Source organism: Falco biarmicus, chromosome 9, assembly GCF_023638135.1.
Source record: "Falco biarmicus isolate bFalBia1 chromosome 9, bFalBia1.pri, whole genome shotgun sequence".
In the NCBI taxonomy this organism is placed as follows: domain Eukaryota; kingdom Metazoa; phylum Chordata; class Aves; order Falconiformes; family Falconidae; genus Falco; species Falco biarmicus.
This window is the reverse complement of record NC_079296.1, coordinates 46,089,589-46,198,732: the sequence shown is the minus strand read 5'-3', so window position 1 is coordinate 46,198,732 and position 109,144 is coordinate 46,089,589. Positions and strand designations below refer to the sequence as shown.

The following is a 109,144-nucleotide window of genomic DNA, read 5'->3' as shown; positions in this document are numbered from 1 at the left end:
CAAAGGGAAGCAATAATCTAATGTGCAAGTTACATCTAGCTCTGTAACTTTGAAATTCACACATCCTCCTTTTGAAAATGTTTTCCATATTTTATGTAGCCATATATTTTTATACATTTGGGGTGACAAAAATTGGCGCTTTTCAGATTATACTTTGTCAGTTGTTTGAACCAACAACTTGAGGTATTAAATAGAATTAAAGAGAAGAAATAGTGGGTCAAGGAGTTACATAAACACATTGCTGGAGCTAGATCTTCATTCTTGTATAAAGTACAAACGAATCACTTGTTAGTATTTAATGCTCTGAATGTTCATTTGTGCAACTAATGACTACATAACTGTACACATCCACAGAAAAAGGAACATAGTAATCTACCAAAACCAACAAAACAGGCCATCTCTGTGTTCGTTGTTTTTTTTTAAATCATGAGCCACTTCTTTATGAGGGACCTGTCAAAATCATGGCCAATACTTACTATTGCACATGGGCATCCTCTTTGATATTTCAGAAACTGTTATATCTGTGCCACGTAATTTCTTCACACATGTATCTAAAATAGATGATCCATATGAAACCATCATTATTTCTTCATGTACTTGTTCCTGTGATTCTTGCAGTCTGAGATTTTTGCCAAGGGATGTTGTGAGATTCAGTGAGTTTAATAATTTTTGCCAGGTTGAACAAAGAAAGGGACAAAGGTCGCTGCTGTACTCTAAAAAAAAAAAAAAGAGTAAGGGCATTGCTGTCATCTGCTTTCTTCTTCCAGCAGTGGGTCCGCATCTTGCTCCAGGAGTGGAGACATGGGTGTCCCCTCCCTTCAAGAGCATCATGTATTCCTTTCCCCTGTAGATACATGAGAGAAACAGAAGAGGTAAGAAGCCCAGCAGCCAGGGAACACGGCATTGAATTAATAGTGAAGCCTTAGTCACTACAATCCTATTGCTAACAAAATTTTCCCCTGGGCTTATTTTTCACCTCGGAGGCAGTTTGGGAATTCAGTCTCCATTAAGGTGTTTAGGGAAGTTAGAGCCATTGTTTTGGGCTGCCTACATTTCCAAGCAGGCTATACTATATTTCTTATACTTTGATCACTTTTCACAGGTTTTCATCATTTTGATGAATTTTTACTGATAAAATATGCTGCCAAAGCTACTGCGCTGATATCTTTTTCTTTTGCTGACAAGAACATTTTCTGCCCGTAACCGCTTTTGCAGGAAGAAAGGTTTGCTCCAGCCAAAGCTCCCAAGGAGTATGGGCTTGGAGGTTATCATTCCTGTGGAAAAATTTCCAGAAATGAAATACATTAAGCAAGTGCCTCACTCCCTGACTCTCTGAACATGGCAGCTAGTGAGGTTTCCATACAATGGTTTCCCTGTCATAAAAATATTCCATATGCTGCCGTAGCTAGCCCAGTTTTCTGTTCATGAATGCAGTGTCAAAGGTGTGGGACTTCCAGCCACCGAGGCTGGATAAATAGGGGGATTCATAGAAGCCAGCCAAACCTGGGCCTTAGTTAAATCCATGGAACATTTGGAGCTGACTTCAAAGAGAAGTCAACCGGGTCTGAAATAAATACTGGGCTGGCTGCAGCAGAACAAGCTTCCTCGTACATCCCTTCCAGCCTAGGCATGATAGTCAACAGGCTTTTCTAATGAGAAGGTAACAGTACTTAAGTTGCAGAAATACACTGGAAGAAGTAAGTCTTTGTAGAGGTCACCACGTCCTTGTCAGATGGGAGTAGCAGCTCCTCTGAATGGCTCCTAACCCATTTCAGTCAGAATTACTCTGGTTAACAAAACTCTCCTGTTAAGTGCTAATTGTGGCCCCTTTTGGCTGGCCCAAGTGAGATGAGTCAGCTCCTGAGAGGAGCTCTGCCAGCATACTGAAATCCCAATGATCCCTGGCTGCCTTTCCACGTGAGCTACTCTGTGGGCACATCTTAATTTTTCCATCTGTCTGCCAGTGAACTTCAGACGACACTCTGCCTCAAAACCTGTTGATGTTTAGCTTTGCCTGTTAGTCAGAAGTGTCTTTACCAGTGAGGTTTAGGATCAGCTGGGAATAGATGTATAATTTACGCCACAGCACAATAAGCCATTTTTAAATTGAAATACACGTGTTCACCTGCTTTAGACTGCGTTGTTTAGCTTTCTCCCATGGGTGCAGCCTTGGCCTTTGGTACCAGTTAAAATCTTTATGAGAGGGGGGAAAAAGGGGGGATTTATTTTCTTTAGTTCCATCACAGCTTTTGTATTTCAGTGATGGACCATGATGGTACGTGGCAGTTGTATGGAGAAAAAAGCCTGGCCTCTCCACTGGAAGGAGCTGGCGGGTGAGCAGGAGGTGTGCTGTAAGAAGCATGAACGCATCCATCAAAATTAGTTTATTTCTAAATGAAATTGCCTGTTACAAAGCATACCTGTGAGTGAAACAAGGGTTGGAAAGGATGTTCTGAGACCCTGTTCACTAAAATCCCTGCTGCCAAGAGGAGTTTATTCCCCGCCCAAGCTGTCTAATTCCATGATTCAGTCAGCAATGGTATTTTGATGAGTCTCTTGGCGAAAGACATTTGATTGGAAAATGCTAGGCCCTTTTATTTTTCATTATTTTGTTTTGTCTTTCTAAACGCTTCCATGTGAGCAATTCTACTCATCTTTAAAGAATGCATGTAGGAAGAAAGATGTGTTTTGAAGCGTTTTGCTAGTATTGCTTGTGCTGGAAAAGGTCAACATGAAAAATCTCCCTCTAAAATTATTGTAGACTGTTACTGAAGGAAATGTGTATTATAGGTAACAAAATGGGGCTTTCTGTCCCAGCTTGCCCAGCAAACATATTTTCTAGAATGTCTTATGAATTCCTGGTGGAAGCCACGGGTTTTTGGGGGTTTAAATCCGATGTTACACCGAAGGCTCATGCCGCAGCCTCTGGCCTCAGGAGCCGGTGTGCCCTGCGCAGCGCCCACCCGACGGCGTGAGGGACGTTTATTTATTATTTTCCCCCTGTTCGTTCTGGTTCCGTGAGGCGGCCCTCTCACTGCAGGCCGCCTTTCCGCCAGCCCTGCTGTGCGGGCCCACCAGCAGCAGCCCCGGCTGCCCTGCCCGGGGCCCGCCCGCCCCCGGCCCTGTCCGGGCGGTTCGCCCACGGACGCTGCGGCCGCCGCGGGCCCCGCCGCTGCCGTCACGGTTTCCAGCGGCCGCGCTGGGCCGGCCCTCCCCGCCCGCGGCCCTCCCTCGCCCCAGGCGGCGGGGCGGGCAGAGGGAGCGGCGGCCGCAGCGGCTCCTCCTCCCGCCGCGCAGCAGCAGCACCCAGCCGTCAGGACGGGCGGCGGCCGCCGCGGCTCCCCGGAACCCCGCGGTAGGACGGGGCAGGGGGCGAGGGCTGCGGGGCCGCGGGCCGGGCCGGTGTCCCCGGGGCGACGGGGAGCCTGTGGCTGCAGGAAGGGGGCGGCAGGAGCCGGGGTGCCCGACACCGGGCCGGGGTGCCCGAGGGACACCAGCCCCGCGGCTGGTACAGGGGGAGGCCGGGGCCTGCCGCAGCTCCGCCGTTCGTGGAAAGCAGCTCATGGTTCTGAAGGAAATGAGGTGGTTTCAGACGAAAAAATAGTAGTTTTGCTCTTGTAGTTGGAGTTCGGTACGTTGCCTGTGCCGTTCGTTTATCTTTAACGTCCCATGTTGATGTTGTTTTTTCCTTAGAAGAGGAAAAAACCCAAGATGGTAGCCCTGTCAGCAGTTACACAATGCTTTTCCTTACCAAACGTTCCTTTCTACAAACTGCTTGTCATGTACTTTACTTTTTCTTATGCTACACATACCTAAAGCGCCTTAAAACTGAAACCCTTTAAACTCTTGCTATACCTTAGCCAGGTGTTTGACAGAAAACAGCTTAAGCATCTCATTTTTCAGAAGAGCAGAGTCCCTCCCTGTCCCAGTCCTGTTCCTGGAGGAGAGGGGCTGGGCAGTAGCTGGGGAGCGTCGCCTCAGGTTGGTTTTTTCCCCCTTTCTCAAGGTAGTGGTAGTTCCTGGAAGCCTCTTCCTGCTAAAGAGGAGCAGTTGGGGGAGAAACCTTCTGAAGGGAGCGACAGGGGCATGGAAGGCAGCGCAGCCAGGAATGGGGATGGATGCGCTGGGGCAGGAGGCGTGGAGGTGAAGGTGTGGGGAGAAAAAACTGACACGAGGGAAGAGAGGTGCTGGTGCAGTGCGTTTTGGTGAAGCAGCTGGTGAGTAGGTTGCTATGCATCTAAAAGCCTGGCTGCTGTAGGTGGGGGTTCGTTCCCCAACACCCCCAGCACACGGGGTTTCCTGCCGAGTGCATCAGTATTTTCTGTTACCCTGGGGCGTGCCTGGTAACATCGGAAGCTGTGCAAACCCAGTGCGTGGCTGCTATGAAGCTTGAGTGCGTGAGCGCATTCCCCACAGCTCGGCTGTGTCTGTAAGTTCCTGTTCTTGAGCACCTCTGAGAGTCACGCAGACCACTCTCCTCCCGCTGGGGCAGATGATAGCTTGCATGGGGCACTGCTTCCAGTTTTGCCCAGGGCCTGGTCCCCGCTTCATTTCTTCTGAGGTTTTTCTTTCTGAAAGTGCCCCTGTAGCTACTTCTGTGACTTTTTCTCCCCTTGCCCCCAAAGCACCATATAGAATACAGTGTACCCTATATAATAAAGAATCAGCAAGATTTTGAAGGGCCTGATGGTTTTATGTCTATGTCGACAGTGATATTTATGTACCTTTCTCTTGCCTGACCTCAGTGTGAGGTTAGGAGCTCAAACATCTCTGTGAATCTGGACTTAAAATTTCTGGAGTACTCGTCACACGCTTTTGTATGCTGTGTCACTTCTTTAGCTTGTTGTCTATAATCCCCAGAAGTTCTGAATCATCAAACTGGAAATTCTGTGAAATGTCAGAAGTCACTAAAAGATATAAAAAACCCACAGCGAGATGGAGACATTTTATGAAGGTATTTAGAGAAAAAACATTGTGAAGGCGGTAGTGTTAGGTAACAACTTAAAATACGTAATCCAATCTAGTACAGACAGTTAAACTAAGAAGTCTGTCTGGTTTGAAGGCTACAGGAGATGCTGTTTTCTAGACCTCTAGCAAGTTTCAGAAGATGGAGCATCCAGAGGGTTTGTTCAATAATGCATTAATCAGAGCTAAGATAGAGCCTGTCTTGGTTCTGTGATCTGCAATCTAGGGATAAAAAAGGAAGTTAAAGCAGAGATGTAATCAAAAAGAGCTGATGATTTAATGGTGGCTACAGGAATAGCACGGCTTTTGAACAAATAGAAAGTTTACTTTACTTTTAGCCAAGGCTCTGTGTAGGCATCGATAGAAAGTTCTCAGTCAGCTTTGAACTGCAGTTAGAGGCTTCACTTCAGTGGACAGCAGAGTAGCAGCACCGATGTACTTTCTTCATACAATTGTCTGCTACTTTGAAACATATGTTTCTTATTGGGTATATTAAAATTGTATTATATAAACAATTGGAAATAAGTGGAGATTTGTCAGCTGTATGACTTTTGTTTTGGGCTGTTTTGAAGAAGGTAGCAAAAGCGTTAAAAAAAATAAAAGGCTGCATGTTTATTCTCCTGTGAGCAACACTTTCACCCATTTGAAACTTGGGTTCTCATGCACTGAAGCTAAGTTGGTCCCTTTGCTTTTCCTGTTGCCGGTTTATTTGAAAGCAGGTGTGTTTGATGTGAATGCCAAATCACCTTCAGGCGGTTCCCCAAGCTGGGAAGAATGTAATGTAAGCCAAAGGGCAGCACTAAGTATCTACAGTGTATTGCTTCTATTGTTGCTCCATGTTTGTTCTAGATTTTATCAGAGCTCACAGCAAAATCTTGATAGGAGGTTAGATCCTGGCTTGAGCAAGCCTGGAGTCAGTTATGGGTCAGAGTGGAGACTTGCTGGTGTCCTCCTGAGAGACAATTTCATTACCTGCGTGTGATTACCAGGCATCTGATCCTGCCTACACTTAGCAGGTGTTTTTTGTGGGTATGTGTGAAATTGTATCCCTACTATTCAGCAGTCACAGGTGCTGAGTGTGGACCAGTGCTAATCATTAGATTGTAGGGGCTTAGACTGAATAGTCTTCAAATGTTGGATGTTTGTTGGTTTTGTGGTGTTTTTTTTTTTTAAACAAACACAACCCCATACAGTCCTGCTGCTTGGCTGTTCCCTGTCCGGTGGAGAGCATCACTGTGCTGTCTGACTGGCAGCAGTAGGCTCTTCTTCTAAGATAGACAAAGAAATGGAAAGAAGTCCTTCTTAGATGTTGCTTCTTTTTTTTTTTCCTTACACATTGTTTGAGATAAGATACTGTCTTGCTGAATAATAGGAAAGGTTAAACTTTTTTTCTTTTTTTTTTTTAATTCTTATTTACTACAAAGCATGGGTCGTTTTTTTGAGGGCATTGGGAAAGTGTTCGCCAATAGGTCACTCCGTTCTAACTTTAGCTCAGCTGTTGTCCTGAGGAAGTGCTGGACTTTATTGTTTCCTTCCTTCTTTGGAGCCATTAATAAGTATTTGTTTCATTGTTAGGAGAGGTGGGCCTCCAATTCAGGCTCTTAGATCCCAACTTCTGTCAGGCTTAAGAACTGTCAACCAAAATAATCCCATATTAAAGATCCAAATGGGTTTTAAACCTTCGCAAGGCCTCTTGTTTGTGCTAAATCTTACTATAGCCATTGAGTCAATATGTATGTGAAGTGATGCTCACTGTAATTTATGCATGTAATTCACATTCCCAAAGACCTCTTGCCTGTATAAAAAAGCATGTTAGATTTCTAACTTTGGCCTAACAAGTTGCTCTAAATTTGTCTGCTTTAGGAATCTTAAGCACTATGTGAATATCCCTTTTATTGTTGCTGGAGAGAACAACTTTAAGTTTGGAAAATTGCACTCCTGTAAACACTGCACCTATCTGTAGTCCAAATAACTGGTTATTGGTGCACTTGGAAGTGTTTTTAGAATACATTTTCCATTAGCTAGGAGAATAAATGTATCTTACAAATGTTAGGATTTTGGTGGGGAGAAAACCCTTCTTTTTCAGTAATAAGCGTTAGGGACCAAAGTTTGTTCATCCCACATGCAGACTGGATTTAAAGGTCTTGCTTGCTTTGAACTTTGCTGTTTTATGGTTGTTGTGAAATACCTGTCTTTCTAGTTAACTCTGCTAAATTGGCTTTTTCTTGAATAAGTTAGAAAGAATTAATCAATCAGCTGAAAATCAGTAATTCTTTATAGTCACCAATGAATGAAGTGTGTCCATTTGCTCACTGACAAGTAATAATCTTGCTAGTGTGGCTGAACAGCTGTGTAAGCCCTTCGCTGTTTAGAAAGCATGGAAGCCATCACCTTTAAGAAAAAGGTAATGCATTTGTACACTCCTATTTACCTCTTTTTTTTTTTTTTCAGCTGCAGAGTTCCAAGGCTGTCAGCCTGGTGCAGAACACAGAGGTTTTGTGCACAGCATAGGGTACGTCCATGCAGCTTTTAACTAATGTCCCATAGAGGTCCTGTAAGTGTGCCTTTCTTTGTGGAGTTGTCAGTTGAACAGCTTGGTGGTGTTTGGCTGCTTCTGCAGCCCCAAAAAATCTAAATGTAGGAAGTACTGGCAGAGGACCTAATGGAAAACTTTTGTCGTGCTTTAGTTCCTGTTGCTTCGCAGGCCTGGGGAAAACCCTCTGCTTTCGCAGCAGGGCCACTCCCCCCCGACTCTGTGCTTCAGGCTCAGGCACAGCAGCTCATTTAAAATAGGTGGTGTGAAATGAACAATTAGGTATTTTTCTAATAACTGTTTTAGAGGACTGAACATTATACTATTGTTGTAGTTCTGTAGGATTTCCCACAGAGTGTACTTTGTGAAATGGTCCAATTGGTATTTACCTATGCTGACTTGCACTGATGATGTAAAAATTTGTTCTTGCATGGTAGAACTTAAAATAGAGTATAAATCCCTGAGGCATTAGTCAGTTGAGAACATAATTCAGACTATTTATAGCATGACTTTTTCGCAACACATAATTTTATATGACAAGTTAAGAGTTTGAAATAGAACAACTTAATTCTATTATTTCTTCAAACATCTCATAAACCTATTTTGGTCTTATTTCTTGCTTGCTGTGTTGTTAGGGAAGTGCCTTTATCTGTGTTGTCATATCTGTTTTGACTGTCTGTATTGTAAATACTACAAAGAGAACATTGCAAGAGTGTGCTACAGAAGGAAATGCTTGGATCAGGGCGGAGTCGGAAGCCGAAGTGAGGTTGACCTTGGTGTGTCATGTTTTTTCTGCATGTGGCTCTTGAGAATCCATACAGCTCAATTAAGTTATTTGGGTCTTTTTGCCTTAAGTATATATGTAGGGACTGACAAGTAAACCCAGAGAGGTCTGTGGTCTTCCCAGAAAGTCACAGATGCTGAATGAAACTGTATGCTGGTGGAATAATTGTGAAGCTACGTAAGCAGCACCTTCCCGATGATGAAATGCTGCCACTGCATGGTAACTTTATATTACCTTTTTCCCTCTCCCCTGTTGTCTGCTGTTTGCACCCCTAAGACAAAAGTCCGTAAAACCAAGCACAGGAGTATGTTTCTTTCTGTTCACTTGCCATCTCTGTGGTTCAGTGCTGGTGAATAGTGTTACATTGCCATCTCTGGCAGACCCAGTGATGCAGGCAGCTAGAATATGAGGTTGGCCTACGTGCACTTTCCAGTTTTGCCCCTCTGCAAAGGATGCAGCCCTTGAATTGTCGGGGAGATGTACCAGTGAGAGTATGCTCAAGCTGGGACAAGCCTGTGTCATGAAGGAGACAAGGGAGCTGGGGCTTTTGGTCCCTGTTTGCCCGTGTAACACAGCAGATGCTGGTTATTGTTACTAGGTGTTTAAAGAACTTTGTCATAAAGTGGCTGAGTTGCCTGTTCCATCAGAATTAACGCTCTGCAGGCTTCTGAGGTGTTAGTTGAATGTGGTGTCATTTTTGTTTTGCTTTGTGTTCTTGTTAGCCAATAAAAACAAGCAACAAAAGGTACTAGTTGCAGGTCAGAGTGAGTCACCTGGGAAATTCTTTGTGGGCTAGATGATCTCAGAGGTCCCTTCTGACCCAAGTTATTCTGTGAAACGCAGAGTTTGTACTGGTGCAGGTACCGTCAAAGCAGTTGTTTCGCTACTTTGGAGAATCTTATTTTGTTCGTATGTTCTCTGTTTCTCTGTTTGTTTCTCTGTTATGTAGATTGTTTCCAACACTGTTCAAATTACTCTTCAAGTAATGTTTAACAGTATAAAAGTATAAAGTATAAAATATTTGAAGTGGGCTAGTCTTATATACAATTTAAATCATTGCTGGAGGTTTAGGAATTGCAGTGCAAATGTGCACTTCTGTCTAGAATCCATGACACGAATCACCTTGTGTCAACATCTCCTGCAGTGGTACGCCTGTAATGTCATGGTTTATGCATCTGTTGCTGAAAAAGTTAGATGAAGTTCTTATTTAACATTTTTACAGCTTGATTGTGGCTTATGGGTCCATCTTCCCATTCAGCTGTTCTTCGTTGGCCATAGTATCTCCCCCCTGCTCTACCTTATTTTGACTAAGGCTTGTCAGCGCTACCTTTCTGATGCTTCCCCTCCTGCCTCTGCTTACCCCACCAGGTCAAAAAAATGCTAGATTATCTTCCAATACATTATTTCTGTAATGATGATGATGGAATTAGCAGGATCATCAAAACGAAATGGGCAGTGTCCCTGACTCATAATACTAGCAAGCAGTTCAAAGGGTAGTTTTAAAAGGCCCCCTTATTTTGATTTCTTCCGGTTTCACCATCTATTCAGAGATGTGGGTTGTTGTTTGGGTGGGGGGGTTTTAAAGAAACATCTTTTTGTAGAAAATGGATGACGTGTTAGTACTCTTTGAATATACCTTTTGGGATGAAGACTAGTAAAGTTTCCTAAAGGTGAGCTATGAGTTCTAAGTTCTGTGTAAAAGAGCTTTCCTGAGTTTTGGCCGGCATGAACTCAACTACTACGTTAAGCCCTGTTGGAAGGGGAATGCATTCTACTAAATCAGGGGTTTTTTTGTAGTGAAAGGAAGGCTAGGCAGGGAGTCACATACATAGAAGACAATGCAAAACCAAATTATGGGGCTTTTTATCTGTCAGGGTGAAAAATACTGCACCTGGTACAGGCCTGTGTAACGCTGTGCTGCAGTGTGTAAGTCAAAGATAAATCTTGCTCAGGCTCAGGCTGGTAAAATAGCAGTTAGCTAGTATGATGCTGGCTGTGGCTTGTCCTTGTCTTGCAAAAGCACAGTGGTGGATGCCTGAGTTCATCTCTGATGAAAGTCCACAGCGTATTGTAAGGTGGTAAGTTCTGTTGGGCTGATTTCACAATGAGGGATCAGTCTCGGAGCATGTTCTGTAATTTATAGCTTTAGGCAGCCTTTTGTACTACATCCTGGTAATTAACCTGGAGTAGGAGTAAAGGCCCAGGGTTTAAATTTACTTGGTGTTCCCTGGGAAGTGGGTGTAATAAAAAAAAATACTTTGAACAAACGTTGGTCATGGTTTTTTAATCCTTTTTTGCCCTCAAATTATTGGGCTTTGCTGTAGCTGGAGCCTGAGCAGCAGCCACTGAATAACTTCTGGGAGTGGGCATGAACGCAGTGGCTGCGCTTATTTCTATTGCACCTTAAAACAGAAGTTTTCTGGCACCCTTAAAATTTTATTCTTTACTTCTGCCATCATTGTGTAATTTGTATTTTTGTTACATCTCCAGCTGTAGTCCTTTTCTGCTGTGGCTTAGAGGAGCCTATTTTCAAGAGTCCCATTTAAAGTATATTACAGATTGAATCTCTTATGAAAACAGGTCTGTTCCTTCTTAGCTCTGCTGAAGCAGCAGGAAAATGCTCAAGAGCCTGAGCGATTCATGGCCCGCAGAAGTGAGAGTGCAGTGTCTGTGGCAGGAGTAAAACTTCAGATCTTTATTTAGAATTTTGAGGTGGACCTCCAGGGTGAGCACTGGGAATGGGGAGAGGACTGTAACCGTATTTGTTCTGTATTTTGTTCGAGACACTCCCACTTTCCATGTGTGGTTTGGTTGCCTGGATTTTTTTCCTCCTCTTAGGCACTGCTGCTTTTATGGCTGAGCAAACACAGACCTTGCTGTTCCTGTATCTTCCCACACATTATTTGTCTAGCAGGGTGTACTTCTGCATCTTCTGTTCCCTGGCCTATGCCACCACTTTGTCAGGAGGCGAGTGCTGGTCATCACTAACAATTTTAGTAAGATGTGGATGTAGCCAAAGAAGTCTGGGAAGATGGGCTTAGAAGATTCAATGGAGACAGGCTTGTGAAGTGGCCAACAGAGACCTGATGAAGTACAGAAGAGGTGGTGATCAGGAAGTTTATGAATATAAGAACTTGGTGCCTTTGTGGATCTGGTTTGCCTGGAATCAAACCAGTGGGGAAAGTCTCCCCTTGGAAAAGTCCTGGATAGATGCAGGGTTTAAAAGAAGCAAGTAGAACGTTGTGAGAGAGAGAGGTGGGGGGTTTTTTTCAGATTGCTAATTAAGTTAGCCATTATTTCTCAACCTCAGCTTTAATTACCAAAAGTATCTTTTAATGTTGGGGTTTTTTCAATTTGAAAGGAATGTATTACATAGGATTAAAAGCAAGCAAACAATCCTGCTAACAAAAACAATGGCTAGCCCGTTTCTCCTCCCCTACCACACAAAACCCCTCAACCGTTTTTGCCTTAAATTTGTACCTAAAGCTTTATTGAAAAGGGGTCTTACAATTTTTTTATATCCTTTCTTTGTATTTACATGCAAAGCTAAACATAAATAAATAAATAAAAAATAATTATGGTTACACATGAAGGAAAAAATAATTTCAATGCTGTAATAATTTGTATATAAAAGACATACCTGTTGACATTATGCATACTAAGAATCTGGGTTGTGGTTTTTTAGTTTGTTGTTTGAGTGACTGGAGTAATAATTGCTCTTTTTTATTTTAGTACCATGGCTATGTTTTATTATGTAAAGCCAATTTCTGATGTAGCGGGGCTCTGCAATACCAGGCTGCCTTCTCTTGGGTGTTGGGTTTGGTTTTTTGTGTTTTGGTTTGGTTTTGTCCTTTTTTGGTTTATTTTGGGGTTTTGCTGGCCTCTGTCCACTTCTGTGCCCCCGTACCTGCCCAGAGGCAGCAGTGGAGTGGAGCTGGCAGCATGGGCAGCGCAGGCAGTGGGCTGTGCAGCTGCCCTGCCACCACATAAGCCGTCCCAGCGTGTGGCTGGGGCCTGGCAGCTCCCTCCAGCAATCAAACATGCCTTTGTGCAGGCTGTTAGGAGCATGGCAAAGCACCAAGAGGAAGCTGCCTGCTCTTTTTCCAGCAGAGGAAAATACATGTTTTGCTTTCAGCTCTAATCAGGAATGTTGAGGTTTTGCTTTTTGGCCTCATGAGCTTGGGGTCTTAACAGCCCTTATAAGGGTAACAGCAGGCATTGCCCCCAGCAGTTATGATTCCCTTGGGATAACAGTATCTTGCAAGTGCTGTTTGGATGGATTTTATAACTTGAATTTGCATCTACTTTAGTAAAGTGTTTCGTTTATAGTGTTCTGTAAATTTGCAGTGAAGTGCAGTGGCTTTTTCAAGATGTTCAAGCTGGAACATTGTCTCTCTAGAGCATTGAAAAAGTTCCCAGGTAGCTGCTGCCATACCTTTATGCTCTTTATGTTAGTATTTAGCATCAGTGAATATTCAAAAGTAAAAATGCATTATTTTGCTGAACTGCAGGGGTAACCATCAGAGACTTTTTTTTTTCCCCAAGATTCAGCTTTAGCATTAAAAAGTATCCTAATGTAGGATATGCACTGGGTACACCTGGAAAAAAAAAAAGAATTGAAAAATTGCTCTCCCTTACGACTGCTCTGTATGGAGTTCGTGCTCCCTTGTGTATATTGCACAGTAATTGTCTTGTATGCCAGATCTGGTGCTGTAGGTTTTACGCACTGTGTTTGCATATGAAATGAAAAATTACATAAAGCTTAGTCATGTAGAGAAGTGCTTGTATAATCAAAAGGGTGTTGTCTTTTCAGCTGTAGCAGCTGATCTGGTAAGGGATGCTACTTCTTTCAGCAAACTCTTCCCTCTTAAGTAGGAGAGTGGCTGTTTTATAGGTGGCGGTGTTATTTTGAACTTTCAAGAGTCTGCTCTGGAACCTGTTTAAACATTTAGGTTTTTCTTAATGTGGCCCTGTAGAACATAATTTGCTCTGCGTAGAGGTGGTAAAATAAATGCTAGCAACAGCCTTGATGTTTAAATTATTCCAAAACTCCTAGATAGCTCTGCAGTGAAAGATCTCATTGGGAACCAAGGCTGAAGGTAATGTGGGAAAAACATTTACCGTGTGATGGAGAGAGCATCTTTTAAGCATCTGATACAATACAAAAATTTAAGTGAGCCTTTACCCTTCAGACATAATCTGGTTATGAACGGTGGGTGTCATGTTAGCTAATCTGTAGTCTGTTCTACCAGCTGAATGTGCGGAGTAGGGCCATGAGGTTTGTAGGTGGCTTTCTCTTCCTGGGACCTTTCTTGAGACATTTAAATGTGGCCATTTGTGATTGACAGTTTACTGATTTAAAGCCTTATTTGCTTAATACACTTTTAGTGTGCTCTGTCATTGCGATTTCTATTAGTTTCTTTCTTTAAATTTAAATGAGTACATGCAGTGTGAAGTCCAAATAATTTTTAAATAAATTGAAGATTTCCTAGTTGTATTTTCCTTAAGAAAAAAAGAAGAAAAAAGCATTTTTCCGTTCTGGTGTTGCTATGCTCAAGAGTCATGGAAACCAGAAAAGGAAGTTAAAGTGATCATGCAAAACAAAAACAATCCCACAAAAACAGCACCTCCCACAACCCAAACCAAACACAAAACAAAACAAAACTCCACAGCTGAAATCCAAAACATGGCAAAACAAGCCAGGTGCAAAAGGTAGTGCTTTAGGGGAAAGAGGGGAAAGAAAGGGAGGGGATACTGCTTGCATGGCAGTTTAAAAATAGATTGGGAATTGTCACTAAAAATAACCTTGAAAAAGTTAAGACTGATTATGGATGTTTTTGTCCTCTGGAACAAGTTCCTTGAGTTACTTTTACCATCTGTTTAAAATAAGGCTTTCTGTGTGCTGGAAAACAACTCTCGTTTTGTCCTTCATTTAGCTGTCCTTCCTTTTGGACAGCTAATGAGGCTGCACTTCTGTGCTCCAGAGGCACTATCAACTTTGAGAGATAAATTTGTTCTGGTGATCTTATCCTTTCTGTCAGCCCTTCATATTTTATGGCAATGCTGTAAGCATGAAGTGTATCCTTTCCACTTCTTACTCTGACCTTGCACTTTTGCAGATGCTTGCAGTTAAATGCATTTTAACACCTCTCATACAATTACTCACTTGAAGATATAGCTGGTTTGTCAGACTGTTCTGTATGGGTTGCAAACTTCTGGAGACTTTAATAATGCAATAAAGTAAGCTTTTTGAAGTCATACATCCTTATCAACATAATAGACAAAGCAAGCAGTAAGTAGTAATTGAAACAAATAAGAAAAATAGTCTGAGGAGTGAATTTACAACTGCTTAGGTACCTGAACATGTTCATTGGCCTAGCAAAGGGAAAAGCCTGTGCAAGTTGTGTAGTTTACGTCTACATTTTGGTAACTGGCTGCTGCAAACATGTTGCCTGTTAATTTTATTTGGTGTAATTAGTGAAGCATGCCAGAAAATAACTGTTATCACATGCACTTTTCAGATCTTTGCCATGAGTTACCCTGGCTGTCCCCCAGCAGGTGGATATCCACCAGCAGCCCCAGGTAAGTTGATCAGATGAAGTAAACTGGTTAAATGGCTGTGGGTGATCGTATCTGGAATGGAAAGGTGGCGTGGACAAAGAACCGGACTGCAGAGGGTTTTCTTGACTCACTAAAATTTTTTATGCTCTCTTGTTAAGTCCTAATTTATCTTGGCTGGGGATTCTGACTTCCGTAATGTGGGTGCTCTACCACATGCTCATATAAGGTCCATTTTCATTCATCTGAGATGCAGCACACAGCACTAGGAGATGGTCATAATTTGACCAAAATCAATAAACGTCAAGGAACAGTGTCCTGTCAGTACTGAGTCTTGAAGGCAGCTGGTGAGAAAAATTAGTATGGGGAGAAATCAGTCACACAATTTAAAACCATATCCCACAAAAAATTAGGGCTTTATTTATGACATTGTCCATAATTCACTGTTCTTAGGCAGATGGTTGTATATGGAAGGAGTAGGGCTGTTAAAAAGGATATCAATTACAATACAAAGATGATGAAATGTGTAACTACTGCTTGGTATCAGGGTGAACTTTACAGTTGTTGGTAATGAAACTTAGAGTTGTTAGTATTGTTGGTAGAAAGAAAGGGCTGGAGCTATATGGGTGTGGTGAAGTGTGGAGTTTGGCAAGCTAACTCGGGAAGGGGAAGCAGTATACAATGAGAAGCCAAAACTAGCCTGGGAGGGTAAGTCCTGTTTCACAGCAGAATATTCTGGCTTAGACTGCTGTGTGGAGAAGTCTGCACTGCTGTCTGCAGCCAAGTTCTGTGACTTGTGTATCTGTGAATGTACTGTGTCATGCTCTGTAGACATCTCTCAAATTGGCAGCCTAAAAGGCATTAATAATATCTTCCTACTGGAAGACCCAGACAACTTTGTAATTTAAAGGAAACTACTGTCTATTCAAAATACAGTGTTTACAGTATGAACTCTGAAGTGTTAAAACTTTAAAATATCTTCAGGGTTGTTCTAAAGGGCAGCTTACAGATTCAGTGATAACCAGTGTGATTAGAAGTATCCAGTGAGGCTTTTCTTTACATCGTAAGTGTACTGCTGTCCTGCACCTCTTCAGTTCTTTTTCCTTCTCCCAAACTGCTACTCTTGAACAGACATCACATTAAAAATTTAAGTAAGGAGTAAGTTTAAAAAGATGTAGTTTTTTGTTTTAGCACAGCTGTTTGATTTCAGGTAGCAGTCCTTGGGGCGGTGCTGCCTATCCACCTTCAAACCCACCTGCAAATCCTCCTCCAATTGGACTAGAAAATGTGGCTGGCTATGCCAATCAGTTCAATCCCAACTACATGGCTGGAATGGTGAGTTTGCTTTCATTTAGTGTGTTTTACTATGACTTTCTGAAGTGCTCAGATATGTTTCTGGCATTACCACTGACAAGTTTATTGCTTGAGTTCTGTGACTGTCTAGTCTGTTTAGATGTTGAGCATTCAATATCATCTATTGAAGAAAGTGGTTACTGCAAACTATTTCTTATTTTAGGAAAGCAGACTGTGAGTTAAACGTTGATTTGAGAGCCTAACTTCAAGTGTCATGGACATAACAACAGTGTAACTTGGCTTTTGCTGTGCAGACAAATAGGGGACAGGCTAACACTACTGAGTATCTGTCCATTGTTAATGTAGTCACACTGGCAAATGCAGTTCAGATTTTGCCTGTTACCTGGGTTTTGGCCAGTCTGAATAAGGAACAAGGCTGTGCAATTTGAGGTACCGGTGACTTATTCCTGAAAAGAATATGGGATCCGCTGTCTCCTATAAGCAGTGATGTTTAACAGATGGCAGCAAAAACATTTTATGTTGACTGGAGAAAATGCACACGTTTCCAATATAACTTTTTTTTTTTTTTTTTTTTTGCATATAGTAGAAGTGAGTGACACTTATGACAACTCAGTCTTCAGAAATCTGTTATGCTGCATAACGAATGCGCAGTTTGTAGGAAGGCATTTGTGTTAGATGTCTTTCTGAGGCAGCGATTAAATTCCGTGATTTGGCAGCCTGCCGTCAAAATGAACAACAAACTATCTAGGGTGCACCACAGCAGCTAGCTTCTGAGAACACTGCAATCATCAAATGTCAGTTCTTCTGGTTCCCCTGTAGAAGAGGGCCTGGGTGTGTCACGTGGGGAAGATGATATTACATGTGGAGTGGAGTATCTTTGTAGCAGTTTCAGTAGATGTCCTTCCAAATGTAGAATGCATCTAGTGCATCATAAACCAGCCAGAGGTTGCTCATAGTAAATCCCTGCACTCAGATGGTGCTGAGGTCATGTAAAGCAGCCATGGACAAAGAAGGGATAAGCATAATTTTGTGTTGCTGAAGTAAGCTTTTAGACTAAGAGGTGGGTGGCTGTTGGTGCTCTTCTGTGTGAGTGGTGTCTAATGCTGGATGTAGTGGCAGGTATGGGTCTCTTGGTTCTGCTTCGTGATGAGTGGCAGCTGATGCAAGAGTCAACTGAATACAGGGGTTTTTCCGTCTTGCTTTCTAGCAAGACGTGATCAGTGCGAAGTTCTTTTGCGGATGCAGAACCACCCATCTGTGTTGGTGGGGAGGGAGGCTGTATCGTATTAAGTACAATATTGTAACGCAACCATTTGTACACCTTCCTGTCTCTTGCTTTATTGGCTGTCATTGCAGGCATCCAGCCTGGCAGGGACCTTTGGAGGGACAAATGTACCACAAGGCATATATCCTTCAACACCTGGGGGTTATCCCCCAGTCCCTCCTGGTGGCTTTGGGCAACCTCCGTCAGGACAACAGCCCTCTTATGGAGGGTATCCACCATTAGGAATGCCATCTTACCCACAATACCCAGGTGGCCCTGCACCAGGCCAGCCACCGCCTGGTCAGCAGCCTATGGGCTATCCAGGACAACCACCAGCAACATACCCAGGGCAGCAGCCCATGCCGAATTATCCACCAAACCCAGCTGTGAATCCGCTTACGCCCTCTTACCCGGGAGCTACTGGGCCTACGGTCTCTCCTGTAACAGTAAGAGCATTCAGTGTTTTGGTTCTGAGATGTGACCATGTGTATGTTTCTCTACATTTCCTTTGTGTGTGTAAGTGTAAAGCAACCCTAAAAATGAAAAGAGGTCACGAAAAGAAGTTTAACTAGAGAGAGATGGATCCTTTCCAAATGCAAGCAATACAGGCTCATACGACTTGAAACAAATGCTGTTTTGCCATATTGTCCAAGAAGAAACATTTGACGTGAAATCAAATTTAATGAAATTTGCCTTTCCTAATTAACAAAGTGCTGCCAGTTGTATATACAGGTTCATCAAACTTGAATTAATTGGCAGCAGATTTAATATTGGTGAACCTTCTTGACCTTTAATTTTCTCATAATTTGGCTATTGAAAGGAAAAAATTGTTTAAGGTGGTGTCTTTCTGAGTTCTCTCTGTTACTTTTTTAACAAAAAGAAGATTGGTAACAGTGGTCATCTTTCCTAGGTAGTAAATCACAGTATTTTACTGATTGACAATAATACACAACTCAACTTGGTCTGATTTTAGCATGGAAACCGAGGCACAATCATGGATGCACCGGGATTTGACCCTCTGAAGGATGCAGAAGTCTTACGGAAGGCCATGAAGGGATTTGGTGAGCAGTCTGTGGATTTACATTTCAGTTAAAAGCAGAATTGCAGCTTTGATTCAGCACTGATCTTTCTCCATTGTTATGTGTGTACCAAGTGAGCCAGTTCACATGGTATTGTCTTTGGTTATGAGAAGAGTTACTGGAAGTTCATATAGGCATAAACAATACCATGAGTTTGGCATTTGGTTTTGGAGTTCTTTTGTTATTCTTTCTGTTTTTTGTGATGGGAGTAGAGCTTCAAGTTCTGTGGTCATACACAAGAGGAGATACTGTAGGTGAATTCAAGGCATACATGCCCTTCAGTTGGGTATAGAAAAGGTAATAAATGGAAATGGAAAGCTGCATCCTCACATGACGTGCATGCTTATTCTGTGGTGTCTGTATACATTGACAGGAACTGATGAGCAGGCAATTATCGATTGTCTCGGAAGTCGTTCAAACAAGCAACGGCAGCAGATCATCCTGTCCTTCAAAACAGCTTATGGAAAGGTAAATACCTCACGAGAACAGAAGGAAGAAGAATAAAGAGCCTACCTTCACTGGAAGTCAGAAGACTTGGGGTTTGGAAAAAAAGATTGCAGGTTGCTTAAGGGGAACATGGGACACAAGTCATAGCCTGTTTAGGGTTCTGCTTTTACCCACTCTTGACTTGTTCATGGCATGTTTCAGATGAAACATGTAAAGCAGTTTCTCTGCTAAATGGATGCTTTGACTCTGGTCTGTGCAGTCTATTTAGTTGGACCTTAATGACCTAGATGTACATGTTACATTATGCTGTTTTTAGTGTTGTTAAGGGGAATAGCTTTACTTTGAAGATATACTATTGATGCTTACACATAAAGAATTCTACTTAAAATCCACAATTTTTGTGCTCACATTTGTCAGTTTTGGTCTTTATGGTTTTTTGCTTGTTTTTATTTCTCATTAGGATTTGATCAAGGATCTCAAGTCTGAGCTATCGGGTAACTTTGAGAGGACAATCTTAGCAATGATGAAAACACCTGTCATGTTTGATGCTTATGAAATCAAGGAAGCTATAAAGGTTTGTGTCAGAGATGAAAATTTATAAGATGGAGAAAATACATGAGCTGATAAAATTTTTGGTAATCTTTTAAAAGCTTGGACTTGCATTCCCTCCTCTCTGTCCAGATATTCAGCCCACTGTTTGACTGAACTGTATCCTTTTTCTTGGAGGTGTATGATAGTACAACTGAGAAATGTTATTCCCATAGGTTATAGGTAAAGACTATTCAATAGGATGGTGTGGTAACAAAAAAATATTAATAAAGAAGTACCCAGAAAAGGCAGAAACTGAGTTCTAACAGTTTCTGCAGTTCATTTATTACATAGTCTTGAGTAAGCTACTGAGACGGCTCTCTTCTAAGCCAGCCACTGCATGGGGTGTCTTTGTTTCTGGGTTTTTGCTTTGAGCTGTGATGGATCTGATTATAAACCCGCTCGACTTTGTTTCCAGTGACTTTACACTTAGTGCTCAAGAATAATTAAGAAAACTAGGTTCATAAAGATTTTGGACAGGGTGTACCACCTTCTTATCTTTTCCTCCACCTCGAAATTATATTTCCCTAGCCCGTGCTGAACCTTTTCTGAAGTGTTATGGAAGTATTGTGTACTTTCTCTTTAAAACAATCAGACTATTTTATAAATGTTTAGTTTTTTAAAATAAAAACAGGTCAAACATTTGTATTTCAAGACAATGTTTAAATGAAGGTGAAAAAAATACTTCCATTACTAAGTCAGTACATATATTTACATGTTCTTTGGGCACAATTTTCAAGTAGCTAGGAGGATGAAGGAGCATTAGCTGTGTTGTAATTGCAACTGCTATGTGTTAGTTAGTGAAAGTTACTATGAGAATTAACAAATTCATCTTCAGTGGTGGAAAAAATTTATTCTTAAAATGACTAAAATGGGGGGTGAAGGATGACGTTTTAAAATGAAATTTTCTTTTGATAATTATTTTCATTATCTGCCTAATTTGTATCTTTAATACATAGGATTTAGCACTTAAACTACTTTGACTTCTCCTATAACAAGATTATATTCTAAATTGTATTTTGTTGTATAGTTTTATTACATTTCTTTTTATACTAGGCTGTAGAAGCAAGATGAGAATCTGGAGTGTGTTTTCTCCTTATGCTTTTTTTTAGGGCGTTGGCACAGATGAAAATTGCCTCATTGAAATCTTAGCATCTCGCAGTAATGAGCATATTCAGGAACTCAACAGGGTCTATAAAGCAGGTTAGATTTGTTACAGTTCCATCAGAATTTTCTTCTTTTTCGTTCTTAATTACTGATTGACAGTATGAGTTTAGGAAATGAACAGAGGTGTATGATGATTCATGGCTGTGTGTCTCTTCCAGAATTTAAGAAGACTCTGGAGGAAGCAATAAAAAGTGACACATCTGGACACTTTCAGAGGCTTTTAATTTCACTTTCTCAGGTACTTGCACGCTAGGATTTTGGAATTTGGGTTTGTGTGTGTGTTTGTAGGGTTGGTTTTGGTTTGTTTTTGTTGGTGGTTTTTTTTTTAAAAAAAGGTCCACCAGTAACATATTTGCATCTTCAAATTCTTTTAGGGAAACAGAGATGAAAGTACAAGTGTTGACATGTCTCTTGTACAAAAAGATGTGCAGGTCAGTGGAAATTCTTCTTCATTTCTACGGTGAACTCAATACACTGAAATTTGACTGTGTGGCTTCTGCTTACTCTTAATTTTGGAGACCTTGTGACTTCTCCTGATGTAGTGCTTATGTTTCAGTGGATGGAAGTGATAAGAAAAGCCCTGACAGAGCGTTAGAGCCATGTAGCTCCCTTACAGAGATGGAGCTCTTGCAAACAGAGTCCGGGGGGGGGGGGGGTGGGGGGGGGTGGTATCTCTTTCTGTCAGCTTTCTGGCTTTTCCAGGTGTTGCGTGACTCTACATAAGTCCCGTGACCATTGTGCTGCCTATTATGGGAATGGTCCAAAGAGATTTGAGGTGATATGTGTGTGGATTAGATCTTAATCTGTGCAACACCTGCATTAGCCTTTGCCTGTTATTGAAGGAACTCTGGATTTTTGCAGCAAATAAGGCACTTGGACTAGTAACTCGCCCAGATAAGTTTTTTGTATGTTTTGTTTCACCACATAGCCAAGAGAAAACCCTGGATCATTTCAGTACACTGCTGTCATATAAATAGTAATCAGCTTTCTACGTAGTATGCCTCAGCCAAAAGACAAGAAAATGCCAGAACATCCTTAAAGGTGTAGAAAAACAGCCAGACGTAAACCCAGTTAGGAAGGACAGTCTTCAGTTATTTTTTAAACAATTTTCCCTTCTTTAGTAATCTGGAGCTCTTGTGTCTGAGCCCTTAGTGTCAGTAAGCTAGGAAGACTGCAGGCATAGCACATTGTAGGGAGGTTAGAACTCTATATTTAGTTGCTTGCTCCTGTTTTCCAGCAGTACATAGACTAAGAAATAAGTATAAAAGGAGGGCAGGCTATAAGGAAGCCAATCTGAAACTCAGCTTTTCAGCCCAACTGCTTTTCTGAGTAATGAAGTGTGAATTGCCATCTGTGTTCAGGAGCTATATGCAGCTGGAGAGAACCGTCTAGGAACCGATGAATCCAAATTCAATGCCATTCTGTGCACAAGAAGCAGGGCCCACCTCAGAGCAGGTAATGGTGTCCTCTGTGTAAACAGTAACTTGGTTCTGTTGTAGGTAATGATAAAAATGACTCCTGAAATCTTTCTCTCCCATTAACAGTCTTCAGCGAATACCAGAGGATGTGTAACCGGGACATTGAAAAAAGCATATGTCGTGAAATGTCTGGAGACCTGGAAAAGGGCATGCTGGCAGTAGGTATGTGTCGTCTTAGCCAGGTCATTCCTGGTATTCCACTACAACTGGCTCAGATGGTGGCATCTGTGACTCCAGCGAATGATGGTGTTCTTAGTAATAATTCCAGTTTTCTGCTTTTAATGTTGAGCTTTCTGTGAAGTCACTTGTAAAACAGGCCACTTAATTTACTTCAGAATGACAGAGGAAGCTTTTGTTTCGGGCAGCTGCAGAATTTAAATCTCACATGTTCAAGTGTGGAGGCAATTATTAACTGTACTTGGTATTGTTTTAAGAAGTGATGAGGACTTGTTCCAGCCGCTGAGTCAGTGAGAATGGAGTATGTGGGACAGCTTTGGAAATGAAGCAAAATATAGGCATTAACCTTCTAATTAGTTACCTCTACCTCTGTTTAGTAGAAAGAAAACTTCAATTTTGTTGCAAAGGGGTTAGTTTTTCCACATTTCCTGTAGTTAAGCTTTGCTAAATGTTTTTAAGTGCCTCCAGTATTTCTGAAGAGTAAAGGCTCTTATCTCAAGTCTACTGTTGTCCCTTAGGAGGTAATCATTAGTTTCCATGAGGTTGGGACAAGGCCTCAAGCTGTTGTGCAGTACTTTTGTTTGGAATGTTTTGTTCCAGATAAAATTGTGGAGTCTGTCATCTTTCGTCTCTCATCTCTTAGACAAGACTGCTTCTTTACATCTCCATTCCTTTTTCTGTTTATTATTGTGAATTTATTGTGGTATCTAGAGCCGCTCCTTTAAAAGTGTTGTTCTTTGGTGTTGAATATGTTAGTGAAAAGTGAGATACATATATATATATATATATATATATATATCGCCTCCTACCAAAATAACTAGGAAAAAAGTACTTTGCATCACTTGGAAACAAGATGGGAGAGGAGATTTGGCTCAACTGCAACAGATTTTTTTTTCGTGGAAGTTTGTAACAAAATCTTGCAAAACGGGAATCAGTTTTAAAAGCCTCATATTTTTTTTCACTCCTATTTTGTGCATATGTGAACTATGTAACTATTCTTACTCTACTTGGCCAAGCTGTCACTATAGTGGCTTTTCAGTGACCCAGACTAGGTCCAGCTCTGTTGGTGTGATTCAGAATTTATCACCTCAAAAAGTATTGTTAGAAAACCAAACTTAGGAAAAATAATATTTCCCAGTGTTTCTTGGTAAAGAAACTGTACTGTCAGAGTTAGGAAGTCCTTTGACTTAATGGAGCTTTGCAGTCACTTGACAGGTCCCCATGTAGATACAGATTCAGAATTGGGACTGTAGCTTGCAAAGAAGCCAGTGGCCCTTTGAGCAAGCATTGTCATTAATATTTGCTGAATAATTCCTTTATTGAATAGATTTTGGTTTAGTTTTTATTTATTTATATGTGTATATATGTATATACACATATATAACTATATTGGTCAAAGATGTTAGCATCATTTGTTCTGTGAACCTTATTTTCAGGAAAAAAAGGTTTTCTAATTGAATATATTTAATTTTGCTTTCTTTAAAGCTTTCTGGATTGTACAACTGGTAACTTACAATAACATCTTCAGACATCTTAAAGTGCAAGTGTGGTGTTTTAGCTAAATACTGTGATAAAGAAACATGTAATTCATTTGTCATTTGTTTTTGAATTCTATTATACTTATCATTGACAACTGTGCATGGTGAACTGCGCTCTCTCATCTACATTTTTCTATTCAGAAATGTACTTTTCCCTATATAGAATGTGTGTTGCTGTGAAACACGTATTTAGGTTTACCCCTTTGTTCTGTATTTTACGTGATTGCTTTTGATACCTTTTTGTGCTATAAAATACCAGCCAGGTGTGGTTTGTTTTCTCTGTACTTTGCCACAGATTGCATGATTGTTTACTTGTAACCAGCATAGGATCAATATATAGATTTTAATTCTGAAGAGTGATGGAGGCTTCTTTCATCATCCTGATTAACATGACAGTAACTTGATTTAGATTTTGTTCTTTAAGATTTCTGATGAACTGTGCTAATTAAATATAAAGTCCAATCATTATTAAATAAGCATGTTAAGAATTTTTCAGGTTTCCTGGTGAACTTTGTGGCTAAAAAAACCCAATAATGTAACTAACTTTAAACGCAAGGGTGAGGTTTTTGTCGTAGGCGGCTTCCCAACTTATATTGGGGCAGAACTTGAATTTCTCATACCTTTCAGGTACGTGGCCTAAGAATTCTTAAATTAGGGAAAAAGCCAGGAGCACCACTATGTGTTCTTTCAAGTCTTCTGCCCACTCCCCATCCTCTCTTTTTCCCTTCATAAGCAAGAATCTGGTCGTTAGACTCTTTTAAAGATTAATTATGGGCACTTCATGCTAGATGGTTTCTAGTGACAAAAAAGTTGGCCTTGAGCCATGAAATGCAATAGGCTCTTTATTGCAGTTGCTGTTTGGATTTAAAATCATTTCAGTGACTAACTGAAGGAGCGGAAGCTGCGTTGTATTGGTGTATGTTTATGTAAAATTAAAGCATGTGACTATCCAGGGTAAGCTCAAAAAATGAATGTGAGTTCTGACTGGGGAGGAGTACCTGATTTCTGTAATACTGTTTCTTTTTGCAGTTAAATGCCTCAAGAACACACCGGCTTTTTTTGCAGAGAGATTGCAGAAAGCTATGAAGGTAGGTGCCTGTGACTATATACGTAAACTTAGGGTGTGGGGTTGGTGGTTTTTTTGGTTTTGTTTTGGGTTTTTTGTATGCCTGTACAGCTCATACATTCAGCTGAAGGTATGACATTTTTCAGTGGGCAGATGACTAACAAGGTGCAGTCATTATTATGAAAGGCTGGGAAAATCCAGCTAATTTGATCCACTTAACAAAGAGATGCATACAGCCATACCTTAAACAGAGTAACTTTCACTTGGTAAAATACAAATATGCTTAACACTCACTGAAATTGATACCTTTTAAGTCGAGAGCTCTAGCTGAAAGAAATAAATAGGCCATTAAACTCACCCAACTTTCCTGACCCCCTGTGCCTCTGACAGTACCCCCCACTTCTTTTTTTCTAACTGTTCTTGTGCAGAGAAATGACTCTTAGTGTCCTACCAGTAACTTTAATTTATTAAAGCATGATAGGCTGAACTCCGTTCAAGCTTATTGAAATCAGTGGGATTATGCTAATAAACGGTTATTTATGGGGTGATGATTCATTTTATTATATTGTTTTTACTAGTGCTGTATCATCCAACATTTCCACACATTATTAATACATTGTATTGTTGTTTTGTTTGTTGCAGGGAGCGGGAACAAAAGACAGAACTCTAATTCGAATCATGGTATCACGCAGCGAGGTTGACCTGCTGGACATACGTGCAGAATACAAGCGGATGTATGGCAGATCTCTCTACACAGATATCCATGTAAGACTTGGAGATTTTATCTTCCCTGCTGTGACATCCTTTCTGCTAGTAGAACACGGACCCTTAAGCTGAATAGCTATTAACTGCGCTGAGCGTAGGGCTGTGTTTGGTTGGCTGTGTTTGTCAGGAGAGTGGAGGCTGAAGTGCCAGAGAACAGACAGCGCTTGCTTTTGCTTGGGGACCAGATGGGCTAGAGAGGGGAAGGAAGCCAACAGACAAGGAAGGAAAGGGGTATTGGTCCGGAGGGGTTTCAGAGACCTGGTTTTAAGTCTGGTCTCTCTCCCAATCTCTGTATATGATCTTGTCAAAACCATTTAGTCCCCCAACTGAGTAATGAATGGTGCTCTACCTCGTGCCTGTGTTGAAAGAGTGCAAAGCTCCTGATAGGCTTTTAAGAGTCGGCTGCCTCTTTCTCTTGAAATTACAAGATTTTGAAAATCAACTTCAGATTCTTTAGCAGTTTATCCACCCTACTACTGCTGTTAACAGCTGTAGCAACAGTCAAGAGGATTCCTTGCCGATGGAGAAGGCAGGCAGAGCTGGAGGAGAGTGAGTGGTACCACTTTTCATTTACCTTGTAGTGAAGGTGCCATATCTGTTGAGCCCCTGTTTATTCCTCCTGCTGTCGCTGCTGAGGGCCTGCAACTTGGTGGTGTTTGGAAGGAATCCTTGCAAAGACAGTGAAGCCAAAAAGTCTTGATGTGAGTCTTCTGCCAGCAACAATATGGTCTTTCTGCCCATGTGCCACAGAGGATCACCTAGCAGAAGTTTTTCCCAAGGGTGTAACTCTGGAGTAAAGATGTGCTTCTGCTACAGTAGTTACATGCTGTGTAACCACCAATGTCTGAGTAAAAAAACAGTGAGACATTGGTGGAAAAGCTGGAGACACACCCTCACCCCCTTCACTCTCTTCCTCCCCTGCGCTTTTTTTTTTTTCTTTCCCCTTCTCATTTGATCTGACATTAAAATAATTCTACCGTTCAGAAACAGGCCATACCCATTTAATGGGCTGAACTTACTTTAAAACTTTGTTTCAATGAGTATGGGGCATGCTCGTCCACAGTTACATGTACGTAAGCTATACTTTGTATTTCTATAAAAGTAAAGCTGAAAAAATCTTTGCAAAGGAAGTTCTTAGTTCCTTTCTTTCTTCTTTTTTTTTTATTAGTGCATATATAAACAGAAATGTTTTATATTTTGTAGGGAGTGCTCTACACATGCACAGGATTTATCCTGTTCTTTGAGGTGTCTTTTTGTCACTATTGTAATAATTTTGATCTGGACAAAATGGTTTTCAGTCATACCTGAAGATGAAGGACGAGATAAATGCACTAGCTGAAGCTGTTCTGTGTAAAGGATTGTCAGGCCTCATCAACCAAAACTAGTTAATGAGCAGCTCCCAGGGAACACTCCTTACTCCTAAGAGCACCAGGCAGAATTCAGCTGGCGGGGCCTTTCGTCATTAACTACGTGTGTGAGTGCATCCATACCGACATTCACTGCCCACAACATGAAGGATGTTCTCTAATTGTGGAAAAATCTTTTTGATATCAGGGCATTGTTTTTAATGTTTAACATAATAAAGAGTAAACTTTCAGTTGCTGTCCCTGGAAGAATATCCACACTGACTTCAAGGAAAAGCGCTTCTGTATTATTTTTCCCATAGTTTCATACCTTTTGCTGGAAGACAGCTTTTTAGTCAGATTTTTTTATTGAACTGTTCTCAGGTAGGTAGTTGAACCTTTACACCAAACTCAGTTTGATAAAGAAATATATTTTCTATTGACGCTTCTGGTTCCAGTTACAGAAGGAACACATTTTACCGTGTACTTGTATATGTGTATTAGACTGATTTCTAATTAGCTTTTTTTTTTTTTTTTTTCTTAAGAGGTTAACACCTGCTTTCCTTCAGCCCTGGATGCGTTATCTTTTGGTCATTCATATCATATTTACAATGCTTACATTTCTTTTCTTCTGTTTCAAAACACAAGTCTTTTTAACTTTTCTTTTTCTGGGTTCCTTTCCAGGATGATACTTCAGGAGACTACCGGAAAATCCTACTCAAGTTGTGTGGTGGAAATGACTAAATGGAGCATTGAGCTTTTCTTAAAAAAGCTGCTATTTCCATTTTTTTGCTTTAAAGCACCTTCTTTTTTTCTCTGCAAAAGTAAATATAAAATGACCTGTTTCTCCTAAAGTAATTACATTTTAAAAGGAGTGCATATATCTTTTCTTCAGTTCAAAAATAGTAGGCAGTACATGCCCCCAAAAATATGAATATCATGCTTCTGTGCCATCTGCTCAGGATTCTGTATAGTACTTTCAGCAATCCGTGAATGACAGGTCATTATTTCTTTTTTGCTTATATTATACTGAAATAATATGTTTGGTTTATGGAACAAAAATCACAGTTGTATGATTGAAGGTTTTATTTTCTATAAACTTTACGTGCCATTTTAATGCAAGTTTTATATATATTGTATGCAGAGTTGATTTCATGCTAGCCAACTCCCCGATGTGTGGAGAGAACAGCCTTGAGATTTTGTGTCTGGTTAGGACTGTTCTTTAAAGAAGTATTGTGACGTTCAGTTTTCTTTGCTTGATTGTTTTTAAGGAAGTTGTGTTTCACGTTTCATTCTCACTATGGCAGTTGTCACAAGGCAGTAATAAGGTTGACAATAGTAAATGTTCTATGGTTTATGTTTTAAGGTTTCTTGATTGTGCCTTAAAAGTATGTATGTAAGAAGAGATTATGAAATTAAAGCTGTCTTCTAACTTTTTGCAGATCATGTGCTTGTTGGTGTTCATGTTGATTTACATGTGAGTGATGACTCAGTTTATGTAACTTAGTGTTTTCACAGAAGTTCTCTGCTTGAATCCACAGAAGTATTCAGAAATTGTTGTGTTGACAAGAGTTTGGGACTTGTGTGCTCTTAATAAGCAATTATCTGTACATGATATAAGTAATCTGTACTTATTGCTCAGTATTTTCAGTTTGCATGTTATAAGTTCTCTTACTCTTGGAAGTCCAAATTTTTATTCTCAGCTAGCACGGCTGATGTTTCTTCAGCTTGTTTTTCTCAAAATAGAAACATGTAAAGAAAAAAGAAGTGCAAGGGGGGAAAGGTTTGGAGCTAGGTCGGTGAAAATAGACTGCTTGTTAATAAAGAATGTGCAGACTTCTCTTATTTCACACACACACGCACACTCTGTCTCCATTCTGTAAAGGTCAGGCAGGTCCTTTTCCCTAGAAGTTGTGTTGCTGTTTGTCATGGAAGAAGATGGGAGTGTCATAGGGGTGGATATTGGAATTAATTCTGGGTTGCATTGTCACTACAGGAATGGCGAAGAGTGCAAAGGTTTCAGAATAAGGTGGCTGTGTGGCCAAATGACAAATTTCTGACTAGGGTGTGCAGGTAGGACTCCTGTCGCCGTCAGTGGCAGCAATGTGACTACGTCCAAAGCCAGACCACTCCATACGTTCAGTTTTGTCAATCTAAGTGTCTGTTGAGAGGAAATTGGAGCTGAACGTGTATCTTCATTGATTTACAGTGATAGCAAGGGTTCGCTTCGTCACCAGGGAAGGAGCAAGCTTTTGAATTAAGGGAAGTTTGTTAGCTGTGCTTTGGTCCCGGACCCCACCTAATCTTGTTTTCTTACTGAGGGGGCTGTATTTGAAACGTGGTTTTGAGAAAGTAGGGCTGCTGAAAGATTTAAAATACAAAGCTTTGAAATAGTGTCTAAAAGCAAGTACCTGTTTATTATAAAGCACAGGAACACGTAAGGCAAACTACAGCTGAAGATTGTTCATCCCTGCTCAAATTCTGGAAACAGAAGCTTATTAAATGAACAAAAGTGCAACTATTCACGAAAACTAAACTGCTACATTCAGCTGTCTTCTGTCTTCACGGTGCTCAGCTGGTATCTGTATAGAGAAGAGTTGAGATAATTTTTTTTGGTTATAAAATCAGAATCAATCTTTGTGAATAAACACAGTTTAAAATATGAACCCTGCTACTTTAAACTGGGGAGTTGTCACTTTGATTCACCGAATCACAGAAGAAAGGTCCTGTCTGCAGTTCTTGAGCCATTTGGCAGTAGTTGCAAGCTCAGAGTGGTACTTACTATAGGTGTGCTGCAAATACACTGAGATTGACTTAGGACTTTCATTTTAAATTCATTGTAACACTTCACTGGAATACTATTCATTTTTAAAAGAAATTATCATTGCAGGGAAGTAACTCAATTGTTCGTTATTAATTGTCCCTTACAGAAAACTGGAAGTTTTAATGAATAACAGAGTTGGTGTCGGTCATGGTGACCAGATCCATACAGCCACCTGCAAGAACTAAAAACCAACATAAACTCTACTGCTGTCTACTTGGAGCCCACTTTCCATCACCTAAGTGCTCTATACTATGTGCCCATTACCTTTAATGAACAAACAAAACCCCAAACACTGACAAGTCTGACTTCATAAACATGTCTGTGGGTGCCCATACCTTTCCACAAGAGGTTTATTTTCCACCGGGAATCTCTCTCACCTTGTTAAATGCACTATTGATACTTGGGCAGAGTATGAAGAGGACAGAGCACTGTAAGAAGCTGTGTAGAATAGGTGGCGTGATCTAACTGGTTTCTGTTGTGGTTTAATTTATTCCACAAGTGTTTATCCAGGAGCATGTTTTGTGTGAGGGGCTTGCATGTCAAAATTTGATTTAACGTATAAAAATGGTAATACTTCCAATAACTTTTTTGTATGTTGTTGCCCTGCTTTGTTTCATGTGTGACACATGAAACTATAAAGAATCACAGGATCTTAAAACTGGAAGAGACCTTGAGGCTGCTCAGTCCGTCCTGCTGTTCTAAGCTGTGATGCTTGTTTAGTTTTCCAGTGCTGGGGAAATGACAGTTGTATCATTTCAGTGGTTTACTGTCCTTGTAAGAAAGCTTTACATTGTGCTTTACTTGAGTCTTTCTTGCTGCATTGTTTCGTGTTTTATTCACTTTTGCAGTGGGGAAGAGAACACAGCTTTCATCTTTGTGGCAGCCTTACTTGTCCTGGTGGGCTACTTCAGTATTCTTTAGACTAAACATCCTCAATTTAACCACCTTTCTGTGTAGCTCATGTATCTAGCTCCTTGGCTGGGTGTTTCTTTATTTGATATTTGGAGGTTTTTTCCCCTTTTCTTTCTCCCTCTCTCTTTAGTGTTTGTTGAAACCTGGTGTTCGAAACTGGACCTAGTATTTCAGCTGAGACCTTAGCTGTGCTGAATTGAATTAATTACTTCACATTTTAGGGGGAGAAAAGGTGACACATTTGGTAATAACGGATGCAACACCGCTTTCAGCTTATGCTATATCCTACTCGATACTTACCATCAAAAATGTCTATAAGTGGGGTTCCTGGAGCAATGGAGATATTTGATGTCGTCTCACTGATGATGTTGAGGAGCGATTTGACTTCCGATTCTAGATGCTCCACTGTTTTTATTACCTTCTAATGAAAATAGGGGAGAAAAATGGAGAGAGGTGGTAGTCAAAGGGTCAAGTGGAAGGAATTGTACCCAAGGTGTTAGCAGAAGTGCAAATCTAACGTCCCATAATGCTAACAGCTAATAGAATTGATACGGCGCATTGCAGATTTAAATATTTCTTCTGTTATGCTGACCTCTAGTGGCGTGAAGTATTAAAACGTTTCACAGGAGCTACAGAGCCCGTTTATGAAAGTCACCTGTGATTTGACTTCTTGGAGGGTACTGCGCATTAACTTTTTTTTAACCCTCTCATTTCTGAGCCGCCATCATACCCAAGAAAAGAATCTGCACGGAAGGTGAGAGGAGCTGACGGGTGGAAAGTAAGAGGGCTGGGACTAGAGCAGGGGAGAGGTAATGTTGCCATTTGAGAACCAGCAGTGTGTAGTTTGGCAGCTACCCAGCTGGAAATAGTTAGCGCTGGATATGTATCTTGTGAGTACTTAAGCCACCAGGGAAAAAAACTTAAAAAGTTCAAACTTTGCAGCTTTCCTAGAATCTCAGTCATATGGTTCATTTAGCCCTCGAGTGTCTGCAGGAGTGAGCAGAAACTCCTCTGTCAGGCTTGGACTCACCTGCAGAATTCACATGAGCAGATGTGAAACTGTACCGGTATCAGTTCTGAGATTGTTATATTAAAGGCACAGTTCTAAACTTTAGAAAAGGCTGATATGTGATAGTAATTGGTTAATCAGTTGTTTGGAATTCGTGAAGATTATATGTTTTTGTAATAATGTAATAATTTTGTAATAATGTAGAATGTAATAATAGTTAAAGCACGACATCTGAAAAAAATAGCCAAACTTTGAACAGAACAAAATCAAGAAGAGACAGTGTCTATAAACATCATTCTTCTTTCCTTTCTTTGGTCAGGATGGGCAGAGGTCTGGTAAGGTCCAGGAGCCGGCACAATAGCTCTTACCTCTTCAATAATATCTAAACGTTTGTGGATTGTATCATGTTCGTTACACCAGCTTCCTCTTCCCAGACTTCCAGGTAACACACTGATAGGGTCTGCAGCAGCTGGAAAAAAACAGCCACAGTTAGTTGACAGGAGCTTTTTGATAGCAGTCCTTACCTTTCTGACTTCTGAAGTGGCATTTTGCATGCTAGACATCGCTGTTTATGAAATCACATGTAGGACCCCCAGGTAGAAACTCAACCTCTCTCCCAACAGCTACAGCTGTATCCCAGTGCTATGAATGACTCCTTGCATGTGCACGCTGTCATGGTTGGTTGGAAGAAGGTGTTTTCTCTGGCCGGGTTGTTTTGTTTTTTGTTTTGTTTGTGTGTGTGTGTGTTTACACAATCTGTTTTTTTCCTACCTGTGTAGGGTAAGGTTATAGACTGTAGCTGCCTTTACAAGTGTAAAACCTAAACATTAGGAAGGTCTGCCTTTACACATCAGTTCCTCTTCTTTCTTCAGATTTTCTTCAGAAGCAGCTGGTACAGCAAAGCTTTGAAGAGTAGCTGGGTTTGTCCACTTATGCCCTGAACAGATACAAAAGCTGGTGATTCCACTGTGCCACCAACTTGTCCGTAGCAGCCTGATACTGCAATGGGAAGGGAAGCAATAAAAGTGTGTACAGCTGATGCCGTTTGCTGACCGAGTCACTCATATATGCTGCTGTATACAAAGTCACTTATCTCTGTCAGTTATCTGTAGTTACCTCTTGGTACTCATGAGCTTTCTTGCTCTCTGAACGTTGCATTCTGCTGGGTGCAGTCCGTGAAAGGTCAGCACGTGCTGGTGTCTGTGCTTCAATGGAACCAATTTCATTTTCGGTGCAGCATTCAGTAACATTTAGATTTTGGTATGTGTGCATAGAACTGTAATGGAGTATTGTGAACCCCACTAAAATGATAACATATCTTGCTCCATGTAAAGTTAGGTCTTGTTCTTGTCTGAGGCCTGAAGAAACTATTGATGATGAGAAAGCAGCAGTAACTCATTCTGTTGTCGTTTGGTTGTAACAAAGAGGAAACCGTGAGCTTCTGTTATAATGAACAGTAAGAAACCTAAGCGACTAGTTCTACCTTCAGTACTGTTGTGCAAGAGCAGCGATTTGGAACTGCTGCAGTGCTTCGTCGCAAGTTCACGCCAAGATTTCTGGGGTGTAGGTACCAGATGACGGCAAACGCATGTCAGTAAGGGTTGTAGCCATTACAGTTTGGTGGGATGAGAGCGGTACTCTGAGTTGGAATGGTATCCTTGAAGCTGGAGGGCGGAGGGCAGAGAGGAGAGCTTTAGAATGTCATCTGATGTCCCAGGTGTTATTTAGAGACGTAAGAGAGAACTGGTGGTGGCTCATTTGCAGTGAGATTTGGATTTGGGTTGTTGTGGTGCGTTCACCAGGAGGTGGCGCTGTCGGGACAGACGCCCGAAGAATGTCCCTGTTCACAGAGCTGCCGAGATGTGGCAGGCACTTAAACACTGGATGCTTTGCAGTTGCCCTTCCCCCCCCCCCCCCTTCCCTGCTGCTAGTGGTGTTTTGGGAGCGTTGTTACCTTGTAACTTAGTGGTCAAGTGAACCCTGCTGCTTCTCAAAATGTTTGTGTATTTGCATGGTTTTTTCCATCATGGCTGGAACAGTACTGAGATACTGAAATTCTCAGTTAGAAATAGAGGTTACAAAGCAGCGACCAGTCTTTTGTCTAGAAACCTTGGCTTTCCTAATAGTAGAATAATAGCAAGGTAACCTCCATTTTACTGTCAAAGATTAATAAAATTTCCTCCTTTCCAGTATTCCCATCTCGGCTCTCAGGATCAAGCCTGGTGGCCCAATTCAGCTGTGTGCTGAACTGCCCCCCATCATGTTGGAGAGAGCGCCGAGGGCAAGCAGAAGGCATGGTGAGGAAGTAACTGTGGATCAGTTGTTGACTGCTGGGAACATTCCCAGATCTAAGTACAAATGAACTGTGAAAAGAGGCAGCAGAAATCATTAGGTGGACTAAGAGCAAATGGAAGAATTTGAGATTCCCCCAGGAAGTTATTTTTCACCATATTGACCTAGCTGTGGATGACTGGATCCCAAGGTTGGATGGAAGGTTTGGGTGAAGACCAGCACCGGTTGTGTGCAGTTTTTAAAGGAGCTTTTGGCCGCAGAAGTTACATGCCAGGCTTGTTTAGTTCTGTCCATTCCCTAGAAATGGAAGCGTGAGAGGGTTAGCGTTGGCCATTTCTCCTTCTCTGATCATGCATCTTATAGCATGGTGGCCCATTAAAGACAGCCTAGAGCTCGTGTGCAGGAGAAGCAGAAGTAGCTGTCTGTCCTGTCTGAATGGGACGCTGACCCAGAGGCTCTCTGGCCTTTCCAAACTGCCTAATGGCACGGTGGGGACGCCTGCTGGCACCGTGCAGGGGCTCCTTTCACCTTTCTCCTGATACGGGACCTTAAATCCGCAAAGTGACTTTTTGAAGCAGAAATGATATAAGGTCTTACCCAAAATGCTCCTTTAATCATTCTTTTAGCTTAGCCCTTCCGTCTGAAGGAGGATTCTGTTTAGCGCAAACCTCAGCATTGTGCTGACTGCTAGTCTAGGCAGGTGTACGTAGATGGGGAGGTTCGATGTGATGGATGAGTGTCACTTGATTTCGGTGTGCCATCGTAGATATGTACAGCCTACATAAGGCCGTTGCATCTCACTGTGAGGTGTGTGCACATGCATGTCTAGAGAGCTGGGTAGAGGGGTTGCTGTGAAATGCAGGACTTAGCAGTGCTTGGCTCCTTGGGCTGGTTGGTTCCTTTCTTCTGACATGGAGACAGAGAACTTTCCAGCACTCGGAGCACATCACTGCGTTATAAACTGTAGCGGGCTTACTGAATGAGGAGGACGTGTCCTAATTTGATGAGGCTGTAAGGTGTTACTCAGAACCACAGGACTAGTGCAGTGCCTAAAAAATTTGACTAAGAGTCAAAGCCTAAGTGTCTTGGAAGCACCTGACAGCTGTTGTTAGTGAGTGATAAGAGTTGGTAGAAACCAAAGTGTGTCTAGTTCCCAGACGTCACAGTACGGAGCTGTCTGAGGGCTGACCCAGCAGAAACCCTCTCAGCCAGGACCTTTCGTGTCTGTGCCTGGTTAGTGACCTTGACGCTGAGACAGACGCGCCCTTGCACTTGCCCCTTCGCCAGCAGGTCGGAATGGGGTACTTCAGGTGGGTGGTTGCTGCTGCTGCTGCCCGGACAGCCAGTACTTTGGTCAGCGTAGTTTGCATCTGTTTTCTGAGCCTTGGCTTAAGGCTTTGGCTACTAAAAAAACCTTATTGTAATTTTGTTGTCTGGCTCTAGCTCTTAACCCACAGCCTTTATCTCTGGGATGGGCCGTTCACAAGTCACGTCCGGTCCCGTGTAAATATGGCACGTATCTGGGTCACTATGGTCAGACCGTCCAGCTGAAGCAATAACTTCCGTGTGCTCAGAGAATCACATGTTGCTTATGAGTTGCTGCCCTTCTCGGCGTTGCAGTTGGTGAAAGAAAATGACGTGGTCTGCCTTTGGCACCGACCTTCTCCGGCAGCATCGCAACCTCACGTAATGACAGCAGTCGCCTTGTAAAGGGAGTGAAGAACGGAAGGCTGCAAGCCATGTAAGCAAAAGGCTGATGGCCTTTTAGGATACTTCCACGTACTTGCTCTCTTCTTGCTGAAGAAACGCTTTAAAAATTTAAATTAGAATTTTTACTTGCTCATGTGTCAAAGCACATGCATAAATGCAGGAAATTGATAGTAAATTTTAAAGCTAACAGCCCTTGCAAGTAAACTCTTTGTATGCTGTATAAATTACGTATTTAAAATGAAGGGGTACTTGCAACTTCACTCTTGCTGTCAGGAGGAGGCATGTTTCAATGTCTTAAATATCTGATTTGAAACTTAATGGATTACTTGAGGCAGATATTTATTCTAACATTTCAAAACGGCAGAGAGAACATTACCTTTCAGTTAATCTCCCGTATGCAAATTCCCACCAGATGCTTCCTGTGAGATGCTTAGTTCAATTTTTGATGTCCATTCTGTTTGATATACAGGTGGTAATTGTCCATCAAGAATCAGAACTCTTTTGTTCAACATAAAATGGCCCGTGCCTTTTTTTCCTCCGATTTAAGTCCTCTGTGCTATGTTGATGGTGCCGGTAAAGCTGGGTGGTTCTGGCGGCCCTGTGCTGTGAGAGTCAGAGACCAGCAGATGGAGCAGGAAAATGGAGAAGCTGGGTTGGTTGCTAATAAAGGTGTGTTCAATAGATGAATATGCTTAACGTTGGAAAGAAGTAGCACGGTGAAGAGTAAAGTTCTATGTATCATGGTCAGCCTGACCGTAAAAAACTTGATCTTATAGCAGGGGACGGAACGAGCGACGAAGTCAGAATTAAAACAACTTTAGCAAACAGGTTAAGAGCAAAGGCCCTAGTTTTAGAATACCTCTCAGTTTAGCTCCTCTGCCTCCTGTACATTTGATATGTTCCCCCAGCCCCCCAAATGTTGCATCTACAGACTCCCCGAAGAAGTCCCCTTCTACGACCACCAGGATTCTGTCTATCCAGATGCTGGTAAATGGTTCATTTTGATCATCCAAATAGTTGCTGATATTAAGCATCAGAATAAACCTGAGCAACTGTCTCTTCACTGTCATTTGCTGCTGTTAATAAGGCTGACAACCGAAGTATGCCGTCACACGGATCTGGTAGGTCTTTGTAAGTATCTTTCCTAAAGGTGCCTTGCTGGTCAAACTGAAGTTACAGGCTTGGTGTAGAAATTACTGGGTTGGGTCCCTTGGTCTGTGTTATTGGGGAAGATCAAGCTGAGTGACCATAATGTTCTCAATTGGTCTTAAAGTCTATAAAATTCCTTTTGCATCATCCTATGATAAGTGTGGTTTTGCAAGTTAACTGGGAGTGTTATGTTTAGTAGGGAGGGGTAGAACAAAGCAGGCCACAAGCCAAATGAAAGGCAAGTGAGATTGAAACAGGAACCAGATGGCAAATAAGGAAGTGTGAAATCGTGGATAGACCAGGGAGGATAAAGGAGAACATGTATAACCCTTCAGGAAAACATACTGTGCTGTGTGATCTTGTTTGCACTGTCTTAGGTTTAGCAGTATCGTTTTATTCCTGGAGCGTGTTGCATAAAGTGGCCAGATAGCTTCTAATGAGAAAATGAAGGGAGTAGTAATGGATTTACGTTCCAGTAGGAAAAAGGTCATGAACTTGAGTATCAGGTTCAAATAATGAATCCAATAACCAGTTTGGGAAGAATGCAACAGACCTCTGAAGGGATTTGCTGATCTTTGCTTAAATTATGCCTTGTCTAAATATAAATGTTGGACTCCACTTGAACATGTGTATATAATTTTGAAGTGTTAGCTCAAGAAATTACACAGCTTACAAAGATGGTTGGCACAGTTAACTTGCAGCTGTATACAGGAGAGGTTCAATTGCTTTGACCTGTACTGATACTAATAGTATTAGTGCTTTCAGACCTGAGTTAAGTCAAGGCTGTTAGTCATATTTAATTTGGGGGGGCTCTTCTTAAAGGTATCACATGTAGTTTCCAGTTATGTCAACCCTTAATTACATTGGCGTCCTTAAATATGGAAGTACCGGATTAACTTTCTGTACCAGTATGGGGTTTATTACCACCAGTGTGGCCAAATTCCTTTTAAGCTGGATTCTATATAATGTAATCTGTATCAAATTTTATTGTTAGGACACCAAAGGTAATTTATTTGGATAGAAAGGGTTGTACTGGAAATGCTTTTTAATGTGCAGATTGTCTTCAAATTCTTACGTGCTCAGGGGCAGAGCTTTAACTGGGCATAGAGCTGTTATCCATAAAACACTGTCTAATGCTTAACTGCGATTCAGGTACCTCTGAACCTCTTTCTCGAGTTTGGAGCTTCTAGTTGCTTAAAGATAAGGGAATTCTTACCTTTAGTGATTGCGGTAAAGACTGCAGGAATTATAATAAATATCTAAAATTTCTTAGCTTCTTATATACTGTCATAGGTTACTATGCTTTACACAGGAGGCAACTGCAGGAGTTTGCTTGTATATGTGTGCAGATACACACACACACATATAAATACGTATACGTACACACACCTTTATGGGGCTCTAGCTTTTATGGCAGAATGACATTGCAATGTCCATCCAGGGCAAATGTGGAATATTCAAAGTAGGAGATGGAAAGCAGGGTTTGTATATTAGACAGAGAACTGACAGTAAAAGGCTCTTCTAGAATTTGGGGGGACAGAGGAGGACTGGTTTGGCTTGGCTTGGTTTTTTTTTTTTTAATCATTTCAAGAAGGTACATTGAAAGTTTTTAATGCCTGATTAGGGATTAATCTGTAGTTTATGCATTCACTGTATCTTCAACTGCTACCAGAATGCCGTCTTGGAAAGATTTCAAACATGGAACAAAATCTAAGGGATTCCTTGGCATCCAAGATTCATGAGCCTCTGGTAATAATGCAAGTATCCGAATTAAGTTTCTTCCATGAAATTAATTATTTTTAATATTCACTTTAGAAGCTAAATATCAGAAAGTCAAAGTTCCAAACTTGCAGACCTGATTCATACTCTGTTTATCAAGATGTGGAATATGCTCTATGGATATTATTTCAGATCCTGGATCAGTTAAGATTGAACTTATTTTAATTCTTTTTGGGGTTTTTTTCCTTGAAAGAGAAGAACCAAATAGGAAATCTCATGTGTTGCGGGATGTATTGCGTTAGTACAGGTGGGTCAGGGTATCATCCTACCAGTTCTCACTCCTCTAACTTGCCTGTCCCATCAACCTACATGTGAGATGTCATGTTGTGATGTGTTCTGGTCCTACTGTGACTCACTTGTCCTTGTGAAATATGCAAAATCAGAAATGGGACTTGACAGAAATTTCCCTGACTAGGAGATGGCTGCCACCTATTTCTGTGTAAAACTACTTGGTTTGGAGGAGGATTTTGCTGTCGTGATCCCTGTCATTCTCACTTCACAAGGGAGCTTCAGCTCACGCTTACCCAGCAGCGGAGGTCGAGAGGGAGTGTGCAAGACCAGGGGCAGTTCATGCTGCCGTAGGGCATTTTTTATTTTATTTTTTTTTTCCCAGGCACAGCAAAATCCACGGCCCCTGCCATGGCTATCTACGAGATGCAAAATTACTACTTGAAAAAACATTTGCTGCTGTGTTACCATATTTGTGATCGTAAGAAGCACTTAAGTTTTGTATATTTTCATTCAAAGGAAGGAGGATAACAATGAAATGTTCCTGTGAGGGAGCTGTTAGCTTGGAATATATTTCCAGCATGCTGGTCTTCTGATCAGGCAGCCAGGGAATATTCTCTTGTGCTTGCTGCTGTAATGGAAAATGACTACAGGGAATTGGGGTGATGAGAGATATAAGCTGCATAATTTGCAGGTAGTTTGCTTTAATTAATGCTGTAACTTACAGTGGGATACCCTGATGCTTTGGGCTGCAAACAAAAGTTTCACTTTAGTATGTATTTATTTCTGTGTGAATTTGTTTTGGAAACTAAGTCAGAGCGTTAGGAGGGTTATAGCTAGTAGCTGCGTGGGACAGACTTGTGTGTCGAGAAAGGGATGAGCTGTTTTAGGAAGAAGAGGAGCCGTGTTGTAGCATATGTTAAGAATGTAAGTTGTGTAGAGTGAGCGTGCTTAAGGCTGGTTTGGGAATGGAGGAGGTGAGATAACACAAGTATTTGATTCCACCGTCAATTTGAGGATGACCACTAGTATCAGGGTATAAAGAGGTTTTCAATTTTATGAGGACGTGGCTTTTGGTCTGTGTTTAGTAATAAGAGCTATATAGGGTCACGGGGAGTGTGTGAGGTGAGTGTGACTTATTAGTCAGCTCTGTGGTTGTGTAGTTTGCATATGAGTAAGTTATGGTAGTGGAAAGAAAGATGATAGCACAATAAAATAATATCCTTGTAGGTTTTTTTCCAATACTTAAACAAGTCTAAGAACTTGCTTGAAGATACATTTTCCTCTGACAGAGAGTTCACGTGTGCTGCAACAGCTCAGGAAGTAGAATAGTGATATGTATATATACACACACACATAAACATACATACTACATCCTGGCACTCGTGGCCAAGACTCACAACTGCTTTGACCAGAGCAGATCAGCCACGTTTATAAATACAGCTGCATCCTGCAGATGAACAGCAGGAGTCCTGTATTTCTAAACCCGGGACTTTTCTGAGTTTGGTATTAACCTTTGCTTTACACATGGAGGATACAAAGGCCATGGAAGTTAATAAAAATCTGTGAAAAGGCTCACTTCCGTACAGAACCCCTACTTCAGGTGCCTCATGGCCTTAAGAAACAACCTACATCGGGGTACACTTTGTGACAAACTTCCTTTCTCCTTCCTTGTTGGAGCTCAGAGAGGAGTGTTTGCAAAGCCTGTAATCCTTGCACTGGAGACAGCAATGCCGGTAGGTGTCTATAAGGACAGAAAATCTCCGTAACAGGGGGTATAAGTTAAACCACTACCAGTTCATAGTAGAGAAATAAGTCCAATATGAGTCCAACATAGATAGGACATCTCTCATAAATTTTTATTGTGGATTTAATTCTACAATGCAATAGTTTAATCTCCTGGAGGCAAAACACTGTTCTGTGAGAGTGCCAGTGGTCAGTTTGGGGCAAAAGGAGGCTGTTTTGAAGGGATATTTTTTTTTCTCTCCAGTTTCTAGGCAGTGGTCTAGCTTATAGATCTTCTCAGCTTTGATATAGCATGTGGATGTCAGAGGATCCAAATTTTTCTGATAAGTCATAATATATTAGCTTACACTTGTTTTACTTTAACTTGTAGTTAAAAAGTGAAGGAAAGTTCAGCTGTTTAAAAAGAAATCTTGCCAGCCTGGAGTATTGAGCAGCAGTGCTTCCACGGAGCTCTCCTGTTGCTCTTTCCCTAGTAGCGTGCTCAGCGTTTGGTTTGCTCAGCTAAATGGAGCCTATCAGTGGGGCCAGCCTGCTTGCCAGGTACTTGGTTACCTGAGGACTCCAAGTCACCTCTCTGCCATGCATAAATGTGGAGCAAAGGCTTTGCTGTTGGGGTGCTGCACCCCTCGGAACAATTTGCCTGGAGGTTTTTGTAAGAACGGAAACACATTTAAATGAGGCATGTATTGAATGCGCTAGTGCCCCAGGCTACATTGTAAGCTACACTTGAGCAGCACCCCACAACCTAACCCAGCAAGGACAGCTAAGAACGAAGAACTGTGGCCACGAGGCAGGAGCACGTCATTGGGTCCAGAAGGGCTCCCATGCCAGCCTCTTCTCCTGGGCTGTTCAAAGGCTGAGCTCCGTGAACAGGAGATTGTTCATAATAATGGCTGGATTAAAACATAAATTCTACATTGGCCAGCCCCCAAACCATTTTTAAGATGAAGCCATGGGGATTGGGAGGGAGGATCTGTAAGGAAATCAAATATTAGGTTCCCTGACTCAAAGGTAGCAAAGGGAAAGTGGGGATGACTTTCTTAAGCCTGTCAACCAGTCAGGGTACTCCCATGGCCATGACACACGCAAAATTTTCCATCTGACATAAAGTACGCCATTGGGACAGTGAAAATGATTCGCTGAGTGCGTAGCATGGCATGATGCTGGGTACTAGTCTCCACGGCAGTTATTATTCAAGTACTATTCTATTTAGCTGAATTTTATCTGAGTTTGCTAATGATTTCAGCTTAAAACCGTACTTTTGGGGGAATAAATAAAAGCATTCTTCCAGTCTTTCTTTGTTCTTCTTTAATTTCACTTTTTTTTTTTTTTGTGAAGCTCACAAAACTGGCAAGAGGATAGTGAGTACTTGTGGAGTAAAAAGCAAGTTAGGGTACCCTTGCTGGGGTGTTGGTATTTCAGTTCATCACTGATAAACATGACAAAGCCAGTGGGGTAGGAGGGAGTCGGGGCAAAGAAGAATGACTAGGTCTTGGGGGCAGAAGGGACTAACAGTTTTTCAGGAAATGTTTTGATTGTAATGGAAACTTACTACTCTGCCATGAAATACAAACATTATGTGTTGTCAAGAAGTAAGAGCAGAGGGAAAATAAAGCTGGGCCTCAGCTAGCAGAAAACACGTAATACAAACAGGCTGGGAAGCCAGGTTTGTGGTTACACAGGGACTATAAACCCTTAAACCAGCCAAACCGAATAGCTTTCAGTCCACTGTCAGCTACAACATGATTACAGGTTATTCCAGCACTAATCTGTTGTTAATGACAGTAAAATTCAGATGCAAGCTTATCAGATGTTCTGTGTTAGTAGTCCCCAAGGCGTTTGGGGAAGGTGTTATGTGCCTCAAAATCTCAGGAATAAGTAATCCAAAGCAGAAAAGAAAAAAACTTGGTGCTGTTAGAGCAAATCTAAAAAGAAAGGTTTAAATAATAGAAGATCTTTTTATATCAGTCTTGAACTTCGATCTCACTGCTGAGTAGATTAGTACGTATGTTAATATGGCTGCCAGAACAGTAATTATGGAAATGCAGGGCGCTGGCTGCAACACCTGAATGTGGTTCTATATTTCTGAAAATACAGTAATAGTATCTCCTGTGAAAAGTGAAAAATCTCTACCGAAGCCATATGCCTCCAGGACAGACTTTAATAGCACAAAAATGGAGTTTTTCCTGTCAAAACCAATATTCCCACAGACGTTTGACACATACCTGTGTCACCTTCATATAAAACCCACAGAGTAAGCAATTCTTTACCTCCCCCTCCCGTTCCACGCAAAGGCTTTGACCACGCTACAGTGAAGCTATAGTTTCTGCTTTGCAAGCTCAGAATCACTTACCTAAGAGATCTTGCTCCTGCAGGACTAAAGCAAACGCCAGCGCCCAAAGGAAAAGCATGGTTTCAGCCTCTCCAAGCTCTGCCGTAGTCCTGGTGGAGAGCCCTGCAGCCTCGCTCCCCAGCTTCGTATCGACTCCTCCGTCCAGCCGTTCGTGCTGAGGTTTAGCCAGAGTTAGGAGGAAATATGCCCAGGCTGAGCCAAGATTCTTGAGCTGTTCTCTTCTGCTTCCCTCCTTTTAAAAAACACCCTTCCAGCTCCATGCAAAGTCCAGTTACCCAGGCAAGCTGGCAGTGGTCCAAGCTCCCCAAAGTGTTTTTGGGTTTTTGCCCTTGTATTTATCTACACAGGCTACAACTGGAATGTGCTGAAGAGCTTTGGATCCTGTAAATACAGCGTGGGGCAAGAAAAGGAAGGGAGAATGGAGGAGGAAGGGTTGCTGGATGTTTCCCTGTAGGATTTCATCTAGGGCGGGGAAAGCAGGAACACTGGAAAATACAGTATCTTTAGATCTTGTGAGCTTACAGGGCTTTTTCCATTATTTGTTCATTTTGAAGACTGCAGAAACGTCTTTTTCTGCGTCGTGCCAAGTATAGCAGTGTTGTGGGAGGTGGCAACTGTCTGTGGTGCTTCATGCTTGGATGGTACCATAGGAGCTCCTGAAAGTCTGGACAGTCTTTAGTTTGACAGGTTTTTGGAATATGTTAGCCTTGATAACATCACGTGCAAAAGTGATGCTGCTAATGGTATTCTGACAGCATATCTGATTCTTAGCAGGATCTTTAATTAAACAATAATTGTTTTGTAGATGCATGGATGCTGCTTGGGCAATCGTCAGTCTTTAACCCCACTAGACTGGTGTTCAAAGACTTAACATTATCTCCTTCCTGGTACTGATCCTCATGTTTGTTGAAGTTGTTGCCTTTTTTTCAAACTTTTTGCAAGTAAAAGGTGAAAGGCCATTAAGGTGCCCCACTGAATCCTAAAGGCTGCTGTCCAGGATAAACGGTGTTCGAACTATTGAAAATAAAACCTGCAAACTAGAATAGATTTCCTCAGCCTTTACCACCTCTCTAGCAGGCAGAAAATCAAGTTATTTGACTAGGATATCTGAAAGCGAGCCTGTAGAGACACTATTGTAGAGTTCAAAGTACGATCATCCTTAGTGACTTCCAAGTTGTAAGCTCAATTACAAGGCAAAATAGCCTCAGTAATAAAGATTCTGTGATTGCAGTTTAGCTGGTAACTTTGTTGAGGCACTGAGCAAAACAGGGCACAGAACAACCTCGGTGTGTAGCCCTCAGGGCTGGTGCTAGTAAGCTAACATTTTTGTGAAATAAAAATGAAATTGGCTATAAGAATTAGAGTGGCAGTGTTTTTCTGGGTGTTTTAGCTTAAATCACCGTGTAGTAATACTGTAATCCATACAGGTTCTTATTTTATCAGTCCTGCTGAAAAATCACATCAATTTTAGTTTTGTTATAAACAGGTCTTTAGAGAGGAACCGTGACCGGTAACAGCGAGTGCACTCTGGTTTATTCTGTGTTTGAGTATGAGGTGCTGTAGGCTATGATTTTCGAAGCAAGAGATTATCTGCGTTTTGCCTGTGCTTTGGAGAGGAGGCTGAGGGGCCGAAGAGTATTTATGAATAGTTGGCTGCTGTTCTCTGAATGTGCTTGCCCTTCACCTTTGTACTTTCTTAAGCAGAATCACCCAGTGCATTCTCTGTATGGCGAAGGGAGCCTGTTTGTGGATGCTTTTCTGCATGATCTCTGCCGTCCTTTATACCATACTATTACAAAGCAATAAACATTCATTAAATAAGTTTTCCCTTCAACACACTATAAAAAATAATGTGATTTCCATTCCAGACCACCTCTGCTGAGGTCACTTGCCCCCTTTACAGCATGTTTCCTCGAGGTTCCTCCTGAATTGCTCTCAGGCTCCTGGAGCAGTTGAGTTTCTCAGAGGCACTTGCTGCTTATTTTTACGTGTTGTGTTGTGTTTGACCATAGTGAGGTGCTGGTCTGATAACCATGGAGAACTAAACAAAATAGTGAGGGATTTCTCTGGTATCATACTCCCAGGGATTGGTTCTGTAATGAGAGAGAAGTTTTTTCCACTGCAGGGAAATGCAGCCAGAAAGAATACTTCTGCCAAGCAGGATTCTGGTTTCAGTAGGACTACCTGTCCTGAGAATTTTGGTGATCTTAGTTAATTACCTGAGATGACTTTTGTTATTTCTAAATACTCAGAATGAAGCTACAGATGAGGACACTTTAATTAGCAACACGAAGTACAAAAAGTCCAAGGTGTGTTGACAGAAATCATTAAATGGCAAAGTAGATTTTTCAGTGAAAGACAGAGGATTTGAGAGCAGCAGAAAGAGTGTGATACAAACCTATTTGTTTTCTCTGATGGTTTGATTACCATCAGAGAAAGCATTCTTCGGCACGTTTATCTTGGAAATGTCCATATATGAGAATATAATGAGATCATATGAATATAGGTTTGAACAAAACCCAGCTGTCGAGATGTTCCCAAGAAACCGGCAGCCAAAAAAAGCATACCAGTGAACAGGGATGTGAATTTTCGCCAGCCGGCAGTCTGGTGAAAGGGAGAGCAAACATAAGGATTAAGTCTATTTTGGGAGTAGGGGTTTTTTTTGTACAGGCTTTCTGTATCTCTTTCTTGGACTAGTCAAATGTTTGGCAAAAGCAATAAATAAGTCCACAGTGATCCCACTGAGTGCGCAGGGAGAAGGAACAGAATAAACAAAGGCCATGTGTGCCAGCAGAGGACATATGTGCCATTTGAAGGAGATCATGTTGGTTTGGGGCATGGAATCCTGCAGCGCGGGCTGACAGAGGATATAGCTGAGCATACACTTGGCAAAATTTGTAGTGCGTGTACTGCAGTCCCTTGGGACTTCCAGTGAGACAGAGACAAAATTAAGTGGAGATTACTTCAGGGAACAAAAGTATGGCAGAACACCCACCCTTGTGGGGAGAGAAAAGCACCTTATACTGAAGAGGCGGAAATGCAAGAGAATGATCTCTCTCCTGGATTTAACGCTGGTGGATGATGAAATAAGTGCGGGGTTCGTGTGTCCTGCCTACCTGCCCCTGGGAGGAGATTTGTGTCTTTAGGGACTGTAGAAATTCCTTGGGTTCTTGTCACAAGCTTAGTATCTGCCAGCTGCTCATGACCAGAAGTTCTTGCTACTTGGAGGCTGTGAACACTTTCTGGAAAACGAGGCTTGGTTCGTGATCTTTTTAGAAGAAGTCAATTATTTTCACTCTCTCAATTTAATCAGTTTCTGGCTGCTGGGTTGGAACAGTGGTTGGATGGATGCGGAATCAGAATTTTGTTACCTGGAGAGGTTGATTTCCACAGAGGAGGTATTCCCCTTGTGGACTGCTTCTAGGGGAAGCAGAAGCTCGCTCTGCAACCAGTACATCTATCTGGTGAACAGATGAAAGGCCTCTTGCGGTGGTGGCTTCACCAGAATGAAGTAGACATTGCCATTCAAAGCTTTTGATAGTAGTGACTCTTGGCACCACGTCCACTGAGCTTCTGTGTGTCTATTGTTCATGGGGCAGCCTCAGCTGGTGTTACAGGTCTTGTGGGCTGCGGCCTTCAATGTGTGAATACCTTCAGGTTCTGCGTCAGTGCGATCCCCTCTCCAGTCTGTTATATATTAACTTGTACTGGCGTTTGTTATCTTGATTTGCAAGTGACATCAAGAAGTGTGAAGTTCTGCTATTGTCATAAAGGCATAATCTTTGACACTGCTTAAAAAAAAAAATTAAAATCACATGGTTGATGGTATGAGGTACTGTCAAGATCAGCTCTGTCTCTAATTGTATCCTCCCTGGAGAAGTTAACAAACTTATGTGTCATGGATCCAGCCTTCTTCAAAACAATACGTTTTGTACTACGCCTAAAGGCAACAGTGAGTCAACTACAGGAATTTTCTCTCTTGTGTCATCTCGGTGCCAGCACACTAGGCTGGATTCTGTTTGCCAGCATTAGGTAAGCATCCGATGGCTTCAGGCTGTTTTGCATCTGTGGCTTCAGTTTCCTGAGCAGTCATCTGCGAGGAAACTGAATCAGAAAGCTGAAGGAAAAAGGTGGGTCACATGGAATATTAGTGAATGACGATGTTTGTTTTGTATTTTTAACCAGTTGTTAGTGCCTTTCATGCGACAGATTTTGTGCATTTTATGAAGCCTGACCATGCCTCAGAAACCCCTGTGAAATACGGTACATGGTGTGCCTGCCTGTTTTAGAGCAAGGAAAACTTTGTCCTAATTTAGCTGGATTAACTATATTCCCAGCTAAATTAGTAACTCGGGAATAGACTCCCCACTCCCAGTCTTATATTGCACACATGGTGATCTGATAATATGTGCTATATTTTTCTGTTACAGAAGGCTACATCCCTTTTCTATCGCAACTTTACATCCACCCATTTGCGTCACATAAAAATGTGAAATAGATCTGTGAGTCCGTGACAGATAATATTCTAGAAAATAATACTCACGGGGGAAGTACTTGATTATTCCCAAATTAGAATTACTCAGCTAGTGTCTTGAACATATTGCAAACCACACCAATTAAAGGAAATAATTACTTGAAATTGGACCAACGTTTTTCATTCTGTGAAGGAACAGCTAATATCTGAGAAGCTATGAATCTGTTGAATAGCACCTTGCTGAACACAAGTCATGACAAACAGCAGTAAAGCAGAGGTCTGTGTTACTTAACATCTGTGTATTTTTCTCTATTAAGCCATGTATCAGCCATGTATATGAAGCCTTTGCATACAAGCGATACATACCACATGAGGAACTTGTGAAGTGGAGATATCTAAAGAAACAGAGAAACAGCTGGAAATAAATCCCATTTTTGATTACTAGTCAGCTTGTTCTCCTCTTAAGTACCGCAAGGTCACAGACATACGCAAGGGAAAGAATGCCTTGCCAGAGAGGGAAGCCAAGCTAATCACTCCACTGCCATTCATCTGAATATTTACAGTACATGTATTATTTTACAGCCAAGGCAGTAAAAATCCCAGGTTAAGGGTCCTTTTAAAATACTTGTGTTGGGAGAAATCTAATACTGTAGCAGGATGGTAGTAGTTCCTTTGTTATTACAGGTCCTTAAACATCTTTAGCTGCAATTTTTCTTCAAGCGTGCTTCCGACCCATGCTGCTAGGCAGAAACCGAACAAGAATGTGTATGAACTTTTTCATCCTGCTGTCTGCGTGGTTAATCACGTGGTGGATCCTGTCCAACAAGATTCCCCAACAGACAGCTAGCTATTACTGTATGGTACTGGCTTCTCACCTTTTGAATTCCACCTACAAAACTGTGTTAAAAGACAACTTAAATACATCCCTAATGTTACTGTTTACTAGGAGAATTTGTGGTAGTTGCCATAGGGAAATTGTGTAATCATGAATGAGAAGTGCCCATGAAAAAATGTATATTAAAAGCTGATCTAAGGCATGAAACCCCTTGTGAGGGTATGAACAAATTAGTAGACTAACAAGATTAGCATGCACCACAAGCTCTGGAGGAAGGACATGAATTCAGATTGTTAGAAAACAGATGTGGCTTTTGGATTCTTGTCCTCCATCCCTGATTTTGAAATTTTTTTCTAATGAGATCCTTGAAGTGTGATCAGTTCCATATGTGTTTAAGGGGGAGGCTGATGGTGGTTACACCTGCTATTAGTTTGCTGCATCTGCATGGATATTCTAGTTAGTGTTAAGGATGAAACAAATAAGAGCAAGAATTATCACCTGAAACAAGGTAATTGCAGGAAATCAGGATAGCATGGAACCCATTTCCAATGCCAGGTTATAAGACACCCTACCTTGCTTCAAGAGACCAGTTGGCTCCAAATATGTTAAAATATCTGTTACAATACTCTGTCCAGATGTAGTAAAATGCTTTAAATTATCTGTCCCAACTGTTCTTTAATTCAGACCCACCACTGGAACTCATTGCAAGAATAACAGAAATATATATATATTTTAATTCAGATACCCATCTATGTAATTTTGTATTTTTATTTCTGTAAGTGCTTTCTGTTTTTTCCTTCTTGGATACTACTCTTTGCTATCTACACAATAATGATGGGTAATTTTCTGTTTCACAGTGGTGACTGCCGAAGGTTTCTTCTAATTAACATTGAAAAAAGAAGAAATAGAAGACTAGAGGATAACAAACGTGGAAGGGGAGCAGAGGGCTCATTGCGTGTGTTCAAGGAATAAGAAGCACCAGAAGTGAGGAGAGAGAAGTCATGTAAATCGTCAGGATGCTGTAAACAATTCCAAAGTAATCTCTTTTCTTTAAACTATTGTTCGGGAGGTGAATTAGGAGAAGCTGATAGAACAAGAGACTGTGGTTTGAATTGAGAAGAAATTGCACCAGTCCAGGGTGTAGAAAGGGTTCTGCTGGTGTTAGATACCAAGACTGGGAAACAACCACTGGGAGGGACTTGATCGCTCAGCCTTGATGGAGTCAGTGGAAAGAGAGGTGGGACCGGGCGGAGCGGAGGCGAGGTGGCCAGGGGTGGCCCGGCAGAAGGGCAGGGGAAGGAGCGCAGGGAGCAGGCTGGCTATCACGGGCCAGCGTCACCAGGCAGCCAGGGAACTGCCTCACCAGGTGATCTTTTCCCGGCTGCACGGCCCCCAGGTTCCCCCAGGAGCTGCTCTGTCTCCCACCCACCCTGTCCTCGGCTCAGGTGGCTCCTTCATTTTGCCCTGCTCGCAGTGGCACCTGCAAGAGTGGTGACCTCACCTCCAGCACGGTCGGAGCTGCCACCGGCAGTTCAGCGCTTTAAATAAGCGCAGTGGGAGTGGAGGGAAGAGGATTTAGATCGAGGGGAGTCTAGGTCAGAGTAACAGACACCAAACCGTTACGTACCTGACCTTGGCTGTGCTTAGGCTGGCGGAGAAGCAGAGGAGTTCACGTAGGTGCCGGTGCCCAGAGGGGCTGGTGTATGGCACCCCGGCGAGGCGTTAGTGTTCGTTCAGAAATTGTCACCGGTTCATCACTGCTGTTGGATCTAAGCAGTGACATACAAACACTCCAAAGGTTTTTTAAGCCTCTGAAAGCATCACGTAGTAGTATCTACAGACTGCGGCAAATCAGAATTCCTTTGAGAGTAAGTCTGGGGGGGGGGGGGGGGGGGGACGGACGTGCTAATTGTGTTTCAGCTCACATTCACTTACCATTTGAATGCTTGGTGAGCTTTGTTAGTGAAAATAAAGTTAATTATAGTAGTACTTTGAAATTATACGGTGCTGCTGTGATGTTCTAATGCCGTCTGAAATAGCAGAAGGTGATGCTGCCGATCACAGGTGCTGTGCTCTGCACAAATACGGATTTTCAGGGCTTCAGCTAGTGCGCTTTTCCTCTGATGTGAACATCACCGCGTGACCGGTGCTTTAGACCCAGAAGGACAAAAAGCCTGGAGTCAGTGATGACATAAGGTATCTCATGCTACCCAAAGATAACTAGATACAGTCTTTGCTAATTAGTATCATTTTGTGAGATGGATTCAAATAGATTATTGGATACTATCATGCATCTGCAATGCTAATTTACTGCCTCTGCATGAAAAATGTTATCCTACAAGTTGAAATTGAGTTAAGCGGGATATCAGAGAGCTAAATAACCCAAATTGTTATGCTGGTTCTAATCAGTTATTTAGTCGCAGTAGTAGAGAGTGTGCATTTTTTTTGTAACAGCAAAGCACAAACTTTATGCTGGAGTTCCCTATTTTCGCTCAGCTGTTGAAAGGTACTGGTTTGGCATCTTAGAATTCGAGCTTTTATGGATATAAATACTCTTTTGGGGAAATAATTTTTGGACCTCCAATGTAATGTTTTTGCTCTTTGTCTTGAGAAATAGTTCATCCTTTCTGCAAAATGCTTACCTGATAAGCAGATGCTGTCCCACATAGTAACTTTACACAAAGCATACCCAGACTTCCCTCTAGCCTTTTGCACCAGCAAATACATTCTTTGAATTGATGCTGTCCTTTCTCTCAGCCACTATAAAATACAGCTTGAGGAAGCTAGATCTGTTACCACCGATCTCAATCTACCTTACCAGTCTTTTCTCAGCTCCCTAAAGATAACGAATGGGAACGTGATGTTGCACTACCATGGGTCAGCTTCTATCTGACAAATAGAAACACTGGGGAACTCTGGTCTGCTCTGTAAATATTGGTTTATACAGAAACTGAAATGTCAGTTAAATTAGTATGTTAAACTAGAAGGAAATGTGAAGCTTTTTGGTGTCTATTCCTTTTTCTTTTTCTTTTTTCTTTTTTTTTCAAGTTGGTAATTCTTTTTGAATTGTCTAGATTTAGTTATCCATCTGATTATTACAGTGGTTTACCACCACATTTGCATCGATAGATTGCGTAATCCTAAATTATCATTTTGGTTTTCTGTGTTGCTACTCTCTGAACAACTTCTATTGTTTTTCTTGGCCTAGCTGCAGACTGTCCCCACCCTCTTCCCTTCTGCGACTGATCAAATTCTGCAAAGAATTCTCCGCTTTGGATAGACTGTCGCTTCCCACCCATGCTGTTCTCACTGAGGTTGGAAATGTTATTAGTTTTATTTAGTGTGGGGAAAAACTTGGCTAACCCTTCAGAACCATCTTTCAAGTCCTGTAATTCAATGAAGTCTTTATTTACAATGGTAATAGCTATTTTTCCCTGTGCTGTCCAAACTGAACTCTCTCTGGTTACAAGAGAATGAAGCACTGTTTTTCCATTTTCATGGCAAAATGGTCCTATTTTATTTTTCAGTTTGGGCAAAAAGCAGCATAACCTTGTTTAGAAGGTTTACTAGAAAAAGAAGCAGCTGTTACTTTCCACATTATGCTATCTTTTAATAGCTTTTTTGCCAGGGACTGAGGGAGGAAGGCAGGCAGTCATATACAACCTGATGAGTGTGAAACTGTTATTCTGAGACTTGGATATTCCACTTCTTTCCAGTCCTAATCATTGATTTTACACACTAAAACATGAGCGCTGGATTCAGTCCCACCCCTTTTTCCCTATGTGCTCTTTGTCTGGGAGTGTTTTAGAAGGACAGCAATTCAACACTTCGCGTACCTCTGTCCTGAAACAGCTTGGTGAGTTTGTTTCCAACTACTTGGCTCAATGGTCCCAAAAATCCTTCTACTGCTTTTGCGTGGTCTGCAGGTGCGAATTACAGATCGGGGGCCTCATTTTGTGAGGAGCTGAATTCACATCAAGACTTCAGTGCATCAGTCTGGATTCCCAGACACCCCAAAAACTAGGCACTGTGATTTTCACTACTTTTTAGTTCCCTTTGCTGCCCACCATTGCACTTCAGATGCGTTACGAGCCAAGTGGTAACTGCACCCACCTTCTCTCTGTGCTTCCAGGCACTGGTGGAGTTGGCCTGAACCTCACTCTGCAAATGCTGGCAGCAGCTGGCTGTTTTTTTGTCTCTTTGCTTCTGGCAGCAGTGTGCTGCCAGGTTGTGGCCACGTGTAGCATGTGCCACCTCCACACATCCATCACCTGGAAGGGCAGGAGAAAGGGCTTTTGGGTGGGAGAGATGGGAAAAAACGGTGAAACTGGAGCTTCATCTGTACTGATGAAGTAGGGGAGCATGGACCCCTCTGCCACACCAGGGTAGGGGAGGCTCCACCAGCACAGCTCAGTGTCCTAGAGATCCCAGACGAGTATTTGAGCATTTATTCTGACTTTCCCATATAAAGCAGATGGTAATATTTCTCATGGTACTCTGTGAGGAGGGTTAGGTCACAGCTTGGGTTAGATTTTATGATGCATCTGTTCTCTGTCTTGGATGTGAAGACTTTGTATGCTGTCAGCAGAAAGCAGAGGGCACTGAGGGTCCGCTGACACCTCAAAGGCACACTGGGGCAGTCCCCAAGCACTCCATCAGGGCTGTGTTCCAGAGGAGAGGAACCACAGGAGGACCCCCTGCTCCCATCCCCACTGCACAGCCATTCTGCATCTGGAAACGTGGCCCTGCCTTTGCTAGCGCTCTCAGGGCAATACAGAACAGATTCGGGTCGCTGTTTGGGTTTTTTATATCTGTTGCCACAGTCTTTTCCCTAGATGATCTCTTCTTTCCTCGCTGTACGATCTGGATATCTCTGCTTTTCTGCTGCAAGGACGTATGCCAAGAGAAGACCTGAGCGAAGTAATCGGTCTCCTCTGTGCTTTAGTCACAAAGACCGGTGTCCCTTGGTGCTGCCTTAGAGGATCCCTGTGGGTGACCACCACCACAAAGCCAGCATCCCTTTCCTGCTGCCTCTGCCTCCCGAGTGCACGCGGTGAAACCGCGGGCCCTCCAGCGTGTCTGGATCATGCCCCACAGCTAAGCGGTAAGTAACGAACTAAAGCTTCGAGTGTCCTGCTAACAGAGCGTCACCTAAGCATAATCCAGGCCCTGACTCAAATTGACAAGGACAGGTTGGCCTCTGAAATAATCTCTTTAAATAGCAGCAGCCGTCTCTCTCGGAGGCACTGCCCTCCCCCAGCAGCGCTGGAGAGCCGCTTACGGCACGCCGCCCACTGTTTCCCACCCAGGCACTGCAGGGCTGGCACTTCTCACAGGCAAGTGTGTCCCCTGCCCGCAGGCTCCCAGCTTTGCTTTGCACCCGGAATTACAATGAACTTTGCAGCGCAGTTTCTCTACTCCAGGGTGTTAAAAAACAGAACTCCCAGGGACTACTCCAGGGAAGATGAAGACTACGATCCTTTCTGGCAAAGGTTGGAGAATATTGCTGTCTGACTTAGAGCTAGAGTGCCTCTTTCTCCCCCTCAGGGGTCATGGTCAGCCCTCGGGGTCCACCCAGGGCCAGGCCCACGGACATGACAACCCCTGGACCCCTCCTGCCTCCTTACGGTGTCGTAGTTGGAGTTTTGCTTCACCTCGTTGTTTATTTAGTGGCTGTGCTATATAGGTAATGCTTTCTTTTTCCTTTCCTTACTTTCTGAAAAAAAAAAAAAAAATAAATTGTTTGTAATGTTCCAGTATCTCCCAGATCTCCCAGGGCTCTGTGAGTGTGAGCTGTTCTTGGAGTCATCCACTAGCAGCAGTGGAGAACTGAATACTTCAAGCCTGCGGAGTTCAGCTTTCTTATTTCTTCATGAGTATGGCATTAGAAATAACCTTAGGCAGGCCGGTGGACTGCTGAAAATTTATGGTGGGATAGCCTGTATCAGATCCTGTAATTACAGGTATTCCACGGTTGTCTTTGTTATGGTGTTTATGGTCTTCTTGAATTCCTGTTTTCAGGCTTGGATGGTGCAGATGGAATTTGGGAGATGTCTAGTGCCCTTGCACAGCACAGGCTGGGGTGTGTGCACCCGCGTGGCATGGTTATGTTTGCATAACTTCACTCTTAACCTTTTCCTTAGTGTTTTCTCCCCGAATTTTATTATCTGGATAAAGCTAGCAAGATCACAACCTGGTGTTCCCAGATGTGATATAAAGAAGGGGCCATTCTCGTTTCCTGCATCCTGCCAATAGTCACAGATGTTGGTAATATTTAAAACATAAATTGTTTCAGTGGGCTTAATGCTGTTAATAAACCCTTATGAAACACCAAAGGGGAAGACAAGATTCCAGTTCTACACTGAAAAAATGGGTTGCCCAAAGTCACGCGCGATGTGATGTGTTCTGCAGCGAACTGAGAATCTTAAAGCAGTCCTCTCGTTACAGGAGCACTCTTCCCTCTAGTTCGGGTTATGCTGTTTGTTCTTTGTTACAAGTGAATTATGGAGATGTGTAATCACCAGAGAACCTCTAAACTCAGAATACATTTAACTTAAAGAGGAAAAAAGTTTAATTATGTGAAGAGTTTTAACTGTCAAACTGTGTGCGGTGTTTGGCAGTGGTCATTTGACGTGCACAGCTGTGAACATCCTATAAGCACTGCTTAGAGGGATGGGTCTGAAGGGCACTTGGAAGGTGTTGAAGCAGAGGTACCCAAGAGGGCTGCCATTCCGAGTTCTGGCTTCCAGGTTACTTTTTCTCATGTTATCTGCTTGGCAGCTGGCACCCAGTTGCCATTGCCAGCAGTAAGCAATGACACCTCCATAGTGTGTGTGGAAGCCTGGCAATGGATTATTGACCACAGATGAAGGGAGATATAGTACTAGGCTCGGGCTCTGGCAAATCTGACTTACAGACAGTAAGGGGATACTTTATCAGAAGTGATGAGGCAGCTTGATTGTTCCCTGCGTGAGCCTGAGCTTTCTTTGCCTTTGTTGCTGCTGTAACACCACCTGGTTTTGTCAGACCTGTGACATGATGTGGTAGGGTTACGAATGCCTGCTCAGCCTCAAGGCTTGCTTATTCTGTACCTGTCTATGTTGGATGGTCGCAGTGCATACATCCCCTAACATTTGTGTCGTGCGGGCTGGTAACTAAGCCCTGATCTCTTTGTCTTTAAGACACTCTGCTAAGTAGCCCTGCTATGAACTTCCTGCTGGAGTCTTAGGCAAGTCACTCGATCTGTCTGTGCCCCAGTTTCTATCAGTGAAGTTGAGCTAATGATTACTGAATATATATTTCTGCTTAGGGCAAGGTGTTGGTGATTCCTATGTGACTTAGGAACAATCACTTTGCCGAGGGTTTGTGTATCTGAATGTCAGAGATACATTTTAAATTTCCATCCCCTAATTGCCGCTAGTTGGAGTGATACAGTTTCAAACAGATGTCTCTAAGTACTAGTACAAAATAATGGTGATTCAAGAAAGTAATATTTGAGTGCAGTATTGTCTTTGATCTTTTTTAACTGTATTGTCAAAGAGAGATCTAGCGTGTTCCTTCCCCATGCCTGGAGCAGTTTACTTGCAAGACCCTGTGGTGCTGTGGAGGATGCTCAGACACTATACGGGGCAGTAACCTAGAAATACTAGCAGTGAAGATAACATCTGTTAATGATGTTTCTTGCTATTTGTATCTCATCGAGCTTCAATTTTTCTATCATTTCTCTTTCATAAAGGCCCACTTAAACAAGCTGCTGGGATGCTTTTAAAAATTGCCACTATTGAAGCATTTGGATGTCATTGGGGACCGGGGATAAAAACATAGAAGAGGAATTGGGATGGAACAGGAATGTTTAGGAGCTATTGGGAAGGGGTATTGCAACGAACAGGGGCAGTGTCAGCAGGGTGGGAAGGCTCGGTCATCCTGAAGGGTCAGAGGAGATGGGGCTGGGGATGTGGAATAAGAAGGATTAATGGAGCTGGGGAGGTTCTGGGTAAAAGAGGGATTTGGATGAGGGAAAGGGCCCTCTCTGTCATACCCTGGGATTACCTCTTTCTCACTCCTTTGAGAGGAGATCCCAGCCCTAGTGAAATCTCAGTCATAAGCCAAGCAAACTGCTACCTGCAGCAGGCTGCTTCCCTTGTCGCACAGACACTCCCCCACCGGTATGTGACTCATCTCTGCTCAACACTGAGGAATGAGGCAGAAGTGACTTTAAAGGGGTTACTTTCTGCTGTAATAAGTATTCTGAACTTGCAGGCATGAGATCTGAGCCCATTTATCCAGAAGGCAGATGACAAGTACGTCTAAAACTGTATCTTACCAATGTCTGTTGCTTGGTGTGCTCCAGGAAGGTCTTCAGGGAGCCTGAAGACGATGACAGCACATAAATAGGAGCTTATGAAACCTCCAGCCTCAAAACGTCATTTTTTTTAAAAAATCCACATACAGAGAAAATATGTCAAAATGCCGATGCGTTAATTACAGGCTAGCTCCAGTTCACTGGGATGGTTTGAAGTGTATTCAAGCTTAATGCTTTGCCAGTTTGCACTGTGCCAGTGATCAGCCCAAGTCTGGCACTGGAGTTTGAAGCCCCTGTCATGGCGCAGACCTGTATGGATGCTAAAATATTCTATGGAACTTGTACCATGCTGTCAGTCCCTCTTCATGATGAGTGCCTATCGTGGGGAATGCAGACGATAAAAGCTGCTGCAGAAATGACAAAGAAATTCTGAAGTTTGAGTCTTAGGCTAAAATGCCTTTGTTTCCTTTGTGACACTTGAGTTTCTGTCTGTGAAGCAGCACAGTAACATGGGAGCGTGTGCCCATAATTCCAGCTTCATTTCTGCCTCAAAACATGTTGTTGTGACTCATATTGTAAGAGGTGTAAAAGCTGCCAAATGGGCCAAATGCTGACATCGGGTATGTCTGCCAATCAAAATGCCAACACTGGGTCAGACCAAAGAGCAGTCGACCTTTGTGCCTTCTCTATAGTGGTGGCCAGTAACAGGAGCTTGGAGAAAAATAAAAGCCACCTAAGATGCTTCCTCTTGTACGCTTTCATGTCTGCCAAGTGCGTGCTTAGGGGCTGCCTGAATCAGCGATTCCTTCTTGACCGATGTGTTTATTGGTCACTATTAGACCTAGTTCCGTACAGTTGCACAATTTTATCCTTCACAGCGTCCTGTGGCAATGAGTTCTGCAAGCTAATTATTTTCTGTAAGAAGGGAACTTTTAAATTTTCTCTGGTATTTTCACATGATCTCCCCCTAACACTTATATTGGGAGAAACAGTGACTAATCCTTCCCAGTTTGTTACTCCCTGGACATCTGTGACTGCAGAATTTTTGCTCCTTCAGTTTTAGAAGCTGAAGAGATTCAGTATATCAGTTTAATCTGGTTAGTCTGTTTCATGGATCCTGAGGAAGGCAATCTGCCTGTGCGTCATCTGATGGGGGCATGTCAGTGTCCCATCACTGCAGGGTAACTGTGTGGGCATCTCTTTCTCCCTGTAAAGAAGGCAGCAGTTTGTGGTCTTTAGGTATAGCATGTACTGCAACTGGGGTTTATCCTCCCAAAATCTTATTTGTTGTTTTTCTTAATTTCTTAGTTTATTACTGTTTTTCCAAACTTGTTTTCCCCGGTGCTATTTAGCTCGACGAAAATTATCAGTATATTCAAAAAAACAGAAACAGAAAAATTATTCATTCCGAGTTGTTGCTTTTTAGCATTCTGCAAGTACATTTTGGCACACGCTGTCTTTGCATTGGCTTTGAGACTTTAAACTATGTAAAGCTATCTGCTTAAACAAATAATAGTATTTCCAGTTCCTTAATTATCTATGGAATGTCTGCATTTGGATCTTCTCTTATTTTTTACAGTTATGCTGAGCAGCTGTTCTCGAAAAAGTAGGTTTATAAACAGTATTTTCATGTTTGCTTTTACTAATCATTTTAAGGGTAAAATGTTGCAATTTATAACCACCTAACAAAGCTTGCCAGCTGCATGTTTGTTTTAAGGCTGGAAATAGACAGACTTTTTTATGAAAACTTTCCTAGACAAACTCCAAAAAAGACAAAGTGATCCATTTGAAAGAAGCAAAGTTTTGTAATGCCAGGGTTTGTATTTATATTGGCTCAGATTTTCATCTGGTGGGCATGGTCACTGGAACAGGAGTTGTATTTTGTTACTGTGCACGAGCAGTAGCATGCTGTCTTTTTTGTGAGCCCTTGCATGCTTTCCTGCCTGCTTGGACTGTTCCTGCAAAAGCGATGCATGCTGAGCTGATCTCTGCCAGGCACGTCAGCCGTGTGTGAGGAGAGAAATGCGTCTGACCCGACGAGGTTACTAGTTGCCTGTTTGCGACGGGTTATCAAACCCCAATCCGCTGTCTACCTTGGGAGCTGGGGAGCTCTCAGTGGGTCTGTGGCACACCCAGGCAGATTCAATAGGGAAAAAATGTCATCCACTAATGTAAATGAAAAATACGTACATAGAAGGAGAATAAAAAGTCATCTGAAATAAATACAATACATACGTATACAATAGAATGTTGATATTCCTTTTGTAATGAGGCTGCTGACCTCTCAGAGGCAAATGGATGATAGTTTCCATATTAAACGTTGCGATGGTAATGTTTCAAATGTTCTCTAAACATATCTCAAGCTTGAAGAGCCTATATGTATTTTACAGCTGTTAGACTTCTGTTCTTTTTTTTTCCAATGGTCATAAGGTGTTGTCTCCATCAGGGTCCTGAGCAGCTGTTCACTGTTCATGAAAGCAATGCTGCAGATCAGAGACTGAGAATCTGATTTACTTACCTCCTTTGTAGGGCCAAAGAAAAGGAAATCCTAGACTAGGGCCAAAAATCAATATCTCGTTATGGCCTTTCTATTTGCAGGTAAAAATATTTCATGGCGCTAGTGTGGTGAGGCAGTACACTGGAATTTGTACTTACTAGCAGAACCCTGGTTCATCAATGGACTTTTTGGGGGTCATCTTTGGCTGTTTTCTTTTTTTATGGACTTTCTGTAGTTGATTGCAACAGATGGAAGGAAAAAGTGTGACTTTATTTCCTATTTCATATGCCAGTCAGTAAAAAAATTTTTTACATAGAAAAATTGCAAATTTTTGATCTGCCTGTATATTTTACCCTACACATACCCTTTTAACCCACTGCCAGAAATATCATTTATTGCTAATGCTTGCTGAACATTTTAGATAATATGCCCAGGGATCATGTGCATATGGTTTTCTATTTTGGAGTGGTTATGGTCTACTGTGGTACGGAAAGTGTTTTTTTGGGGGGAGGTAGGATACAAACGCCTAACAGCGATGTGGCCTCTTAGGTGCTGATAGCTGTTGCTTGTGCCAGGGGCTGTGCTGTAACAAGTTCACCGGGACACAATTGGATCTGATTCTCATCTTTGCATTAAGCTAACTGATATGCATGAGAACTAACACTGGAAACTTCACATCTTGATAAAGTGTTCCAACTCTCTAACCACAAAGGAACAGAAATGCAGAAAAGCATGGAATATTGCTACTTGATAAGGTATTTAATTTGAAGGCAGAATGCCTGCTCTTTGGGTGTATCAGCTTTAAGGTACAGTATTGGGAAAATATTTTAAATCACAAGTTTCAATATAAACAGGTGTAAATACTTTATTTATTTATCTTAGAAAATTATTGTGGTTCTCATTAATTTTGGAGAGTGAAGACCTTACAGCAAAATTTGTCTTTTTTGTGTCCTGCGAGGATACACAGAATTATTGATGCTACTGGTATGTTATTTGATTCAAATAACAAAACCTTTTATGTTGCCCATATTGTTATATGAAGCCCTCAGTGAAACAATTGGAAGTGTAACAGGAAGCAGAGCTACTGGCACAGATTATTTGGATCACAAAGAAAACGGATGGCTCTGCCACAAGTGGGGCAGCTGCTCAAAGAAGCAGCTGTTTCTAAATATTTTAAAATTCTTTTTGGAAATTATTACAATGCATATTACACTGCTGATTGCTGCTGTAAAACTAGGGCAACGTTTGCTTTAGCTATCCCTGCTGATGAATAATTGTATAACTTAAACCCAAATTATTTTGTGAAAATGGTAAGTATTTTTTGTTGGAGATGATGCTAAAAACTCAGACATAATTTAACATGCATATTTTTTAGAAAACCCTTTCTTCCAAATAAAATAATAAATAAAACTGAGCTGGTTGTGTAGAGAGGCTTATACCATCTGTGTAATCATAACCACACAGCAGGGGTGGTAATCAGCTCTTCTCCAAATCACTGGTCTTCTGCTTAATGCTCCTTTTCCCCCACATTACTTTCCAAATTCCAAGAATTCCTAGAAGGTTGGCATTTATTTGTTAGTAGGGCTGCAAGATCCTACACTGCAGTATGTTATCCCCTGTGAACTCCTGAATGCTGTGGGACATAGAGTAAGGCAGCTGAAGGTAGGAAAACTGGCAAATTTTTGTAGCAGCGTTGTCTCTCCAAAGTTCCTTGGGCAATGAGGTTTGTGTGGTATCATGATGTCATCTTATCTGCGGGTGTTCTTATTTATGAAGTGTTATCTTGCAGATCAGGAGACCTAGTTCTTTGCCTCTGTAGTAGGATATAATTGTTCTCCCTTATCAAAGTAATTTCCTTCCTGTCAGGAGGCAGTCGATGGCTGTCAGGAGTATGCTCCGCAAGTACGCAGGAGCAGAGAAGCAGACCTCTTGTGTGCCACGTAATGACATTTGACGCTGCTATTAATAGTATAAGGGAATGCTCCGCAGCAGCTATTTGCCTTTTTTGAAAAACACAGAGTTGCGTACAGCAAATACAATTCCATTTATTCCAAAATTTCTGGAAATGCTGAACTGGGATCATTGATGATTGAGTACTGACTACTGAGGAAGATCTGGGCTGCCCAGACAGCATGGATTATAGCTTTCTTGGTCTCTTGGGTATGACGGTTTCCCAGTTTGTCCGCATGCCAGGTTACCTGTGGCTTTTCTAAAAGCTGGCTGGTTACAGTAGCTGTCAATGCACCTGCGAGAGAGGTAATAAGACAGGAATAATGCAGTCTGCCTATTTGAGACTGGCAAAGGACAACTGAGATGTGCATCCTTCATAAATGCTAAATGTCAAGTCTTTCATCATCCAAGCTTTCCTAACAAGTTTCTTTTATTTTTTTTAGGGATGACAATAAAATAAAGAAACAAGATGCCCCAGCACTTTGTGATCTTCACTGTTGTAAAGATGGGAAGATAAGAAATGGCCTTATTGGGCAGAAGCCAACCTCTATCAACCCTGAGAGACTCAAAGATTTTGTTGAGGAGGATTACCTGAACGGGGACGTGAAGACCTGGGAAATGAAGATAGTGAGCCGTAATGAGGAGTTACTTAGGGATGCCCTTTCCCGCATCCCTCAGTCAAGCAGTAGGAGCAGCCTGTCAAGCTGTAACAAGCTGATTCGATTTGAAGATATTAGTGCAGCAGCTTTCAAAATCCAGTGCGGTGTTCAGAAAACCCCTTGCATGGTAGGGAGACTTTATGGCTTTGCATTCTCTCAATGTTTCTTTTCTTTATAAAAGTTGATCAGAAATGAAGGCAGAGTATGTGTGAGCTGCAGGGTATAGATCTGTGTAAGATGACTCGTGTTCATATTAGTTGCTGTTAACTGTCAATAATAATCCTCTTCTTACCTGTTTACACTAACCTAAATCCTCAAAGATGCAATGACAGAGGGTAAACCACATTAGACGTAAACTTAACGTAGTGTGGTGTTATGCTCCTGGTGAAAAACTCTTGTGACAAGGAACGTGAGTTGGAGGCGGCGGACTGTCAGTGTTTGAGTAAGCAGGCTTGTGGGAGGGTCTGGTTTGGAACTAGCCCTCATATTTGAAGAGTTTGAAGGTACAGGTTTTCCCTCCTAGCCTGGTCAGCCTGGCAAGGCTGTATACGTTCTGTAACCAGGTGGTTCTGCCACATGCATCCTCAACAAAACGAGGACATTAAAATATAAACGCACAAACATACGCACCTATCAATCAGTGTAGGTATGAAAATGACTGAGATGCTCCCATAAATGCAAATCACGCTCTTGATGAATCCCTCCCTGTTGCTGACCAAGGCACCCCGCCAGCCTCACTGGCCTTGGGCTGATTTCTGACCTGCACAGGGAAGGGACCCTGGTGTCTGAGCCACTGCTTGGGTTAACAGTCCCTGGAGCGCAGCGGGTGGCTCTGTAAGGCAGTTTTCCTGGTTCCCAGACGGTGCCCACTGATCCAGAGACATCATAATTACTTTTGATGATGGTTTTTTTTTTTTAGTTTAGACCTCCCAAAATAAGGATAGCTGTGGGTTCTGTTGCGTACTACTGAAGAAGTGCGTCTTGTGACAAGGGACATGATACAAGACCGTTTGGGGCTGCACTGTGGCACAAGAACCTTGCAGGGCAGTCTTGGCCAGGGTGTGGGGAGAGAAGCTGGATGTGTTTTGCGTTCATGCACTTCCCATTCAGAGTGACTCGGGAGCAAACCGTCCTGGCAGCTGTACCTGGGGTTTCCTTCGGAGTGGACAAGTCTGCTTGGAGCCTTGCTTGGGAAAGCCGGGGCAGGGGGAGTGGGCAAACACGTGTACAGCATGGGTGGGCAGGGGCCAGGGCTTGGGTGAACAGAGGCAGCGTACCACACTCTGCACATTGCATCGTTTGCCACCAAACCTCTGAGAGTGTTGTGCCTGAGCACAGACAGTGCTCTGGGTGAAGGTGTCAATATTCTGCTGTTGTGGAGAGACTGTCGTAGGAAGAGAAGATTTGCATTTGTGTTGCAGGTAATGAGCACTGCACTTCTCTGTGTTTGACAGCTCTGGTCATGTTAGATGGGTTAAATCTTGCTGTACAAAAGCAGGTCTATGGGCAGGGAGAGCGAGTGTGTCACGGCTTAATTTGGAAAGCAGAGCTAGCTGGCTCCGTACCCTTTGGTGGCCTGGATCATCCCTTCCCTGCAGCTCATGGCATTGTGCATTTCTGCCAGACAGTTACAGGATACTGCCTCTGCACATCTGCCAGTGTGAGGCTCGGGGACCCTTGGCCATGTGGGTCCTGGAAGGACCTTGTTCACACCTTCAGCTCAGATGGATCAGACCAACAGCTCAAAACTAGTAAAGTCCACCTTGGCCCCATCCCCTGAGCCATCTACGTGCTCCAAATGTATGAGCACTTTCACTCTGAAAATTAACCAACCAGCTCATCCTGATGTAGGAAAAGGCAAGACTGCACCACTGAGTCCATCTTTTGTTCCTGCAGACATCCGTGTCACATGAAACATTTTGTAAACTGATCGTGCTCCTGCTCACAAGTAATTAAGATCTCTCTGGCCAATTCAAACCATTTCTTCTCACGCAGCTTTGTCCCTTTTGATGGTTTTGGCTGGGGTGGAATTAATTTTCTTCATAGCATCTAGTGTGGGGCCGTGCTTTGGATGCGTGCTGGAACAGGGCTGACAGCGCAGGGCTGTTTGGTTACTGCTGCGCAGAGCCTGCCCGGAGCCGAGGCCCTTTCTGCTCCTCTCACCGCCCCACCAGCGAGGGGCTGGGGGGCACCAGGAGCTGGGAGGGGACACGGCCGGGACAGCTGACACCCGCTGACCCAGGGGGTGTCCCATACCCTCTGGCCTCATGCTCAGTGTGTAAAGTTGGGGGGAGTTGCCGGGGGTCTGCTGCTCAGGGTCTGGCATCGGTCAGTGGGCAGTAAGTAATGGTTTTCATTTGCGTCACTTCTCTGTCTTTGGGTTTTTTTCTCTCTCTGTTATTTTCCTTTTCATTACAATTTATTTTTTTATTTTATTTAAATTGTTAAACTGTTCTTTTCTCACCCCATGAGTTCTCTCACTTTTACCCTTCTGATTCTCTTCCCTCATCCTGCTGGGAGGGAGAGCGAGCAAGCAGCTGTGTGGTGCTTAGTTGCCAGCAGGAGTTAAACCACAACACCCCTCGACTTAAATAGTTCTTTTCTCTTGGGTTTCCCTGCCAGATTTATGCAGCATGGTTGTATCCGCTTTCTGCATTTACTTTGCCGAGATAAACAGGCTAACTTTCCTTAGTCTCTTTTTATGAACTGTGTTTCTAGGATGATCAGAATGGTGGAAGATCTGTATCTCCACTTGTTTTAGTGTGAAAACAGCCCATGACTGTTGCTGTTGAAAGTAATGTTCCTGCAGAAGTCATATCTTGGTATATGTTTCATGCACTGGTTCAAAAACAAAGTATTGAAAGCACAGAGCAATGTCAAGAAAATCACAGATCACCTTTATTTTAGCTCGTCGCTGAGAGGTAAGTTTCCCTTTCAGGGGCAGATGTTTGGGTTAAAAAAGTGAGCGTGACTATAACCCATTCAGTTAATTGAATGGAAAAACACTTTGTGCGGTGATTCCTGATCTGCAGGTAAGACCATGGATGGAGCATCTTGGATCCTTATGCAGGAGTGTGCCTGGAGCTGAGATACGGCATCGTGAATGATCATACCAGATATCCTAGTGGTAGTGCGTATAGAAAAGCAAGGAATCAGCATTAAATTGCACGCTTGGTTTGGTTACTGCTGTAGGAACCTTAAGGGTTGCTTTATGTTAGCTTTGTGGATGCCAAATGGAGGCTGCGCCGTGTGATGTACATTAGACCCAGTACCTGTGGTCCATAGATAAGAGCACGGTGACAAAATGGAAAACTTACAGGCTGGTTCAATAAGTCTTACAAGGTCACGCATCAGGTCAGCACAGCTGAAAATAGCACCGACACCTCCTTTGCTAGAAGTGATTGCTATATTTAGGCTACATAAAAAAGCCTTAGTTGAGGTAAGCAGAAAAGAGTAACCTAGAGGTAAAATATTGAATATCAAAATGAAAGAAAAATGGCCTGAAGTACACCACCTCTGTGGTAAAGAGTGACTTAATGACACATATTTTTAAATGTCAGAGACTTAGAAACTTTATAAAGTCACAGGATTTATCTCCTTAAATTCTTTTTCTCATTGTTCACTCTGGAGTCCAAGATTGTCTACAAAACCAAAAAATGGTAAAACTAGTACAACGTGAAGAAGCAGTAAAGCAGTGTTTCCTGTCCGGTGTTCCTGTTCTGTTTTGCGTGGGCATTCTCCATAGATTAGGCTGTTTAGGATAGAAACGATTATCCTATTAGAGTACTAAGCACTTTCCATTCTTTCAGTTCTGCGATTTGCAGAGGAGCAGCAAGTGGTAACTCCTGTTGCAGGATTTTCAGAAGCAAAATAGAGAATCTGGCCCCACCTATGGGTGAGGAATTTAACATCAGCACATCCACTATAAAGCCTTGAAACATTCATCTGAAATACTTAGTTTAGCTGTATACATTAAAGCAAGTATCTGTTTCAGATACATTCAGTTTACATAAATTCGCTTTGGAACTCCCACAGTCTGAAAAATGTGTCAGTACATATTAACAATGTACACTATCCACCATATGCATGACACTGTCTCTCTTTGTGACTTATCATAAATGAGGGCTTGATTCCCTAAATCCCCAGGTCCTCATTTGCTTTGGCAGGCAATGGAAGAGATAGAGCCAATTACGAAATAGAGACGCTGTAAGCCTGGGGAACTGGAACCCACAGGCTTACTGCAGCGCTGTTTCATAAGTTATCGTGTTTGAAACTCTTGTTTTAGATAATATGGTAACAGGAAATTAATATGGCGATGCATGCTGTGAGTTTCACCATTTGAAAAAAAAAAAATTTAAAAAATCATGGACTTGGACACTGCATCGCATGTACTATGCTTGCTAATTCCTCTCTGCTCCGGGATCCTTTCTTTTCCAAACACTGAGCATTTTCAAGCAGCTGCTGCTTACACTTGCAATCCTGGGAAGTATTTTTTTATTTCCATTGTTCTTCAAAAAATAATGTCTTTTCTAATGTCATACTGGCCTTAGAATACAAAACGGACAATACTCAGTAGTGAATTGGTGTCAGAAACTGTAGCGGAGCCGTAATGGGACTCAAAGAGGAATTTTCTAACTGCTTTTGCGTCTCTTAGGAGGTGAGTATTCAATATCAGTTCTGGCAGGTGCAAAAATATCAAACCATAGGGTGATTTTTGAAATAAATAAGAATACTTCTTTTAAAATCTCTATTTGAACAGTAAGACCACAACAAGTGCTATTTTCAGAATTCGTAATAGCATGGGGTATGTATTTCCCTGCTGTGAGTTTGAAAAAGACTTCCATAAACCAGAAGAATCGGGTAGAAATACACTGTCATGTATTTCTAAAGAAATAGATTATGAAATTTATTTTTTAGAGCTCATACATAGCAGCTGAATGCATGTCTCACCAAGGAGCTGATGGGGTGTGGAAGGTTCTTCTTTTACATACATCCCCATAACGACATTTCTATACTCCAGTATTCTAGGCTATCCAAGCAGTATGGAATGGACATCTATCTGAAGAAAGAATTCCTTCAGTACACAGGATCTGTGAAGGAACGAGGTGTACTTTACCTTCTGACATCATTGCCTCAGGTATAGCAAAATGTCAACAGTCAAAAAGAAATAGATTAGTTCTGGTTCATAAAAATGGAGCAGCATTAAAGATACGTTTACGTATAATGTCCATGGAATCACAGCATTTCTTGCCTTTTGAACCATTGAGCTGAACAACATAGATAGTCTGCAAGTATCTGAATATAAAATACTTTATATATGCTTGGCTGATCTGCTGGTGAAATACTTAACAATATTTCAAAGAAAAGCTTGCAAAATGTAAACATTGGTGGTTTTCTGCAGCATTTAGATGAAAGTGTTTTAATGTGTACTATAGTTCTGACATGTTGAAACCACCAGACTTTAAGTGATGATGAAATTCAGTTACAATGGGTCATGAGAAAGATCTAGATCACCAATTAATTTTGCAATGAATTTCAGTATCATTAGGTGAATAGCTCGTTTATCATTTGCCGTAGGAGGTTATTGAGTCTCTGCAACAATAATAATTATAATTGGCATGATACAGCAGCCCAGAAACAGTGGTTATTCCTGCACTTCTGTACTAATATGAATAAATACTTCTATTAGGGAACCTGAAATGAAAAAAATTTCACACAGGCAGGGAAGAGGGACCAGATATCAGCTCTGAGAGGTCAGACAGCAGCTCTTGGATTGGCTGGAGTTTTGCAGCTAGTTCCAGTGGGACAAGAGTTGAACCCACGGGAGTGCAGGAGCAGGGACTGATCTTGTGCTGTCTCTCAGCTCGGTTTGTAAGTCCTGAGATCACACCAGACATGCATATGCTATATCAGAATATGATCAGCTAGTAAAGGAAAATAAGTAAGTCAGACCATTAGAATGATCCAGGATCATATGGGACAACTTTGTGACACTATATAATATGCAATAAGCAACCCTGTTTTTTAGGATCAGCAAAGAAAGGGAGTGATTGTGGCCTCGGACAGTAACTTTTCCATGGCTGTTGCTTACCACGCCTCAGAGCTCCGTATTCCAGTGTTCGTCATCATGTCAACCAGCACGTCCCCGGCCAGAGTGAAAATGTGCCGTGAGTACGGTGCCATGGTTATATCCTATGGCACTACCGCTAAGGATTCCCAGATGCACGCAAGAAGGTTGGCGCAGGAGAATGGGTACCTCTACCTCGAAGAGTAAGTGGAAAGTCAGGCTGTTTAGAAAGATCAGATTAGATGCTCACGCAGCTCTGCAAAAATAATTCGTTTCATTAAAATTTGATCACAGGTCATCAAAAAATTCCCCTTACCTGGAGTACGGACAGTTACATACATATTCCTAGGCACAAATCATGAATCTTTTTATGACGGGGGTGGAAACCGAAATGAAATGCTCTTCTTTCCCCCAAATGAGGCAAACTTCCTATTTAGGAATTATTTGGGCTCCTTTGATAATGGATATATGTTAACTCTTTGTGAGCCCTGTCAGAAAGCTGTAAGACTAGCATTCAGTTTTGGTCTCTCTGTTTGGAGTAAGATGGGTAAAAGCTGATCTTTAACGCAAAGGGTTCAGTGGCATAGTGTAGAGCAAGAGAAGGTTAATGCTGGGAAATTTTTGCCTATCTGTTTTGAGAAAACTGATTCTGCCGTGAAAAAAGATGATAAGAGGCTTCTTCACACATCTATTTAAAGTAGCTAAGGATGAGTGTAAATTTAAGTTTGAACTATTTGAGGTCATTGGACAAACCAGATTTAATGAAGACATAATTAGAATAAGACAGGCAAAAATATTTAGAATGGATCCTTTTTCCCTTTTTTTCCTTTTCTCTCTGCAGTCTCTTCTGTCTTTCCCTTCCCTTTTCCTTTTTCTTCTTCCTTGCCTTTTTTCAAGTAAGCTTTCCAAAAGCGTGGAGGGGTGACTCATTAGTGAGAGGTAGCCGAAGGTCCCTCTCATGCACTGAGCTGGAATGTTCCACTCCCTCCCCATCGCTGCCCCTGTGCAGGCTTTATCCACGACTCCGTGTTTGTACGGCACCTGCTGCAGTGAGCGCCCGTTCCCCTTCGGCTCCTGGGCACCTACCGCACTAAACTGGTGATCGTGAGGGGCGTTTCTTGGAAAGAATATCCCAGAATGGACGGAACGGAGAAAGTCCTCATTTCTTTCCTGGTTGGTTGCTTGGGAAGGAAGTATTAAAAACTGTACCCTTCAACTCCACTGTGAGCTCTGCCGACAGCAAGTGACCCACAGGGCTGGCTGGTGTGCTTTGCCTGTTGCCGCGGGCACAACCTTGTCCCAGACTGAGACTTTTAAGGAAACCTGAGGGAATGAGTTTCCCTAGATCCCACTGAATTTTAAACCCATTCAGGCTCTCTGAAAACCAAGCTTTCTGTAACTTTGTGATTTCTGACTGTCTGACAGTCATTTGTTAATCGATGTGTTAACTCTTGCATCAGCTATCACGTTTGCACCTAAGAACTAAACTGTTGTATTGTAATTTCATGTTTAATCTTCCCCTCCTCCCCAAATAATTATTCGTGTTACATAAGGTAGGTGTTCTCCAGGTTCATGAAGCTCCAGGGACAATGCACATAAAAGACTTCAGCATCTGGCAGGGAGGCACTGTAAATGTACACATTACTATGAATAATGCCGAAGCACTCTGATTTATTTCAGGTTTCAGGTTACAAGTGGCAGGTATTTTAGGTTACAAGAAGCAGGGTTATTCAGTCTGTTACCGTGTTTAAGTAAAACCTTGCAGATGCAATTTTTCACACTCTGGAGAAAAAAAAAAGAGGGGTGGGGTGGGGAACCCCCACTACAATTGTGAGCCTTTTCGTAACAGGATGCCTGTAACATATTTCGTTAGGTGTAGGCTGGGAGAGCTTTCCCAGGGAGATGTACGCACGTACGCCTAGCCAGTCTTCTTCTGTCCATCGCTACCTGCCAAAGCTGTCTGTAAAACATCAGTTCACCTCCTGTGCTTCAGAATGGAACTTCTGAAATGTAGTTTTATTTCAGTGTAATTCTAGCTTGCACAAAATCTATAGCAATTTCATCCCACGATCTCCCTAACCAATTCATTCTTTCCTTCCTGAAGTCAATGTTACATGACTGCACGGGTAGTGTCCTGTAGCTGGGTGTGTCGGTGTCAGTCCTTCCCATTTCTTGAGTGCAATTAAAATACCGTGCTATGAAAATGGTCATGCAAGAGCTCAATTAGAGGAAAGAAACTTTTGGTCCGACTGTGCAACTTCCTGCGAGATTCCAGGAAGGAAATGTGATTTTCCAAGTTGGCATTCAATCATTAAGCCTACCTAATTGCTCCTTAGGTAACATGGGATTTTTTTTAATAACCATAGATGTTAAGGACCTCGTTATAAATCAGTGCGACTATTGCCTATAAGTAACACAGTACCTCTGGGATGATGTGGGGAAGATTGATTTGTGAAACAGAGGAATAAGAGTGCTACAGATTGAATTACACACCTTCCTTCCTTGTGAGGCCAGTTTTTTCTTGTGTAACTCCATATCCAAATACTGACCAGACCTGATCCTCGTTATTTGGGATCTGGTTAGTCTGTTATTCTAGGAAGGACAGCTGATAGCTTTCGAGCCCTCTGTTTGGAGAATGGGGGAACGTGGTACCCAGTAGCTGACATGCCAAAATTTGTTGGAAAACCAAAGCCTGACGGCCCACCTTTGATTGCACATTTCAGAAGGCAAACGGCCAAATTTCTAGCTTTGGCTCAAAAATGCTTCTTTAAATCTACAGTCTTTAGATTTATCTGCCCTTTTTCTTGGTTTCCCTTCAATGGTATATGATACTGAAAGAGATATGTTTGCTTTCAGAAAGCAAAATTAATCAGTCATAGGGCAAATAAAATAACCCGTATTACTATAAAAAGCTGAAGGCTGATCAGTGAGCTGGTGTTCTAACTAGGTGTTAGCAAGGAAGGCATGATTATCTGAAACGTTCATTCAAATGGCTAATACACCTCCCTGCCCAGAGCAGTCTTCTTCAGGCAGAAATTTCAGTTGATCGAGAAGTTTTACTTGTAAATTGAATGTCCCAGGTCCTCGTTCATTTTTGCAGGTCCCCATGGTTTCCCACATAACCGTGAAAGAGGCAGCTCTGCAAACTTAGTCCTGAATCTTATTTGTGAATAAGGCTCCAAAACGGTTCAGGAGACCAGCGATATATTTTGTCACATGTAAGAAGGAGGAGAATGCTACTTCAGTGTCTTGATAAAGCCAGTAAATTCAAGGGTTCAGTTACCCATTCCACTATGATTTCTTGCCTTTGTCTTTAGCTGTGCTACTGGAGTGTAAGTTCATTCCTCCCATCCTTTCTTGTGTAGTTATATAGACTCTCGCCCTGAGGATTTTGCTGTGGTTTGCTGTATATGTGAGGTAACTCCCCAGGAGGGCCCTGGTCTCCACCTTGCAGGCATTCTGTGTTCTTGCAATGAGCCTCTCTGTGCATGTCTAACAGTAGTAAAAGCACAGCTTCCTAGTACCCAAATGTCCTGGGTCAAGTAAATCAAGTGAAGTCATTGGCTGTATAATTCTTTTTGCTTATCCGTTTGCCAGAAAAAGCAGAACACACAGGCATACAGTGATCTCATAGTTTTTTTGTTCATATATCATTCTATGTGTATGTCATTGCTAACTTTTAAATAAAACGCAAACCAGCTTTTAGAAATAGATCCAAGTCAATTGTGTGACTGTGCAGTGGGCTTTTCTTCAGTCTTTGACTCTGCTTGTCCTTATCCTGCTCATTGTATTACCTTTGCCTAAAAGTGTTTTACCAGTGAGTGTTTTGGCACAACTAAAGGCCCTTCCAGAGTCACGTGAAGATATCAGATATTGGCGCTGGATTGTGGAAAGACTGAACTCTAGCAATCTGTTTGCTATTTTTGAGGTTGAACGTAGTGATTAAATTTCATGAGAAGTCCCATTTATCACAAACACCAAATTCCTATTGTAAAGAGAAGGAAGGAGATTTCCTTTTGGGACTTTGCTTTTAGTTTGGACCGCAACACTTAAAATTTATGAAGCTGAAGGAAGCAATGGCACAGAAGCGTGACTTCTGCCTCGCCAGCTCCCTAAACACCTGTACTGGTAACAACAGAGATAAGTGCTCCTCGGCCTGAAGGCTGTTTGGGGGGTTTGTCAACAGCAGGAGTTTTCTCCCAGCAGGTAACAGCACACCACGGTCTGTCCGATGGCAGCGTCCTGATGTGTTGCCTCCTCCCGTCGTGCTGGCGACGTGCTCTCACGTGTATCTTTTTCTGCTGAATGGTGTCTTTACAGTAGTAGCTTGAACTGTTGTTGCGTTGCCACCTGTGAACCCTGCTGAGCTGTGCCCTTCCTTCCCGCAGGGAGGATAGTGCTGTCTACCTGTCGGGCCTGGGAACCGTGGGGCTGGAGGTGTACGAGCAGGTGCCAAAGCTGGATGCAGTGATTTTCCCTGCAGGAGGCCACTGTGGCTTGCTGGCAGGGTCAGCTGCTGCACTCAAACACCTCAACCCACATATTTCTGTAATTGTAAGTTTCCTTTCACCTCTAAGTGTTGCATTTGGGCAGCTTTTGCACAGCTATTCTTAAAAGGCGCTGGTACCTAGCGATAACGCTGCACTGGTACCTGTGATACACTGCCAGAGGCTGCATTTGCTGGGGACAGGGACTGTCTGATCCTGTGGGCTTCACCTAGGAGAAGAGCTTCTGAGAGCCTGGGAAGCCTCCTGTCCCTTGGCTCCTCGGCTGGAGTTAAGAAAAAATATGGGAAGATTCTTCCAAAGCAAATGAAATTTGCTTTATTTTGAAATGAAGCTGTGTTCTGAAATAATTTCTTATGGGAAAAGTTTGGTCCTAAATAAGCCACAGCATAAGTTTAGTGATAGCACAGTTATTACGCAGTTTGAAATTAATTGTTAATTTGGAGACGAAACATTATGTAGCTGCTTTTTTTTTGTGTCTACTTTGGTGGTGACTTCTGTTATAACTGGATCAATAAAAAAGTGACAGCACTTGTCTTCCCCAGGGCGTCGAATCTGAAAGTTTCCCTGTATTGCAACAGTCCTTGAAGGCTGGCCACCCTATTGAAGACCAGGCTTGCAGTAATCATCACTTTTATGGAGGTAAGAAAATGCATTCTTCTTTTGGAGGTAAAGGTTGTAACTGACTTCTTCAACTGCATTATTTTCTCATTAATTCAGTTCAAATATATTTTAAAGGAAATCTCTGAAGAGTCAGAATTTAATTCAAGCTGTAAGAGCAACTTCTGCCACATTTCCACCACCACCACCCTGGGGTACAATACTATTTCCAGTGCACGTGAAGTGTTCAGGTGAATACTTAGAAATATGAGAAAAATGAGAATTAGAAATAATAAATAGAAATACGACCATTGTGCTCACAAGCAGCATCCTAACGAATGAAAATCAATGGGAAAGCTCTCGTGTAAAAGACTAGTTTGTGAAAAGGCAGGAAAATACAGTACTTAAATATTTAGACTCACAAAACTGTTTTCAGAACAATAGTGTTTATAAATGATGTAGTTGTTTCCACATCATTTGCTCAAAAACCCTCAACTGTTAAGCAATCTAAGAATATCCTGTTTACCTGGTGCTCGACGCTCTGGAAGCTTTGTCTTAAATGGGAGTTTAACGAACAAAACACTTCTTAACTTTCCGTATGCTCTGCCTGCCTCTACTCCTTCGCTAGCTGTCCTGCTGTAGCTAACAAGGTACTTCTTGCCTTCAGCCCTTGTTCGAACAGTGAAAAGCGTGGGGCTGCAGGGTCACTCTTGCAGTGCGACTATGCCAGTGAAGAATTGTCATCTTCTTCAAGGGGTCCAAAATGGCAAAATCTTCCTGTGAGATTTGGTCTTGGTCACCAAACACATTTTTGTCATGTAAAAAAATCAAGCAACTGAAGAGCAAAAAACAGCAGTGTGCTGTGCTCATTAAGGGCAAGAAACAGGCAGGGCTCTAAAAAATGTTGAACTTGTCTAAAGCAGCCAGCTTCATATTTTTGCCTTTTGAAATCTGCAGATGTGAGCGGACTCTGCTTTGGCAGCAATTCTTTGCAGCTGACTGGGAAACTTGTGGATAAAGTTGTTGCTGTGAGGTAGGTGAAGAAAAACACTGAAACGAATAGTACTGGGTGAGCATTGCTGTGTATGGAAAACGTGCTGCGCCACCAGGCTATGGTGGTCCTTCACATACAGTGGAGAGCAGGTTGGCAGGAGCTTTCATCATGCACGCTTTGTGAGAGCGTGGCGGTGGTGGGGTGCCTTTCCTTCCAAGAGGGGCACTAAAGACGCTGAACCCAATCCCACATATCACAGAATCATCGAATATCTCAGGCTGGAAGAGATCCATAAAGGATCATCGAGTCCCGCTGCCTGCTCCTCGCAGGACTACCCAAAACTAAATCATATGACTAAAAGCGTTTCCCAGACTGACCCCTTTGGCCAAAACTTCACCTGGGGCTAGTACCTTGTCATGCTCCGGGTGTAAAATTTGTCCTTGTGTTCTACAACACTTGAAGGTAGCCTTTGGCAAAAAAAAATAAAATTAGATCTTCACAGGAGGGGCAAGTTGGATGAACATACTTACCACTAGGGTTTAGCTAGCACAGTGGTTCTAGTGAAAAATGCCATCCTGCCTTTCAGTTAGTAACAAGAGAGGTGTGTGTTCACCCCCAGCAGCACAGCTTTCGGTAGCACCACCCTGGGGTCGTGTGGGCCTGGCACGATGGAAGGAAACCAGTTATCCATAAATGTATTGTCTTCTGCTTTTGGTAGCTCTTCTGGGTTTTTGGCACAAGTCTTTTGCTTTCAGGGAGGAGGACATCCTCATTTCAATGCTGAGATTGCTGGAGTACGAGCGAGCCACGGTTGATGCGGAAGGGGCCATTGGACTTGCAGCGCTGGTTGCGGGGAAGCTGCCTGAGTTGAAGGGTAAAAGGTACGGTAGCTATGGCAGACAGGGAACTGTGGCCAAAACACGGGGTTGAGTGCCTTGGTTCCAGGAGATGAAGAGAAGCTACTTCTTTTAGGAGTGACAAGGCAATTCCTGCCCCTGTGCTGGCAGTGGGCTTATCTGCGGCATCGACTTCAGGCTGCAGAGACCACTCACCAGTCGGAAGACAATGTTGAACAAGACAGACCTCAGCCTGGAGAGCTGACAAATCTTGCCTTTTCCTGTGTGCTCAGACGGCTGGGGGAAAGGCGGTTACACGCAGCTCCATGAGGCATGGTCGCATCGGCCAGGAGCGCATCCTGCTCTTAGCAGCCTGCTGCCTTCTCTCGTTCCGCCTGTGGAAGTCAGCCCAGTCTGTGGTGGGACAGGAGCTGGGCTGTATTCTGTGATCGCTCAGTGGCACCTGCCTCCCGGCCCCGAGAACTGCCCCAGTAGTCAATGGGATTACCCTGTGCTTAGCCTTAAATGTGTGGCTAAGTGCCTTCTTGCATCTGGGCTTGAGCACTCAGTACTTAAGCGGATTGAGCCTTGGCGCAGGACCTAGTCCAGAATGTATTTAAACATACAGGCACTGAGGACAAAATCAAATTTCCAAGCTCAGCGTTGTACGCTAACACAGTGCTGAGGCAGTTCTTCAGAAGAGGCTGACAGAGTACGCACAGAGCTGCAACGAATTTCAGTTCGGCACAACTAAAATAAAAGGGGAAAATGCAATGGTTTGGATTAAAGAGGCCAGGTTTGACTCTGCAGAGCGAGATTATCATGGGCTAAGCGTGTGGCGCTTCACTTGATCTTCAAACATTTCTGCACCCATTTTGCAGGCTTGAGATGGAGTTAATTAATAGTTAACTGTTAAGAGGCTGAGCCTCAGAACTTCCAGGGAAAATGATGTCACGTTTTTAAAGTTTGAAACAGACGTAGAATTCTCCAGCTAATTATCCAGCTAACAAAACTCAGATCTCCAGGAAATGCAAAATGAAAATGAAGTTTTAGACCAACTAACGCAGCCAGCTTCCAGGCCCCCGCTGCCTGCCCACAGCTGATACGGAGAGCGGGGGCCGCTCTGACATGTGCAGTACTTATCGATCAAAGGGCTAGCGGGTCTTCAGCCGATATTGAATACAGGGTCTGCGATTTATGGTTCCTTTGCATACACAAGAGCTAATCAAAAATCCGATTTTTCTCTCTGTTTTCAGAGTGGCAGTTGTTATATGCAGCGGAAACTTGGAATTACACCTGCTGCAACAGTGCATAGCTCGTGCCCTGACCCTCGATAACAGAGTGTGCAGATTTTCCCTTGTGCTTTCTGACTGCCCAGGAGACATTTCAAAGCTACTGGAGATTTTGGCTCGGGAAGATGCAAGGTAGATGTAATAGTAGGGAAATCTAATCACAGAATAGCAAAAAGATTATTAAAGATTTGGACAAGCTTCCAAATGTTCTCTGAAGGCATGTCTGTAAGTAATTAATTAATCAAAGGGGATTTTCTTGTTATATTTCAGAAAAACTTTGTATTTCACTGATTTCTGTTCCAATGCAAAAGCACCTTTGCAGCATAGGGTAAGCGTCTAACACAGAAAGCAGCAAAGATAGTTACTGTCCAAACACTTACAGAAACTGTTTTACAATGACAAACGATTGTTGGGATCTCTAATTTATCCCTTACTTGATCTAGGGTTTTGGATATCAAACAAGAACGCACGTTTGCGACGTCTGAGCTCTTCACTACCGAGGTAAGATGAGATGTAATTTCAGTTTCTCTAGCAGTACTGGCCTCCCCTAGTTTATTCTGTTTTCCTACATCTTTATACGATGATGTTGAAGAAGCTTGCATAGTGACTTGGGGAGCAGTGTGATAGATAATTTCTTCTGCGTTATATAGCACTTTGCTTCACTAAACACTTGGTAGGCATATAAATAACACAGGACCTGTTTTACCTGCTATTGCGACACTGTGGGTGAAATACTCTAGCTGTTACCATTGCAAACCTTCCTTGCCTGTGTGGTGGAGTGCCGGAGGTGGTGAGTAACCTGCAGCATCCGTCCAGAACTTGAAGAGCCAGCTGTGTAGGCTGGCTGTAATCATCTGAGATCGATTTGCCTTAAAGCGATGTGGAGAACACCCTTACTCTTAAGGAATCCTCATTTTTACTAGGGCTGCAGTTTTGTACCTTGTCCACCAAGAGCACAGAGCAAAAATCGTTATTCCTTTGTTATTTGATACAGTAACAGAGAGGAGGTGTTCTCAGGTAATAGCATCACTTAAAAGGATCGTTTGTCTCCTGGTATATCCCGTATTTCAACTGGTTTGGCAAAGGTGTGGTTCCACTGATTTCGTGCTACTGCTGTTCGAGCCCAACCTGACTTAGTTTGTGAAATCATAGGTGGAAGTCACATTAGGGATCTTTGCTAAACAGGCTTATAACTGGGATCTGGTGATGCTATTGAGCAAGCAAGGTCTTTGATTTTGGCATTTAAATCTAATTTCCCACCTGCATGCAAAAACCTGCTTGGTATTTTCACCTGTGGATATAAAGAAATGGTTAAAGATGACTATAGCAAAGGACTACGATGAAGTTCGTGAACGTGTTTCAGAACATGATTATTAGCGGTTTTCTGAAGTGTCTAGGACTAGAACTATATTGTTCCACAATGTGCCATAACGATAGGCCAGCTGACTGGTTTGGGTAACTTGAAGGTAACGTGATGCTGCAGGGGGTAGACAAGTCCCTCTGATTCAGTGACTAACTTGTGACTCTGAAAGTTGAAGGCTAGATTTGACAAAGCCTGTAACTCTTCTCATGTTGTAATTTTTTTTAATGTTACTAAGTAAATGAAACAAAATCCACTGTCTTCATTTTTGATTGAGAATGTTAAAACAATTTTCCAGTGCTCTTGCAACCTCTCCCAATGAGGGAATTTTATCAGAATCTGCAGTAAATACAGTCCCTGAACGAGAAAGTGCCACGCGCGCTTGTCTGCACTTGAAACACAATGTATTCACACTGACTGCCCGCTTCAGGAATCTGACCGTGTTATTCAGGAATTCGTGTCCCTGAATAATTTAATTGGATGCTGGATTTGCATGATGGCTTTTAATCAGTCTGGGAGAGGCTATCGGATAATTAGATGTGAAGTGCGAAGTATTATTCCAGATTTATAGACCGCGGTGGCTTTGAGGGCAGCTCTGCCTGGTGACACCTAGTGAATCATGAAGTTTTTCTTTGAAAACTGAAACAAGGGTAATCAAAAAGGGTAAAACATTGAATTTACCTTTAAGCATCAAAATGGATTTGCTTTAACCAGATATAGAAAAATGTACATTTTTTCATAGTAAGGCTAATACACATTGGGGAGATTTTGCTTTTTTCTTTGTTGTTAGGAAGAGCTGAAGCCCTGTGTCAGCAAAGCATTCTGAGCGTTTGCTACTAAGCAGACCTGCAAAGGACTTTGTATCATTTTCATCAGTGTAAATCACAGCACGTTAAGCATGCATTTAGATCTGGATCAAGTACCAAAATTATCAAGTGTGTGGAGCTGGTGGTTATATAAGAAAGGTGTTACAGCTATACCCACTCCACTCTAACTTCAGCACATACTTTTGACTGTGGATATAGACGAAGCGTCTGACAGCACAGGGCAGTAAGTGTAGTGGCTCACTTAATACACTAAATCAGTCCTGTCAGGATTGTCATCTCAGTATTTAATTGGCCTTTTAGATTCACTCCTTAATTTCCAAAGGAGAGAAACTTGTTTTCTAGTCATTGCTTATCAGGAAAATAGAGCTTTTTATTTATCCCCTCCACTCCCCGTCTAGTGAAATGCCTTACTGGGTTAGTGTTTATTCATCTGGTGCATGCTTGGAACACTGTGGGAAGATCCTTGCTGGTAGTCTGATTTCATAGAGTAGTATGGACTTTCTAAAATGAAGCTTTATGTTCAAACTACACTTCTTGAAACATAACTTTTGGAACATTTTACTGGCAAAAATAAGAGGGTTTTGGGTTGTTTTTTTTTAATAAAAAAATGGATTCTGGCTACATTTGATTCAGCTGATTGTTACTGAAGTGCCTTGTGCAGTGGGATCAGCTGGTCACATTCTTTGGAAACAATATGGGAGCTTCTTTTGGATGCTGCCTGCTAATACCTCCAGTTTAGATTCTTCTTCCTTGTGACTCATGCTGGGTTTCTGTCTTGCAGAGAACCACGCCCTGATTCACTCTTACCTGAGCAGTTAGGGAATGGCTTCCAAAGTCCCGATATTGAAATAGATAACGCTTAGCAAATCGTACCGATAACCAGTCTGGTAGGCTTCACATTTTACAGCTATTGAAGCAGGTTAGATTACCAGGAATATCTAGACAGAAATAATGATCAGAGCTAAGGAAAAAATCATCTGACAAACTGGATCTAGAGATCTAGAGGATTGGCCAGTTCGTAGGAGGAGGCTGCAACTTACTGCTGTGAACTTTCCCTGTTCTCTATCAGTAATATCCCTCAGATTCCATGTGGGACAACTTATCGCTTAAATTACTTCCATCTGTAAACCTCTTTATAACCATTTAAATCCCTTTAATTTCATATTATCATTGACACAGAGAAGTCAATGAGAAAAATCAATAAATGGCTTAATAAGATAAGAACTATCTTTGCTCTGAAGCCATGCAAGGCTCTGCTATAGATCAGCAGCTTGCCTGCTTAATGGGTGTCTCGTATTTGGAATCGGGCAACTCAGCTGAAAAAAAAAATAATCTTTGAGCTCATCAGGTTTTAGAAAAGTCTTCTCCTCACCACTGAAACTGCAGCATAATCAGACTGGCAGGTACAGGAGGGTCCTGGAACAGAGCACTGAGGGGCTGCAGGGTGTTGAGGTGCTCCAGCAGCTTTGCAGGGAAGCCGCGGTGGTGGCAGCAGTCCCTCCGACCTTGGTCCTTTTTGATGTTATAGGCTGGGCTGGGCTGTTCACTTCAAACCTCTTGGGAGCTTAACTCTGCCGTGGTTTTAAATAGCTCAGAAAAGATCAACTGTAAAAAGAACATCCATCACATTACTTCTCCCTCTGACTGCGCAACAAAATCCTAACTCATTAATTGAATGTTGCTTTTTCTTTACGATAACGTTACATGTTGTCCCAGCGGTGCTGGGTTTCCTGCCTCACTTGGTGTGGTGTAGTACCTGTTTTTTCCATACAGTTTATCCACCTCAGGCCAGAGCTCATTGAATTATTTCAGTCTGCTCTGGTCAATTTGAGTAAATTCCTTTGGGCCAGCTTGCATTTTATGAAGGGCTGAGGGAGAGTATTTTGGATAGAGTTCCCGGTTGCCAACACATTCCATGTTGTTGTCCTGTGAAGAGAGCGCAGGGGAGCGCGCAGCTGTCCAGCTACGAGAAGGATGCTGTCATTGCCAAAGCATTTCCTGCGTGACCCTGGGCAAGGCACCGTTTCCGTGCTTCAGTTCCCCACCTGCCAAAAGGAGACACTTGCAAGTGGGAGGTTCAACAATACAATTCTTCTGAGGCCCTCCAAAAGAATGTGGTTATTTTCTTTAATGGCATTCCGCAGCAGACAGGCGGTACGGAATAGCCTGCCCCAGCTGTAGAAATAAGAACCTGACTCCAGGGAGGCTGGGAGCAGACCTGTTGGATTACCGTCTGACTTCTGAAATGTGACAGTAACTTGTTTGTGCTCATGCTCACCCACCTGAATGCCAGAATATGCCAAAAGATAAGGGCTGGGGTTGCACAACCAAGTGACAGCTGTGGCAGCTGTTATGCTCTTTCCCAAGCGTTGCATTGCATCGCCCCGACCTTGAGGGCTATCTGGCAGCTGATCCCCAAACCATGAAATGAAGTGCTGTTGCCAAATCATCCGTGATGTGCAGTAACCCACACTGGGTGTTTACAGAGTAATTCGGAAAATTACCCAGTTAATATATATATATTTTTAACAGAAACAAAAAGCCTTGCTTGCTTTATAGAACTGAAACCAGCGTGTATAAATAAATCCAGTGGTTTTCATGCAAACAAACCTATGCTGTTGCTGAGTGTGGTGTATCGTGAATGTTAAGTTACGTGAATACACCAAGACCAACAGCGCAGAAGAAGGTGATGATGAGTATGGTTTCTAGGATTAAAGTGGGATCCAAAGGTTCAGCGGATGAATCAGGGACATAAGGAATTGCAGTACCTGGTTACGATCTATCTTTACATGGAGCCTGGAGAAAGCACAAAAGACTGGGATCTTCTGATTGAGCCTCGCTGCTCACATTTCCTCTGCTCTCTAGTGTTGGTTCACCATGCCCACCCAACATCTTCATTTGCACACACACCCTACAGGTAGCAGGCATCAGGGAGTTGAGAAGCACTCTAAATGAATTTTTTAAATCTAGGAAAATACGGTCTAACAGGTTAAGCACCCACATGTGAGATTTGCAGTTAAAAGGGACAGAGGTGCCTGCTCTTTTGCCCAAATTATTCAGCACAGAACTCTGCAAATTTCTTCTTTTGTGAAGTTATGAACTTTCCTCTCTTTGAAATTGAATTAATCCTGTGAATATTTTAATTTGCGTATCTGGGTTTTGGTGTTGCCCTGAGTAATAACTTGTGATCAAGTTTTGCCTTTATTTTTTTCCAGCCTTCGTCTTGCTCCCTCAGTTATTTCTAGCTATTAAATAAAACCCACAAGAAACCAGCGTTCAGTGAAGGCTGTTCTCTCTTCCATTGCTTGAAGCCCTATTATAAAAAACCCCAACAGGCTAACTAAACCCTTAGTTTGGAATCAATCTTTAAATTACCTGCCACCAAGAGCAGAACTCTAAATGCAGTGACAGATCCATCTGGCTGGTTATTTTAACGGTCTTACAGGACCAGATAATTTCGTTATTATTTTTTAATCCAGCAAGGATGGAATATGCAGGAGAGAAATGCATAAAATGTACTGGGTGGTGGTGGTTGGTTTTTGTGGGGTTTTTTTTGTTTGTTTTTAGATGCAGAGAAAATTCTACTGTGCAAACATGGTCCTGCAGTCCTTGAAGTTCTGCTCAGTCAAAAAGCCGATGTCTAGTACTGAGGGCTTACGGGTTTGAAACAAATTTCAAGTTTTCTCTAGTTGTCGTGAGTTATCTTGTCTGGAGTATGAGAAATACCAGGCAATAGGTTTCATAAATTCTTCTTAAATAAGACCAGTTTGGAGCCCTTAGTTCATCCGTGGCTGTGCAAGCTCCTGTAGCTGGTAGTACTGGGGTGACTGTTCATCCCAGATAGATGCCATCCTCATATACCTCCCCACGAATATGAGGGTTGCCCTGTTGGACACTCGTGTAACTTATACTTCCCAGGTGAAGCGAATGAGAGAGCAGAGTCTGTGAAAGTAAAATTGCAGTGTAAACGGGCGTAATCTGAGGAAGAAAGCAAATTCTTGCCGCCTTTGCTGTGTAGACCTGTAGCTGCTCTAAAGTACAGTGTGATTCCCTGTCTGCTCCTGCTGTAGGCAAATGTTCTCTGTTCCTCTATTTGGCAAGTGTGAAAAATCAGGAAAATTTCTGGAGTTTTTTATTATTACTGCTGGTTTTGCTGTTACTTTTTATAATCCACTGCAGCGTATTAATGGCTGTATCACGTGTTGGATGCTGTGCACGCCCAGAACAAAAAGACAGTATTCCTCCAAACTGTTTACAAGCTCTCTGGCTCCAGTCTATCCAAGTCTGTCTGGCTTCAATCACTAGCAGAAAGAAAAGGGCAGAGGGGAGGGGAGTGAGCTCTGTAAATCGAACCGCTTTCCCATGCTTGCTCCCAGGGCAGAGCAGCCGCGCGCTGCCAGACATGCAAAGCTGCAGCTGGCAAGTCCGGACGGGTTCCAAGTGCAGCACTTGATTTGCTCAGGACAAACAGGCGCGAGTGCAGTGGAAGGGCAGGAAAGCTGCTTTTCGTGCTTATGGACTCTGTGAGGGGTGGGTGTGCGCTCTTGAAGATATGGCTGCAAAGCTTTAGGGATTTTGTAGGAAGCAGGGAATGGATAATGGGTGTTTGGTCCCTAGATACCCTTTAGATACTTTTCCCAGTCTTTGTGTTCTCTCCTCTTCCCTCATTATTAATTGTCCTCTGTGACTGCCCTTCTCTTGAGACTAATTCCCATTTTTTTCAGAGGAGGAAGAATTTAGCATCTAATTTGTGTTCCAAATAACTAAACATGAATAGACCTATGCTCAGGGTAAGAGGTGAAGAATTACAGAAACAGATCAGAAATGTGGCTTATTTCATGATGGATGTTTAAGAAGCTGTAGCCAGTTTTCTAATGAAGTGGGCTCACGGCTGTTCAGAATAACCTGGAGTTAGTGGTTTGTCTTCTCCTTCAGCAGTTTTGGTAAAGGTGTATTGTTAGTTTAAGCTCAGCCCTGTAAAAATATAAATTCACACAGTTCTTATTTAGAAATGTCCTCATAAACATATTTGAGTAGACACAATTTTTTTTTTTTTGCCTTCCTGCAGCTCTGACAGGAGCATTACGCAGGGTGTCTGTCTCTAGTAGGCCACCGTAAGGTTACCACGGCCAGGTTTTTTTTCTGTTTTCTGTAGATTTGCCTGTTAAGATAAACTCTCTGTTGTTGCACCGTGACTCATCTTGGATCCTTTCCTCGCTAGATTTCCAGGTTTTTGTGAGGTCTTTTTTCCACGTGGCACTTTAAATGCCAGCGTTAATTCCAGCAGGGTCAGCGGTGATTAAGTTTGTAGTCTAAAATCGCAAAGTATCACTTTCCTTCTGCACCTTCGTATTGGTGCCTCGCCTTTGGTAGTGCCCAGATTCTCGAATGATGCCGTAGAGATGTGAGTATGTAGAAAGAGGGATTAAAGAAGAATTGAAAAAAATGACATTGCAGTTATTGTCTTCAGTGGCTGCATGACAGGATTGTCAGTAATACTTGTGGAGGCAAGTGGAGAATAAAAACAAAACTATTAAGATCAGGTTTTCCTGGGTTTAGTTGGATTTAGTAGCAGAACCATAGCCAAGGACTAGAAGCAATGCAATGAGCAAACAAAAAAATCAGAATAAAACAAAAAGGTGTGGGAGGAGATGCAGCCCGCTAGGATACTGCAGAGATGGTAAAGGTCTGGGGGATAACTCCATGAGAGAGAAGAGGAGGAGAATATAAAAAATGTGAAGGATGTAGGTGTTGGAACAAACATTGCCCAGAAACATGGAAATGCGGTGCAGTAAGAGCCGGAGATTGGTGAGGTGGCAGCAGCGCCACGTACACACCCCAGGGAACGGGAAAGAGAAGCTGCTAGCGGGTGACTTCAGGGAGGCCAGCAGCAGACAAGTATTTTGCCCAGGAGCCAGCAGAGGATCAGCCTATCTTAAATTTTGAAGGCAATAAAGTAGGGCTGTTGGAAGGTTTTAAGACGGCACGGAAGGGTTGGAAGAGCCCCAGATGTCTGCAATGTCAGTTCTCTTACCTGTGTAGACAGGGGGTGCGAGGTCCAGAGTTTTTTACTGTTGAACTGATCGTTTTGCTTTTACGAGTGTGTTTTAGGATTGAGTTGGAAATGCCTTTGTCCAAGATTGCCGCCATGCCGTCAGGAACGATCCTAATTCTTTTCCCAGGTCACCTGCACGGTGGAGACCAGAGACAAGATCCACACAGCCCAGCTGCGGAACGCGCTTTTGGAACGCTACCCCACAGCTGCCTGGACCGAGCGGTGATGGGCACGGTGGCCCCGGTCCTCCAACAAGTATCTTACAGAGCCCTAATCTTGAAGCATTCAGAACAAATATTATCTTTCAAAGCTGAACAGTTAGCAAATAGTTTCAGGATATTTATTTCCTGCTCAAAAAGTAGTGAATGGCCTTGGGAATTTAGTTAAACTCAAAATTTCAGCTTAGCTAAGGGAAACTTTTAGTCTCTGCTGGTGTTGGAATTCATTAATTCATTATCGGCTGGTGGTCTGGATGTTGGCTAGTGCGTAGGATCCAATGGTGTTCAATAAATGAGCAGGGAGAAGGTGTTTTTCTTTACATCTGACTATAGACCTCTCAAAGGTCTTTTGATTGTGATCCTGCTAGTTAAAGATATGCAGCTTCTTGTGCTGGACTTTGCCATACTACTAGTATAGGAATTTTCCATTTCCAAGCCAGAAGCAGTTCTCCATTTGCTAAGTCTGCTTCAGGAGGTATGTACTTGTGTGTGGGTGTAGGTTTGAACACACTTTTGTTCTGATCTTTGCTATCATGTGAGGAAAAACTATGCTAATAAAATGTGATTAACATACAAAACCAAAACAACTTGGAAGATAAAAGCCAATATTGTATTCTTTTTTTTTTTTTCCTCAAAGGGAAAATGATCCTATTTATAAAGTAAAGTTCCAGAATGTTGCAGCAATAAAAAAAATAAGGTATTCTGAGTATAATTAGACCTCACATGCAGAATACAATTGTAATCCTTCTCTCTGCTTTTGGAGTCTCAGTACAAAAAGGAGCATATAAACTGGCTTGTGTTGCTTTTTATAAAGGGGTCTCTTCACCCATGCGAATTTTGTGATTAGCATTCTACTGATCATCTTAGTCTGCCTAAAACAGACTCTATCCACCTCGCCTGACAGATTAAGTACACTGTTAAGAGTGAAATACTTTTAAAGACCACATGTTAATAGCCAAAGGCAGTGCCGGGAGAAGAGGAAGCCTAAGTCTTAGGCACATGGCTAATGCAATTAACAAAGAACACGTTGACCCAGATACCATTTTCATCACTATGGGCAGAGATCCACTAATCAGGTAACAGAGGGGGATGGCAAGGAATGTAAGAGAAATTCAGGCCCACTGCCGAGTGTGCATACAACAGTCACTTTTTCGCTTGGGCAAAATTCAGTTTAAGGCCAGCTGCGACAGAGCTCCTATAGACCATTCCACATGGTTAAATTTAACCAGGATTGACCCAAATTTTTCTTGTAGGTATTTTAATGAGAGGTCTTAATCCTGCCTCTAGCATATTGAGTTGATAATTAAGTTATATTAAAATAAATATGATGTAGTTAGCAGTGCCCTAGAAAAGCTCAGCTGAACATCCAGCAAGGTCAGAGTGAGCATCTCCACGGGCTGCGTGGGATCAAATCGTTCCAGTTCCCACAGGCAGAGCTGGGTGAGCTGTCGCTAGGTGTCCAGGAAAACCAGCTTTTACTATAGCTTTTTCAGGAGATGCTGCAATCTCATAGTGATGCTCCTTTATTGTCATGCTATGATTTATAAATTGAGCTTCCATCTTCAGTCCTCCTCTGCAGTTTGGAACGGTCTGCGGGGATGTTTCCTTCCCTGGTGCTGCAGTAGGACACTTTTGGCTCTAAAGCACCACCAGCAAGTCACATGTGCGAGAGGAGATACCCTGGGGCGGGCGAAAGCTGTCCGTAGGCTAGGAAGGGCATCATCCAGAGAGCTGGAGCAACCAAAACAGAGGGTTCCTAGGGACTAGAAAGAATGAACTGCATATCCAATCTTACGCAGATCTCACTTTTATTTTACTTACTACTTAGGGATATCCAGCTATATCTATAAATTAACCTGCACCTGCACCGTGGGACGAAGGCAGCAGCATTCTGGCTATCTCTGCAGTACTTTTTTCTGGGAAACAGTCTGTTCCTTCTTACTGTGTCTCATGAAGGAGCAGGAGTAGAGAAGAGACTCTCACATATGGTGGGCAAATCATAAAAGACCACTGACTTGCTGTGGTTTTGGAAGGACCATGTTGGTTTGCACGTGGAACTGAAAATTATTGATGCCCCAATGGTTAGTGTCTTTCCCTTCCTGCCATCCAGAATGATGGGTATAGGGCTTGGTCTCCAGAATGTGTCCTGTAAATCACAGCCTGGCAGGCACAGCTCCTTCCTTCGTGGTCAGAAGGGTTTAAGAAATCTGTATAGAAATAGGCGGTGATAGACCACGTACTGCGCATGTGCTGCTTCCACTGAAGCAAGCAATGAACCACATCATCAAAGAGCAGATCTGGGGATGTAAAAGCACTATGAATAAGGGTCTAATTATTCTCTCGTCTCTTTTGGTAAAACTCTCAGGAAATTATGAGGATGTCTCAGGTATCTAATGAGAAGAAAATGGGACTTTATAACCAAAGTTCTCAGTAGTGGCCAACAGCTTCTGCTGTCTGAGTCCCTGGTTTATCATCCTGCATGATCCCAGACTTAATTTTTTAGAAGCTCAGAGCATTTACAACTTCTTTTCTGATCAGTGGGAACTGCATTTAGCAGATCTTCACAGAACAGGGGCAAGAGAGGTAGCGGGCGGAGCAATCAAGAATCAATGCACTCAGAATCACTGTCTGATTTTGAAAATGTGTTTTGGGGAGGGAAAAAAGAAAAAGGAAAATAAAAAGGAAAGTGATGTCTAGAAGATACTTAAAATGTCAAACAGGATATACGCTGTTTGGTTTTATTTTTATTGTACTAAGTATAAACATAAATTGTAAATCACTCTTCAGTGGTAAACTCTTTACATGAGAATATAATGATACCAGAATTGATTTCCAGTCTATATTGCTGTTACGCGAGTCTGTTGGCTTTAAAGTTAAAGTTAAATACTTGCAAGGGGGAAAAAAATTATCAAAATTAAACATTTAAATGAATTTATGTAATTGGAAAGAATACCAAAATATCTGTGCTGCTAACGTTTCTGCGTTATGAAATGCAATAGGACTATGGCATTTCAAAGGCACAACAATTTTTAAATGCTTCACTTAATGAAGTATTTTTATATAAGGCATTCTTATGTACCTTAAAAAAAAAATCACTTTAATGATTATGTAAAAATGTCACAAATTGTTACATCAGCAAAATGTAAATCTAAGCATTGTATTTATTCAAAATATAATTAAAATTATGCTATGCCACCTCAGCAGTGAAAGATTTGTCATTCTCTCATATGGTACTAATAGTAGACTTGCATTAAGAATTCAGAGTTCATTATTTTTCCTTTCCCTGTCACAGACATTGACACGAGATCCGTGTCATTCTTGCACGGGAGCTCTGGGTGGCCAGGGGGTGGCCATGGCCAGGCAGGGCTGCAGCTCTGGGCCCGTGAGGATGGTGGGGACTGCCAGACCCCTCACCGGCCAGGCAGGGTGAGCGTCACTGCTCACCGGCTTGGAAGGAGATTCTGTTTCACATAGCGGGTCAGGTGCAAACGCTGCCTCGCGTGTGCCTGCCTGTGTCCTTGGGCAAGGTGCAGGGCCTGGGTGCGGAGGTGTCCTGGGCTGGGCTTGTGTGGGTGAGGGAGGGCCGCGATAAATGTGATGAATTGGATCCCAGAGGTGTTCGTCAGATATCATGACCTTTGGTAAACCCATCCTTCAATTTCAGGGTGCAGCAGCCCCCCTGCCAAAATGCCTGTTCTTGTCTCCAGTGGAAGAGGATGCTCTGACCTGGGTAATTCCACTAGAGTGAAGCTACTTGGCTGTAGGAGCAGCCCTGTGACCACATGGTTTGTCAGGCACACAGCACAACTTCTTCCAAGGACTGATGCAAACAAAGCATATCTTTAATTGAAACAAAACCTCTTTCCGCATTCATTCCTTAATTTCTTCCACCAGGTCCTGTTAGCTCTGGATTAACATCTAAAGCTCTGCCAGTACCCGCTTACACAGCATCAGGAGAAGCCCATCTCCCCACGCAGGTGGCACGTCCCCACGGGTGGCCCTGCCACCTACCCTGCTGCTTTCGGTAGGTTTAGGGACGTGCGTTCCTTCTTCCCCTCCCAAAACACCGTCAGTGCGTTTGACGTGCTGTATCACACTTCTGTTAGCTGCAGACCTAGGCGTGGGGTTTAGTGATGGGAAAAGGGAATTGCAAGATGCTAGGGTCGGGCTGTAATTCCTGCCAGTCATTTATTTGATGGCCTTGGTTCTCCTGCCACCTTTGCTGTTCATTTAGCTGTAAGCAGCATGCCATGTATAGGATATTGAAGTTTGCAGAGTTTCGGTCAATTGCAAACTTCTGTTTTCATATGATCCTAACTTTTTGCTATGTGCCAACAGAGGGGGAATCCTTCTGAACATCATGCCTTCCTGAGCTGATGGCTTTCCCATTGTTCAAAAGCACTTCATTGATCGATCGATCGATTGATGCAAAATAAAGCTGCAGAAAAAAATCGAGGGCTGTTGTTGGAAAACATTCTAATAAAATATGAACGTTTTGAAGTAAATCAATAATGACCACTGACAATAACCAGCTGCCTAAGCCCATACAGGTGCTCTCTGTGAAGAAAGGAAGAGCCTGACCAGCCGCAGCTGAGTGCATCCCCAGGAAGGATATGAGGGGCTTGCCCTGCCCCGGGCAGGAGGGCTGTGCTGTTGGAGGGGTTCAGCTCTGCTGCTCATGTCTGCGAGCTCTTCTAAATGCAGGTACTTTTATTTGCTTTTTTTTTCCTAGTCCTGTAGCTATGAAGTTTTAAATCTTTCACACTTCTGAAATTTGTGGAGAAGGGTGTTGTTTGCCTGCTGTTGTCCTTTTGATAATTGTCTGTGGTGTTTTCAGAGGGATATTTTACCTTGTGTGGTTTCTAAACTTGGTATGTTCTCCCTGTCTATTCCCTCAAGGGGCACCTAAGAGTTTTTTCTTTGAGAGAGCAGTCTTGAAGAACACTGATAAATGATACAGCGGTGTTCTTTATGCCTCTCCTCTTCTCCTCCCCAGCTGTGCACATGTTGTAGTTTATGTTTGGGGTGGTAGGGGCCTCGTAAGGTCTAGTATTGTGTGTGGATTGTGTCGTATTATTACTTCTCCTCTGAAGAGTGACAATAGAGGTTTGACAACAACAAATGTTGATGTTTGAGGTTTTTTTAATTATTATTTATTTTCCTTTTGACAAATGTGACAATTTTTTGAGCCGTGTGCCTTGCATACAGGCACCGGTCTGAATAAGTGTGTTGCTGAGAAGATAAACAGAATGTGTAGGCTGTCAGCTGTATGCCAGAAGTTTTCATTCAGTTCCCAACTGAGTGGAGTCACTAAAACAAACCTTCTAGAAATACCTCTTTATTTTGTATGTGGAGATCACCTGCTGGGAGGCAGGGGAATACAAATGTGAAAGCTTATAATTAATTAACAAGTGTAAAAGCAAAGGATTTCTTAAACTGTGTAGTCTAGTAAATAGCGGTGAGACTGGCAGCCTCATTAACGAAGGCTCATATACAACAGTACTGTAATTAAAAAAAAAAAAAGGAATTGATGATCCCCTCTCCCTATTCAAACATGAGGAATAAATACAGAAGGAAGTAGTTCAGATTTTCTCATTCATGGAAACATTACTGCATTAGCTCCTTGGTTGGTTGCGTTGGTGGCTTTTGTGGTTTTGTTTTTTTTTTTTTTTTTGCAAAGGTCATTTACCTGAAAACTTTACAATCGGTGACCTAGCAGCTGCTTTCCGTAACACGTTCCTCTAAAATCTACTGTAGTTTGGGGGGGGGGGGGCTCTGCAGTTTCTGCCACCCGCCTCGGAGATGGTGCCAGAATGCCCACAAGCAGCAGACTGTTGGACTTCAAAGCCCTTGCCTATGGTGGGGAAGTGTCCTTCAGACTCTGCCAATGGTCAAGGAGGCTGTTCCCCCAGCTTTAACTGGGCTCTGTTGCTCTTCAGGGGACCAGCTGCTGGGCAAATTAAATGTCCATAATTAACTACCCCATGGGTATTTCCAAAGGCTGGCCCAGTTGACTCCTGTCACGTTTAGAAAAATCTAGGTCAGCACGACAGAGAGGCAAAGCAAGACAACGTGTGCTCCTAAGGGAGGTTTTTCGTTGCTCCCTTGCAAAAATGAGCTGCAGCCCTTAGGGCTTGAGAAGTTTCTTGGAACCAGCTGGGAGGCATCTCGCCGCCTCTGTTCAGGCTTGGCAAAGCTGCTGAGCTGATGCTGCATTTCATGGCCCAGCTTCACATCAGCAGAGCTTGATCTGAGCTGTGATCTGCCAAACGGGCTGATCTGGATTACTCGCCTTACTTTAAGAAATAATTACGCTCATTTCCACATATTCCCGTGTATTATGACTGAAAGGTGAAAATGGATCTGGGCGGGTTCTTTGTGTTTTCTCCTGCAACGAAGCCACCGAGCAAACACAGCATGAAAGCGCTGTTGTAAGCAATGCCGTTATTTGTGACCTGTATGAAATAATTCCTTTTGATTACTGATGCAGGTCAAATAAATAACAACTTTTTTGTATATGCCTAGAAAAAACAGGCACTGTTATACATTTTCTTGGCATCTACTTTATTAGCATAAAGCATACCCAGTTTTGTGCATCGGCTCTCATACCGAGGTGGGTTTTCCTTATGTTTTCAATTTGAAATAGATGGCTGAACAGGTTTTCTCTTCAGTGCTGTCAACAGCCTAGTCAGCAGGAATGTCTGTCCTGAAAGACCTTTCTCAATGTCAGCTTAGCTTTCTCGGTGATTTACCTTATTTAGTGGTGGTCTTGAATAGTAAAAGCCCTTCTGTAAGTTTCATTTGGTTTTCTTTTGGTGGGAAGTAACATTTTGAATTTTGAATTTTTTTTTTACAGTCAAGTACTAACATTTGCAAGTGTTTTCTTTTGGCAAGCCGGGTGGGTCAGGTGTTTGAGCTGAATGTGAAGGTACACTTCTGTTGCTCTCCCCTTTTGTTGTGGAAAGGTATTTTGATTGCAGTGGAAAGAACTGCTCTAGGTGGTTAAGAGCCTTCCTTTATGGTCCCTGTTCGGGTGGCCTGGAGAAATGCTTATGCCTGCTGTAGCCAGCACTGCTGCTTCCGAAGAGCCTGTTCCCCCGTGAATGTATGTCTCTTTATGGGCTCAGTGAGTCACAGGCCTGGCTCATACTTCTGCTGGCTTTTTGTAACCATAGCCTTGTACACTATGGTATGCTTATTTTGCGCCGCATTAGGGACACTATAAACAAACACTCAGAAATGGTATCTTGGTGTTACTGTCCATCTTGTCATTCTGCAGGTTTTTCTTTTCCTCATGGCTAGTCAGCAGTGCTTACCCCGTGCTCCTCAGGTTTGGAGTTGGGGATCTCGTGGGCTTCACAAACCTCAGAAGCTGCTTACAGCTCTGGGACAGACACTGAGAGTAAATACCTTGGGGTTTGTTTTTTTTCTTTAACCAAGTTGGAAAACTGAACTGCTGCCAGGCAAGGGTAGGGAAGAGAAAATGTTTGAAGGTAGACAAATACAATGTAATCAATGTAATGCCATCTCTAAGAACTGTGGCAAGCAGTTCACAACAACCTCCAGAAAAGAGAGCTTGAGATCGGTGAAGCTAAAAAACCAAACACCCACCAACCAACCTCCAGCGAGGCTTCAAAAAATTCTGCTGATGCCAGTATCTGGCTAACAGTTGTTCTAACTTGGAAATGTTTTTGAATTGAGGCAGTTATAAAGTGACTGCCGCTTTTTTTTTTACTTTTATAGCTTCCTTGGGCTGCACTGAGGAAGCTTTTACCATCAGCTTTCTAAAAGGAAGCCCTTCCAATTAAGTTGACTCTAGCAGTTAGCTTGTCGGAGCCGTGATTTATCCATAGCTGTTCCCCAGCCCTCGCGGAGGAGCTGTGAAGGTGAGCCTGACACATTCAGCACGCAGAACACCTGGGTGGGAAAGCTAGTGTCATAGTTCTGGCCTTATCTACAGCTTCGCTGATGGAAAGTGAATAGTGGGAAACAAGAACTGAGAAAAATGCCTATTAAGAAGAAAAAAGTCTTTTACCACCTTTCCGAAGTATTTAACTAGCCTCGGCATCATTACGGCTTTTTTTCTATACAGGGATGCTATCATGAAAATATTGAACCGAAGTTAGTCCATTTATCCCTTCACATTCTGAAGTTAATGCTCGTTACACACTCAGAGTTCACCTTGAAGCACAAAGTATCATACCTATGCATGTTTTAGTGCCGTGGAGGTTAGTGGGTTTGTTTTTGTAGACAAGTCACAGGGCTACCTCGCTCTGTTAGAAACCGGTAGAAACCAGACTTCTGTGGGCCTTACTCTAGAAAGCACGCAGCCAGCTGATCCTGTATGTTCCAAGGATGAATAACAATACCGCTGTAAAAGCGATGCTTATATATTTTGTTTGCTTATTTATTTCCAGGATAAATTCAAAAGAAAACCAAACTACTTTTTTAAAATCTTTATTCCAGGGTCACAGACTAAGATACAAGGTTAGACAGTAACACATAGCTTGGGCTCTTGACATTCCTGTTGGATTTCTAGCCACTAAACATGAATTTCTACTTCTCTACAAAATGTTAATGTTACCAGTTCACCATTTAACAATAATTAAAAAAAAATAACCCAAACCAAACCACCATTTCAAACGCTTCAGTTCTCCATGCTTTTAGTGCCTCCTAAAAAGCAAGAACTTAATGTACCTGTGCTTGAGCAAGACTTCTCCATCAGAAGCGTTACAGTTTGTAGGTGCTGCACAAGGCGTAAGTTTGTTACCACCTTGTGGAGCTCTTCATGAGAGGAAGAACCACCTTTTCTCGTCCTATCTTCCAGAACAGCAGCATCACAGGTGGTGTGGTAAAACTCCTCCCCACACCATAGTTAGTATTTTAAATAGTTATTATTTTTTCAAGTGCTAAAACAAGACAGGCTAAACTTGTTCAAATATTCAAAAGCAAAAGACTGTTTGACAGAAGGCTCCCTACACATACAGAAGTGCTCTGAGGGGTGCTTAAGATGGTCTCTCAACCACAGATTTCAGGACATCATCTGGGAAACAGTGGTCTATGTTTTCTTGCTACATCCAATTTCATTCACAAATACAAAATTTTCAGCTAGATTTTGGAATGCTAATTGATTTTTTTCTTGGATAATAAATTACTACTTAGAAATGCTGCCCTCAAACCTACGGGATTACTACTTTATGCTATGCTAACTCAAAAACTGAAGTCTTCATTCAAAAGATGAGGTCGTGCTGCATAAAACTTAAGGCACATGTATTAAACCAAGTCGAAGTGCTTTATGTATCCAAGCTCATCACTGTGCCTCAACCTGAACTGAAACTTGGTCTTTTTCATGTGCCTGCAGCAATACAGTAGTGTGTCCTTTGTCAAAGAAAATAAGGTGACAAAACAGAGTACAAAGACCAGGCTCTAACAACAAAGCAGCAGCCAGTAAAACATCCTGTATAAAAAAACTACAGGTAAATTTAAATCACATCACGAAACAGGTGCAAGTTGCCTTGTGGCTGTAAATAACTCTCCCTGTTGCAGAAGAAAAATCCTTCACATGAAAAGGTAATTTATCAACCACTGCTACCAGGTGTCAAGGACATTCCAGTGACAGAGTATACACTCTATGTCAAAAACTGTAGAGGAGCAACTTTTGGCTTCTTGCATAATAAATGGGATTAAATTTTACCAGTGCCAAGGCTGAAGGGCTGAATTTCTAGTGAACTATCCACAGGGTGCTGTGAATTATAATTGTCTCGGTAGTAAGAAGAGAGTTATTTGGGCAGAAGGGCACTGCATCAGGTAGCAGGAATGTAATTTAGCTAATTACAGCACCTAGACATCTAAGTGAGGATGTTTTTGGGAAGATGAGGATGAAGAATGTGAGAAGTGACTTCTTTCACTGCCTTCTAGTAGTGCTTCTTGGCTGAAGGTTTGTAAGACACCAGAAGACCAAAGGAAGCATACCCAAATAAAAGTGTCTGAATGAACCATTGAAACTGAATTGCCGGGTCAGTGATTCCTTTAGATCTGTAACATTAACAAAAAGCATAAAATATGTCAAAACACTTAGGGTCTTGCAGACTGTACTGTGACACTTACAAAGCAAGGTTAGATATCTCTCCCAATCCCTGATACATCATATTTGATTAGAATTTCAATCTAATGAGACTTATTTCCCATACTAACTAAACATACCAGTTCTTGTGATTTTGGTGGATTTCAAGCTATCTGTTGAATAAAGGCTCTTTCAGAGATTTCATTCGTACAATTTCCTCAATAATATATGAACTGCAATCTCAGCTGATGCTATTTGAAATGACTTATCCTAGAGGTTTATATGCAAAGAAATTAGAGTAGATTAATGCTGATCTTAATACACAAGCCTGTATATAAATTCTTGTTGCCTACAGTCCCTGAAAGTAGACTGAATGTCAGCAGGGCAAAGCGGCCTGACAGTTACTGTGCTATGCGGGGTGGAGAAGCACTGTTACCTGCATCTGTGGCTAGAAAAATACAGGTACAGGGGCTGAAGACACCAGACTTGTTTTATGAGAAGGGACCTTCCTCTGCCAGTTAGCTTTAACTTAGCATATCGGAATTTTCCCGTATATTACAGAAAATATAACTTTTTCCGCCTCTCTGAGAAATACTGATTTGTCAGAGAAGACTATGTATAAACATGATAGCAAAACCAGAAGATTTCACATTTCCAGTACACAATTGCCAAGCGTAACTGCTCCAACTCATTGGTTTACAAGGGAGCTCCCTCTACTGACCTTTGCTAGAACAGTTCAGCTGTTTGTTGTTCCATAGTCTCTACACATACAAAATGCTTCTGTAGCAAGTGTTAATTAACACATTTCTTAATGTTCACTCTTGAATTCTTACCAGCTGTGAAAACATGTTTTTAATAATCCCAGTTGCAGTGTTTCCAAATAAGTGCAGAAACTAGAAAACCAGGGCTTAAGAAATTGACCTGCTTATATAAAGCAAGCTTACTTGAATAGACCATACACAGAAATACAGGCCAACAGCCAGCGACAGTGCTACTGTTAACCAATTTGTATCTGCTTCCTCACTAGTTATTCCTCATGCCCCCTTTGTGGTGTTCGTAAGTAGGCGTTGCTTTTTCATCAGTAGACAGTACAGGGTGTTTGGTGCCCAGGCTAACGTATGGCTGTTTTGTAAGCTACAGAAGTATGGCTGCAGAGATGGTGACAGGCAGGCAAACGATGCTTTTATGGGCCGTAACGCAAATTCTGTAAAACCTCATTACAATACACCCATTTGGTATGTTCACGGGTAATCTAGTTCCCTAAAACTTTAAAAAATCACCTTAAGCCTATATACCCATCTGCAGAATCGAAGTTCTAACTTTAAAGCTTCATAATTTAAGACTGAAGCCTGGTAAAAGAATTATTATTAACTCCCATTCTGAAGAGAAAGTGTTCATCCATATTCTACTATCTCGAGAGCCACCTTAAATAGCTTTCCATGGAACAAAATCCCTTTGTGTCCAAGCGATGTTACCAAAGAAGCCTGTGACACCTGTACACTGAACTAAATGAAGTTGAAAACCACTGTTTTTACAATGGCAAATGAACTGGCCATCTACTCTGTAGAGCATGAAAACAAGTACCTACATTCTTCTGAATTATTAAAAACAAAATTCAAATGAACAGAAGGACGATGTGTTCGGACAGCATAGCTTTCCAAACAATTTGCTATCCTAACATAAGACTTAGTTGGCTTTACTTTTATAGTCTGGCTAGTCAAAGTCTTCTATCCCACAAACCTGCATATACAAGGAGATCTTAAGTAGTCCCCAATAGAAACGTCCAATTGTATTCTCACAATATAGATGTAATCGCTTAAGCAGGTAATTAGCAGTCTTAAAATTCTGATGAGGTAAGAGCTGATGAAGTTGTGAGTTATCAGACTATTTCTACACCACCTATTGTTCCCTCCGCTTCCTGCGGCACAGTGTTACCCAGCACGCAGTGAGTTCACAGGCAGACGGACAAGCTCTGACAAGGTTTGCTGCTGCCAGTTCTGCAAGTTGCTGTCCCTTGCTTTTGCCACCCTGTACAGCAGTAACCACCAGCAAAATTTCCAGTAAACTCTTGTGGACAGCAAATGATCACTGCCGCAAGAATTTCATTAGTGTCCTCTGAATTAATATTGCTGCTGGGAACCACTGAAATTAGTCTGTAGCTTGTATCGCTTCTATCAGAAATCCTTTTCAGAGAACCTCTGTTGGGGTGAGGGGAGATAACAACTTACTGGCATAACTTAACACCGTAGAAGGCTTCTACTATGTGAATCAACCAGGATACCCAGAACCTGATAAAAAGAAAATAGGGTTTATTTTGTTGAAAATTAGGGAGAAGACTGTTGTATCCAAGATGTGTTATACAGAGAATGTAAAACTGGAAGCACAGAAGTAACATCTCACTTTAACCTCGAAAGTGAGGAGTGTTTTTTATCTTGGAAAAAAAACCCCCATGCATGCTCTTAAAAGAAATTTAAGTCCACTGAGAAAATGAGAGGAACTGTAACTTCTGCAATATGCCTTGACCTGCTATTTCAAGTATCTGCTGCATGTTTCCAGAACTTTCAGCACTTAAACCAAAAAGCAGAATGCTTTGTGAAAGCAGTACAAGTTAATCTTCAAGTGCGCAAAATCTATCCTTTTACTTACACAGGTATTTTTAGCGGTCCTGATGAGTTTAGATTTAGTTCTATGAAAAAACCTGTGTATATAGAATCAGAATATGAAACCTGTGTATATAGAATCAGAATATGAAACCTGTGTATATAGAATCAGAATATAATATGACTTGATTACTCAAACTTGGTCTAGAAACTTTCATATGGAAGCTTTTTATTAAAAAAGTTACACAGGATATTCAGTTAAGATCAATTCAATGCGTTGCTAAAGCAAAAAGATGCTCTTAGCAGAGATGAAGGCTTATCTTCTGCATGATGCATGGTAAACAAAACAAGAAAGTCTTGCTGTATTTACAGGAAATGAGAGACTGGTTTCAAGGAAATGTTCTCCAGCTCTTTTGTTAGGATAACAAATACTAAGTTTTGTAACCCAGCAAAACTTAGTAGTATGCCATTTCTTCCAGCAGGTCATTTCTCACAGGGACAGGATCAGGAGAAGTTAGTAGCAGGGTAGAAAGCATTATTTAATTGAAGCTGGAAAAAGAAGAGTCCTACAGAAGGAACTAAGCTACTTGAGTAAAAATTTGCCAAAAAAACCACTTTAGGAAGCGTTACAGATAGAAGTTTATATATGGACTAGTAACTGTCTCCAAAAGTAGGATCTTAATTTTTTCCCCCTTTCTCACTATAACAACACAAATGCTGAATTCTAACTTTTATATTAGCCTTAGCCTGTCTAGTCTTCTACATGCTTATTACCCCACACCCTTAGTTGTAATGAGCTTGAAAGGAGAGCTCTTTAGATGTAATTAACTGGGTTACAGGAAAGCTTGTTAACACAGACTAAGCAGAAGAGTCAGAGACAGGCAACAGGAGAGATGCAAAATAATTACACAGTCAAATATAACTTACCCATAGCATACCCATTTGTGGTGGTTTTCCACTAAATAATTAAGGAAGCTACCAAATATTCCCAAATAACTATAAGGTATAGTTGAAGGCCAAAGCGTTACCCACTTAAAAAAAAAAAAAAGAGAGTTAGGTTACTTCAGGGTAGAATTATTATCAATGTACCCTTCCAAGTAGTTTTCTTTTTGCTCCCCTCACCCCTGCTTCTGTCAAACATGATTTAGGGCTCATCTATTCACAGTATTTCAACGCCTTCATTCCATTAACCTTGTCCAAGACCCGTATTCTTCAACACGATCACTGGCTTTCTAAAGCACATGTAAAAAGATTCAAACCTATAAAATTTCTTTTCCTTGACATAAAAGATGCTGAAGTGGCAAGTTTAAGGTTGCCATCTGTGAACCAGGAGTGCATATCTGCACATTAAGTGGCATTTAAGTTGTAAGCTCATTACCTATTACACACAGCAGCAGCAAAAAATACATTGTCTCTGTCCTGAAGAAGTTAATCTGATGTAACTGATCTGACTAGACTGAGGAGGAGGAGTAATTATTTATCTCTAGGGGGTAAGTCTTTCCTCTGTTCTCTTAAAAAAAGAAAGTATTAAGATTTTCTTCTGTTTTGAACAGGGGACAGAGAATAATTGAGCACGAAGCCCAAAACCAAAGATGCACGTAGTGTTCAGATATTTTTCCTGTTGCTAACTTGTCTACAATGTTTATCACTCACTGTCTACCTTTATTTTAACAATCTGTGGAGGAGAAGCAGGGCATCAGTGAGCTGTGCACTTCAGTCCACTGGGGATACAAGGTAAACAGTGAAGTTATCCTTCCTCTGGTGTTTTTCACCGTTGCAGTTTCTAGCTATGTAAATTTGGCTATGCCAAGGATGTGGCAAGATGGCTTTAAACAAGGAATTTGCTTAAAGCTCATTCTGTTTCTTGAAACAGTCCGAAAGCTGTTTTGTGAGCTGTTTGGCCTGCCTTGACCGTCATTTCTTCAGTGGTGGTTCTTATGTGTAGAAAATCCATGCAAACAGAAGAAAAACTACAACGTGGAAGTTAATGGATGACCTTCATAAACTTGTCAGATACATCAAAACTGTCATTAATCCCATCACTGCAATAATCTGACCTATTTTAGCTGACATCCATTTTTAGAAATTAAGACAACATGGTAACTGAACTGGTCTGTTTTCCAACAACACTACCAGTTAGCACGGTCTGTAACTAAAACCATCCCTTGTCAATGCACCTTATTTACTGATACAACCCATAGCTGCCCTGGAGCTGGTTTCAGGGATGCACAAGCGGCTCCAGCGTGCGAGGGCCGCAGCACCGCGGTGGCTGGGATGGCGCCCAGGGACCCTGCACGCCTCGCTCCGGAATTCAGTCCAATGGGGTTTATTCACTGAATGCCTTCAATTCAATTTCTTTGATGTTTTTTCCCCTCCTCTGTACTCCTATTTTATGTTTTTCCTCTCAACTTCCTTCACAGATCAGTGCAGCCGCCGCACCAGCCTGCCCTGCCCAAGGCAGCGTTTTTAGCGTCCTCTCTCTCCCGGTCTCTGGCAGAAGGCGCCCCCCAGGAGGCTGGGCCCACCCGGGGAGCCCGTTCCACCAGCCCGGCGCTCCCCGAGCCCCGCCGCGGCGGCAGGCGCCGCAAACCCGCGGGGGGCCCGGCCGGTCCCTCGGCCCCGGGGAGCCGAGCTGCTGCGGGCCGCGCCTCCCCGCCCCGCTCGCTCCTTACGCCGAGCACGATCATGCCGAAGGTGATGGCGATCATCCAGATGAGCCGGGAGCGCTGGAAGTGGCAGCTGCCATCGCGGAGCCGCTCGGAGCCCGTGCCCGCCGCCATCGCGCCGCCGCTCTGCGGGCCGGGTGCCGCCGCTGCCGCTAAGGCCGGGGCGCGGGGGGCGGGGCCGGGGCCGCCCCGCCGGTGACAGGCCGGCGGTACCACTGTGCGCGGCGGGGGGGCGGCCCGGTCCACACCTGGGCGGCGGGGGGGGGTCGGTGGGGCCGGTGATGGGAGTCGGTAACGCGGCTGTGCTGGGAGCAACCTTATGCGGCGGATGGCGGTGCCGGGAACGGGCCCAGCCCGCGGCCGCCATTAGCGGGGGCGGCAGCAACCCCGCCGCGGTGCCCGGTGTCCCCGTCCGTGAGGGGGCGCCGGCGCAGCCCGGCCCCTCAGGAGCGAAATGCGGTTACGGAGTAGCGCTGAGCTTTTCGGCTGGGCTCCAGACGCGCTAGGGACAACGGCCCCGCTTCGGGGGGGGGGGGGGGGCGGGCGCGACAAACTGGAAAATGTACGAAATCAGTTACGGTTCGGGCTGCGCCGAGCGCTCCGGGGCACCGCGGGAGTCAGGCCCCCACGCTCCCTCCGCCCGCCTTCCCCGGCCTGGGCGCCGCGCCGAGGGCGCCCTCTGGTGGCGCGGGAGCGGCGCCGGGGTCACCCCAGCCCCGGGCAGCTGCGGGCCTGGGGCAGAGCGGCGGGGAAGGGCCTGGGGGGGCTGGCTGGCGGCCGGCTGGGCAGGAGCCCCCCGCCTGCCCAGGTGGCCCAGGAGGCCAGCGGCACCGGGCTGGTGCCCGAAACAGCGTGGCCAGCAGGCCCGGGGCAGGGACCGTCCCCCTGCGCTCGGCACCGGCGAGGCCGCCCCTGGAACGCTGTGTCCAGCTGTGGCCCCGCACGGCCAGAGGGACGCAGAGGGGCTGGAGCGTGTCCAGAGCCGGGCAGGGGCTGGGGAAGGGGCTGGGGCACCCGTGGGATGGGGGGCGGCTGGGGGGTTCAGTCTGGAGAGGAGGGGGCTCGGGGGGGCCCTTATCACTCCCTGCAGCTGCCTGACAGGGGCTGTAGGCAGGGGGGGTCGGGCTCTGCTCCCAGGGAACAAGGGACAGGACAGGAGGGAATGGCCTCAGGTGGCACCAGGGGAGGGTTAGATTGGGTGTGAGGGGACATGTCTTCACCGAAAGGGTGGTCAGGCACTGGAACGGGCTGCCCGGGGACGTGGTGGAGTCACCATCCCTGGAGGTGTTTAAAAGCCGTGCAGATGTGGCACTGGGGGACATGGTTTAGTGGTGGGCTTGGCAGTGCCGGGTTAGTAGTTAAGACCTGATGATCTCAAGGGTCTTTTCTAACCTAAATGATTCTATGCCTTTTAAATCCATGCCCAAAGTTTGTGCCGAAATCAGGAGACGGGCCGAGCTCTGAAGAAGTGCCCAGGACTGCCCCGTGCAAGGAGCCCTGCCCGGGCACCCTGCCCAGGCACCCAGCGCCTCTACGGGCACGAGGCGGCAGTCGTACTGGAAGGGAAGGAAGAGGCCAGTAACCGCGAGCAGGCTGGCCGTGCGGCGGGCGAGCGGGCTGGAGAGGGCAGGCATACACGGGAAGGAGAGGGGCCATCAGTAGCTGGGGCTGGTGGGCGGCGAGGTGGCGGGAGGGGGAAGGTGCTGCTGCCCCGGCCATGGGTTGTGACCCGCCGCTGGGGACGGGGAGTCAGATCTGCCCCTTCCCACTGCCCCTTGGAGGGGGACGTGCATCCCAGCTGCTCGTGCATCTCCGTGGACATTTGCTAACAAAGACTGGCTTTGGTGGCCAAAAGCAGCCAGGTGAGGTCAGAGGCAGTGTCCCCTTGTCCCTTCTGCCACGCTCCGGTGAAGACTTGCCCGCACGGTGTCATCTTGGGCAGAGGAGGGATAGCTGGCTTACTCTTCTTTCTCCTTCACCACCAATAACTGATTTACCTTTTTATTAACATTAAGTGATGCTCTTCCTGGCCCGGACAGGCCATGGTCACAAAACCAGCTAGCCCAGCATGTGGCCCACCAGAAGGGCCAGTCTTCATGTGTGACAGCAGCCCGACTCGCTGCCAGCCTTGTAGACACAGGTAGCTCTACCAGCCCTGGGCGTCTCCACAGCCTCGGACTTGAAAGTGAAATGGTTAATGAAGACAACCCCCTTGACAGACCTTTTGTGGGGGTGGACTTTCAGCCTTTCCATATCGAGGGCAGTGTCTTTGACCTGGTTTTTTTAAAAAGGCTGTTTCTCTTGACAAAAAGAGGAGTCTTTGGAGTATTTAAGAAGCTGAATATAGTTTTGGTTTTCATAATTTAAAGCCAGAAGTCCTGTAGCATCATCTAGTGTGGCCAGCACAGGCCATTAAGTATTACCTTGTTTCTCTGAATTGAGCTCAGTAACTTGTACTTAAAGCATACTTTTCAAGGGGTGTGTTACCTTGAAAACAAAAGCCGTCAAAAGACAGAGAATCCACTGCTTTCAATGATTAGTCTTTCTTGTGTTTCTTAGGGGTTGTGCATACCTAATAACAAATTTTGAGGGACTCATTTTCACAAATTAGTTGAAAAGCTTGCTCTATCATATTTTGCAAAAAGTTTGCATTTATGCCTTCATATTTTGGACCAATAAGTTAGCTACTTTTGTGGCTTCAGCACTGCAAATGTTATTTGCCAGTGAATTGCATTTATTGACGAGTATAATCTCAATTAGAAACTACAAATCCCCAACAGTGTTATGTGAATTATTGAAAAAACGCAAACCCAATTTACTTTGCCAAGTTTCCAGGAAACAAAACTATTTCTGCATGCTTTACTTCACCGTAATTTCTGAGTTTTCTACTTTTTTCCTTTCCTTTTCTGTTAATCGGTGCCACAAAGTGACTGAATGAAGACCTGGCAGGCTGTTACGAGTTGGCAGCTCCCGTTAGCATACTACACACTAAAATGTCACCAAGGCTGAGTGTAGACAGACGGCTTGGGCTGCTCTGTCCATGCTTACTAGAAGCCAGATTTCAATTTATAGTTTGGAACACGTATTTCTGTTGTTACAGGATTAACACAGCTCGGTGTTCTTCCTCAGGCCTTTCCTGTGCTAGAGAACATGCAGATATTGGTAGCTAGTGATCGGCACAGCTTGCCATCACGGTGACAGGGCTCTGTAAGCATTTGAGGCAGGCGAGCTAATCTAGCTTTACCTTGCTTCAGGCTGCAAGATTGCTAAACTGAGTCTATTTTTATAGTAGTCAAGGCCATAGGAAAGAGAGGATAATCTTAAAAACAAGTTGGAAAGAAAAGAAGTATGCTGCCTTGTAATTGCATACAAGTATTTTTCTTTCACTTGTATCACTTGATTTAGATTTCAAATTAGGTTGGTCATTGAAGGTATGAGTACTTTTCAAGAATCTAGGACCAAAAGAGATGTTCGTTATGAGATCAACAGGTCTTACTAACCGTATAGTAACATGCAAATGAGACATATGATCCTCCTTGTGATTTCACAGATAACTACATTAGTTTTTAGAAGAGTTTTTTCACTGAAATTGTGTCTGTAGGGTCCTGAGGTCTCCGTAGTGACTGGGTATGCAAATTGAGGTGGGTTAGTTGTGCTGAAAACAATAAAATGGACCTGTGCATTCCTCCAGCCTAATCCCTGAGACATAGCTGGCTCATTTCACACAATCAGTGTATCACTCTCTCAGATTTTAAAATACTAACCTCTGTGTTGTACCTAGTAGGGGAGAAAACTTGTTCCCCCTTCAGTTTAGAAACATTTGCTATCTCCAACTTAGAGATATTGATTATCTTACTTTCATCGGGAAGTACAAAGGGTATTTGCCAGGTAGTCAGCCTCTTTTGTTCGGTGTTCTTGGTAGATGCCAGAGACTAGATAGAGACATGTTAGCTCTTCTGTGTCTCTTAACATTCTCGGGGTGGGGGGGGTGGGGTGGGGGTGGAATAAAAAAACAACAAAACTGGGGGAGGGAAGGATTAGTCTAATTCAGACCAACCTTTATGGTGTGAGTCATCCTACTGGAGTCAGTGATGTGACTTGTTTAAACAGCAACTTTCTGTAGAAGTAGGGATTAAGGGATTTGGCTTCTTTTAGGAAGTTACTTGGAAATGAACTGCAGCCAACTCTAAACTGAATTTGAAGCTGGTATAAAAGAGATGAGATGCATTCAGTGAAAGTTACCTAAGAAGATGCAATTATCAATAAAACATTTTTTAATCGGGGCTAAATGACACAATGCTGTAATGAAACTACCGCAAGCAATGTCTGATTCCTCATGTAGCTAGTTAACACATGACTGTTCCTCTGTCATTTGTCATTTTTAATGGGGAGTTAAAAATTATTTCACTTTAATCTTTTAGCTCTAAGACTAGGGAAGCTAAGGAAAAGTTCAGTCTTTAAAAATATTTCATGTTGCATTTTGACAAGCATTACAGCTTTGAGGTTAATGGTCAAGATTTTCAGCAGATTCCCATACTTACAAAAAAATTTAAAGAGTAGTGAGATCTGCATAAGAAGAAACAATGAGGCATAGTAATTCTGCTTGCTGTTGTAATGAATATCCTTTGTGACTTGGAAGTAAATAAACCTTTGTACATATCTCTGCTGTATCCTTCTCATAGGTAAATGGATTCCTTGGATGTTTGATAAAACTAATTCTCTTCTTCTATCACATTTTTAACACAATTGAGAGCACAATTCAAGTCTTGGAAATTGTCAGCTATAAAGGTCCCATCCAAATACTTTGCAAAGATTAAGAGCTAAGTAATACCTATAAGCTATAAAGGTATGAATTTCTTGTTGGTTTTACTACAAATTCAGTCTGTCTGTTTAAGAGCTGAATTCTATATGCTCATCCCAACGCTATCACAGTGGGTTGGGGTTTTTTTTCTGTTATTAAAAAGAAACAGAAAGGTGAAACAGACTTTTTTTTTTTTTTTTAACATGATGCTCTTCAGCCAACATTGCATTAATAAGCCCTTCTAAACAGACAGGCAAAGCTCACCAATTTGAAGTCCAGGTTGCACAGAGAGCTTCGGTTTTGATCACAGTTGTGCATTTTACAGTTCTATATTTGTTGTTACTGATGTCTGCTGGAAGTCAGTAACTTTAGCCCTACTAAAAATATTTTGTGCATGTCTCTGATGGCTTTCTTTTGTTGTGTCAGGTAGCTTTAAAAAATGAAAGAGCAACAAGTAGTATCCATTTGAAATCTCAGTTTATAAAGGTTGGATTTATGCTACAAGTATTTGGTGGAATTTTTTAAATTGGATGTGTGCTACAGGTATTTGACAGGATTTTTTTTGAAGGTATGTGGGCAAAAAAAATATTTTATGTCATTTGGGGAGGCTATTTAATAATACTAAATGTACCTTGCAAGGATAAATTACATGTGACCAGCCAGCCTTGTTCATATTAGTCATGTTGGAAAAAGCTGAGGAGTTTAGACTCTTCAAAACCGTATTACATACAGATAAGGGGCCATGACTCGCCATCCCAGCATCCCACAGCATTATTGACTGAGTGGTTAAAAGAGGCCAAAGGAGTAAGTCTCCAGCAAACCATCAGTGTTTTGATGCCTTGTTCTGTCCCTTAATTATGTTTTAATACATAGTATTTGGTATCTGATATCACCTCTCATTTCTCTCTGAAGGAATTCCGAACTTTTTATTTCTGCTTCCTATTTTGAAAAACACTGCCTTGGGTTGCCAGGTTCTTCACATGCATTGTAGTAAATATAAGAATGCAGTGTTGGGGAAAAGGAAAGGTTTCAGCTTAGTTCACTGTTCTTGAGGATCTGTTGGGACCAGCTAATGCATCTTTATTGTGTTTCTCAGGTAATGAACAAGTAATGTCAATTGACACAGTTTTCTAGCTCTCAGTATTTTTTTCCCTACACGTCTGGAATAGGAATATCATGATGGAAAAGCTAACTACAGTACAAAAAAGCTAATTTAGATCTAGCGAAGAAATGGGGTCAGTAGGGGATGGGTGAGGTGGGTGAGATGGGTGGGAAGCACATTTCATTATAACCACATGGGTGGGGATGTTATTTGGGAGATGAGAAGGAATAGGACTGACAAGGGAGGTTAGTGCAATAGTTCTTTGAACAGGGAGAAGACCTCAGACAACTTGTCTCCAGTCCCAGCAGACTAACCTTAAGGCCAAATTCACTCGTCTTTAGGCAACTAGTTATTGTAATCAAGTTTGGCAGACCATGGTCTGCCAATTTGTTGTGTTGCTATAGTATCACGTGGGTGTGTTTGTATCCTGTCAGCACAAGAAAAACATAGTCCTTTTCCTAAATCATCTGCAGTCCAGAGGTCTCATCCTCGCAGGTGCCAAGAGTCCACAAGTGTTTCTGGAGCTGATCAGTCATAGGGCATCTGCCAGTTACACAAATGGCATGACTGAGGATGATGACAGACTTTCTTACAAAGGAAAGGAGGCAGCAGGGAGTACAAGTGAAAGAATTACCATCAAGTAATGCAGACTGTAAATCTGACTGTACTGGGTGTAAAATACTGCTACATTTATATGAAATTTTATTTATCTCAGTGGTGGTGGAGCAAGTGAGGTCTTGCTAGACTGCACTGCACTCAGTAATCCTCTGGAGGCCCAGGCTGGATTTCAGGAGGGTATTTTATACACAATTTTTTGATGTTTCTTGAGGCAGGATTTTAGTGAACACAGGGTTGCTACTGCATGGGTTCCTGTGCAGCTTTTCTTCTTGGCATTCAAAGGGGACAAGAATACTGATAATCTATGCGTTAGGCTTATTACAAGTGGAAATCCTACTCCACCCCGTTCCTGTGCTGGTGTGGACCCTGCTAATTTGCCCTTCCCTGTGGTCATCCTAACTCTTTACAAGCTCAGGCTCAGCCTGTCCAAACTCTAGATCAGTGTTCTGTGTGGCTGTGTGAGTCAGATCTGTCCCACAGAAGAGAAATTTCCCTCCACCAGAGCAGAAGACACTGTACTGCGTCAGACCAGAAGCACTGGCCACTGCCTTCCCAGCGAGTCTGTGCTATCCTACATCCATCTCCCAAGACTTTTTTTCTGCTGCCTAGGAAAAAAATTAACAGTGTTGGGCACCAGTAGGCTACCACTTCACAAAAGACACAAAGTTTGCAAATACTTTGGCTTCAGTTTTACCTGGCCTCTTACTTCCTCCAAAATTAAGGGAGTTTTCTATTTGAAAGGGATGACAATTTCTTTCAAGACTGTCACAGGACTCAAAAACTCACCAGTAAGCAGCATAAACGATAGTACAAGTAAGGGACTATTTTCAGGTTCAGACAACAGATAACCATTACAGCTCAGAAGTGAGATCTTGGGAGTCTGATAGATAGTTCTATGAGAATGCAAGCTCAGTGATGGTCAAAAAAAGCAAAGCAAATGCTAGGAGCTATTAGGAGAGCAATGGAGAAAAAAATCATTATCATCATAATACTTAAAACACCATGATTCCTCTACATCTTTAATTCTGAGAGTCATTCTAGTCTTCCTATCTCAGGAAGGATATAGTAGAACCAGAAAAGGCAACACGAATGATCAAAGGCATGGAGCTCTTACCATAGCGTGAGTAATAATGCACCAGCTACCATGAGTAAGATGGAATTCTTCAGTCTGTAAAAGAGGTGGCTGAAGGGCGAAAGTGGTGGGGTTTGATGAAAAAATGGGCAGTGTGAACTGCTGGAACCAGGAATGGTTATTCCATGTTCTTGTGTGGGAGCCAGCAAGCACCAAATGATTCTAGCAGGCAACATGTTACGAACACATGAAAGTAAGTGTTATTTAATATAATGTATGGTTAAATTGCTTGTCAGAGGATGCTTTGGAAGCTAAAATTTTACTTAGGTTCAGAAAAAGCCTGAATAAATTCACAGAATAGAAGCATATTGTGTTTTCTGTATACTTAGAAACTCTTATCCCCATCAAAAAGCCTCTGGGGTGAAAATGACCACAGTCGTCATCATCATCATCATTTGGTAACAGTGTGTTGCTGACTGAGCTGGTTATAGACACCTACCTTCCCTAGGCAGGTATCCATTTCTGGCCATTGCTGAAGACTTAGCTATCAGGCTAGACAGACATTTGGTCTCAGCGAGTTTGAGCTTTTTTCACAGTTACCCTAGATTTCAAATAATTGCAACCTGCGCCATGAATTTTTTTAAGGGTTAAATACAAGAAAAATTTAAGTGTGAGGTTATTCAAAAGTTATGTGAAACTGACCTAATGCCTTTTTCACCTTGGAAGTTTAATGAGAAGTGAGCCAGAGGACAACTGGTGTGTCTCAAAAGTGCATGGTGTTTTCAGCCGTATTGTTTTCCTCCACTTTCAAGTGTTAGAAACAACATTCATTGCAGGTAAGAAAAAAGGCTGGAGCACCGCTTTGGCATAATAAAGGCGTTTACTGTAAGAGAAGGCTCAGCGGTGCAGGTGACGTCTCTTGAAAGACAGTTCTGGACTGGGGAACAACTGCTCTTTCAAAAGTAAGAATTATCGCCCTCTTTTTGCTCAAGGTGCAAAATGTGCCTCCATCCTGCTTGCCCTGCTGACACATCATAGAAGCATGCATGTCTAGCTGCTGCATTATTTTCAAAACAAGACAGGCTGCTGTAAATGTTCCTTTCCCTGAAAAGCAGGTGAGAGCACAGCCATCACTTGGCTCCTCATGTTCTACAGAGGGCTCCTGGGCGCGTCTGGCTGTGGCAGTACTGTGCATAGGGAGAAATCTTTGTGGAAGAGAATCCATGTTGTTTTGCTGAATTCCACAGTTTTCCATTTGAAGGTGAAATCTCTTTGCAATTCTCCAGGGTTGCTTTGTAGCGTTTTTATTTCAGTGATGTAAGAGCTGCCTTTTACTGCCAAGCCCATAATTAAAGCAGTGTTGACTGGTAAGTAATGGGCTGCAAAAGGTGTACCAAAAGATAATTAAAGATGCATTCCAGATAAGCAGGGCATGAGCATCCTTTTTATGAGGTGTTAATGTCTGAAGACCAACTAGTGAAATTGATCTTGCTCCTTCAGTTCTGCTTAAACATCAATAGCATTGTACTGCCCTAGAAGATGTTTGATGTAGGGATTTCTAATGGGCTGTGCTTGTCCTAAGACTCCCCAGGCAGGCGCCTGGTGACAGGGCTGTGCTGCACTGGGTAATCTGGCATCCCATTCACGCTACCATGATTTTGAGGTTGCCTTTGTAACTTCTAA

The 109,144-nt window shown here is 42.7% G+C and overlaps 4 protein-coding genes and 1 long non-coding RNA gene across 12 annotated transcripts; 3 read left to right on the top strand and 2 right to left on the bottom strand.

Moving 5' to 3' along the window:
- The first annotated feature begins 788 nt into the window (after positions 1-788).
- ANXA11 (annexin A11) lies at positions 789-28,512 on the top strand. Of its 5 annotated transcripts, XM_056352133.1 has the most exons (16): positions 3,262-3,355; positions 7,417-7,477; positions 14,804-14,864; positions 16,051-16,175; positions 17,511-17,864; positions 18,392-18,479; positions 18,871-18,965; positions 19,405-19,518; positions 20,645-20,735; positions 20,858-20,937; positions 21,074-21,130; positions 22,061-22,154; positions 22,244-22,339; positions 24,922-24,980; positions 25,601-25,723; positions 27,751-28,512. In XM_056352133.1, the coding sequence occupies exons 3-16, from the start codon at positions 14,813-14,815 to the stop codon at positions 27,808-27,810; spliced, it is 1,488 nt and encodes a 495-aa protein (XP_056208108.1). In that variant the 5' UTR covers positions 3,262-3,355; positions 7,417-7,477; positions 14,804-14,812; the 3' UTR covers positions 27,811-28,512. The 5 variants fall into 5 exon arrangements, with proteins under 5 accessions (XP_056208105.1, XP_056208109.1, XP_056208108.1 ...); XM_056352130.1 differs by lacking the exons at positions 3,262-3,355; positions 7,417-7,477 and adding an exon at positions 789-872; XM_056352134.1 differs by lacking the exon at positions 7,417-7,477 and having other exon boundaries at positions 3,213-3,355.
- Positions 28,513-29,464: 952 nt separating this feature from the next.
- Positions 29,465-43,461, bottom strand: PLAC9 (placenta associated 9). Its single transcript, XM_056352137.1, has 4 exons — positions 43,069-43,461; positions 32,180-32,280; positions 31,103-31,223; positions 29,465-29,648 (listed from the first exon to the last, which is right to left on the bottom strand). The coding sequence occupies exons 1-4, from the start codon at positions 43,124-43,126 to the stop codon at positions 29,638-29,640; spliced, it is 291 nt and encodes a 96-aa protein (XP_056208112.1). The 5' UTR covers positions 43,127-43,461; the 3' UTR covers positions 29,465-29,637.
- LOC130155148 (putative threonine dehydratase) lies at positions 35,641-87,742 on the top strand. 4 transcript variants are annotated; one of them, XM_056352127.1, is made up of 11 exons: positions 35,641-35,789; positions 61,570-61,912; positions 66,806-66,922; positions 67,814-68,055; positions 72,241-72,406; positions 72,903-72,999; positions 73,915-73,990; positions 74,707-74,832; positions 76,044-76,211; positions 76,523-76,580; positions 84,449-87,742. In XM_056352127.1, exons 1-11 carry the CDS (start codon positions 35,737-35,739, stop codon positions 84,545-84,547), a joined length of 1,545 nt encoding a protein of 514 aa, XP_056208102.1. In that variant the 5' UTR covers positions 35,641-35,736; the 3' UTR covers positions 84,548-87,742. The 4 variants fall into 4 exon arrangements, with proteins under 4 accessions (XP_056208102.1, XP_056208103.1, XP_056208101.1 ...); XM_056352128.1 differs by lacking the exon at positions 35,641-35,789 and adding an exon at positions 53,225-53,481 and having other exon boundaries at positions 84,449-87,741; XM_056352126.1 differs by lacking the exon at positions 35,641-35,789 and adding an exon at positions 53,616-53,869 and having other exon boundaries at positions 84,449-87,741.
- Positions 35,796-51,744, top strand: LOC130155153 (uncharacterized). The gene is made up of 3 exons (XR_008823933.1): positions 35,796-36,482; positions 49,235-50,573; positions 51,586-51,744. It is a non-coding gene; the product is annotated as an uncharacterized LOC130155153 (long non-coding RNA).
- Positions 87,743-92,980: 5,238 nt separating the features above from the next.
- On the bottom strand, positions 92,981-100,050 carry TMEM254 (transmembrane protein 254). The gene is made up of 4 exons (XM_056352468.1): positions 99,875-100,050; positions 98,130-98,233; positions 96,831-96,890; positions 92,981-94,574 (listed from the first exon to the last, which is right to left on the bottom strand). The coding sequence occupies exons 1-4, from the start codon at positions 99,980-99,982 to the stop codon at positions 94,454-94,456; spliced, it is 393 nt and encodes a 130-aa protein (XP_056208443.1). The 5' UTR covers positions 99,983-100,050; the 3' UTR covers positions 92,981-94,453.
- Positions 100,051-109,144: the final 9,094 nt, after the last annotated feature.

Excerpts from the sequence above, each read along its gene's own strand:
- ANXA11 (XM_056352130.1), top strand. Across the intron at positions 17,865-18,391 it reads CTACGGTCTCTCCTGTAACA|CATGGAAACCGAGGCACAAT; the intron begins GTAAGAGCATTC and ends GTCTGATTTTAG. Across the intron at positions 25,724-27,750 it reads CTCTCTACACAGATATCCAT|GATGATACTTCAGGAGACTA; the intron begins GTAAGACTTGGA and ends GTTCCTTTCCAG.
- PLAC9 (XM_056352137.1), bottom strand. The coding sequence starts at position 43,126 with ATGCTTTTCCTTTGGGCGCTGGCGTTTGCTTTAGTCCTGCAGGAGCAA. Across the intron at positions 32,281-43,068 it reads GCAGGAGCAAGATCTCTTAG|CTGCTGCAGACCCTATCAGT; the intron begins GTAAGTGATTCT and ends GTTTTTTTCCAG. Across the intron at positions 31,224-32,179 it reads GTTTAGATATTATTGAAGAG|AAGGTAATAAAAACAGTGGA; the intron begins GTAAGAGCTATT and ends TATTTTCATTAG.
- LOC130155148 (XM_056352125.1), top strand. The coding sequence starts at position 53,930 with ATGGTCAGCCCTCGGGGTCCACCCAGGGCCAGGCCCACGGACATGACA. Across the intron at positions 68,056-72,240 it reads GGGTACCTCTACCTCGAAGA|GGAGGATAGTGCTGTCTACC; the intron begins GTAAGTGGAAAG and ends TCCTTCCCGCAG. Across the intron at positions 72,407-72,902 it reads ACCCACATATTTCTGTAATT|GGCGTCGAATCTGAAAGTTT; the intron begins GTAAGTTTCCTT and ends TGTCTTCCCCAG.
- TMEM254 (XM_056352468.1), bottom strand. The coding sequence starts at position 99,982 with ATGGCGGCGGGCACGGGCTCCGAGCGGCTCCGCGATGGCAGCTGCCAC. Across the intron at positions 98,234-99,874 it reads TCGGCATGATCGTGCTCGGC|TGGGTAACGCTTTGGCCTTC; the intron begins GTAAGGAGCGAG and ends TTTTTTTTTAAG. Across the intron at positions 94,575-96,830 it reads TACGGTGTTAAGTTATGCCA|ATCTAAAGGAATCACTGACC; the intron begins GTAAGTTGTTAT and ends TTAATGTTACAG.